The sequence below is a fragment of the Saccostrea cucullata genome, unplaced genomic scaffold, assembly GCF_032062105.1.
Source record: "Saccostrea cucullata isolate Sc308-1 unplaced genomic scaffold, CSIRO_AGI_Scuc_v1 ctg301, whole genome shotgun sequence".
Classification (NCBI taxonomy): Eukaryota; Metazoa; Mollusca; class Bivalvia; order Ostreida; family Ostreidae; genus Saccostrea; species Saccostrea cuccullata.
Genome location: NW_026923980.1, coordinates 103973 through 226348, shown reverse-complemented (window position 1 = coordinate 226348; position 122376 = coordinate 103973). Strand labels below are relative to the sequence as shown.

Genomic DNA, 122376 nt, shown 5'->3' with positions numbered 1-122376 from the left:
GAGGTCTATACAGTAATTTTGTTGTCAAGAACTCAGAAGGAAATTTCTTCTACCTATAACAGTAGCTGGTAATTGGCAGTGTCATAATTTCTTTTTTATGGGTTTATGTTTCAGTTTATTAGTATAGGTGTTGGAAGTTTTAATATTTGCCAATAGTTTCTTGAAGGTGCCCTCCAGCAATGTTTTATAACGTCACTCTGTGCAGGAGAAAACCTTAATAACGTTCCACCAAAAACCTGTAGACCTTGTCTATTAAACCATCACGGTTTTTGCTCTTGGGTTTTCAACATGTTCTTTATTGACATATTGTTATGTAAGCTTCAAACAAGCAGTTGTTGATAAGTTTAATTAAAACATTTACTGCTAACGAGCAGATGCAAAAGCTAGGAATTCCACATAGCTTCTATTTATAAGGAGCTCTGCCAAAAACTTAACATCCCTCTTGAAGAAGGGAAAGGAACAATGTATCAGAGAAATTATGGAACCCTGGATTTTAAAAAAATTACAAGTTGTACCATTTATGTAACCAGTAAAAATGAAACTATGAAAGCTAAGAATTTTGAGTGGGAATTGGCGTCTGTTCTACCAATTCATGAAGCTCGGTGACTGTCACAAAAACTCTGGGACTGCTCTGTACATCATGTAAACACAGTAATAAAATTCTTTAATGAGGTATTGATTTTAAGGGATCCCTGTGCTCTTGACTGCAGTCCTGGATTTCTGGAGATTTCAGGAGAAGTGTAATTCCATAGTTGCCTCAGAAGATGGATGGTTGTCAGTCACAATAAGCCCCCCCTGATCCAGGCGACCTTTTGTTCTGATGGTGATATCTGGCTACCGAGGAGATATACATAATGCCCTGCAATCACCCATTATTGCTGTTCTGACCCACCATGCCCTGTGAACCAGCCGTGCATGATGAAACTCATTGATTGTCCTGCACATGTCAACAATTCATTCATAAATGTAATTTGATTGAAACTGATAGGGATGTTATTGGCATCTGTGCTGATACAGCTTCCTGTTGTCTTGCTTGGTGTAACAGCCAACCTTTAGTGCTCTTAGAATTGTAACAGCCACCCTCCCTATGGAATAGACCACTTAATAGTTAAAATGCAGCCCCTTTCAAAGATCCACAAAACACATTATTATATTTTCCCCCTACCTCTCTTTTTTCAAAAAGAAGACTTAATTTTTTGTAAATTAAAGTGTTCATGATAATACTTGGGATAAATTTTTATAATGTAAAATAAAAATTTTATGATCAGCAAAAATTTCTGCTTAATCTCTGTGAATGACTGTCATGAATCGTATGGTAAACATCTATTAATCTTAAGTTAAGAAGTCAATTATGGTAAGCCAATTTATATGTAAAAAATGGATTCCACCTTCCACTGAGGAGAGAAATTTCTCGCTTGCCCTGACAGCGTTGTAGCTGATGAGCTTTGATTTCAGACTCCATCGGAATTCTGATCAGTTTGATTAATTGTCTTAGAAATCCAGAAAGCCAGACTCGATCAGCTGCTATCTATATGAACAACCAAAACATCAAGTAGATTTTCAAATTTATTTGGCAGTTTCTGGATCAGACTTTGTTATATGGACATTTTGTATCTCAGACTCGGGAATAAAATGCTCAGTACTAAACAACTGGCTCAGAATCTGTGACAAAGTCTGTTTTTTATAAGGCCTAAATACAAATGTAAAACTATCAGGAGGTTACTCAGGCTCCAAACAAAAGGTTGGACCCATATTTCTTTGGTTTTAAACAAAATTTCACCTTTTTGCATCAAGATGATTATAATGCATTCTTTGAAGTTTTAAACAAGATTTTTTGCAAGTAATAAGGAGCAGATTTTTTGTCATGCATGTCTAATGAAGTTAACATAATCCTAATTGAAAGAAAGATCAAGAAAGTTATTATAATAATAAACTTAATGGATCACTGAATGTGCATTGTAGTGGTTGAAATGGAATTGTTATTTAAGTTTAACCATCAGTTGGAACAAAGTAAATTCATTTTCCCATGTTCTTCATGAACAGACTTGATAATCTGCGTACTTTTATCTTGTGCATTAAGAGAAATATCGTAGGAGAGGTATTTATCATGTTGTAAATAACTTGACATTTTTTATGTATCACAACAAGGGTTTGAATTGTTTTGTTTGAATGATTTAATCAAAGAAAAATAAATATAAGGATGGCACCTCCATTGATGCTGTAATTCTTAGGTTTCGTTTAGCTGTAACGTTACCACAGACAATGATAGGTCTGTCTGTCATAGTTTTTTTCTCGGAAACTTCTGCGTCTCTGGGCCATATGTGCAGGAAACCCATTCAGAATTATTCAATGTCAGATAAAATCTCTGATTTTACACTTAATTCTAAGATTACGTCTCCGAGGATATCTATACAGATAATCAATACAGATTTGAAAAGGAAGATCGATGCAAGAAAGACTTTAATTTTGGAAAAAGATTCTTTTAAATTACATGTATTGCTACTTATTTAATAATGTTTCAGAGAAGAATACCTCTGGGAGATTGTTTAGTTGTTTGCTTATTTTACTGTCTTCCATTCTTTGCCCACCCACAAAGTAAAGAGTCAAATCTACCTGCAGCACAAAATTTTCAGTTTTTCAAATTCTTCCATTATGATTTTCCTGTGAAGTGTTCCAAAATTTTAAATAAAAATGAAACCTGCACTTGAAGTTTATGACATTTATGAGCTCTCGAAAAAGAAAAGTACACAGGGAAAGCTGGGAGCCTGCTCATCTCGCCTAAGGAGCTATCCCAAGTAGTCTAATCTCCGCAGAATTCTTGTAATTTTATAATCTAATATAACCGATAGCACTGGGGAAGCTTTGCCATTATTGGAATCTGAAGAATCAATGTAATTTTGAGAGAAAACAATTCAAACACTCTCTCATTTTTATAAACATTATATAAAGCCTGGCTTCTTTGAGTCTGTTTTATTTTTATCTTCTCAAAGTAAACTTTGTAAACAAGGGACTTTTAATGAAATGTGTTCACATTTTCTCCTCCAGGCATGTGTAGATGTTAGGGGATCTCATAGTTACCATGGGGAGTATAATTTAATGGTATCTAAAGATTCTATTGGTTTCTAACAGCCTGATTACAGTGTGTACTTTAACTTCCCATAAGGTTAAAATCTCGTGTATGGAAAAATCAAATCAGTTCCCAGCCAAATTTGTTCACAGGAAATGAAACACTGGTCTGCTATTGTCCTGAGAGCCAAGCATCGACAAAATTGAGGCAGAAACGAGAGAAAATTAGATTCCAGCGATTGGTGATGGTCCCGCGATTTATTGCATCACCCTCTCCTAGCTGACCAATTAGCATGCTTACAAGTGGGTAATATCATTACGTATACACTCGCACTGTCTGCCCAGGGAAAAATTAACGGGAATCTCGGCACACAGACCATGATTTAGTGTCTCCCATTTTCATCCTCAGCATTTGATGGTTCTGATGCTTTGAATATGTTTTGGGTCAATGTAACTTTCTTTTTTATGTCAATATATTTTGCTGACAATGCATTACATCTTGTTTCCAAGCGCAGATGGTTGCCTTGTACATATTTATTATAAAACCTATAAATGCAACCTCCTTGGGAAAAAAGAAGGATTTCTAATGGTTTCTTTTAGCAGATGAAAGAGGGGGGACATTTCTTTGAGCTGCTGGCTGTATATTTAGTATTTGGATGCTTTGAGGATGTTTTTTGCTGTATATCTCCATCTCTGCTTGAATTTCAGACAATACATTAGGGGTTGATTGTCTTATCTCGCAGAAGTAACCAGAGAAATATGGTGTTAAAGACGGCCATGCAGTAGTTTAATATTTTATCGTATGATTTGATTTTACAGTTAAGTATTGCCAGCTATTTGAGGTTTGCCCTGGCTCCCGGTCGTTTATCGCCTCCCTACAGGTGTATGCAGTACCTGTTGTTTATCAGTTGTTTTGGCATTGCACCTCCACCACATTATCATGATACAAACCAGGACAAGAAGGCTGAAATCTCAGAACTCAGATCTCGCCAAACTCAACTCTTTAATGTGAGCTATTCTTTGATTTATTGATTCATTAAATCTCGGCAGATATATTTCAAAAAATCATCACATGTTATAAAGGTCTGGAATGTTCTTGATCAGAACTGGGGGTGAGAATATCTGAAGATTGATATACCATCTGTGAGATCGGTTTTAATGATGGCAGGTAAATTGACCAGTTTTATGAAAGTCGAGTAAGCCTTGTTCATGCCTGTTTTATTATCATCTTTTTTAAGACGCTGCAGTTATCGCAATATATGCATATAATATTGGTTAAAAACCCACAATCTCCGCATGATGCAGTTCACCAGTCTTTTCTGGCAAATGATAAAAAAGTAAAACTTCAGAGGATAATTTCACTGAGGATGAGCTCATGCAAAATTTTGTGGCTTGGATGTATAACATATTTCAGATTTTATTCAAAATTATTTTTCTTTTTCCGCATTGTTAGTCATAATTTTTCTAGTCGGGAATTTTATAGATAAAGGCAATGCTTATTTACTGCTTATTTGAGTGCCTCAGGTTTTCTCTCAGACACTAAATGGTTATTTAAAGGTTCCTATTTATCGATACATATTCAATTTCTAAAACAACTTAATGCAGATCTGATATTTATAGTACATGGAAAATCTTTTTGTAAGTTATGACTGTGCAGGTTAAAGCATGATCATCAAAAACAACAGAGTACAAAAAAAGTTCTTAGATTAAGATAGCCCAGATTTTGTTTTTCTGGATGCGTTATCTTTTTATGACATTTACAGCTTTTGAAATGTCAGACCTTCATCTAAGTTTGATTTGCATATACTCCAGGCTTGGGGAGATTTTTATTTTTTCAAATTTTGCAGTTGGTAATGACTGATAAACCCGTCATAAAGCATTATAAACAGGTCCTCAGACGACAAAGGGCATAAAAACTTGTGTCTCTGCTTAATGACAGTAAATCTCAGATGATTTCCTGCATATGAATTAATGTTTTTTATATTTAGCCTATCATAAGGAGCATGAAATTGTAGCGTCAGACATCTTGACATTAGCCATGTAAGATGCTCATTATCTTCAGTGTCAGATATATAAACATTTTCATTATTATCCCCTCCCAACTGGATATACATGTAGTATCGGTGCTTATGTGTGTGTGTGTTAGTTCGTCCTTGTGTGAAACCAAAGTGACATAATTTTCATCGGGATGGATTCCAAATGCTGCCTAGATTTGTAGATCTTTGAAAGGTGAACTGCTCTTTACATGCCCATGCTCCCATAACAATGACATAATTTCCTATATAAATTGGACTTTACTTGATATTAAATAAAATTTCTTGGACCAATTGTTTAAATAATCTAGTCTGTCTGAGTGACCTGACTTAGTCATTAACTGAGCCGTTACCCTGTGTTGTGACTGGTCATTGTTGTAACATGCTATGATTCAAACCTAGGGAAAGGTCCCCTCCACTCCGCATCGTAGAGAGCCACACATTCTGCTGGTTCATCTTCTCGCTATCTGCCACTTCAGATTCCCAACAACACGACAACATGCCTGTAACATGTCATATCAATGGAATTCTTCATGCTGCCATCTCACTTTTATTACAAGTCTTCTCAATAAGACCCAGTTTCTCAGAGAGGCGAGCTCCTGGTATTCAGCCATCTGCCCTCGCTGCCTCTGTCAGGACCAGTTATCTCCTACATGCTTCTGATGTCTTCATAATTGTAATAATCCCGCTATATAACAACTAATGAAGCCATTGAACACTTGAGCTACTATCATCAGAACCCATGGAGGTAGTTTTTAGCCAGTGAAATATTTACATTATCTGCTAACTGAGAAGCGTTGTGTAAACACAAGGTTTTTTGTATTTATGCTGAGACCTAGTGTTAAGGATATCTTGTCTACAGGTGAAGACCAGGTTCAATCGAGCTGCCACATTCCTATTGGCATTTAAGAGGAAAAATATGGCATCCAGATTAAAACTGGAATAAATGAGGGAGGCAGTGAGTTAATTCCTGCGAATCTCCTACAGAACTTGACAATTAAGAGACCCATCCCATTCAGAGAGCTCCTGACAACTGAATCTGAGAGAACATAATATATCACCAAAGAGCAGGGTCCCTGCCTTGTGTGTGAGAGTGAGTTGTGGTAGTTATTAGGCACTGCTGGGTAATTATCCCAATCATAAGTCCTTGTATAAACATTACACAGCAGGTGCCCTCTCCAGCCGTGTGTATACAGTACAGATACAGTACTAATGATACACTGCTGTGATACCCCAGTACAGCTACAGATTGTACTAATGATGCCCTGCTATGATACCCTACTGACTCAGGCTCTCAGTACATCACAGTCACACCTTACTGTAATATGTACTCGCTTTTTGGAACAATTATCATTTACATTGTTACATCCTTTGTTTTGAATCTGATGACTAATTTTGGTGTAGGAGTAATTTAGTCATTATATTGCTTTAGAACATCATGCAACCTCCTCTAATAATTTACTCATTTATTGAAAACATCTTGGGAATATATAATTCTAGGTTCATATCATTTTAATAAATTTTGGATGAAAAGGGTTCTCACAAATTAATAACCATAATTAGAAAATGACTGTGTTTGATTTTTAATTTTTGATAGAACATAAAGGGCAGAGATTCTGGTGGTGCATTGAAAGGAATTCTTGAGTGGCCAGTTGGAGGTTATGTCAAAGACCTGCTCTTGAGAGTTTAAACTCAGTACAAAAAGGTGAACTTCAGGGAGAATAAAAAGTTTAGGACAGACAGTGCACAGTCCCCGGTTTCATCCGTTTACTTCCTGTATCGTAAACCATTGAATTGTTAACAGTAGCCTGAGAAATTAATGGCCTCCTTGTTACTCCAGAGTCATTTGTATTTATAAACACCTAGGATAGGTTACTACAAGGTCATGAAACAGTATAGCACAGGTGCCAAGATCTACACTAAAATCAGATGGACTCAAGGCGCAATCTTTAATTTACTATGAAATAAAAGCATGGAAAGGTACATGCCTTTTTTTTTTTACGTGTGTTGAATACAAATGTGTACCATCGGTGAATTTTATGCAAATCAAGCATTGTTTTTAGCTAGTATGAGTTCATTTCAATTATTGTATATACATAATGATCAATAATGGATTTTTCTCTAATTAAGACAGCAATTAATTTTCCTCCCATATTAGAAGCTTTATTTTATTTGCTTGAGTAAAACACGTTGTAACAAAGTAAATACATATGTATGACATCCCACACGGCTCTGTGATAGAATGGAACACTGTCGCTGCGTTCCTTATTTTAGCACCTAAATTATTACAGGCTGCTTTGGTAAAGGAAATGGCACATTAATCCACAACTGTTCTTTGAATAATTGGAATTTGTGAGAGATTATTAGGCTTAATTCTGTTCCTTTTCAGACAGAAATAATTTTAGCTAATAAATCATAGAGTTATGAGACAGGAGGATATTTCCCTGGAATAGTCAAATATAGGTCCAGAAGCCAAAAAAGGGGACCTTCGCAGCCTCCTGATTGGCTGAAATAACAGAGGCAACGAGTAGGTGGAGAAGCGACAAAATTAATCAATCTGACTTCATTTTTTCTCAAAGAATTAATTGAGTTTGCTAATTAACCTAATGGGCACTTCTTGTACGGTATGCCTCCTTACCCTCGCACAATTTCAGTTTCTTTATGAAGGAAATTGGATTCCATTTTGATATTGATGGAGCAGATTGAACATTTTATTGATAAGATCAAAGTCAATTTATTACACCAATTTATATAACCACAACATTTGGTGACTGTAGGAGGGACTTGGGGACTCTGAGCAGCTAGAGAATTATCTGTCAATAAATGTATGTAGTATCATAACACAGCTTCTTACTGTGCAGTCTTATGGGGTAAGGTTATATGGTGAGTAGAAAAGGCAAGAAAGAGAAGAGAAAATCATTTGTCTTATAATAAAACCAGTGATGATGGGTTATGTACCTGCATTATCATTGACATTCCCTGACTTTAACCTGCTCTGTCGTGGTGTCGTCATCGTTAGTTTTACCTGTAGCCTTGGAGTGTAATTAGCCCTTACATTAGATATCCTGATTGCGAGTTTTAAGTGGATTTTAGCTTTTATAATTAGGGTTTTCTCGTTAGGACAGTGACTTGGCATTAAAACATGGAGGCTAATGAAGCCAAAAAATAACGGAAATCTGTTTAACGTTGACTGAGGATGGAGATGAGCTTCCATCTACAAAGCGATATAACGGACCAGAGAGGTATACCCCATAAAGTACAGATTCCCATGTTTGTCATTCTTTTAGTGTCAGCTTGCACAATCGATATGGCTCATGTAAAATTTATGATATACATGAACTACTTTTGAAGCATACAGACCGGCGTCTCTCTTTTTAGTTACAAAACTACCAAAAAAACTGTTTTGTAATTCCATATCAATATTTCTCATGCAAATCTCTAATTATAAGCACATTTTTCGAGCTACTCAGAGTTGTGTGGTTTCTGGAATTGTTTCCAGCTCGCGAGATTAACAATCTTGTAGTCCTCAGACAGGTTTAACAAGAGTTTTAAGTTTTTTAAGATTTTAACACCATTTGAAGTTTTCCTGGTGTAGAAAGGCTGCTTTTGTTGTGTTAATTGTTCGTAATCACTGGGTGGAGAAGATAATAGGGATAATGTATGGCCAGCCAGCAGAGAAATACTTAAACCAAGGGAATTTCTAGAAAAAATCCAACATGCACTAAATGAAGAAAGCACTTGAAGACCATTGTCGGTTTATTTTTTGTTTTATTGTTAGTATTATGGTCGTTGTAGGGCTCCAGCATAGCTAACACGATTGTAGCTCATCAACCCTTTAACTAGCAGCCTAATGATAAAAAGAATTGTCTGCTCATTACTGGATGATGGATCTTGTGAAACTTTGCTTGCATTTTCGGAATCACTGTGTGAAGGTCGAGGGAATTCCTGGAATATTTGGCCTCCTGTTTTTCTGTTCTCTTCATTTAACAGTCAAATGGTTCACGAAATGAGGAGGGGAAGTCAACATCCACCGGGGCAGTGTCGGTGTGATCTACCAGACAGAGAGGAGGGAAACTCGCTACACCAGTCAATTTATATTGATTTAACTTCATCATTGATATCAAAGATATCTAGAGGGGAAAACTGATTTATAAAACATACATTATATGATCAGAAGTCAATGGCCTTGTGTTGAAAGAGTGAATGAATCAAATTGTTGATTTTGGCATATTTTTATTGTATTAATTCTGCATGATGTACGGAAAATAGATACCTATTTAAAAAGTTTAAATGCTTGTAATGGAAGTCTTATTCATAAAAGTCTTTCTAGACTAGAATAGTATTCTGATTTAATTATTCATTTTATTCTATATGCATGTATGAAATTATTTCATTGAGAAGTTTTTAAGGTTATTGATGACATACTTTCATTTATTACAACATCAAAAAGCCGTGACTTTGTTTCTTTGTGTTTTTTCCTGTGGGAACTGACTGCAGCAGGAGATTCAGGACTTCTGAACAAACAAGTAACACTCATGGAAACGAATTGCCAAGGTCCCCAGTAACCTACAAAATCCAAACTGAGTTCCCGATCTTGTGTTTTATTGGCACAGATTGTGGTAGTGGTTTGATGTGATCCATCTTGGCATCAGTCTGCAGAGGAGATGACATATTGACATATTTAGGACAGACAGACATATTGGCACAGAGCAGGTGGCTGGGGGCCTTGATGAATGTCTTCTACATTTGGAACATCTTTATGTTTTATGGACTTTTTATTTGTCAGATGTTCCAAATCTGTTACTAAGAAAACAAATATGCTGTTGTGATGAATGTTGGTTTGGAGATTAAGCACAGGATTCATATACCTGATGCTGACAATTAACAACCAAACATTATGTCAATAAAGCCCAGTATATCTGGTACTAAGCATGATTTAAATAAATCCCATTTTATCTGGTACATGACATTATGTGAATAAATCCCAGTGTATCTGGTACAGGGCATTATGTGAATAAATCCCAATATATCCGGTACAAAACATTATGTGAATAAATCGCAGTATATCTGGTACAGGGCATTATTTAAATAAATCCCAGTTTATCTGGTACAGAGCATTATGTGAATAAATCCCAGTATCTCTGGTAAGGGCATTATTTAAATAAATCCCAGTTTATCTGGTACATGACATTATGTGAATAAATCCCAATATATCTGGTACAGGGTATTATGGGAATAAATCCCAGTATATCTGGTACAGGGCGTTATTTAAATAAATCCCACTATACACTTGAAGCTTGTAAGGGACATATGATATATAATAAAGGCATTGGATGATATTTATATTGATTTATAAATAAACAAAAATAAAAGTAAAAAGCAGTAAATAATAAAACTAATTAGTCTCTAAAACATGTTGAAAGTATTTTCAGATGATTTTCAACAGAAAATAATTCTTTTTTCTAATACTCTAGGCTAGTCACAGGTCAGTAAAAAAAGGTTTATTATAAAAAATAATAAAATTCAAAGTACACTTTACTTTGTTTTCAAGAATATGGCTGCTCTTCATAGGTAGACGTATTGAATGCATCACTGAAAAAGTCCCTAAGCCAATCGCCTTGAAACTGGCTTTGCTTAAAAAGGAATACAAACCACTATCAGGTATCCATTGGAAATATTAATCATTAAAAAAGACAGAAATAATGGTAAATGGCAGTAAATATAGAAGTTTACAACGTCTAACTGAGAACTCACCTCAGGGAAAGGTCAGGGAGATTGTGTTTCTATACATTCTTAGGGGGTTCTTACTACTTAGAAGTACTTAAACACAATAATAAATATAGTCAGATCATTTATAATCTTGTCCGAGTTTAGAATTTATTTATGTATATTAATAATGACGCATTCTGAAGAGTTAAAAGATGACTGACCGCAACGTAAAAGACACACAATGTGGGCTGTGAGTAGATCTTTAATCTCAGATTCTCTGAGGACGATATTCTCTGGATAAGTTCTGGATTTGGCTCGGATTCTGACACCACGTTATCCACTGCAGGGATTACTGCTATTAAGAGTGCATCCTTAAATCCGCGGCTTCAGGAGCTGGCAATCTGCTGCTCTGAGCGCGCTCCTGACACGGCACACTTCTGCGGTGTTACGTTCCCTACTATACCCCGCCTCGATTCTACACAGCCAGCAAGGCCCTCTGCCAGAAGATTGAAATCAGCCAGGAAATGTTTCAAGTGTTAATTTGATAGTTGCCAAAAAAGAACCCCTGAAATCCAGACATTAGAGTAGGAAGGATTGTAAAATATAATAGAAATTTAGAAAGTGGTTTTATATGAATATAAAATATTTTATCTTTCAGTTAGTCCCAGATCTAAATACAGAATATTTTTTAAATTCATTTCAACAACTTTGTATTTAACATCAGATGGACAGAAGATAAGAGTTTACTTTTAGGCTGATATATGTACTTCTGAAAGGAGTCTGAATCTTAACACTAAGACTTGAGCTCATTCTTATAATTCTTTAAAGGTACTTGGACACAGATTCGAAGTTAATATTTTCTGTATAATATCACGAATTATATATTTTAAAAGCATTTCACACAAAAATTAATTAAAAATCTTTTTTCATTTAAAAGTTATTAAAACATTTGATTGACACATCCTTGCACTTTCACAAATTTTAACTTTATTCTTAACCCTCCGGAAAAGTGGCAATCTTTTTGTGTATTAATGAGAAATATTAAAACTTTAATCCAGAAAAACTATTCTATTCAGAGTAGAAATGTTACAAAGCAAAATTCCTTCACAGGTACCGTCAATCCGAATTAAGTCTTGTGTGCAAATCGATCACACTTGTGTTATGTACCCAGTTTTTGTAAACAGGGCAAGAGCTCTGTTATTGTTGATTGTTTACGATTCACTGGGTGCGTTTAATTGTCAAAGTCTGCTCACCACAATTGCACGGACTGAGATGATATTGTGTGTTTGTTTTGCTTTCGAACATGTCTACTCTGATTTTTCTGGATTATAGTATTAATATTTTTCATTTATACGCAACAAGATTGCTATTTTTCCTAAGTATTAAGAGTAAACTTAAATTTTGTGAAAGGGCAAGAATGTGTCAATCAAACCCGCCAAAAATTTCGAAGTTTTAATAACTTTTAAACGAAATAAGATTTTTCATTTATTTTTGTGTGAAATGCTATTAAAATATATAAGTCGTAATATTATACAGAAAAAATTACCTTCAAATCTGTGTCCAAGTACCTTTAAATTTAGAATTGCACTTTTATCAACATCTTATGTATTTCGAGAATGAATAATTTAAAGGTTTAGACATTTGAACTCTTGACAGCTTGAAGTTGATATCATTGTAATGAAGCTTGATAAAGACCCATGAAGACTTCTGTTGTCACTTCTTGTTTGTGTCTTTAATATGATTAGTTTGTACTTGTTTGTAAGTGACAGGAGTGAATGGAACAAGTTTGGCAAAAACCTTCTTTGAGAAGGGATATTTGTGGTGAACTACTGTAAAATCACATATTTTCATGGGGTCAAATTTTCGTGGTTTTATAAAAAATATTCTCTTGTAAGGATTTGATTTCATGGATGAAGAACTGTTTAGTAGTTCTGTATATAAAATTTTGCATTTTGTGAAGGACATGAATTCAATGGTCTAGTAATACCTCAAAAGCAATGAAAATTTAACTTCCAGGAAAATGAGGGATTTCACGTACAGTTCATTTTAGTTAGTTCTATAATCAAGATGATTCTTCCACAAAAGGAACAGTTGTCAACCAAGTGTGAATCTGTACTTGCAAGTTTGAGTTCACTTCTAATACAAAATCAGATTTATTAAGTTGATAGTTGAATGATTTTTTTTTTCGGAACACATCACTGTGTTACATAATTTGGTTAACGAATTGAGCAATGTTGTTTGTTGCCCTGCAAAAGTGCAGAAACACATCTTTAATTTAATGGGTTTTTATGGATCAATTAATTGCCCTTCTTTAAATTTTATTTGATTGAACTAATTCTAATGGGTACATTGAACTTGTTAATGCAGGAGAAGTGAGATACTGCGTTGATAAGTACAGATAAGTTACATGTTGTAGAGAAGATCAAAGTGGTCCAAGAGTTCAGTCACAGCTGAAAGAATTCCAGTGCCGCCAAACATTTACAAACTTCCCTGAGAGTCTACAGAAGTAGCAGTCTAGCTATATCTGTCCTATGGTATTCTCTCTCTTTCTCTCTCTGTTTGGACGATGAATGCTAAATGGTTCATGGAAGATTTCAGAATGATGTACCATACATTTTCTTGCTCAGTAAAAAGGATGTTGGTGTTTTGCTAGATTATTGATTTATGACTTTGAGGATTCTTACTGTTTTTTAACTTTTCATTAACATTTAAAACAGATTGTTTTAATTGATTGAAACAATGATAGACTGACTCAGACATATTGAGTCAGTCTGCAGAACTGTACAATAAATTACACAGCATATTGATATGCAGGGAAATGCTGATTTGAACTAATTATTTAACTCATGTAACTTTGATAATGTTGTGTTTTGAGTCGATCTGACATGGCATAACAAATTACTCCTACACGTTCAGATCAGCGGTTTATCATTAGATCTAGTATTGCCAAGATTTACTGTTCTTGACTGTTTCCATGCCAGACTGATTTGTCTCCCTTGGAGCTCACCATTTTTTGCCCCATTTCACCACACCAAAATCATCACACTCGGCCGGAAACTAGATAGATAATTCTCTTTATCAAAAGAATTTTAAAGAGCTAAAAAGTTGAACATTTGTGAATGCATTTTGAAGGCGGAGCTATAAAAATGATCATTGAAAAACTCATGATTTCAAATCTGACATGCAGAGGGCCGATTTTGTAGATAATTAACTTATTTTAAGATTTGTTTTTGCCACAGTGATGAAAAATTGCTGGTTTATGTGTGAAGATTTAAGAAAGCCATTTTTAATAGATAAAGATGTTCAGAATCTGTAGAATTAATGGAAACATAGTTTTTGAAAATTTGGTCAAGTGCTTGCAATTGTTAGTGGAAGCTCTGAAGAACTCCAGAGTTGTACACATTATCTGTGCATTTAAATGCAATAAAAGAGTTCTCTGCAATATGGTTTTCTAGGTTAATTCTATATAGAGGGATTAATAATTCACATGAAATTTTCATAAACTCGAGCAGGTTCTAAAACAAAGCTCAGGTGTAACCCTAGGGAGCTGGTGTTGTTTTCCTGTAATTATACCGACCTGATGTGAGGTAGCTAATTAAAAGGTCTGCAGTCTTGTCAGTCTGGGATTGATGATAAAACAATAGCAGAGGAGACAGCAGGTCCACCGCATTGTATAGCTCTTGTTTATCAATAATACCTGATGATGAAGCAATATTTGTGTATCATCTTCAGGTGTATACGTGTATTGGTCAGTTTAAACCTAAACCAGATGTGACAGAAAAACATGTGTTTTCCAATTCCAAATCAATGGGAAATAGTATATACCAAACAATTATGGTCACAGCTAGAATAAAACATATAAAGTATTGTATTAATATTGTAAATTTATAATTTTTAATTAAATGATGGTGCACAGTAACTGCATTGATATATTAAAAATAGTTAGCATGCAAACCTATTTTTACCTCTATGAAAATTTATTTGATGCAGACTCAGATATTATACAAAATATAAAACTGCAGATCTGAAAGAAAAATAGGGAAAATATTATGTTACAGTTAAGGCAAAATCTTCGCCACAAAGCATGTCTGTTATTAATAAGTTATATTTGTGGTTAATATATATTTCTTGTTTGCTAATATACTGATGGTTTCTTAATTCTCTCCAGAAAAGCCTTGCAAATATAACTTTTCTACTTTTTTTTTAATTCAATTGTGTTTTTTGTTATTTGTGTGTTTTTTATTGGCCAAATTAGGTAGGTAGGTTTTTAAAATGATTTGGGTGGACGCTTTATAATCCGCGAAAAAATTATAAAATGGCCTTAGCATGCAAACCATTTTATACTCGATAAAATTTGGCAAAGAATGCAGACTCAGATATTATACAAAATTTTAAAATAATTAAACAAAAATGGGGATGTAAAAAAGTTAAATTTACCAGCAAAATACAACCGTAGTAACGGAAGTGATGGGAAGCGAGGGTTGTGGTAATATATACTGATACATAGATCTAGCAGCCATGATGCTTGTATACATGAGGTAAGATCGAGCAACTGTTATATAAAGGTTTTCATTAAATCTGGAATTTTCCATAAATCCCAAGGACTGGAAATGAGGGGACTGATGGATACAGATGATTATGCTGGTTGTCAAGGGGGTGTGTCCCCATACCAAACCAGATTATACAAAATTTTATGTGTTCCTTTTTGGAAATCAACCAATGAGAGGCAAGAATACAAGCAAAATTAAATTATAATGCAAATAAACATAGCCTTAAGTGAAGATATTTCTTTGCATCTGTGGCCATCTGTTGCCAATTTGATTTAATGTTTAACTGATTGCTCCTTACAAGAATTGGTCATGTCTGTTAAGTTAAAACTCTTAAGATATATGTTTCTTTTTTACAAGTCATAAATCAGCTGATTGGAAACTATCCTCCTTTTTTATTATGTAATCTTTATAGGGTCATGTTTAATAGAGTTGTAATATTTCAGCTGTTACACACCTGGCCACACTTCTTACCAAAACATTACAGTATCTTATATGTGGCTTCAATATCAGATGACATTATCTTATGAAAAAATATGAGCTAGAATCTTTAAAACGGGCAAAGAGAAGTGAGTCATTTATAATATAGATTTTGGATTTAAAATTGATAAATGATTATTTTAAAATGAACATGTTGAGCAAGTATTAAAGATGAAAAAATAACCATGCAATAGGATATAAAATTATTATTTTTTATTTAAAAAAAGATTTAGCAGGAAAAAAAAAACAGAAGAAGGGAGGGGGGCTTAACAGGATTTGATCACATGACCAACTAAAAGTTCATTTCCCAGAGTAACGTTTATTTTGTAAATGATGATCGAAAAATAAGTCCACAAGAAGAAAACATTGTAATCATAACTTGGTAAATTTTACTACAGCGTATTAAAATCAACAGAGTACTTTTTCTCTTTGTTTATAATGATACCTCACTGTAAATTATTGTAAGTCATTGTCACGTTGCATTCCTTAACTGTTCTGTACCTGGTTTGAGAGAATCAGCATGGCGGTGATCCTCCTGAACTGCATCACCCTGGGGATGTACCAGCCCTGCAGCGACCTCGAGTGCGCCTCCACACGCTGCAAGATCCTCGAAAAGTTTGACCACTTCATCTTCGCCTTCTTTGCTGCAGAAATGATCGTCAAAATAATCGCCATGGGAGTCTACGGGAAATATACCTATCTGGATGATTCCTGGAACCGCCTAGATTGTTTTATTGTGATAGCTGGGTAAGTGTTCACTCCGCCTGTTGGTCTGTTAGTGTTTCTAGCCCTCTGCTTCTGATTGTTAATAGTCTTTTGTTAATTTTTTTCTTTACTTTTTTTTTGGTTTTGTGTCCTATCAATAATAGATAAGGCATTCCATCACACAATGCTTAGGAAATTCAGTAGATTTATTTCCCTTGAAAACTTTTCATCTGAGTTATCTTCCTTGGATTCTATCTCTTGCATTATATTATGAAGAGTCTATTATAATTATTTCATTTTAATCTTATTTTCATTTGTATCTTTTCCTAAACAACAGTTACTGTATATAGTTATATTAATCAAAATATTAGTCACCTTGTGTTAAATCTGATGTATATTATCACACATTTTCAAGTGAACAAAATAAGATGATGACAACAGCTAGGTTGTTTTAAGGTTGATAATCAGTTTTGATTGGCAAGCTACAGTGAAAGACCCGATATTCTAGGAGAAATTTGACCTGATATCTTATGATTGTGTGAATGTTTGTCCAGTTTTGGGGTTAATAAGAGTACACAGCTGTTGATGAAGCATCAACTTTAACATCAGAGGGTTCTATAAGGTTCTGTATCACACACAGCTGTCATTAAAACTTGATAGAATCAAGGAAATAAATGATACGGATCAATCTCCATCAGACACAAGTCTATAAGGCCAATGACTGTACTACAGTAAGTAAAGGAGAGGGGGGAGGGGTATAGGATTATATTTACCAGAAAGAATACAAGACCATTCTTATTTGGTAATACAGACTGTACCCTCTGTTTTTCATTTTTTAATATGATCTGTTAAAACAGACATTATTACAAAAATCTAGTGGCTAAACTACATAAACATACAGTGTATTTAGAGGTCATCTGAGGATAACTGGTTACCTCACTCAAGGTCATATCCACTTTGGAGAATTCAGCAATTAACTGCTTTGATTTTTGGTTGTTTATAAACTCAGCGAGGGTCCTGGAATGAACGGCTAACAGTTGATAGGGTTTACCTAGACAGTAATCAGTCAGAAGCTTATCTCACAAGACATCAAACCTGCCTGCTCCCTGTCCTGAATCTCAGAGGTTCACCCCACAATCTCAGCTCTTCACAGATAGCAATGGCAATTCTCTAGTTCATTTACATGTTCTTGATTTCTCTTGTGTTCTCAACTTTTATTAAAAACAGACATTTTTGAAATTTTGAACATTATTTCACCCAGTCTGATTTTTATTTATTTATTTTTTTTTTTTTTTTTGGTAAATTATATTTTTAGATAAGATAGGGTTGAATCATTCTTTCTAACCATATGAAAACTTCAATAGAAATTTAAGGAAATGCAAAAGTAATATAATTCTGGATTTTAAATGTTTGATTATGTATTAAAATGGAGTGTTGCCACAGTAACAGAGTTTGTATTGATTGGTAAGAAGGGGTAGACATGGTGTTATATATCACTGCAGTTCTAATCCAACGCAATGTCTTAAAGCTCAGATAGGATTACTCCAATTCTTACTTCATCATCTTAATGACGTTGACCATTTGCAGTAGTGGTTTTATCTCTTTGTCAAGGAAAAGAGCTAGGTTCATTGTAATGATTAAAATGGTCCTGTAGATGTAGCAATTTTATTGACTTAAACATTTTACTTTTCCATTTCAAACATAAAAATGAAACAGAGACTTGGTGGTTTTATTTCTTATTTTTAAAAAGTTCCTTTAAAAGTCCAGGTATTGGAAAACAGGCATTGTGAAATTGCAATGTTCTTGAATTTTTGAGGACACAGGTTTATTTGTATACTTTCAGTGAAGAATCAAAATTTGAGCACTCTTTGATCCTAAAAATATATTTGCGCATTTCAGATCAGAGAATGTACTTAATAGAACATATTGAATGAAAGATGGTGTGGAGGTTTGTTTTTGTAGAAATTTTCAGGATATGGTTAAATTGACACAATTCAAATTAATGTTATGTTAATGTATTGTCTAACCTGAGTAAATTTTGACAGATACTCATTTACCAAAGATCTAAAAAACATTATTATATTGTCATCCAAAACTAAGAAGTTTCAATTTTTCCAAAAATTACAGGGCCAAAAAGGCCCTAAGTGAACCCTGCTCTTTGAATTTAGAACTATAGAAAGTGCCCATTACAAAAGATAGTTATTGATTTGAGTTATCTATATTTTATGCAATAAACTTTTCAAGAAAACTTTGAGGTCAGAAGTTAACAAATTTACACTGAGAACACTTATGGATGCAGTAATATTGTAATACAAGAATTAACCTATTTGCACATGTTAAAAAATTGACATAAATAGTGTAAAGTCATATTTATATACATATTTTCATTTAAGGTCAGACGAGACTTTCCTCAAAATCTGTTTTGTATATCTTCGTAATGTATGAAAAATATTCAAAATTTTAGTAACATTCTGATTTCTAAACCAGTTTCTAAACCTTTTTTAAAAATCCAAACACTTTAACATATGAAATTGAAAAATCATTTTTCTTCCCCAAAGGATTATATTAGTTGTACCATAGTTAGGTGTTATTTCTTTTGTTAAAAGTGTGGATTTTCTGTACATAACCCACACTTTTCTATAACTCCGCCCATCGAGTCAGGACAAAAGAACTATTTATAAAACGATCATGCACGGTTTTTAAATGAAACAATCATACCAAACTTAGGAGAGTAAAAAGGGGTAAAAATTTCAATTGTATACAGCATTTTGTAATAAATAACAGTTAAAAACGGCCATTAATACTTTAACTTTAGTTAAAAGTGAAGAAAAAAAACTTCAGAAATCGCTTGATTTAAAAAAAAAAAAATTAAAGTGTCATGACCAGGGTGACTTTAGCTTAGTAGATTCCAATATTGTTCTTTTGATAACCAACAAAGGAAACACGGTACATACTTGACGTAAAAACAAGTGTACACTACTGTACATAAATAACCTTTTCGATCTAGCCGATCAAATATCTAATTTTCATTAAATTAAAACATAACAAACATTTCAATCAACGTACCACTGTGCACGGCAAAGTTTGTATCAGGTTTACAAAAATATAAGTTAAACCAAGTTCATAATAAATTTAAATTACTAGTATGTAATTTTGACGATTGAAATTTACGGGAAAAAAAATCATATCAAATTAACATATATCATTGAAACCAAACTCGTTATTTTTTCAATTACATAAATCAAACTTTTTAAACGGGCTTACATGTTTAATTTTTATGTCGCTTGCGTGGCCCAGTGGTTTAAGCACCTGCCCTAGAGTCAACAAATAAGAAGTTGAATCCCACTGTGATACGTGGAGACCTATAAAGTATAAACAGAGGTCCCGTGTCGCAGGAGGTGTTGACAGGAAGATCCCTCACTGTTCAATGACCCTGAGTGCCGAGCATAGGACAAAATTTGTAGCAAAATTTGAAAAGTATATTGTATACAAATCACTTACCCTATATTCGATGGACGTGGTCAGAAGGACACGAAGGAGCGTAAAATCATATAAAATCCAAATGCATATTTGAAATCAAACACTTAATGTTTCAATCACGCCAACCAGTCCGACCGATTCCTAAGCTGACTTACATATGAATGATTTTTGAAAACTATGGTACAAGTCATTTACCCCATATCACACTGTTGATTATGTGTAGATACCCGATGGACGTTCATAATGACAGCTCGGGAGCTAATTATGACCACGCCCATCGGGTATCTACACATAACCAACAGTATGATGTGTGGTAACTACTACAAAAACTACTCCTGGTATCTTGCAGAAATGCCTGGTAAGGTACCTCAATTTTTTTGTGAGTAAACATGTTTAAGTAGCAATACTTCAATGACAAACTCTTAGAAAAATTTATCTATTATTAAAGAACGTCTCGTCTGTCCTTAAGACGTGGGACTTCCCTACTTATACAAGTATAAGGACTGATCTTATTATGAGATGTACTTGTGGGATGGTAATTTGACTTAAACATATTTCAAACATGTTTCAAAAGTAGCTGAAAACTCCTTCTGATTTTCATTTTCTCTGAAAATTTAAATTTTGAAAGCAAAAACTGGCTTACTAAATACAGGGGTTAACTGGTTTTCTTTCAAACATTTATTTCAAATCAACAGCATTTGTAAAGAGCTAAAAATAATAGAAATCTGGTTTTAGTCAGGGATCGCTGCTTTGTCTTTGATCATTTGTATTAATTTAATCCCTTTACAGCCATGTATTATACCTAGGACAGTTTGTCAGTTAGGTTTTTTTTAGTGACCTGACTTCTTGGCATAGAATGATGGAAGTGATTCTTTGAAGATAATGGTGGGATTTCATCAATGGTGATAATAGCTTGTCGTCTATTGATGTGGGGATTATTCTAATTGATTTTAAGTGCTTGGGGACTCGTACCTTTGTAATAAAATCACCAGCCCCCACATCCTCATACAAATGATAACTCAGAGAATCAGACCCACTTAACAATAGATGGATGTTTGTCTTGGACTGATTAGGTCTGGCTTTTATTATAGAAAGCTTCATTTTTACATTGACCTTTATTGTTGGTAAAGATGGCCTGCACTATTACTAGTAATAATCTGGTTTAATTACACAGAATGTCACTTCCTTGGTTGTCCTCTGGCAGTGTTTCTGTAGGTGTTCTCTTAATCATTTAGCATTATTTCGAGGTTTGTATGTATCTTAGAGTATGCCTTTTGTTAGTTGAATTAGATGAATCATTACATTGAGGAAAAATTTAAATTACTACTGAATGCAAACTTTCTTTCACATTATTGTCACAAGAGAGGTAATAACTAAGGCTACAGAATGATAGTATACTGTACGAGGTTGAGGATAACAGATTGTAGCATTCAAGACTTCACAAGATTGAGTATAGGTTTTAGACTACAGAATGTAATACATTGCAGAGGATATATTTTATTATTTAAAGCTTCAGAACAATTCCAAGATTGAGGATAGGTTTAAAGGCCAAAAGATGTAATACAAGTTTGAGCTTAGGTTTTAAGGGCTGCAGAATGTAAAGAAAGGTTGAGGATAAGTTTTGGAAAACAGAAGGTTCCTGATTCCAAGGATACATTTCAAGGCTACATTTAAATGCAGTACAGTATCACAGAATATATAATGCAGATTTGAGGATAGGTTTGAAGCTGCAGATGGTATTACTAAGAATAGATTGTTTTATGGTATAGATGGTATCATGATAGCATTTGAAGTAAGGTTAGGCAGTGAAGATGTTAACTCCTAATGATGAGAGCATATTTTTTAAAAGTTCAAATATAGGATTGAGTTTTCTAGGATTAAGATTTACAGGATAAAGTTTTGAAGGTTAGGTTATAAAGGAAGGGGTAATTTACTAGAGGTGTGTGTGTTCTTTTTCTTTTGGTAAAGTGGAGTAAGAGGTTGACTAATGGTGTGCCTGTCTGTCTGTTGGTGTTGTCTGTTGTCAGCTGTGAGATGTACGACCCCTTCCTTTGTCGAGTACAGCTATTTTGTGGTCATGATTTCATAACACTCCTCCCCCTACCTAGCCAAACCTAGACACAAGCTCTGTACATGCATTTGTTTGCACTCATGTTATATTCCCTACTTAAATTAAACATCAAAGAATATCCTGGATTGCCAAGTCATGCATCTTCTGTTCTGTAAACTTGTGTATTAGAGTTGTAGATTCCTACCACGCCATTGTAAATGTGAAGCAGGTTTGAACCAAGATGACACTGGCTAAGTTATGATGTAATCAATACAATCCTTGAAAAAGATATAACTCACTTGCCAGTTGTGGCATGCCTTTATGGCTGATATAAGACAGGGGTATGCTTTAGATGAAGGGTAGTTTATCTACATTCAATGAAACATGCATGAGGAATATGAAGGTAAATTTACTGAGGTACATGAACACGAAATTCCAACTCCATTTCTTTTTGCACAGCAGGGTTCAAGGGCTAAAGCATGCTATATATACCTTTCTCATATCATGAATAAATTTGAAGTCACCTAAAATGAAAATTTCAATAAAGGTGTTTGATTTAAAAAAGAATTGTTTATTCTTATGATGATTTAGTCCATTCCATCATCTTGTTTCACATTTTACTAGCCTGCTGGCTTTTGATTTACATGTAACCATGCAAGATTTTAATAGGTAGTGATACAATTTATGTTAATATTAAAGAGGAGAGAACTCTTTTAAACATAAATGTTCTTATGGTATTATGACATCATCCTTATGTGTTCCTGTGTAGGAGATACCTGCATTTATATATATATCCCTTGTTAAAATCCTCTCTCATGTTCCTTAGCTTCGTATGTGATCTTTGACCCTGCACTAGTTTTAGATTTAGGTACCATCATATGTCATCCCTAGCCACCTTCCTGTAGAGCTTATGAATAAGAAATACAAGTTATTAATCTCTGCATTTCATCGCTAACAACTTTCTGAATTTACTGTTTATTTTACTTTCTCAGGATTACAGAAATTTATTAGAAATGTAAATCACTAAATTCACTTTTAGAAATATTTTTTGAATGTCACAAAATAAAAGTCAGATTTGTTGCATGGATGCTTCACTTGTCTCGGATCAAATATTGATATTTTCTCACATAGTTCTCACATAGTCATGTTTCCAAGAACACTTAGATTCATTGGTAATTAATTAAGCTTCAAAGCAATGCCAGCAAGGTGAACAATTGCATTTTTAAAGGTTGCCAAAAATGTCCTGCCAAAGTAGCAGTTATATGGAGAAAATTGATGAAAATATTTTGTATACATGTATAAGTATATTCTTGTTAATGGCATAAGAGGCATGACAACTGCTATGTATGTGCAATCATCAGCTTAATTCCTATATTACCCACTACATAATTAACAATGACATGGCATTACCAAATCTTGCTTGTTTTTGTATATAACTAATATTGATTAACTGGACGTTCCCTGTAAGCCTCATACTACCCCCTCTCTGTGATCTGGAGACACGTCGGAGCTGGTGGTGACACAGTTACCTAAGACAGGTGTCAGGCAGTAGGTTGATACAGTGGATTTACCAAGGACCCTCCATATCATGTCACATTTCTTACACTGTAGAATCAGTTTCAGGACAGACTCAGTTCTGTACCATAATCTTCTATCTATTTATCATATTGATATTGTACAGAATTTGCCACCGTTTGTAAGCTCTGGTGATAGAGGTTTGAGTTATAAGTAGGTCTGTTGTTTAAGTGCCATGTAAAAGAGTCACTCATGTTCACTATTACATACGATTTTGATGTGTACATTTTCGTTCCATATAGAAATGAATTTTCTTTAATAAAATGTATCACAATTTTATTATTCATAGCAAAAAATTCCCTATGCTGCTCTGTTACATTATGTATAGAAAACCTTATATGTAGTCTAGCATTTTTCAATATTTAGTGTAAATATGATATATATGTTTGATTATATGATATGCCTAGGTAGAAAGACGATCAGTATTTCTGTATATCTCTCTAGTACATGTACTCGTATATATATCTATACATTTAATACATGTATATATCTATTTATCAGCAGTTATATATGTATTGTATTTTAGGACTTAACCTCTTTTGTTGTGTAGGAATTAAGGTGTAGAAATAAATGAGCAGGCCACATTTCATCAAAAGCATATTACTAATTGTCTATCAGAAATTAAAGCAACTGTTCATTTGCCAAAAACAAGAAAAGAAATAATTTTGCCAATTCACTGATTATCCATTTTAACTTTGAACTTTTTGGTTTTTCATGCGATGAATAGCGTTGCAGATTATGTGCTTGTTCACAAGTAAGAAATTTTCACTTTTTCTTTCTGCTTGATTGTTGCACACCATTTGTCTCTCCTCTTCTGGTTACCATGGAAACAAGCATGTGTTTTGACCTTTAAGTTTTGTGATTGCAATGTTTGTATTGCATGACTGTTTTTGAGAGCATGCACCTACTATCAATGCATGATTTTGTATCTTTTGTATGGTTGCAATATGTAATCATTTTATAACAGGACATTTAGTGAATTTCAAAAGTGATATAACATTGTCACTGTTATACCAACAAAATGCCAGAAACTGGCGAAAGGCTTTAAAAAAAAATACGAAAAAGCAAAAATCATCTATTTGCAATCTATGAAAGATAAGATTTTAATTTCCTGCATGAATATTTGTTAGGAAAGTGTTTCTTCACCATTCGCACTTTCCACACGTATTCTTTGTAGTGTGTCTCCACTTTCCTTTATTGAAACGTTTAGTTAATTGTAGTAAACTTACGATCAAATTGTCACATTGTCTGAGCCCCAGCATCACAATAGCCATCGGTAATTTCAGAGAAGACCTGAAAGTAGGAAGGACAAGGAATTCTTTATGTAGTGTTTATGAAACCAATAGGAAAGGTTCATTTAAATTCTATTTTGAGATTCTATGAAGAAGAGAGGGAAGTTGTTAGCACTAATAGAATGCGGCACCTATACCTGTATTTGTATCATTTTACCTGTATTTAATTGTGTCATTTCTACCTTTGTGTTATCAGAGAACATTGATTAGGATGTTTATCTGGTTGTGTGCCGTTGTTAATAGAATTAACAGGAGGATTGGACACAGAAGAACTGTTATCGCTGGAAGCCAGAGTCTGTCTCCTGTACCGTGTCTCACACACCATTGATCGCAGTCTCATCCACAGATAACTCTCATTACGTGTTAAACACGGCCAAGAAATCACTGTGACTTAATTATAGAACTTCTTAAATATTCCTCCCTCAGTTTTCATGTCCTCTGGTCAATGTCCACAAAATGAAAAGATAAACAAAATAGATAATGAAAAAAAAGAGAAAAAGTAAATGTTTATTAAACGTATAATGTTTTTAATAAGAAAGAGTGCAGAGGGACTTAGTAAAGGAGTAAAGAGTAAGTGTTGATGAATTTGCACGAAGTTCGTGAATAAATGAGAAGTAAGAATTGAACAAAATGTCTGTAGGGAATATTTGTTTATTGCTTTATGAAATATTTTGTGATAATTCAATATTCTCTATCATTGGCGAGTGAAAGTTTTAGTACTCAGGGGAATAATAACACAATAATCAGAGCTCACAGTAATTTCATTACGAACAACTACAGACATTTTTCCTGTTTAAAAAATATACCCTGCGAGATACTGCCATGACACAGCATTGTCAGTTTTCACCGCTGAACAGTGGTGATAGAAGCCAGGGGTCTGAACTCTGGTGACCCCCCTAAGATATAGGGATTGTCTCCCTTGATTTGTGGCTGTAAGACATGGTTCTAGGAAAGTCCCGATGTAAGACTCAGGCACACTGGTTATACATGGTGAAATCTTATGGCTCTGTGTTGAGATAACTCTTACGGATCCTGAGAGAACTCTGCTGCCTCTTAAATTGATGAAAAGTTAAATAAACTGAAGAGTAGGTGAAGATAAAAAAGACTTCATTTAAATACATAGAGTTGTTTAGATCCAGCTGTCTTGGTAAAAATTGGTAAAAAAAAAAACAAAACTATAGTTTCCAAGTGTTCTTGAAATTCTGCACATAACGTAGCACATTGCATCCAATTAAAACATGCCTTAAAGCACTTGAATTCATGGGCTTAATTTATCTCAACAGTAATGACCTGATGTGAGTCCTTGTGCACTGCATTCAAATTAAAGTAGATTTTTAATACTAGAGTAAAGAGTTAGATAGTTACGAGTTAATTCACCAAAGCACTACTGAGTAGCAATACAATAGAACCCCCGTCTCTCTACCCCCTTCTCTCTCTCTCAGCTGTTTTTCAATGTTCAGATTTTATTGTTGATGTGGTGGATTTGGACTGTCTCTATATTTGGTATACTGTTCTCTTCGTCATGTATTTTTATCTAAATATTTTACTGGTGAAGGCTGTGTATTTTCCTTCTCTTTTATAAAGCTTTAGTCATGTTCCTTGATAGTTTCAATGTATAAAATGTAAAGTTTTCATTCATGCAGTCACATTCTTTACTTTTATTCTTTGCTACTTTTCATTGATTAACTGTAAAAATTCTACTCACATTTTAATTTAATTCCCTTTAATTCTAAGCATGGATACGTATGTTGATTTACAGAATTTTCTTGCAAGGTTGATTTGACGTATCACGGGGTCTTTTTTGTTTTAATTTTTGCAGAGCCATTGAGTACGGCGTCGACAGTGAGAACCTCAGTCTTTCAGCAATAAGAACCATTCGAGTTTTACGTCCATTACGTGCTATAAATAGAATTCCAAGTAAGAGTACAAATATTTACAATTTTTTTAATTAAACTGTTTTTAAAAATCATCTTTAAAACATATGAAATATTTGTATACTTTTAGTCCTGATTTCTTTTGATGATATCTAAAATAAGTAATGCAAACAGCAGCATACAGTACTTTCGGGACTTTGATTTATACTTTGATGCTTATGGGGCAATTAAGCCTCAATTTTCCCACCAGCTTGAAAATGTAACTGAAAGTACTGGAGATAGGGTGATTAATCAGAATTTTCTTGACTTTTGGTAATTCAACGAAACTATTTTTCTTCTTAATAAAACATACATAATCAAAGGCCTGAAAGTACTCTAACACCTTTATTGTATAAAAGCAATTTTAGTGTTCAACTTGATGGTTTCACACCTTGACCTTCTTACAAGTATGCAGATCCTGGTGATCTGTTTTATATACCTTGACGTACTTTTGTACAGGTATGCGGATCCTGGTGATGCTGCTGTTGGACACCCTACCTATGTTATGGAATGTCCTTCTCTTGTGTTTCTTTGTCTTCTTTATTTTTGGAATAATTGGAGTTCAGCTCTGGGCAGGAGTACTACGAAACAGGTGCTTCCTGGATGTTAGTGAAAATATCTCATATTCTTAGTAAGTATATATCTTATATTTATATCAAGTGTATCTTATATTCTTAGAAAATATATCCCATATAATTAGTAATCACCAGGTCTGTGAATATAGTCTTGTATGAACTGAAAAGAATTCTTTTTTATCAATACACTGGTTTCAATTTTATGTGTTATGCAGCATGTTTTATTTAAAGGTATATAAGTTAAATTTGCTTAAATATTTACTTAATATTTGATATAAAGCAAATAATTCCTTTTCAAAGAAAAATTGCAGTGCAAAAAAAAAATAAGAAAGGTTAATATATATTGCCTATAGAATGTCAGTGGTATTTATATTAATAAAAAAAATAATAACCTTTTAAGTATACTGATTATGGCATCTATATCAGGGGAGAAACCTGAAGCCTAAATTAAGCTGTATTTTGGTAAATATATATTATGGGGCAGTAAATTAAGCAGTATTAGGGTAGATATATATATAGAGGGACAGTAGACACGTGGTCTTTTGACAGAATGATAGGTCTGCCAATCTCTTATTTACAGACATTGATTCCTGTCGTCTTTGACAGTCAGCTGATGTTTCCGGATTCCGCTGTCAATATTTCCTGTTTGGCTATTTTGACTTGAGCCTAATGAATTAAAGCAGAATATAGAGATTAGTTCTAGCTTATCTGTCTGAGTGGGACAATCGGGCAGAAAAACTACAGGAAAGGACAAAGTCCTGCCATGCAATTCATTTCCTATGAATTTGTTAATAAAAAATGATTTTCTTGTTCCTTACAGTGCAAATCTTAGTCCATACTATGTTCCTAAGAAGATAGGTAGTATGCCCCAGTCTGACTACATCTGTAGTAAAGCCGGCGAGTCGGGGATGAGATACTGCTCCGGACTGCCGCGGTTTGAGTACGAGGGCATTAAATGTAACGCCTCCGCTCGACCGTTCAGCAATAACACGCCCACCAATGACTCGTGTGTCAATTGGAACCAGTACTACACAAACTGCACCGCAGGCGATAAAAATCCATTCCAGGGAGGAGTCTCATTTGACAATATTGGACTCGCATGGGTGGCCATTTTTCAGGTATCAATTTGAATTGAAAAGTTAACAGAACTCACAATTCCCATTTCAAACAATATAGACAAAGAATTTGATATAGAAAACAGTATGGTATAGACAAACAAAATGGTACAAAAAAAAACCCAATATAGTATAGACAATATGATACAGACACACAATATGGTATAGACAAACAAATGTAAGAAATACTTGTCTGCCTAATGATATTGTGCATTAGGAGGGGTAGGTTTTCTGCTCAATGACTCTATAGCTGAAATACAGTGGATAATCAAAGGTTTCACAAAATTTGAATGGAAAATGCTATTTATGAGTTGAACATGCAGGTTTTTGTTCTTGCTGCTTTGGAACATTTTGTGTAAATTATCCTTGTATTGCTGCAGTTATTTAAAGAATTCTCTTTTCCTAAAATCTGCTGCTTACATGATAATTATCTGCCTGTGATTCCAAACAAAGCTTTAAAGAAAACTAAAACATGGGATCCTCCTGCTAAGAGCTAGATTTACATGAGAAGCTTCGCGGATGATTAATAGGAGAAGCTGACAGTAACTCCCAAGATTCCATTGATAAACGACAGCTCTCCTCAGAGAACAGTGGCAAGAAGAAACCATTTTCATGACTGAATACCACTTGTGAATCAAAGTTTTATGGTCCTTAGGGAGAATTTCATGACTAGAAATTCCCACAAGGAGAATTTGATCAATTGTTTTCTGATAATTTGTCAGTAACAGTGCTAATAGCCCAGATTCTCAGAATATGTGAATTTACATAGTCTCACTGGTCAATCCGTTTTAGAACTTAGTCTTTTAGCTTATGCATACTCTTAAACTTTAAAAATGCATACCTGTATATGCAACCAAGGAACTCACTTGAAGTTAGCATGTTTTTATCATAAATAATTAAATAAATGACTGGCAGTTTCAAATTTCCATTGAAGTTTTCTGAGGCTCTCAGATTTATAATGATTTTAATAGTCTATAGTACATATTGGCCCATGATTTTATTTTTATATTGAAGTTAGATAATATTCGGGATAAAAGATTTATGGGCCACATTAATGGCAATGTCTGATAACTTCTAATGCAGGCTTCAGCCAGGGCAAGGTGAAGGTCACAGGCTAGGACAATAATGTCACAGGAACACAAAATCAGGTCCCATCGTCTTCTGTGGAATATTCTTTGAAAATAATGGAAGAGACAAAAACTTGTTCAAGTATCTTATGCTTCCTTTAGTTATATTGAGAATACTTGCAAATGAACATGCAAGTATGAAATAAATCTTAATATGGATAAAAGATTAAGATTTCCGAGTTGGGAATGATAAAAACCATGGAAATGCAAGGAAATTAGGGAGAAAAAAGATCAGAGATGTAGGGCAGTGCTTGCCTGTACATTACAATTTGTCAGTCTTTGAATGGTTATGACAGATTGGGAGAGAGAGGCTGGTATCACATGCACGTTTGATGAAGTGAACAAAGAGCATAAGAGGTCGAAGAATTGATTCCATCAGTACTTAAACTGACAGGTTTACAGCTTAAAGTAAACACAACCCTAACCAAACAATAGCTGCATCCATGTGCATGTTAAACATTTCTCAACGATGGTTGTAATAAAATGTGGAATCTGTGGAGGGTATACACTGTATCTGCTGGTAGGTTTGTGATCATTGGTTCATTTCACTGGGTCTCTTTGGGTCACATTTGATCAATATCCTGAACATATGACTCAACAGGATGACAAGCTCATTGAAATTAGGTCACAGTCCTTAACCTTGACCTCCAGATATAGCCAGAAGACCACTAGAAATTCAAATAGAAGTTCATAATGACATTATCCTGAAATGACAAGAAAATCATTAAATTTAAATTTAAGATAATTGTTCTTTTCCTTGAACAGAAATAGAATATGGATTAATTAAAAGCATACTTACGCACAGATCGGGACAAGATTATGCACATTACTTGACTTGGAAAGTTCCTATTTGCTCTTGGAATTGTGATTATAAAATTTTGCAATCATTGGTGTGTAAGTGAATCAACAAAATAGAGCTTGTAGTACCTTTCAGGGAATCGGCCATTTACAATTTTATTGTGTAATAAATGCTTCAAAACTAAGTACAAGATTTATAGAAAAAAACTCATCTATATTCAGGAAGTTGTGTATTCTGACATTTTAGCTATATTAATGAAAGCTTTTTGTTCCTCCCAGTAAATTCAATTGGCAATGCTGAAAATATACCGTATCCAGGGGTTTTTTTGTGCCGTGTTATTTTCGCCCTTTCACACTTGCAAGCAATTTTGCCCTAGCTGTTTTAAGTTGCCCAGTCACAGTTCTGTTTAAGAAACTATACTGTGTTCTTTTTAATTAGCCCTGTTTTAAATCCCTTCACCCAGGTAGTAGGGGGAAAGTGGTGAAAATTGCCCTGTATCCAGTAGTTAAATAAATCCAGTAGTTTCTTATTCAGACAAGATTTACTGTATATTTCTTTAATTGTTGGATTTTATATAAGTAACTCATGTATTTATTTGATTACCAATATCTGTTATGGGTATATTACCTGTCTCCTCTGAATTTAATTAATTAATTTACTTTTAAATAACAGATGATCAGTTTGAAGAATTGGGCTACAGTATGTACACACTATGTGTTACCTGTTTTCATAATTATTGTGAATTAATTTGTTTAATTTCAGGCGATCAGTAGAAAATTAACTGTTACTGCCTGTTCCTTATTATTGTTAATTAATTTGTTTAATTACAGGTGATCAGCTTGGAAAGTTGGGTCAACATTATGTACTATGTGCAGGACGCTCATTCTTTTTGGGACTGGATCTACTTTGTTGCTTTAATTGTGGTGAGTTATTTGTTACCACCCTGTCTGTTTGTGTGTCTTAGTACAGATATATATAAGACGGTGTTTTATGGTGAGTATCTGTAACTACCCTGTCTGTTTGTCTGTCTTAGTACAGATATACATAAGATGGTGTTTTATGGTGAGTATTTGCTATCACCCTTTCTGTTTGTCTGTCTTAATAGATACCGGTACATTCAAAATAGGACAGTATACTGTTGGATGTATTCCTGTTACTTTCATCTAATATTCTTCCCAAAAAAAAGAGACATTTTTTCATAAACAAGACACATTACTGATAGTTATTTGATGTTACCAAGTCATATGACCGCGGCAGGACTCCTATATCAGAGGCAAAGAAATCTGAAACTCTTCACAAATCTTAATCTTAATTTCAAAAAAGGAGAGAAAAAATGTATTGCAATAACATTATACTGTGTTTTTGAACATGTATTGGAGAAAACAGTGTTTAAGTATCTAGTATGAAATATTGGTGAAAGCATTAGAAGTAAGATGTGCTTTGATTGATCCCTTGATGCTTGTCAGATGACAACTGCGTCATTTGCTACCTGGAAACGCTTCAAATTCATTCAGTGTTTCCAATTTAATGCTATCACTAGCGCAGCCTTTTACGTCATTGATCACGGAATGTCCTTGGCTTTTTACTGGAAATTGAAAAATGTTTAAAAAAACACTGACCTTTTTTAAAGGTTTCAAGTTAGTGGTTTTTTTTTCCCCAAGAAAATGCAAGATTCAATTTCACTCTGGTTACTTTTAATTCAGACAGAAAATAGACAAGAAAAAGGTTCCTCCGATCTCACTGCTACCCGCTATTATGTATGTAATATGGACTTTGTCGAAGATGTTGCTTTGTCATTGATTATTTTGATACAATTATCAGCGTACTTGTAAGGTTGGTAGATCTGTAATTAGCGATATTGATTATGTCGTTAATACATGAAGATACACGGGATAAGAGACCAGTTACACTTTGTTAGCTAATGGACTGTTGACAGAAGCTCATGTCAGCCACAATAACCCACTTCCTCTTTGTTAATTGGGGGTCTCTTCAAAGTATCATACTGTTTATATTGGGACAAAAAACATGAACAGCATGCAGACAATAACGTCTAAAAACAATTTTTTCACTGAAAAAGTCAAATGTGACGTCTATTTAGAAAATATCATCAAATTTTACTGTATAAAATGCTTATTCAAGGTTCAGAATTTATGCTTTCATTATGAATTCATTTTAATTTTTCCTTGGAATAAAGGAACTAAAAATTTCATTTGAATCCCTTTTTTTAACTGTTGAGGTAAAGTTGAACTTAATTATCGCTAACACTGAGAATACCATACCATAACTCAATTTTTTATTAGAATTTGAATATTATATTTTTTTCTTCTTTCAGATTGGATCATTTTTCATGATAAACCTGTGTCTGGTAGTCATAGCAACACAATTCTCAGAGACAAAGAAGAGAGAGACAGAACGAATGATGCAGGAGAGGAAGCGATTTCAATCCTCAAGTACCCTGGCCAGTAATTCAGAGCCCGGAGGGTGCTACGCAGAAATCCTCAAATATTTAGCTCACTGTTGGCGTCGTGCCAAACGAAAAGTGCTCAGAGCCTATTACAATGCTAGAGGCAAAACCCATAAGAACAGGAAGGTCAAACCTGAACTGTCACTGCGACGTAAACGCCACAAAGGTACTTCCTCTTCCTGTTCTCACAAACGCCCCCAGAGTCGCTCCTCCTGTCCCTCCTGTAGGTACAACTACTACTACCAGCTCATCAGCGCAAACGAAAATCTCTACACCCCGGCGGACGAGTCACGCCTCCACAGTGTCAGGAACCTGCGTAGAAACAGTAGCCCCCTGGCGCCCCGAGCCAGCCCTGAAATGTCCGACCTGGAGTCTGTCTCCTCCCCCCGCCGCTCTAACTTTCTGACTGTGCCTAATTCTTTTCACCCCTCCTCTTATGACTCATTGCACTCTCTTTCTGTAAGCAGCACTTCTGATAATCTCTCCTCCTCACTGCCAAAATATTGTGGCTCTTCTAATCACCTGGCTGCTCCATCACCGCATGCAAGCATTAGTAGGGCTTCTTCCTTCAATAGTTCTAGTCGCCGACATCTGCCCTCCCTGCCAGAATCTCTATCTATGCATCAGATGGGCTGCCCCGCCCATCAGGCGGGCTGTCTGGCCCATGGTTCGTGTCATAAGCTAGCGACCAATTCGCTCCTCGGTGTGGATAGTGGTAGTCAGGTTAGGATTCGTCATGCTAGCAATAGGTCTGGTGAGTAATCCTCTGTAGTCAAGCATGCCGCTTTTTCCTCTGTGTTCAGCATGTGCTTTTCCCTGTGTTCCATTACTCAAGCATGTGGATTTTCCCTCTGTGTTCCTTAGGCCTTGTTCTAGTATATACCACTGTAGTCAAGCATGCAGCTTTTTCCTTCTTTGTTTCGTTAGCCTCATTCTAGAGCTTGCTTAGTTTGTGTTTTTGTTTCATTGTCTTTGTGCTGTAGATTGCTTGTCAGTAGAATTGTTTGTCTGCATGTTATAATGTGTGTTTGCTGTCTTTTATTGAACTTGTAAATTATTTATTTTGTTAAATATTGACTGAAGATTTTTGGGGGGATCCTATTTTCAAGAAAAAAGATTACATATTCAAGAACCAGATAAAATTGATAAATATGAATTTCAGTGCCATCGGACAACAATAGATTTTGTTGTTCCAGAAAAGGATTGTCAGTACGTAGACATGGTCCCGGTTTAGATCCAGTGCACAAGATAAAGAATGCGTGTCTTTGGTGCTGGATAAATTACAGCGTCATTGTTGACAGAACTCCAGAAATGGAACCACTCGGCTACCTTAGCAAACAAGTTCTCCTGATAGTCTTACGTAATGTGCAGATTTCATTGACATTTTAAAATCAATTTGTGTGCCTCCTGTCCAATCAAATCCTGGAATTTATAAATAGGTTGAGATCTCTGGCTGATAAGGTTTGAGAATGGGACAAATTGCAGGGTTCTTACTTAGTCGTTTATACAGAAAAAGGCCCTCTATGACTCATTATACCAGATGATTAATTATTAATCAATTATAATACACATGTATGGAAAACCTCTTAAATTTCTAAAGGGTTGCTTTGAATTTTTCAATGACAATCAAATCTCTGTCTTTTATGGTTTGGTTCTGTATTGCTCTGCTAGAAAATTGCTTGCCTTTGATTGCATGATTGTCTGTTTTGTATAAGAATTGTTTAGATCTTTGTCTGTGTGTCTGTATGATTGTATGTGACGTATAATCTGTATCAGACTCGTACATTTTCCTAGCTTCCTATGGATCAATCCCTATATGTTCTTTTTTCCCATGATGCCCCCTCCCTGCCCCGTCTTTCCCTTGACGGTTAGTCAAAGGTTGTAAGTACCTGATACAGGTGTACCCTATACCCCTCCCCCAATCCCTTTTAAAGGTTCTTTTTAAATTTCTAAAAATGTTTGTTGTATTACATATTTCTAGATAGATATTCATAAAAATGTTAGAACTCTTTTTGTAGAAATTTGTTGTTTCTTTCAACGTAGTTTATGTTTCGATTCTAATTTATTTTTCATTGTGGAAAACCGCAGTGTGATATTAAACCAGGATAAAATGTTGCTTTTCATAGAGATTCCGGAGGATTTATTGGAGGCTATTAATGACAAACAGATTCAGAACCTGGTGAACAGTATAGAGAAGCAAGGGGGCGTTCCTCGATGTCATCATGTGACTCACGACGTCCCCGAATCGGACGACTCGGAGTCTAAAGACTCGCACAACGAACCCAAAACAAGTAAGCTCACTAGCTTTTATCATATTTACTCTCACAATGAACCCATAACAAGTAAGCTCACTAGCTTTTATTAAGATTACTCTCACAATGAACCCAAAACAAGTAAGCTCACTAGCTTTTATTAAGATCACTCGCACAATGAACCCAAAACAAGTAAGCTCACTAGCTTTTATTAAGATCACTCGCACAACGAGCCCAAAACAAGTAAGCTCACTAGCTTTTATCAAGATCACTCCCACAACGAACCCAAAACAAGTAAGCTCACTAGCATTTATCAAGATTACTCACACAATGAACCCAAAACAAGTAAGCTCACTAGCTTTTAAGCTCAACAAACTCCAAAACAAGTAAGCTCAACAAACCCAAAACAAGTAAGCTCAACATCATATTTACTCTCACAACGAACCCAAAACAAGTAAGCTCAACAAACCCAAAACAAGTAAGCTCAACAAACCCAAAACAAGTAAGCTCAACAAACCCAAAACAAGTAAGCTCTAAACGAACCCTAAACAAGTAAGCTCTAAACGAACACTAAACAAGTAAGCACAAAGAACCCAAAACAAGTAAGCTCAACAAACCCAAAACAAGTAAGCACAACAAACCCAAAACAAGTAAGCTCAACAAACCCAAAACAAGTAAGCACAACGAACCCAAAACAAGTAAGCTCAACAAACCCAAAACAAGTAACAAGTAACCTCACTAGCATTTATCATATTTACTCACACAATGAACCCAAAACAAGTTTTAAGCTCAACAAACCCAAAACAAGTAAGCTCACTAGCTTTTATCGATTACTCGCACTAAACAAATAAGCTCTACAACAAAAGCTCACTAGCATTTATCACAACACAATGAACTAAGCTCTCACTAATTTATCAAGAACCCACAATAACCCAAAACAAGTAAGCTCACAAGCATTTATCAGCTAACTCAAGTAAGCTCAGCATTTATCAAGATTACTTGCACAACGAACTCAAAACAAGTAAGCTCATCAGCATTTAACAAGATTACTCTACCATATAAAAATCTAGATGGAATGTGAGTCTAGTAATGTATCCTTCTTGTTGTCATGGAAATAGAAAAAAGAAGTGAAAATTTTCAAAAATTTTGAAAGATGAAGGAGGAAGATTTATTTCTCAGTCCAGAGTTTAGCTTGGAAATGTCAGAGCTTTTATAGTGCCCCCAGAAACAGAGTATTATGACGCGGAAGTGTAACCTCGGAGAGTCTAGGGGCATTGGTATTTTGTAGGTATCTGTCTCGTTTATTTCTCTGTGCCGGCTTGCTACATTAAATATGTATGGAATATTAGCTGTAATAGAATATTGGTAAAAATTGACGCCAGCAGTAAATCAATTACTTTGCTTAGTTAACTGATTATATGGAAGACTTGTGTTGGTGGTGACATCCATATCTACATCAATTTCTCCTGCTTAAAAGCCTAAGGGTCTATATTTAGCATTTAGTGGATATCTATCTAATTTAGGGTAATAAAGCTTGCTAAAATAATCTGAAGAAGTAATGAAGTATGGATGAGGCTATTTTAAGAAGGTGTGTATTTGAGTTCAAGGGGATTGAACTTGAATGCATAATCGCAAGAATTTTTCTCGAAATATGAATATTTCAGATCAAGCTCTTCTAGGACTGTATATTTTATCTGCCTCAAGGGATTTTTTTTTACTTTTTCCGTAAATGAAAAGAAAATCAGACCTATCATGGGCTTAGAGAGGACAAATTAAATCAAATTTTATTAAAATACATACACAACCACCTTTTTGAAGACTTTTATTCAAATAATTATAAACATGAAATAAATCTGTACTGACCCATTAATTTTTAGTCTAAATATGTTTTCCTTTAACTGAGTATTTTCTGTTTCATCAAAATGTTTGTCTGCTTCATATGCAACCCAGATAGTCTGGGCTCCAATTTACAAAAAAAAATAAGACCAAAAACTAGCAGAATCCAAACTTTTCTGTAAATAGCTGAATCTGTTGCTTTCTCCCAGTAATGTGCTGTAGTTTGTGGTATGCTTGCAGCTTGTAAAAAGAACTTCCAGCAGGGAATGAAGACATTTGTGGAACATAAATTCTTCCGTCAAGGGATTCTGACTGCTATTCTGATCAACACCCTCAGCATGGGCATAGAATATCATAATCAGGTAAATAACAGTTGTTCTATTGAACACCCTCATTATGGGCATAGAATAGCCAATGTAGAAGCCTGTTCAACAGCACTTGCAAACATTTCTGTTGGGGGTGTAAGAAATCTTCACGAGCGCTCGCTCACCAACTTTCGCTCTGTTGAGCAGGCCTCAAGAAAATAATACGGGCATAGCATATACAAGAAGACAAGATAAAAGGTTTTTGTATTAGGTAAATAAAACTGTTTGAAAATTTATGGGTATGAAATTCAACAGATGTGTGAATAAAAATGAAATGGCATTTAAAATGTGTTTATATCACAAAGTGCCATTATTTTAGATGAAAATTGTGGTATTATCTGCAGTTAAAGCTTAAAAGTGGACATTTGATAGAGTTCTATCATGTTTACAGAGCTAATTTACAAAATAGAACTAGATAATATCATAGGACAACTACAAAACAAGTGAAGATAAAATGAAGATGAGATTTTGCTGTTTTTTTTCAGCCTGAAGAACTAACTGAAGCTCTGGAGTACAGTAATCTGGTATTCTCCATTCTTTTTGCTGTGGAAATGTTTTTTAAACTTTGTGCTTATGGATTTGTTGGTTACATTCAAGATGGATTCAATGTCTTTGATGGATTTATTGTAATTCTAAGGTAAAGTGATCAAGAAACAATTTGTTCACATTATTTCTTTTTAGAACGATTGACTCTGGGAAAACACTTGATTAAAAAAAACTTTTTTTGCAATTTGTTTGGTCTCTTTTACAACAGGTATTGCTATTTCAAACTTTGCTAGTCATTCAAAATATGTTCTTTTTTCTTAGAAAGGAGTCATGTTAAGTGAAAGAGTGTAAATAAATTAGCCATACGTACTTTCAGTTCTTTGATTAATTTTGAACTTTTTGACAATTTTTTTAGTATGGTGGAATTAACACAGCAAGGGGGAGCTAGTGGTCTGTCCGTGTTGAGAACGTTCAGGTTGCTACGGATACTGAAGCTTGTCCGGTTCCTTCCAGCGCTTCGTAGACAACTGGTGGTGATGCTTCGGACAATGGATAATGTCGCCACATTCTTTGCCTTATTAGTTTTATTTATTTTTATATTCAGGTGAGTTTTCTATTAATTTGTTTAATTCTTAATTAATTTAAAAGTTAACTGATCAGTGTACAGTTGGAATCATGACTATTTAAATCTTCTGAAATCAGATTTCCTATTGTTAACTAGATATTAAACATTGAAGTGAATGAATATTTCTACACACTACATTACTTTTATTAAATCATTTATAATGGATGAATGTAAAGTTATGATGGTTTATTTGGCAATGAACAACAGATGAAAAAAATTTTACAACGAAAAGCAAACAAGGAAAATATTCAAAAGTTAAATTCTTAATTGCTATTTTTCTGTAGCATTCTTGGAATGAACTTATTTGGCTGTAAGTTCTGTAAAACAAAGCCAGATGGGTCCCGATATTGTAACCGCAAGAATTTTGATTCCCTTCTGTGGGCAATTATAACGGTGTTTCAGGTATAAGCAACAGCTAGTCAAACAAAGTAGTGGCTATGTCATTGGTTGGTGTGGTTTGGCCTTACATGTGTATCAGAACAGACAGTCGTTGTCGTCATAACAATCAACCAGTAACTAACACGCACGATCTGGTCGGCCAGTCGTAGAATGTATCATTGTCTTTGTCATTCTAAATATTCAGTTACCATTTATAGTTGTTACCAAATTCTTTTTGTATGGATCTTGGCTAGTTATGTTTATGGGGGAAAATCGTTGTATTTAATTAGATTAGTTGAATGAACTTTGTTGTAACTGACATACTCAGTATAGATGTTTTGGTTCTCAGTAACAGTTTGAATGCAGCTCAGTTAATTCATCAATATTTATGATTCATCATTATTAATGTGGAATAATTGCATGCTGTTCAGAAGTACTTCAGAACGAGACAATATATCTTAAAATATTCTACTCGATGCGCCACCATTTCAAATCCACTGCTTATGTTTGAATTTTGTTTTGTTTATTTTGTTCAGTTTAAAGCAACCTTGCACCAAGTACCTAACATTTTGTGCACCATTTTGTTTAATATTGTGTTGTTACAATTACCATAGTAACCACTGTGAGGTAATACAAATGGCGACCCTCATGTGACCTATACCTGTATTATTTTATTTTGATTTGATTTGCCTGAGCTATTGGATAGAGATGGAACACAAACAAACACAGGAGAGACCCAGACATGCACTCAGCTTTTGTTTTAACCCCATCATAACATGATCATTCCGGCCGAGAATTGCTATCACTGCCTCTCGATATTTGGCTCTTTTACAAAAAAATGGCTTAAAACCAGGGTTGTTTTAGTAGAAAAGTTCACGATATAAAAACTTCACCATGACAAGGTGGCATATTATAAAAACAACACCATGACAATGTGGCGTTATATTTAAATATCACCATGACAACATGGCATTGAACTTCTCAGCTGTTGCTATATATATATGCCCCCAAACAGTTATTTAGCCGTTGTACATTGACCACAATTAGTAGCTAGAATTAATGTGACAAGAGTCATCTTGTAAATCATGTTGTCATGACAACACCAAGAATGTTGTCCATGGTAACAGATTTACAAAAGTCAACCATCATGTTGCTATCTGTGGCTTTTTGTGTTTTGTGCATGTGACAGTGTACTGGGCATGAATCTGTTTGGTGGCAAATTTTGTTGGCGTGGCAATGGTACGCTCTGCACATGTTTGGATGCCCTTGACCCTTCAATGGACTGCCAGTGTGAGAGGGCCAATTTTAACACACTGTTATGGTCAGTGGTAACAGTTTTCCAGGTAACGTATTATTTCCTTTACTTGGTCAGCATTGATGCCACGCAGGTGTCACCAAGTTTTGCACAACCTTGTGTTATCGTTGAAGAGTTTACACATTTTTTAGTACTGAAAATATTTTTTTTCCTTAAATTTGAAAAAAGAAATCTGTCCTTGTACATTCAATCATAATTTTCAAAACCATGCATAGCAGCACATAAACATCCTGTTCCAATAAAAATCATCGACAGTATACTGTATCGATCCTCATTACTCAAATAACAAAAATTAATCAATTTTTATACAAGAGATCACAAAATATAATTAGAAGACCATAATGGAATTAAAACAGACTGTAAAACTGAGATCTCTGTACTGCTATGGCTGAAGAAAATCTCAGCAGCAAAAGACTTTGTTTCACCAGACTTGTTGTTTCAGAAGTAAATATTAGTACTTAAGGAGTTTCATAATTATCCAATAGCGACATGAGAAGCTTTAAACATTGATTTGTTCCTAACATAGACTCCAACTAACCCTCACCCTGCCAGACCCAAACCACAAACAAAAAGCTCGCTAAAAGTCAACCGTCAAAAACGGCTGTCAATCGCTCGGAATTTCGGAGTATTTTACAATGAACTATAAGATGCTGTTTTTATCTTCGAGTTTTTGGAGGTTGACGTTTAGCTGAGTTCGTGTCCCTAGATCTCCCTCCCTCTATTACCTGCCCCGCTACTAACACAAAATATTGTGTGTCAGAATTAGGACCTAATGACAATTAACCCAAAGGCCAGACTTAAAAGGTCACTTGGCAATTATAATATTCTTAGACTGGAATTCATATTTTCATTTAAAATATTTAAAAAAAAATAGATCAAAGCTTCAGTTTTCCAATTGTTAAGACTGTATTGCTAAAATAATTTAAAAATCTGGAAACGAAAGTTGTTTAAAGAAGAAAATGTCAAACGATGGCTTTTAAGTGTGGCCTAAAACAATTTCATAATATTGTGATTATCACTAGTAATTAATGGTATAGCAAGCTTCAAGTAGTTAATTTCACTATATGATTAATGATTTATGTTATTCAGAATGGAGAAAAATGAATATTGATTTAATAATAGTTTTAACTTGAATTTTATTACGAGATAATTTGTTTTAAAGAAGATTTTTAATCAGCACTTTTATATAAGAATATCATTAACCTTTTTAACTGTGACATTTGAAAGTAAATCTTTTGATCTGATTGGTCATTTCTTTTAACATGTGACATGAAGTGCCTATTCTGATAGGTCACTTCTTTTGAAATGTTATGCAACTGTAAATTTGATTGGTTAGGTGCTGACACAAGAGGACTGGAACACAGTCCTGTACAATGGGATGCAGACAACCTCTGCCTGGGCCTCACTATACTTCATAGCTCTGATGACCCTGGGGAACTACGTACTGTTTAACCTCTTAGTCGCCATCTTAGTGGAAGGATTCTCAACAGAGGTAAAAATAAAGTGAAAACAAGGATGTGCTGCAGATAATTGAGAGTTCAAACATCATTTCTATCAAATATAAAGAAAGTAAAAAACCAAAGGAAAGGGTGCATTTCTGTAAAATATATAATGAAGTTAGAGATCCATCAGAATGGATGATGCCTGCATGGGTATTATATAATGGAATTATATAATACCAGAGGTTAATTATGTTTTGAAGGAAGAAGAAAAGAAGAAAATGAAGTTAGAAAACAAAGAAAAGGAACTTAGGAGCATTTTGTCTGAAACCAACAATAATGAGGAAAAAAATGAAAGCATCAAACTTCAGAGTCTGGATATCGTGCAAGGCAAAATTAACAACACAGAACGAGGTGAGGGGAGGTTACTCCAACTGTCAGCTGATAAAAAAAATTACTCACTTAGAAAATGACTAATATTGACATTTAAAGCCAAAGAAAGCAGAAAACAAGATTTCAGTTCTCAAGTTGTCATGTTGAATAAAATGAGATACATGTAAATGTCATCTCATTACAATTGATATTATATAACAGAACAATCTTGATTTCCATTAAATAACCATAATATAAGAATTTGTTGTTTCAGCCAAAATGCTGGGTGTAGCTTGCCAAAATCCCACTGTTAAAGATGACAATGCCAAGACCAGCCCACCAATCACCGCCCAGCCTGATCTTAACCCCCCAATCATCACCCACACAGCTGCCACACCCATGCCCACCCCCCAGGGATCCCCCAACGAACACGGACCCAAAGAGTGCAATAAGGTCACCCTGTGTGTCCATCCCCCGGTAGAAATGAGTACTCTGTCAGTGAGGTCATCTTCTGTAAGTTTCTGTATTTAATGAATTTACAACACATATAATATCAGTTACGGGTATATAGAAAACATACAAATGTAATATGATAGGGAAATTGATAATACTGTAGACATACTTTTTTCACAGGGTCATACTTCTGCGAAATCTCAATTTCTGTTTAATCCACTGGTAGAAAATTACACAGATTTCTTAGACTCTCACAATATGCTCTACATGAGAAATTTCTAAAGAAAATTTGTGACCTTACATAGTGTATATTAACACAACACAGAAAAACATACTTGTACAGTTTATTGGTAAATATTGGCATGAGTTGGCCATACAAATGTTGAGTCTTGCAACTACAAAGGTTATTCTGTCTTAGATAACTTGAATATACAATTCATTCAACAAATAGATAAGTACAATGTAATATGTGATAATTTTGCCTTGTAGTTGTAAGATATCCACATATGTTGTCAAAATTTGTTCCAATTATTAATTTAATACTAAGAAAGTTATGCATCCCTTCAGGTGTATTACCAAGCAACACATAGCAAGAAAGCATGCAGTTCAGTCATGTGCTGAGCAAATTGCTTTGTGAAGTTATAAAGTTATTACCTTATTTGTAGTTTTATCTCGGACAAAAATATTGGAAATGTAAATATTACCATATACAAGTTTCAATTAAAGTCATTTAATTATAATTTTTCTTTACAGACAAATTCCAGTTTACGAGCCTCCCCACGTCTTTCACCTCGCCTCTCCCCGCGAATCTCTCCCCGACCGTCACCCTGCCTCTCTCCTTGCCTTCGTAGATCTCTAAGTTCTGGTAGCCGTAGCAACAGCTGGAGGAGAGGGCGGTCACAAGATGGTGACAGAAAGTGCCTTGTTCCCGAATGTAAGGTCGACAGCATGGATACCGACGACGACGACGTGTTCCAGTTAACATGTCCCTCACCAACTGTAAATAGGTCAGTGTAAAAATGCCACCAACTGTAAATAGATCAGTGTAAAACATCACCGAAAGTAAACAGGTCAGTCTAAAACATCACAGACTGTAAACAGGTCAGTCTAAAAATATCACAGCTAAAAATGTCACAGACTGTAAATAGGTCAGTCTTTAAATGTCACTGACTGTAAATAGGTCAGTCTAAAACATAACTGACTGTAAATAGGTCAGTCTGTAAATGTCACTGACTGTAAATAGGTCAGTCTAAAACATCACCGACTGTAAATAGGTCAGTCTCAAAACATTACTGACTGTAAATAGGTCAGTCTCAAAACATTACTGACTGTAAATAGGTCAGTCTCAAAACATTACTGACTGTAAACAGGTTGGTTTAAAAACGTCACTGAGTGAATTAGAATATTGGATTGTTAGAACAATAGTGTAATAGAGTCATCTACTGTAAATAAGTCAGTCTGTAAATGTCACTGAGTGAATTAGAGTATCGGATTGCTACAATATTATTCAATTGACAAATATTGTTTTATGATCAAGATTTAGTCCTGGTTCCTGCTAATATACATGTAATTTCTTCTACAGCCTATAAATTCTGAAGATCCTGACTTTGCAGGCACAGCTAATATGCACAAATGAGTCATGTTAAGAAGGTTTTTTTGTCCATTATCAAAGAAAGATAAATGTATTGTAATGCCAGCTATCACATAACTCCAGCAGAAAAAATGTTTTTGGATTTTTTTGTTTCTGTGATCAGTATGGATTTGACTGGTGATACTGAGTTTGCTGGCTGTATAATTGATGAATCAGTGCTGTTCTGATGATAAAGGAGTTACTGTATACGATATCCTAAGTGTGTTTGTCATCGATTCTATCTAGCTCATAATGTCCCACTTCAAAATGTGGCTGCATGATTTGCTGCAGATATTGCATAACAATCTCCGTATGTAACAGGGTTTGAAGTTGGATGCAATTATTTCTTCCATCATTTTTTCCTGGCAGCTGAAATAAAACAAACCAAATAAAGAGTTATTGAGGATAGAAGCAAATAATGATAGGACCGCTCAGACTTTTACTGTAAATCACAAAAAACACCAAACAGCTGAGAAACCGAGGACGGCAGATGATTTATAGGAATCGAAAACTAGTAACAGAATTGTTAAAAAAATTCTTTTGTTCGGTAATATGATAGCCAGAAAAGCAGAGCAAACATTACGTTTGGTAATATGGTTATACTCAGATAAGAGTAGCAAACATTACATTAGACTGTATGTTAGAGTGTGAAAAATGCAATGATTAACATTCAATATTTATATTTTACAACATCCTGCCTAGAGAAAGTAAAAAACGCAATTTTTTATTCTTAGGACACTCATCTTGCTTTAAACTGTAAAGTATGTTTCTTTGTTGATTAAAAATCTAGAACTGAATTTCACTGTCGATATCATCTAAAAGCTACAATTCTTTACTTACAGAAATGAATGCAATGGCCACCTGCCCCTAAACAACCAGAGGACCCTAAGCCCCCAGAATTCCATCAAACGACCAGTCCCGTCCCCTCGGAACTCCTTCAAGATCCGCAACAATTCGTGTAGCAGCACTCAGAGTAACTGTAACTCCATTCTTCTCAGTCGACAGAATTCCTTCAACAGCCGACGCACGCTCAACTCGCTGTCGTCAATGAGCGCGGTGCTCAGGGAGGAGGTCAAACAGAACAACCTGACCGAGGGCACCACCTCCCCCACCCAGGTGGAGGTCAGTCTGATCGGGGTGGAGGGGGAGGTGGACCCCGACGCTATAGATGAGACGGTCAGTGATTCCTAAATTGTTTTTAAATGTGCAATTTTAGCAATTTGTCCTAAAAAAATAAAATGTCATTGAAATATACAATTGAAAAGAATATTTAAACCTATCTCTATGCCAAAATTAAATCCTTGCTCTGCTTCTATATAGTGCATGTAATGACTCATATGCATCATATTGAGATAACAGGACTGTGTTCAAAATCACATCAGCTACAACATAGCCTCTACAAACTTGAATGATATGCTAGCTTAACTACTAAAAGCATTATTTCATTCATTGCTTTGAAATCTAAACCAACATCTAGGCTTGCTGCTTTGATCTTGAACAGAATCCAGGATTTTGCAAGTGGACTATTGATCAAGAGTTTTTCAATGGATTTTAGCATATAGCAATCTTACTTTCATATGTGAGAGGTGCTCCTTACAAATTTAGACAAAGATAAATCCTTCATAATTATGTATTTTTTTATAATTATGAAGAATTATATTTTTTTTTACTGTCATGAGCAAATTAACTGTTACCATATCTAAAATCTGATATCTCTTAGAATCTTTAATTCCACATCACACCGTATATTTATAGAACTGCAGCTACTCTTGGTGTCCTGAGCCCCACGGTTGCTTTAAGACTCGTCATGAGCACGCCCTCTACATCCTGGCCCCTAACAACGCCCTCAGGAGGGTGTGTCACCATCTGATGGCACAGCAGTGGTTCGACAACACCGTGCTCTTCTTCATCGCTCTCAACTGTATAACACTGGCCATGGAGCGTCCCAACATACCACCCGACAGTGTTGTAAGTGTCACGATATACTGTGGTTTCATCAATTTTCATAAATGTTGTAAAACATATATTTTTTGAGGACAAAAGCATTTGTTCAAATAAATAACAGATTTCAGTTGTTTTGTGGACTACACACAAAATTGGTGCCAAATAGGTATTTTCATGTTGTTTTACAAATTAGTGTCTGCACTTTGGTGAGATCACAAAACAATAAAAAGATATCATTATATTTAAAAAAAAAACAAACTGTTGTTATCTGTCATTTAGTTTTTGTTTGTTTTACAGGAGAGAGAATTCCTGAATTATTCCAATTACGTGTTTACCTGTGTGTTCACTATTGAGATGATGATAAAGGTAAGTTTATGTACTAAATTCATGTTGGTATTATAAGAAGAATGTTACTATAAGCAATTCACAGGAAAACAGAAATCACAAAATATATGAAAGCTTGATCGAGGTATTACAATTCACACAAAGGATTTGTCCCTTATAATGTGTAGTACATGAAAAGGTAACCATAATGCATAATTTTCCATCAGGTTAGAGAATACTATGACCATGCAAATAAAAAAAAAAAAAAAAAGTAAAATCTTAAATCTTTAGAATTCTAGTAATGGCTCTCAAAAGCTTTACAAACTGAATCAACATTAAACATGCTGTTGATAACCATGAATTCTTACAGGTGTTAGCTAAGGGTCTGGTGATCGGACAGCACGCGTACCTGAAGAGTGGCTGGAACATCATGGATGGATTTCTGGTAGCGATCTCTCTTGTGGACATACTGATCTCAATCTCTGCTGATAGCAGCCCCAGGATTTTTGGAATTTTAAGAGTTTTCAGGCTTCTTCGAACTTTGCGACCACTAAGGTATTCAAGTGAAACTTTTATTTAACTTTGTAGTTGTTGTAATGGAGGCATTTTGTGTTAAGATTATGGTTTCTTTGCTGATTGCTATAGACAATATAGTACGTGTTATATCTTTTTGTTTCAGAGTTATTAGCCGAGCCCCAGGCTTGAAACTTGTTGTACAAACTTTATTATCTTCCCTTCGACCCATTGGAAACATTGTTCTTATTTGCTGTACATTCTTCATCATATTTGGAATACTAGGAGTTCAGGTGATTTATAAGTGAATTCAAAGTCATTTAACAATAAAATGCTATCAAGTTCTAAAATATTTCTCTCTTTTATATTAATTTGTGTGAATTGTGAAATGGTGCATTTTGAGGATTGAACTAAGTTTTTTTTCGTTTATCAGCTGTTTAAGGGGACATTTTATTACTGTAAAGGCCCTGATGTCCAAAACATCAAGAACAAGACACAGTGTTTGACTGAGGACAAGAAAAATGTCTGGATCAATCAAAAGTATAATTTTGATGATCTGGGACAGGTAAATTGTAGTAAATCAGAACATATACTGTAAACGTATTACATATGGCTGTGTATTCTTTTTTTCATCTTCTTCTCAGCACCTTTGGCCAATTTCAACCAAACTTGGCACAATGTATCTAATTCAAGTACAACGCTCAAATGTCTTTTGTTAAAAATATAATCATAAATAAGAACATGAAGAAATGTGGAAGCATCCTCAAGTGTGGATCAAATCTTCGCTAACCTGTTCAAAAATCAATTTCTGCCAAATATAATACATTTACAGTATCTTAGTTAATCAGAACATTTATAAATATATAGCTTTAAAAATCTTGTCCAGGAAAGATGAAACAAGGAATCATATATTGTAGATTCAAGTTTGTTAAATCATGACCCATGGGGCTAAGCATTTTTACATCTATATAGAAACCTTAAAATTTTTTTCAAGTACTTAATATTTATTGTGATATTTATATTCATCTCTGATGGCCCTGTTTGTTCTGGCCTCTAAGGACGGTTGGGTCAGTATCATGTATACTGGACTGGACGCAGTGGCGGGCCTCTTGTAAATGAAGCCTTGCCCAGGAAACAGGTTAGTGTAACAATCATTTTGGATTCAGAATCATTTAGTCAACTCAGACTGTGTTATTTATTATTGTGTGTATATTTTAGGCTCTAATGGCCCTCTTTGTTCTGGCCTCCAAGGACGGTTGGGTCATACATCATTTTAAAGTATTTGTGGGCTAAAAATTGGTCAGAAATTTTAATTTATATTTTGTCAAATAAAGTTGTAAATTTATTTATTTTTTGAAGCCGATAGAAAACTACAGTGAATGGCGACTTCTTTACTTCATCTCTTTCCTTCTTTTGGTTGGATTCTTTGTCCTTAACATGTTTGTGGGCGTCGTGGTGGAAAACTTCCACAAGTGTCGACAGGATCAGGAAATAGAAGAACGAGAACGTCGCACTGCAAAACGGAAATATAAGATGGAGCAGAAAAAAAAGAGTGAGCGTAATACCGAGACAGGTATCAGAGTCTGGCATATGCACTGTTGTCTTTATTTTTGTTTTGAGGAGGATCCATAGAATACAGGGGTTGATGTCAGTTTAAAATACAGGGTTGGACGATCAATTTAAAATTGAGAGCATTTTAGCATCAAGATTTAGGAGTTTTGTGTTAATTTTACATAATGTATTCTACGGATCCAACTTTGTGTTATATGTGTCAGTGATAAAAATACATCAACATGAATAACTGTTAAAGGGAGAAAAATATTAAAAATTTTGAATTAAGAACCACATAAGGTCTGAAAACAAATACATGTGTTAATTTTTAGACAAATATGTATTTATGCACACAAATTTTGAAAAGCACAATGATAATCTTTTGGTAAGTCTTAAGATAAATAGCTTTGCATGTCTTAATATGGACTTGGTAGTTTTGCTACAGGAGTAATAATGTACAATTGTTAAACTTTAATTTATAAAGTAAGTATAATTAACGTCTCTTTGATTTGTTCACTACATGTATTACGTAGAATTTAGGATTGCATTTGAACTAAAAAATGTCTATTTTTAGTAGTTTATGCATGAGTAGAGGGTTATCTGACTGGGATAACGGATTTCTGTAGAGTAGTCGTGGAATATTTTGCTTGTGATTTTTAGTTTGCACACAGAAGCCAGACTCGATATCATTATGTTAACGAAATCATCTGTGTTGTCTGAATCTGTTCAATATATGTTTTTTTTTCTCTCTCTTTTTACAAATCGTAAAACAGTACTTTAATAAGCCAAAATATCAAATGTAACATTTGTTAGCAATATCAAAAGCTGACTGTTGGTTTATGACAAAGTAAATTCAAGAAAACTAAGTTTATTTTTCATTAAGAGTATCTTACACAGCTCTTGAAAGTAACCTGCCAAATTAATATTACATAAATACTTATCACACCATGCATATAATAGCCTGGGATTTGCTGAATTCCTTGTTAGAGATGAATGCTGTGCCATATTTATGATAAACTGAATGAAGCTTTATATGAAAATTATGGAAGTAGAGAGTTAGAGACCTTGACTGTATTATTAGCAGAAATAATCATTGACCAGTTAATACTGATATTGAAATAATCCTGTTACGTCTCTATGTTTCAGAGCTAAATCGACCCCCGTACTGGGCAGACTACTCAGCGAGTCGGCTCATCATACACCAGGTCGTGAACAGCAAGTACTTTGACCTTGCTATTGCTATGGTTATAGGGTTAAATGTCATCACCATGGCTATGGAATACTACATGATGCCAGCGGTAAGACTTTCTTTATGCAGATTTTTATGCCCTGCCATGAATATGGGCGGGGCATATAGTGTTTGTCATGTCCGTCTTCTGTCCTTCTGTCTTTCTGTCCTTTCATCCTTCTGTCCTTCCGTCACACTTTGTGTTTAGCTCTGTTCAAAGCTCAGTTTCAAAGAAACTATTCAAGATATTTTCATCAAACTTCATATGCTGATAGATATTGATGAGAGCTATGCAACTGCATCAACATTTTTTGACCTTGACCTTTCCTTTGACCTTGACCACACTTTTCTAAAATTAGTGTTTAGCTCAGTTTTAAACATACCATTCAAGATGGTGTTATCAAACTTCAACTGTTGATACACACTGATGAGAGCTATTCACCTGCATCACCATTTTGACCTTGACCTTTTTCTTTGACCTTGACCACACTTTTCTTAAATTAGTGTTTAGCTCAGTTTTAAGCATACCATTCAAGGTGGTGTTATCATACTTCATATGTTGATACATATTGATGAGAGATATGCAACTGCATTTTTGACCTTGACCTTTCCTTTGACCTTGACCTCACTTTTCCTTAATCAGTGTCAAACTTCATATGCTGATACATACTGATGTAAGCATTTCAACTGTATCAACATTTTTGACCTTGACCTTTCCTTTGACCTTGACCTCACTTATCTCTAATTAGTTTTTAGCTCAGTTTTAAGGAAACCATTCAGGATATTTTTATCAAACTTCACATGCTGTTACATACTGATGAGAGCAATTCAACTGCATCAACACTTTTCTGACCTTGACCTTTCCTTTGATCTTGACCTCACTTTTCCTAAATCAGTGTCAAACTTCAAATGCTGATACATACTAATTTAAGCAATTGAATTGTATTAACATTTTTGACTTTGACCTTTCATTTGACCTTGACCTCACTTATCAAATTGTTTCTAAGTCAGTTTTAAAGAAACCATGTATAATATTTTTTTCAACTTCATATGTTGAAACATACAGATTAGAGCTTTTCAACTGAATCAACAGATTTTGACCTTGGCATTTCCTTTGACCTTGACCTCATTTAATGAAATTAGTGTCAAACTTCATATGCTGATACATACTGATGTAAGCAATAATTGCATCACTATTCAAGATATTCTGATCAAATATCATACACTAATACAAATTTTCATGTTGCATTACTAATATACCCTCGGCGGGGCATTCATGTCCTATGGACATATTTCTAGTTTGAAGTTCATTTTTATTCTTTTTCATTTTTACTTACTCTTACTGTTATATCTTTTACAGGAACTAGAGTTTGCCCTGAAGATTTTTAATTACTTTTTTACCAGTGTGTTTATTATTGAGGCCTCACTGAAGATTTTAGCCCTGGGCCTCGTACGATACATCAAAGACAGGTAAGGGGAGATAAATCTGGATAAATGAGAATACTGATTTTAGACACAAAATTGATGCACCGGTACAGATCAGTTTTCTAAGATTGTTCAATGTCAAAATACATTAGAATTGTTGCATATTTATTGTCCATTCACTGCATAACTATCAATAAAATTAATGGGAAATTATTGAAAATAAGACATTTTAGTACTCTTAAGAGTTTACTTTAACTTTATAAGAGAACGGAGGTTTTACCTGTCAAACTAACGTTTTATGGAAATCCCTGAATATTAATCAGTCTTATCTGTACATTATTTTTTTTTTCAATATGCTTCTCTAGCAGGTAACAGGACATTTTCACGTCTGAATTATTTTTGCTTACTTCACTTAAAAATATTTGACTCTCTTTTTTAAATCAAATTGCAGATTTTTTAACATACTAATTTTTTCCTCTGCACTCATGTTACTTTATTGTACAGAGTCTTTACACTATTTAAATTTTTTTTTAAAAAGGGGTGTTCTTTTTTTTTTTACTTAATCAGTTTATTGCTTTCAGACATAAAAAAGAAAATATGTTGTCTCCATTTTGAGTACAACTTTAAAAAAAATGTCAAACCTGGCAGATTATGACTTGAAATTAATCAATACTCTAAATAAGAAATGATTTGCACATACAACTGGTTTTCTTCACTGCATGTAATGAATCCTTAGTCTGAACTGTTGTTTAACTAGCAAATACTTATTATATTCTCCTTTTTCATTACTCATTAATTTTTACTGAAACATTTTAAAAGTTAACAATATCACAGTAGGTGTGCTTTCTTATTATAATATTTACCGTAATCAGTTTTTTATTCGCCTATATCTTATTCACTAATTCTTTTTCACTCTTTCCAAACAATTCTTTTTAAAAATGTAAAATAGAATAAAGTTTGATTTTAGAAGTAAAGAAACGAAAATATAATATTTTCAAAATTTACACAGATTTTTTTTCTTGTTGGCCTTCACCCAGCATGTATTATTACTTCCCTTGTTTGGAGGTTTTTATTCCCGCATTCTAATTGGTTGTTTGTTTATTGTAGGTGGAACCAGCTTGATATGTTTATTGTAATTCTGTCGATTGTGGGAATCATTCTGGAGGAGATGAAAACAAACGTAATTCCAATCAACCCAACCATCATCAGGGTCATGAGAGTGCTTAGAATTGCGAGAGGTAAGCTTATGAGGCAAAAAAGTGTGATATTGAGATATACCGTATAATCCCTATTAACCGCCCTGGGCGCTTAGAAAATTGCAAAAAGGGGGCGGTTATTTTGGTGTTCTTTTTATGATATTTAATGTCATATTTAACTTCTTAAAATTGTTTGAATTAAATAAAAATAAATACAAGAAACAACTAAGATAATGTCTAACTTTATTTAAAGTGAAGATAATCCACCCAAATTATGCTAAATTGTTCATTTTCCACTGAGAAATTGGATGATAGACAAATTTCATTTGCACTTTCTTCATTTTTTTGATACGATTCTGGTTGATTTTAATCACTTACAGGGGGCCCTTATTTCCTGACAATTGAAAAAGACCTAAGGGGGCACTTATAGGGAATGGGGCAGTTAATAGGGATTATATGGTAATTATAGTGAAATAATTGTACCAGGGTTGCCTTAAGAATCGGAATAGTAAGAGACATTAAAAAATGTAGAAGGGGGTTTGCGGTTCTTAAACAAGGAGGAGGAATGCAAGAATAACTGGGGCATAATAGGGGGGAAATTCCCCAAGTCTTAGTCTGATATACAAGTCTGCTATTATTTATAAAATAATGTATTCCTAATAATGCTGTATACGTAGATGATGATTAATAATTAGTGTAATATTGACTTTTTTCTCAGTGTTGAAGCTGTTGAAGATGGCGAAGGGAATCCGCGCGCTGCTGGACACGGTGATACAGGCCTTGCCGCAGGTCGGCAATCTAGCCCTGCTCTTCTTCCTTCTCTTCTTTATCTTCGCGGCTCTCGGAGTCGAGCTGTTTGGGAGACTAGGTAAAAATATCGCTACAATGACGAGCTTGAGTCATAGTCTTTCTAAATGACTGCTTGTGAGAGATGTGTCTGTTTTAACCAACTTCTTGTGAGGGGATACGATTAGAAGAACTTATAAGCAGTTTGCTAGAGTTAGATTTAGTCATTTTAGAAGTTCATGATGTATGATTTATTAAATGTGTTGTTTCAGAATGCTCGGAGGCCCATCCCTGTGAGGGGTTAGGGGAACACGCCCACTTTAAGGACTTTGGAATGGCATTTCTGACCTTGTTTAGAGTTGCCACTGGAGACAACTGGAATGGAATTATGAAGGTCAGTTAGCTTAAACTTCTTACTGTGTAAAAAATGTTAAGCTTTGGTATTATAGGCACTGTTAATTGTTGCAAAAAGTTGTACATGCATAGGCATCGGAACAAATTGAAAGTGGGGGGCTAAACCAACAATAGGAACGACTTTACTTTACCGGTCCCCAGAAAAACGCGCTAAAATGAAGTGTCGCCGAAGGCGACTTCAGTATATAGGAGATCGCGTGAGCGATCGAAAAAAATTTTAAATACGAGGTTTTTTGGCCTTTTGACCCCAAAATCGAATTCTACGGTTAAAAGTTTAGTTTAAAACTTCGTTTTTAAACGTAGTTTTTAACCTCAATCTCTGAAAGAAATTAATAAATATTGTTTATTCATGGCAAAAGTCGTCAAAGAATAATTCTGAACGAAGCGCGTGCGGCGCATGCTTAGTGTCATTTCTTTCGGACTTAGCCATTCTTCCATGTAAACAAACGAACGAAATGTCTTTAAAGTTGAATTATATGATCTTGGAAAAATTACAGTAACAATTGAATTTCTTAACTTATGTAAAAGAACGATTTACTAACCCTAATTCATCGATGGTATGCAAAGACTAAGACGTTCAGACGAAATCTCCCGGGCAGATGCTAAACTAACCCTAATCAGTCGAATAATGTGCGAGGACTAACCCTAATCTCTCGGACGGATGCGAGACTAACCCTAATCAGTCGAATACTAGTGCAAGGACTAACCCTAATCTCTCAGGTGGGTGCAAGACTAACCCTAATCAGTTCGAATAGTGTGCAAATTTAACATATTTCAGTTGAGTGACGTAAATGTTACATCATAGTCCAATGAGCGCGAGGATCTTGCGGATCTGGGGACCGGTAAAGTAAAGTCTACCCCAACAAAAAAAGGTAAACCCCAATTTTCAATGCCTATATTATGTATATATTTGTAAAAAAAAAAACAAGTGGGGGGGCTTAGCCCCCCGGTTCCCCAATCTAATTAAAATTAGATGTTAGATCAGCTCGCATACTCCCTACACTAACACATAACAACATCCCATAGAGGGTCACGTCAGAGATCAAATTCTGTTAACCAATCAAATCATCACCTGAAAATCATCGAATATTGGTGAAGCGAATAAGTCTAGAGTTGTTCCGAATTTGACCTCTGACGTGACCTTCTATGGGATGTTGTAAGATGTTAGTGTAGTGAGTATGCGAGCGGATTTAACATCTAATTTTAATTAGATTGCCCGGTTCCGATGCCTGTGAATGTATACAGAACACTGAGTATAGCGAGACCCTCCTACAGCTAAACATTGAAGTTTCCTCCCCTTATTTGCTCTGTATTTGTAAGCTTAACTCAGATGTCTTAATTTGGTTTGACCTTGACGACTTAACAGCTGATTTTGATTGTCTTTAGGACACCCTGCGTGACGACTGCGACTCCTCGGAGAAATGTCTGACAAACTGCTGCGTCAGTACGTTTATCGCCCCCGTCTTCTTTGTAGTGTTCGTCCTGATGGCCCAGTTTGTCCTCGTGAACGTAGTGGTGGCCGTCCTCATGAAACATTTAGAGGTACGTCGGGTTAATTTATCTTTATAGTCTTACAGTGTTTGCATTGGGATTTTCATATTTCCTCTTGTTACAGCTTTATTTACAGTGTTTCTGGAGATAAGGTCAATTCTCTGTCAAAAAAAACCTATATATAATATATAATGTGAGAGTAGAAATTTAATCTGTGACAAATTAATTAGGTAATTTTCTAAACTTATAATTATTCAAGATGACTTGGCCTTATGTTTTGATTGATATAAATTTGAATCACAAATTTTATATTTCTTCTTTGTCATTGTACACAAGACCTGTTTTAAAACTAATATCAATTTTGAAAAAAAAAAAAAAAAAACATGCACCAGTTACCAGTTTATACCTTTAAGCACTTTTAATATTACATTTATGCATTTTCTATTTGATTTTTGTTTTTTTAATGTCTTTTAAACATCTGATAATTCAGAATGACTTCCATAATTTTTAATTCACAAAACTTGGGAGTCATATACATTATTTACTAATTGTCCTCTCGGAGATCCTGAAATCTTAGATTAATTTATGACTTCCATTAGAAAAGTTCTTCAAAAAATTCCACAGATTATTGAATTAGATTGAAAATTAGAATATCTAATAATTAACTTATAGAAGTCTTCTCTGCATTTCAGAGTAAATCATTTTATTTCTTGAAAATTTGGCAAATAAAGTCCAAATAAAAATATCTGAAACTAACAATTTTGCATGTGGATATTTGTTCTGTACTAATCGTGATCGATTCAGGAAACATACAAACATAAGGAGATAGACGACGAGCTAGAGGCAGCGTTCAAGATGGAGTGTAGCGTCAATAACGAGATGCTACGCTTAACGGTCAAGGTGAGGGGGGCGTGTCTAGCTTGACCATTATTGCATGCTCCCTTCCCCATTTTAACTGTTGTTAGTACATTTTAAATGTTATTGTCTTGTACTAGCTAGTATTTATTTTTTTTATTTCATGATACAAGTATATTATGTAGTATTTTATTCTTTTTTTGCAGAAGTGAAAACCAGCTGATTTGACAATAATCAGAATTTGCTGTCTAATGACAAATTCAGTTTTTCTTATCTATCTGAGAAAACTTCCAGAAATCTTTAACAAATCTTAAAGTGGCACAGTGAGTCAAAATCATATCTTAATTTTAAGATTCTGTAGCATACAGAGAAAGACTTACGAAAATTATGAGTATATAGCGAAGATATGACAATTAAACTGCAAGAATTGACTCCACAATATAAGTGCCAGAAAAACAAAGGTTGTATCTACCGTTTCATTGTTTCGTATATGTCAAGGTCACGCTACTCTTATTTTTAGCTCAAACTTGTAAACAAAATTCAACTGGAGCATGCAAAGGTGAGAAATATGTTCTAACAACTTTTTAAAAAGATTACATCAATTTTTTTGGTCTACTTATATTCATTCGTGGATACCTGAGACCATGGTAACTATGGAAACTTATTCAACACTTTTCTGCGCACACGTATAATAGGGAGGAAGAAGTGCCAGGGTATTTTGCAATATTTTTGTTCTGGGGCAGACAGAAATTATTTTTACTTTTATTTTTCCCCATAAAAATTTAATTTTTAGGTTCTGAAACCTGTAATTTTCTGAAACCTAATACTTTAAGGAATTGAACAAAATTTACAGAGGTCATGCGAAAATTCTATATTTGTCAATTTTCCCTTTTCCCCTTTGTGTGTCACTGTGCCACTTTAAGATATGGAGTGAACGATACATTTTTGGGCAGCAGATTCAATGAAGTCTTTTATGTGTAGTGATTATGTTATCTGATAATCTGTAGTCATCCATTAAGTATTTATAAACAGAGAGCAGCTTATTACATGTACACTGGTTGTAGTTTAGAGTCAGCTATTCTGTTCTTTTCAGTTGCTGTTAGTTGTGATGAGACTTATTTAATTTTTGAAAAAAGAAGAAATTTTGCATTCGAAATAGTTTTTAAAATGAAAAAAAATTGCATTCATAATACATTATTGTAAATAGTGTACTGTTAATTGTTACTATTAACTGTTACTGAAATTATTAAATTATACATGTATCTCACAGTATTTTGAAAATTAAGTAGACAAAATTCTAACCTTGAAATTTGATATTGTAAGGATAACTTTGTTAATTGACTTGTGGTGTCTCTTCTGATTTCTTTTGTTTCTATTTAATTATGGACTTTACAATTTGAATTTTGGTGTCGCTATTTGATTTTTGACAACGCTATTTGATTCGAGATGTTTCTATTTATATAATAGTGTTGTGCTTTGCGTGCAATATGCCTAAATAGTAGTCAGGGTTTGACACATGGTGCAGGAGCCGGAGGCAAGTGCACTATGTGTCAAACCCTAATTTTAGTGCAAGCAAAGCACAACACTATTATTATTATTATGCTGGCTGTTGTTATTGTATAAAAACGGCAATATTTTCTCCATTCCCAATGTCTCATCACCTGTTACATTCGTCTACTCTATTATGACGTCACCTTGTACAACATGTACATCATAATCTTTTTCTTTAATTTTGAACGTTCGTTGCTATAGGTATAATCTACAGATAGTTTTAGAGAAAAGTATTTGAGTGAAGGAAGGGGGGTTGCAAGAAACTATTTTATAAGAATCATTTTGCTTATTTTTAATCTTAAGTGTAAAATATTTGAAACTAAGTTTATATATATTATAGTACAATACTATAGATAACGGCGTCTGTGGTGTAATTGGTAGCGCGTCCACATTCTCGTCGTGCGCTCCCCGGTATGGGCGTTATTTGTCGGATTTTCTTCAGAAAATGAGGCCGTGCACTATTTCGGCATAGTATGCTTATGCTATATAAATCCTTTGAACACTATGCGAGAATAGTTGGGTATGTGTTATATAGGGAGAAACTGACAGGAAGCATAATAATTGATATTTGATCGACCTCCCTAATTGATTCTGTTGCTATTTGACCAGGAGTCCCACAGGTTGCTGGACGATGATGGAGGGAATGGGGAGGATCCAGAAAAGGACGGAGAGGAGGAGGAAGACGACGTCGACGGAAATGTCACAAAAGATGAGGAGGTCAGAAAGTCGGATGTCTGGGTTTGGCTTTGATATTTTGTTTCCAGAATACAAACAAAGACATTAACAAATGAATTAAACTAAATACCTGTGTTATATTTGTTCCAGGTGCCTGCTATACTTGGGACCCCGAGACCCTCCTTCCCTCGGAGACTTCGTACCCCGGTCTGTAAACAAATCTCTCTACCCCCCAGCTTTACCTTCCGACCCCCAAGTAACGAACCTCCAGATGAAGATGACAAAGGTAATGACCAGGCCTGGGGGCCATAAAACGTAGACGAGCTCACTTTTGATCTCAGTCTCACTTTTTCCTAAGGAATATACAGTGTATGGTGGAAAAGTGAGACTGAGATCAAAAATGAGCTCGCTAAGTTTTATGGCCCCCAGGCCTGATCTCGGATTTCTGTAGGGGAAATTTTTATTAAGGACATCCAGTAAATAAATAATAGTCCATTATTCCGTACATTTCAATCATTGGGGGCAGACATAATTGTCCTTTATTGAATTCATCAGCTAGTTTTAATACTTAAGGTCAATGAATTTTGGTATTAGATGATTTATCTATCACTCCACAATGACATGGATGCACCTCATAAACTCTCAAACTTTTGGTTTTAATGAAAAATATGTGAAATGGATCCAATTTCAAGTACACTGTATGCTGTCATTTTGGTTGGTATAATGAATTTAATTCGATGATTTAAGGTCTTGTGTCCTTTTTCCAGGTCAGTTAGTTCCTGTGGACATTACAATCTCTAATTACGGCAGTTCTATGGAGGTCAGTCTGGATATGTCGGGATCCAGTCTGGATGTCCCCCCCTCCCCCTACTCCTCCAGTTACTCCGATAATTCCAGTTACGCCGAACCCGCAGTGGATGAGAATATGTTAGCCATTCCACGACTGGCAGAGGAACCTCATAGAAAATCCACCAGTCCTCAGCAAAAACAACGATTAAGAGACAGGAAGTTAGTACGGCAGAAAAGCTGTGAATACGAAAGTCCGCCTGCCACAGCTCATGTAGAGCCAATACGGACTCCAAATATAGGGCGCTGTCAGGCGGCGAGTTGTGATAATCCTGTGTCATTGTCACAGCCCACGCTAAACAAGAATCTATACGAACAAGGCGAGGAAGGCTCAAAAGTGAACAAGTCACACAACCCTATCATCAAACTGAAGTGTTTACATCGGAGTCAGAGCAGTGGCTCAGAAAAAGTTAGGCTGAGAGAGAAACATGTGGCAGGGGCTCGGGTTCAAATGAGACCCACTACTCTTCACGCTCTAGTGAATGCTTTATCCAATTATTCACAAGAACAAAACTCTCTAGCCTTGCCAAATGTTCAAGTGACACAGAATTCTCCTGTGATATGTAGGAAAAAACAAGGACAACATCATAAACTAGAGGTGGCCCAGGTGCCCTCCCCAAACCCCACTCTTCCTCACAGAAATTCCAGTTCTAAACAAAGTCTGTTCAAGCGGAGTAGCACATATGAGTCCGATTCTTGTGAACTGTCCGGCCCGGACTGGGCAGCGGAGGAGGCTGCCTGCGACGAGGAGGTCCGTCTAATCACGGGCGACAGTACGGACCACGACGACGTCGAGGACTTAGAATGTGAAGAGGTGACTTGTCCCTTAGTTAATGACCACAATCGGAGTCAGGATCACCTCAGTATAGGAAATTCCAGTAACTCTCAAGAGACACTGATCTGTGATGATCAAAGTTCTATAACCCAGAGAAAAAGTGACGAGTGTTGTGTGCCGTGTGAGAGTGTATCATCCACCCCTAATCCCCCCTCCCTAGCCCCGACCTCAGTGCCTTCCCTAGACCCCAGTGTACTAGTAGACCCTCCCTCTCCTGACAAGGAATCCTGTAGAATCCGTTTGAACAGCGACAGTAAGGAGAGTAGTGATACCGACCTCTCGGGGGCGGAATGTCCCTATGATTCCGAGGAGCCGATGTTAGACAACTCAGGGGAGCCAACTCCTGCTACAGCCGGCTCGGGGGCATGTCTCAATGTTCCTGTGATAAATTCTGATGACTCTTGTGTCAGAAGGCGGACTCCAAACCTAGTTCATCAGACAAGTGACTCCTGATGGTCATAGGTGAAGGGTCAAAGGTCGTTAAAGTGTGGATTTGTGTGGTGCCTCATGAATGAGGGTAACCCTCGGAAACTTTGTTCTCCAGTAGAGGGCAGCACTTTCTGAAGACTTGTGATGATTTTGTCGGGTGAAATCCATGTACTTGTTAAAATTTTTATGTTTGTCCTGTTTCCTGCATGGCTTGCCTGTTTAACAGAGCATTTAAGAGTTCTCTCCCTTTGTATAACTCGAACATTTTATAAAATCAGGTCATTATAAATGAATAGAATGAGAGTTATGAAAGGTTCCTATGTAAGCTAAATGTTCCATAAAATAATTAAGATGTAAAATCTGTTTTGGGATCCAATAGATTGCAATGAAGTCTAGGGAGAATAAAAGTTTGATGTGGTGTAAATATTTTGTGGTAATGTCATACATAACTAGAGCTTCATTGTTATTGTATTTTTTACTTGTGAAGAACTATTTCAAAAGCAACAGGAAAAAAAGCCAAATCCTTTTAATGTTTATCCATCTCTGACCAATGCAACATTGATATGACTGGCGTGAGCTGTATGTGTGTTTGTCTGTTTGAATGACTGTTTTAAAGCAAAACTTTCCACATATCATTTGTTTTATGACCATGCTCATGCCCTCCACATATTTGATGTTATCATTGATTAATGCTTTCTCATTAAGATCTCAGACCTTGTGCCACCTTCTGCTCTCATTTGTGTATTTAATCCTTATATTTTCTTCATTTCAAACAACACTTCGGGTTTTCTTGAAAATAGTCATTTTTTATGACAATATTATATATATATCTTATGGCCGCAATGGTTCAATTGCACTACAACTTGGTCTTCAGGATGAAGATGTAGAAACTCTAACAGTTTTAAATTCTTTTTACCAAGATTTTTTTTTCAATGAAATAAGATAAATTTATGTCATTAGTTCTTAAACTTGAAGCTAAAAGTCAGTTTTTTTCCAGTTGTGAATTGAATCTCATCTTTACTAGTTAACGTCTGTCGGATTTTTTTTAATGAAATTATATGACTTGCCTGGGTTAAGTGCAATATTGGGTATTTAGTATTATAGTTTTTAGATCTATTATAATGATGTGATATTTTCAACGAATGTGGTTGTTGCCATATTGAAGAAAATGATTTTTATACTGAAAATGTGATCATGTTTTTCTTTATCAATAATGATCTTCTACACTTGTTTTATAATCCATTACATTACTTTAATACTTGTTTTTGTAATATATTACATGGACTTGTGTTTTATCTATTGCATAACATAGACTTGTTACACCCCCCCGCAAACGAAGTTTTGGGGGGTATATAGGAATCACCTTGTCCGTCCATCCGTCTGTCCGTCTGTCTGTGCAATCGTGTCCGGTCCATATCTTTCTTACAGAGGGACATTAGAATCTACTACTCCACACAAAGATTGCCCATGATGTAAGGGTGTGTTATGCCCTTGACCCAAGGTCATTTGGGGAACTTTAAGGTCACTGGAAGAAAAATTTCATAATTCGTGTCCGGTCCATTATCTTTCTTGAAGATAAACTTGGTAGGTTCTCGTTTCACACAAAGATTGCCCATGACCCAAGGGTGTGTCATGACCTTGACCCAAGGTCATTGGGGAAGTTCAAGGTCACTGGAAGAAAAATTTCATAATTCGTGTCCGGTCCATATCTTTCTTATGGATAAACTTGGTAGGTTCTCCTTTCACACAAAGATTACCCATGAAGCAAGGGTGTGTCATGACCTTGATCCAAGGTCATTTGGGGAAGTTCAAGGTCACTGGAAAAAAAATTTCATAATTCGTGTCCGGTCCATATCTTTCTTATGGATAAACTTGGTAGGTTCTCATTCCACACAAAGATTGTTAATGGCCCAAGGGTGTGTCATGACCTTGATGCAAGGTCATTTGGGGAAGTTCAAGGTCACTGGAAGAAAAATTTCATAATTCGTGTCCGATCCATATCTTTCTTATGGATAAACTTCGAAGGTTCTCATTTCACACAAAGATTGCCCATGACCTAAGAGTGTGTCATGACCTTGACCCAAGGTCATTTGGAGAAGTTCAAGGTCACTGGAAATAAAATTCATAATTTGTGTCCGATCCATATCTTTCTTATGGATAAACTTGGTAGGTTCTCATTTCACACAAAGATGCCCATGACCCAAGGGTGTGTCTTGACCTTGACCCAAGGTCATTTGGGGAAGTTCAAGGTCACTGGAAGAAAAATTCATGTTTGATACATATCTTCATTAAGGAAAAACTTACTTCTGAAAAACCCAGCGGGGGGTATTTTGTCCCGTTTGGACAGTTCTAGTTTGATTTGCACATGTAATTTACTGAGTAACTTTGACCTGCTTGAAATGTAGGTGTTCTCATTCTGTTACATTGACCTGACTTGTACATGTAATCTCTATTACATTGACCTGACTTGTACATGTAATCTCTATTACATTGACATGACTGACTGGTATAGGTTATCTCTCTATTACACAGACTTGACTTATTGCCCCATCATATTAACTTGAATGGTTGCTCTTTTACATTGACCTGATTGCAATTTTTTTCCAGTGATGCTCAGTTTCAAAGAAATAAAAATTCACAACTCATACTCGCAAACTCTTTATATGTTTTGATATCTGTATATTGTATCTTCAAGACTTTCTGTACAAATATGTTTTTCAATTTTAGATTACATCTTTTGGCCCTCTATCAAACCACTTTACAGCAATTTAACAGATTTTTACTATTTTATATATCAAACTTTGTTTTATTATTTTCAAAATGGGAAACAGTCCAATCATTGTAGAAATAAAAATCCAAATAATCTCTGAAGACATTGACAACAAGAAAGTTAACTATTGATAAATTCTTGAACTGTTTATGTAATAACTTTATAGCAGACTGGCCTGCGCAAGTCAGTTATTTCTTTGTTCCGCTATATTCTGACAGTATGACGTGACGTGCATGTGATGCCTGTTTATACTGTGTGTGTGAGATGGTGTAGTGATACAATTTTTTTCTTCACTAGCTCAGGTAGTTAGGTCACCTTTTGAGTGGTGTTTTTATAAGAAATCCTGTGGCAGATTCATTAATGTACAGAAGTCTCTTTTGTAATGTTTTTGTTTTATCACATTTTATGTATATTTAGACATTCACGAATTGATGAAAATTAAAAATGGATTTTAAATTGTACCATGTTTTTTCTTGTTTTAACTGATTCAATACATACAGTATTGAGAGCACTGGACTTTTAAAATACTTGCAGCAGTTACCATGTTCACGACATTTTTCAGGTAGAACAATGTGTCAATCTCATGCTTAATAAACCTGAATCACTAGATTTACATGAGAGCAAAACAACAATATTCTACAATATATATGAAAGATCAAAATCTTCAATTGTTTGGTTAAGTTAATTTAAGTCTCAAAGCAATATCTTCCACTATTTTTATAAGCTAGGGTTCAGATCCCTGTTTTTTCGTAATGAAAGAATTTTTTCCATGATCCTTTTTTTTCTCTCAGAAAAGTGTTGTTTTTTTTTAAATTTCATTTATGAGAACTCAGCTCAAAATACTTAATTTACAAATTGAATATAATTTTTTATAAATCTGCATGAAGCTAAAGGCATTCTGCACACCTTGTTCGCCCATCTTCTTTAAATGTCATCGGTGCATACAGCACTTGGTATCAATGTATGTATAATTTTTAAGATAATGCATTTCCCAAAGTTAATGCCCCTTGGCCATCATGCTGGTGAAGGGAGAAAATATAAACGGCCTTAAATGTATGATCCATGCATGGTGAACACAGGGCTTATAATTGCTTGGAAATGGACCTGCTCCAAAAACTTTAATCTGCTCTATAACATTAACCTCCAGGTCATTCTTTAGCTGAAATTGCAGCATTTGAAACCTTGACAGGTACAATGAGACATAGTAGAAGCATCTGATTAATTTAGGGCACAGAAGTACTTGCAATGAAGCTGATTGAAGTGGTAAAATTTTCCATTTGACTCGATTGTCATGTAATGACACACCATTGGAATACCTGTAGAATATTCCATGAATATAACTGCAATATACATGAACTCGGATTTAATGTTAAATTCATTGCAAAACTTGGTTTACAGAAGGGAGGACTCTCTCTCCCTCTTCTGAGTTTTTAAAATCCCCATTTCAGTGAAAGTCAAGTTGCTAGTTGCAAAGAGTGTGGTGTCCTAAAAAATTGAAATACAGCAAAACTCATTTAGTACGAACACGAATATAGCGAATTTACGGATATAGCGAAGTCATTTTGGATCCCCAGCTATATAAATTTAAAGAATTTTGTATACGGTTATAACAAATTACGGATATAGCAAAGTGATTTCTTAGGTCCCACTGACTTCGTAATAACCGTGTTTTACTGTACAAATTTCTTCCTGGTTTCTAAAGAAATTTGTGCATCATTATGCAAGTTGTTTGATAAGAAACTTTCCGTTCAAACAAAACATTTGATCACCACAACACTGTGATTTACTGTATTAATAGAACGGCACCCCAAACAAATCGCTCACCTGAGCACTGTTGATAGGAAAAGTAGAAATTGGTTTATTATTGAAAAGTAGTCCAAAAGTAGTCCCATGACCAATCATGGCTTTGCTATTCTTGAGAAGATGATTTTTAAGAATTTTCCTATATATGTCCATGTAAAACTTTGATCGGCCATTGTGGCCCTGCCCTATCCCTGGCGGTCATGATTTGAACAAATTTGAATTACTACACTACCTGAGGACACTTCCCTATAAATATGATCCATTATGGCTATGCTATTCTTGAGAAGAGGATTTTTAAAGAATTTTCCTATATATATTTCTATGTAAAACTTTGGTTGGCCAATTTGTCCCCGACCTACCCCCTGGGGTCATGATTTGAACAAACTTGAATCTACACTACCTGAGGATGCTTCCATATATAAATATAATAAAGCCATTATGGCTTTGTTATTCTTGAGAAGAAGATTTTGAAAGAATTTTCCTATATATTTCTATGTAAAACTTTGGTCAGCCATTTTGGTCCCGCCCTACCCCCGGGGGTCATGAATTGAACAAACTTGAATCTACACTACCTGAGGATGCTTCCATATAAATATGATCAATTATGGCTATGCTATTCTTGAGAAGAAGATTTTTAAAGAATTTTCCTATACATTTCAATGTAAAATTTGGTCGGCCATTTTGGCCCCGCCCTACCCCCGGGGGTCATGATTTGAACAAATTTGAATCTACACTACCTGAGGATGCTTCCCTATAAATATCATCAATTATGGCTTTGCTATTCTTGAGAAGAAGATAATTTAAAAGAATTTTCCTATATATTTCTAAGTAAAACTTTGGTCAGCCATTTTGGCCCCGCCCTACCCCCGGGGGTCATGATTTGAACAAACTTGAATCTACACTACCTGAGGATGCATCCCTATAAATATGATCAATTATGGCTATGCTATTCTTGAGAAGAAGATTTTTAAAGAATTTCCCTATATATTTCTATGTAAAACTTTGGTCGGCCATTTTGGCCCCGCCCTACCCCGGGGGTCATGATTTGAACAAACTTGAATCTACACTACCCCAGGATGTTTCCCCATAAGTTTCATCTTTCCTGGCACAGTGGTTCTTGAGAAGAAGATTTTTAAAACATGCCACCAAATTTTCATTAATTCCCAATTATCTCCCCTTGAATGAGGGCGTGGCCCTTCATTTGAACAAACTTGAATCCCCTTCACCCAAGGATGCTTTATGGCAAGTTTGGTTGAAATTGGCCCAGCGGTTCTTGAGAAGAAGTCGAAAATGTGAAAAGTTTACAGACAGTTAGACAGACGGACAGACAGACGGACAGCTAGACAGACGGACACCGGACAAAATGTGATCACACTTGAGCCTTCGGCTCAGGTGAGCTAAAAATTTAACCCACATCCTTTGACCAGTGGCAATATATGAAGTATAAGCCACAATGAACCAAGGGGAGAGAAAATAGTTCTGCCGTGACCTTGACCGTAGAAGACCTAGAAACATGGTTCAAGGTCACTGCACACCATTTTCCAAAAGGCACTCTGTGGGTATGAGCCACAATGCACCCCTACTAATGTGTTCGGAACCTTTTATTTTTTGGTATTCTGCACATTATAGAACCCGATGAGTTCAGACAGTAGCTCTGGTGAGAGTTAGCGAGACTACAGCGAGATAGGGTAAATTATTCACGGAAACGTGGCTAGGAAGTGACTAGCACGTGGAGACATGGTAAACAGAAAAATTATGTTGCGTTTTAGTTTTCACCACTCTATAATATCTGTAGAAATGTACTTCAAACTCTCTTGAATTCATTCAAACTTAAATAAGTATTCTCTATGATACAATTTCTGCAGTCATGAATTAAAATTTCTTTCAGGACAAATATTCTAGCGTGGGAACCGGGCTATACTTTTTGGCGTCAGATTAGCAAATGAGGCACCAACATGACTTTAACTGACCAATCAGCTGAATGAGAATTGCATTTTGGGTTACTATGAATACTACAGGAATTTTCTGCTTGAAAGAAAAGGAAAATCTTATGGCGATCGGAAAGGCACAAAGCCCATTTTTCCATCCATTTCGTAAATGAAAAGCATCTTTTTTAAATTGTATTATTTTCATGCTCACAATGACACATAATTCATTTGTTGAATAAACGATGGAAGTCTAGGTTTCTCAAAGTCATGTTGCAATTGAAAGCGATTTGCGTCTCTATTAATTCTTTTGTTGTACTATTGGTGAATACAATTGTCAGGTGTATGCCCTGGCCAAAACACGTGATCACGAGTTTAATTATGTAACAAGAGACCCATGGGCCACATCGCTCACCTGAGAAGCTTTGACCATTTAATACATATTGCGACCTCACCCTACCCCACTGATCATAATTTAGACATTTTGAAATCTACACTACCCCAGGATGCTTCCATGTGCAAATATTAAAGTTTCAGCTTTTCTGGCCCAGTGGTTCTTGAGATGAGATTTTCAAAGATTTTTCTATATATTTCTATGTAAAACTTTGATTCAGCATTGTGGCCCCGTCCTACCCCCGGGGGTCACGATTTGATCAATTTAGAATCTACACTACCCCAGGATGCTTCCACATAAGTTTCAGCTTTTCTGGCCCAGTGGTTCTTGAGAAGAAGACTTTCAAAGATTTTTCCTATATATTTCTATGTAAAACTTTGATTCCCCATTGTGGCCCCGCCCTACCCCCAGGGGTCACGATTTGAACAATTTAGAATCTACACTATCCCAGGATGCTTCCACACAAGTTTCAGCTTTTCTAGCCCAGTGGTTCTTGAGGTGAAGATTATATTTCAATGTTAAACTTGACGGATTCCCTGTTGTGGCCCTGCCCTACCCCCGGGGGTCATGATTTTAACAATGTAGAATCTACACTACCCCAGAATGCTTCCACATAAGTTTCAGTTTTTCTGGCCCAGTGGTTCTTGAGAAGAAAATTTTCAAAGATTTTCCCTATATATTTCTATGTAAAACTTTGATTCCCCATTGTGGCCCTGCCCTACCCCAGGTGGTCATGATTTGTATAATTTAGAATCTACACTATCCCAGAATGCTTTCACATAAGATTCAGCTTTTCTGGCCCAGTGGTTCTTGAGACGAAGATTTTCAAAGATTTTCCCTATATATTTCTATGTAAAACTTTGATTCCCCATTGTGGCCCTGCCCAACCCCGGGGGTCATGATTTGTATAATTTAGAATCTACACTATCCCAGGATGCTTCCACATAAGTTTCAGCTTTTCTAGCCCAGTGGTTCTTGAGAAGAAGATTTTCAAAGATTTTCCCTATATATTTCTATGTAAAACTTTGATTCCCCATTGTGGCCCTGCCCTACCCCAGGGGGTCATGATTTGATCAATTTAGAATCTACACTACCCCAGGATGCTTCCACATAAGTTTCAGCTTTTCTGGCCCAGTGGTTCTTGAGAAGAAGAGTTTCAAAGATTTTCCCTATATATTTCTATGTAAAAATTTGATTCCCCATTGTGGCCCCGCCCAACCCCCAGGGGTCACGATTTGAACAATTTAGAATCTACACTATCCCAGGATGCTTCCACACAAGTTTCAGCTTTTCTAGCCCAGTGGTTCTTGAGAAGAAGATTTTCAAAGATTTTCCCTATATACATTTCTATGTAAAACTTTGATCCCCCATTGTGGCCCTGCCCTACCCCAGGGGGTCATGATTTGTATAATTTAGAATCTACACTATCCCAGAATGCTTTCACATAAGTTTCAGCTTTTCTGGCCCAGTGGTTCTTGAGAAGAAGATTTTCAAAGATTTTTCCTAAATATTTCTATGTAAAACTTTGATTCTCCATTGTGGCCCCGCCCTACCCCCAGGGGTCACGATTTGAACAATTTAGAATCTACACTATCCCAGGATGCTTCCACACAAGTTTCAGCTTTTCTAGCCCAGTGGTTCTTGAGAAGAAGATTTTCAAAGATTTTCCCTATATATTTCTATGTAAAACTTTGATTCCCCATTGTGGCCCAGCCCTACCCCCAGGGGTCATGATTTTAACAATTTAGAATCTACACTATCCCAGAATGCTTCCACATAAGTTTCAGCTCTTCTGGCACAGTGGTTCTTGAGAAGAAGATTTTTTAATGACCCCACCCTATTTTTGCCTTTTCTTGATTATCTCCCCTTGTGAGGGGACTTGGCCCTTCATTTTAATAATTTAAATTCCCCTTCACCCAAGGATGCTTTGTACCAAGTTTGGTCAAAACTGGCCCTGTTGTTCTTGAGAAGAAGTCGAAAATGTGAAAAGTTTACAGACGGACGGACGGACGACGGACAAAATGTGATCAGAAAAGCTCACTTGAGCCTTCGGCTCAGGTGAACTAAAAACTGTTTCGTCCATTTAAATGCATGAGATGCTGCTCGTTTTCTTTACCCTTGTTGAAGTGCTGGTGTTCTGAACTTGACACAAAGTACATTTTATTAAACATATTTTTGTCTAATTAACAAAAGATTAAAAACGCCCGTGACATCTTTCATACTTTCTAATCTTTGTATTTTGCTCATAAGAATTTTTTAAAAAAAAATTTGCACTCCACTGACATGATCATAGATTGATCTGAACCACGTGTTCGAAGTAAAATGTAAACATTGTATCTGGTGTACACGTTGCTATTCAACGATTGTTCAGTTGCTTGTGGTAAAAACCTCTGTGTGTATCAATAACAATAGCCATATAAGGCAAAAAAAGGTTTGTCAGTGTAGATATTACACATTTTTACAAGCGTATCGGTCGCAAGTGTCCTCTAAATTTCGCCGTAAATTATGATAAGATATATTGTTATTTTAACCCCCCTCCCCCTTTAGCCACCATTTTCTGTTGAAAATCATGCAAGTCTTTCAGAAAGGTATGGAAACACATCTTTCACAGGACATCTTTTCAATAGAAACAGGTATTCAAACAGACTATACCGATTTCCTATTTATTGCCAATTTTATTTATAAAACCGGTTTCATCCTATAATCTTTGAATGGGTCAACCTAAACCACGTGTCTTGAATTTAAAACACAATAACATTAGTAGGGGTGACAATGGGCCAACGAAAGAGGAAATATGCTCTGGACAAGAATTTAAACAGAAGCTATTTTTAACTTTGACCATAGACCCAGAAACTTTGTTCAAGGTCACTGCACATCCATTGACCCCAGTGGCACTCTGTAAAGTATGAGCCACACTGGACCAAGAGGAGAGAAAATATTGCCCCGGACAAGAATGTGATATACTTCTGCTATGACTTTGACCTTACAAACATGGTTCAAGGTCGCTGCACACCCTTACCCTAAGGCACTCTGTGGGTAAAGTATGAGCCAGATTGGGCCAAGGAGAGAGAAGTTATGCTCCGGACAAGAGATCTTGGACGGACAGATGGACTGATCACTTGCCCTAATAAAAGCTCCCCCCAACTTTGTCGAGGTGAGCTAAAAATGACAATAAAGACAAGTGAAGGCCCACATGTTTATTTTTTCTGTCCAGATCACAATAAAATAGGTTAGACTCTCTGTCTGTCCATCCAGGCTTTGAGAGGCCCCTTGTTAGGTTTATACTGTACATTGACGCCGTCTGGAATTAGTCGTCCATCAGCCCTCATCACTTCGTACTGAGGCCTGTCCCACTTAGTGAAGCCCCACTTCTTGGAGACGTGAATCTACAATCACAGAATAAAACAACACTCAATACACATCTCAAGATGTACAGGGGTTTGTGATGGTTACTTTGTAATTGCAGACAGATGAAAAAGGATTGTTGGTGGGAAAAAATAATAATAATATGATCATAATTAGAGCTCATATTTGCTCATGTTGCAAGAAACTTGAGTTCATCATATTTTGTATGCCTCAAAATTAAAACCATTTTGCTGATTTGAACATTCTTAATCATTCTAATGTCAGCTGATTGATGGTAGAATTAATTGATGATAGTTTGTAGTAAGAACAGTGTATCATGTGCCGATTGTTACAAAACATGACATAGCGAGTCTTACAAATTTCTCTCACAGTTTAGGGAACGCCACCTAGACCATGACGACATCTAGAGGAGCTAGAACTGTTTATGCAACTATAAAACTATATGTGAATGGATTGTATCATCACATTCATTTATAAATTGAGCCATTTCACAGTTTTACTGATAAAATTTTCATAGAGGCTCAATAAAGTTACATAGATTCAGGTATGTGTAACAGAAATCAAACATGTTAACATTATTTTCCTACGATGAAAAGCCAAATTCTGATTTAGTGGTAGGGAAGACTTGTGAAAGCATAACTGTGAAACTGGTAAAAATGAGGGAACTACAGATTTCCTATGAGCCTGACCGTAAGTCTGTCCCACTTGGTTTTCCGCACTTCTTTTTCTAAACGCTTGAAGATATTGAGCTTTTTTTGGTATGACAATATATCTTGACAAGTTACAGATCAAGTTTGCATTTCGTTCCGCATCACTGATTTTTTTTACGGAAATATGGCTTTTTTAATATTTCATAATTGGAATTAAAATCTGGTTTGTAATGCACTAAATTAATGTTCAAAACAAGCTTGTATCCTAAAGAGAAAAGGGGATCCTAGCAGGGGAAGTGTATTGCTTAGGTATACAATCATCATCAGAAATCCACGGGTGATCTTGTCTTTACTTATCACCCGTGGCCAAACTCGCTGAAATATCGCCGTAAAATATGCTAATTTGTTGTTTTTAGTCAACCAGTGATTTTTCTACAATTTTTAAAAGGGGCCTGGGCCTTTTCAATTGGGAAAAATTGTCGACATTTACAAGTGTCAAATTGGGAAAAACAATAAGATTGTAATTAACCTTCATATTGACAAGTAAAATTAAATATATAAGTAAATGTAACATCATTTATTAAATTCATTTGCTACAGAATTTTTCAACAAAATGGACACAGTTCTACATTTTTCATTTTCTTTCATTTTTGTTCTTTGATTGTCCTATATTCTATTTTTTGCCATTATGGTAGACATAATTGAGAAAAAATCATTCCCGATTTCTCGGTATTGCTCGCATTGGAGATGGAATAATCTTGACACGATTTACAAGTATGTATTGCTGTATTTCTCTGCAATGCTAGTATCTACAGGATTAAGAAACAGTTTAATCTTCGTGAAATCAAGGAAGCTTGTTGTAGTTCTAACTATTAGTCCTTGAAATTTACAAATAAAGCTATATTTAACCGATTCACATGCATATTAATTTTCTTACGATGTATTGACACACAAGGTTTGACATCCACATGATCGATGTGTTTAAATCTAAGTCTTGCAAACACACAAATAAACTCCTGTTTTTCGCCATTATTTTAAGCGTCCGAATGACCAAAAACAATAGTGTTCCATTTTAGATAAGTCGTACATAAAAAATTCAATATAATCAAAACAATACGTCATGATTTTGGGAAAAAAGCAGTTGAAAATTGGGAAAAAATAGGTAATTTTGGAGAGGGGAAAGGGCCAATATTCGGACCTAAATTGAGTGTAGAAAAATCACTGTCAACCAATCAGAAAATTGGAAGTTCCGAACTCTTCAATTTTGAAAAATACGTTTATTACTTTGCTATTTATGGTAAATATTTTGACGCTCATTAAAACGTGCGAAATTTGATTTAAATCTATGAAAGTCAATTCGTACAGGTCACTGACATTAATATCCGTCAGATATTATATAGGAGTACCTCTTTCTAACTGCAAAATGCACCGGTGAGTGGATTTATCAGCTGTGTTAACTACGGAATGAGTTTTTCATGTTTTTGGCAATGCCGAACATGCATACATAACGTGAACTGTAATTCGTTGTTTGGCATCGCAACTACGTGAAGCGGCCAATCAAATGACCCATGCATATTTAATTACATACAACGATTTTTCGGCAAGTTTGCTCACAGGTGATAAGTAAAGACGAGATCATCCGTGGGTTTCCAACGATGGTATACAATTAGAATGCTTGTTTACAATAATTTTTCATGTTGAGTCGAGAAAAGGCTGCTGATATGCTTATAACGGCTCAACACTAATGTGAAATGTAGTAAGAACAGTGTATCAAGTCCCGATTGTTACAGAACATGACATAGCGAGTCTTACAAATTTCTCTCACAGTTTAGGGAACGCCATCTAGACTATAATAACATCTAGAGGAGCTAGAACTGTTTACAGAGGGAATTAATTGATGTTTATAGAACACAGTATTGAACAGATCCCAACAAGCTCATTCAAGTCCCTTTCAAATTATGGCATACCTACTTTATGAAGTGCAACATTTTTCAAGTCATTTTTTTTAATATCCATTTTATCCTAGCAATCTTACATATTTCTTAGCCAGCAACATTTCAAGGATTTTGATGTGTATCTCTATTTCTCTAAAGCTATTTGGATATCTTACATAAACATAAAGACTGAGAGGTTGTGGAACAATTGCTATTGCTTCAGAAGTCTGGTGTATTCTGTAAATTTACTGGAATAACCAGGGGTGTCTACAGTAAACATACATTGTAGCTTTTATTTTTTGCTTCGAAAGTCTGGTATATACTGTAATTTTACTGGAATAGCTGGGGTTTCTACAGTGAATATAATTGTTTCTTTTATTATTTCTGGTATACACCGTAAATTTACTGGAATAGCCTGGGTTTCTATAGTAAATGTACATCTGTTGCCCTAACCACTGCTCAATATCTACACAAATGTAGCATCAAGACTAGAGATATGGCAGAGTATACCATAACAGTAATGAAACGCCACCAGGCCTATAAAGCCTACCTGATGGAGCTGGTACTGTATAGATGTAACTAGTTATATTTTACTCTGAAAACGATTTCTTCAAACTACTTATATTTTGATGCTGAGTATGCCTCCTGGGCTGTGTTATACCAATTTCCCATGTAAAAGAAGGAATATGCTAGAATCCATGAAGATGTGAAGAAGAAAGATGTTATATATGGAATTGACCAAAATAATCTCTTCTGATGAGAAGAGTGAAGTAGATGAGAAGAGTGAAGTAGCTCTCGTTAGAGGTTAGATTTATACATATACTGAAGTATGAATGCAATTGAATCAATATTCAAATTTGTCTCTGTGTGGCTGCTACCCCAGCTAACTGCTCAAGATCATAGCTCTATGTAGACCTACATACTAAGCCTATCTACGATGTTTATAATCTGTGTTTATTTGAAATATTTCTGTCATACCTTCTGTCGTCCTGGGAACTTGAATTTGGCTCTCCTGAGAGCTTCGACAACAGCGGCCTGGTGAGTTTCACGGGCACGTACAGACATGATTGGCTGTCCAATGTGTACGCGGGCTACAGTTCCCTGGGGTTTACCAAAAGCTCCTCTCATCCCTGTCTGAAGCCTACAAAAATATCACACCAAACTAAAGCTGTAGTTTTATTAATCAAGTACCATTTTCACATCTTTCTATTTTCTTTTTAGATTGTTTGGAATTATTTTGCATAAAATTGGCTCATTCAGGTAACAGGTTTATATGTAGCTGTGTTAAACCGTTTCAATATACACATAAAATCATGCCTTGAAAAAAGCGACACAGCACATCAATCTGACAGTAATAGAGACCCAAGCAAGACATACAGGACAAGACTGGGAAGGCTACTGTCTTATACACAACAACAACAAATGACATGTTATGATGGAGGGTACCGTCTAATACATGCACAGTAAATATGACTTATAAGGTTGAAGCATGGTACTGTCTCATACACGTCAACACAATAACAATGACATTTAAGGATGTAGCACATACTTAGCCATAGGTCTCTGCATCTCAACATTCCATGCACAAGTTTACAAATATCTTATATTCAGCACATACTGCTTGCAATTCATATCATACAGCATGTACATGTATACATAAATCCCTGAACAGATATATAAATGGCCTTTTCGGATTCTGTAAAAAGTTTGTCCAAGTGTCAATTCAATGAATTCAGAATCAACACAGCATTTGAATATTATATGTATATCAGGCCCAAAAAAAAAACAGTCTTGTTTCCTGCTACCTGACCTACCCTATTTTTTTTTTTACACCCGACCCTAAAGTATTTTTAAGCTTTTGGGGGAAAAAATTGGAAATTGCAGGAATCTTATGTTCCAAAAGTGAAAAAAAAAATATATATATATATATTCAAATTGTATTTCATGAACTATATGTTTAAAATATGGATGTTCATAAAATTCCATTTGAGTTGTGCATCAAAAGAAATGGAATTTCATTTTAACAGATTATATTGACCTAGCTATAACATGTTTAATTTGGTTTTGTAGTAATTCATAGTCATACCCAAAAATAACCGTTGGAAAAAATAAAATAAAATTAAAAAATAAAATAATTTTTCTACCTACCCATTTTTTTCAGGCTGGTAGCAGGAAACAAGACTATTATTTTTTTGGCCTCATCAAAAATAAACCAGTGTCCAGTGTTTGCCATGTTTCATCAGATAAATTGGGCAAAAATCCCCTTGATCTGGTGGTATGCATTTGGATTTAGAATTTCCATTTCATAACGAGTCTTAATGGTATCCATGATGGGTTTATAATGTTCCGATGGAAAACTTTTGCTAATATGACCAACCATAATTTTATGCGCCAGAAGTAAAATTTAAAGTTGGAGAATCAAAAAAAGGTCACCATTAAGTGGTTATTTTCACAGAGCTAAACTACATTCTCTTGATATTTTGTGCACAGCAAAAATTTCTTTGACCTAAACACCACCAAATTGCCATGCAGAAATCATGCCAGTTTTATACAAAAGGAAAAATGCAAAAGACTGGCATAATTTCAATTAACAAATCAGGTCTGTTAATTGATTTGTATTCCAAAATTTCTATGGCCCTGTCACCATGTTTTAATTATATACACATGCACACATATCAAACCAAAGGATCGGAAAAACTTCCAAGTCTTTGGCAAACATTGGTGCACCTCTAATTTTAAAAGTTCCTAAGTAATAATACGGGATCTTAATTCATGCACGTACAATACTGATTTTGACGACAATTTTACCTATCGGCTCCGGCACATGACAACATCTTGTTGATTCTGATGACGTGGAAGGGGTGCACCCGTATCCGCATGTGGAAAGCGTCTTTACCACAGTTCTTGACCAAGTATTTGTTGGCACAGATGCGCCCTGCCTCTAAGGCCTCAGAAGAGAGCTGTTCATATTCATCTGATACGAGATGTACACACAGAGGAAAGTCGTCAACCCTGGCCTTCTTCCTTCCAAGATCAAAGATACGGATCTTGGGATCTATAATTGGTAATTACATATTACTTCCTATTGATTTTAAATAAAGAAATGACATAATACCTAATTACAGTAACATGTTCCAAATCTTCAACTACCTTCTTTAACATTTAACAGATCTGACTGAAAAGCATGTTCACCAAATATCTACAATATATTTCATAAAATTATCTAAGAATGCATCTCTTTCTATGGTATATAATGCTATATTCTGTCATACAAAGACACCCCCCCCCCCCACTATAAAAATACATTTCAGTTTTACTATTATTTCTATACCCCCCCCCCCCCATTTTACACTTCAAAAGGTTCATTTACCTGGGACACCACGACAAAATCTGGACTTTGGGTATGGTTTGTTCTTACAATACCGGTAACTGAAATGACAATGGTGGCAATGTCAAATATACTGTAAGGGAATAATGTACACTGAATTTATGACATTTCTCGTGTTTATGTACAACCTTCTACTTACCACCGAGCTGGTCGGCGCCCCATTTTGAACTGAAATGAATAGAAAACATGATAATAATTACTTAGTTAGTTACACTAAAGATGTATCATTTTATTTACATGAAATACAAACTGATAGTCATTGTGATTATTTAAGATTTTGCCGATTTTAGAGGGATGTCATTTTTACGTCCATCATGTGTACTAACCTACCGGAAAGAGAATTACAGGAAGTTCTATTTTGATCATGTGATCTACAAAGGGAGACTATTCTAGTTGCAGAACATCCCACAACAAACGAGGTTAACGATGATTAAACAGAAGAAGGCCAGCTAAAATGATTAATAAGGAAAATGAATGGTAATGTTCTCCTTAAAAGAACGAGTTTGACTAAATGTAACTGCATCGATCGTGAATACTGGGACAATTGTTCTTTTTCGAGCACAAATGTTTGTTTACATACTGAACAGTGCAGTACTCTATAATCAGCTGACTGGGTTACTTTATCTAAATTTACCCAATTGTTTATTTTTTCCTCAAAATAAACGTGAGATAGAACAAAATCTAAAAGAAGGAAAATCCTGTCTTTAGTGCAATGAATATTATCCAGGTTAACTTTTGTTCAAGTTGTAAATAGGAATGTCAGACTGCTCGGCCCAACGACTCCTCGGCCCATCGATATCTCGGCCCATTGACACCTTGGCTCCGACGGCTCGGCCCAAATTTGAAGACAACTCGGCTCACATAAAAAACGACCTCGGCCCAAACAGAAATATATTATTTTAATTAAATATTTTTATTATTTATGCTATTATATATCTATGAAATTAAAAAGAAAATTAATTTGATACATAAACAATCTTCCAAGATGGCAAATTCTTCTTCTTCCGGTAAAGTGAAGGGCCGCTGCTGCGGCATATTCTCACTATGTTTAAAAGCGTGTACGTGAGGGGGAGTCCACGCATCTATTTACAATATTAAAAACTGATAAAAACGTGTCCTGCATGATTTATGGTGTTTATATCCCTGAATCCTGGTCTTAAAGGACTCCAGGGACATGGCCGTGATGGTGTTTTCTGGCAGCTGGTTCCATATCCTGATGGTAGTAGGAAAGAACGATTCCTTGTAGACGTTGGTACGGCAGAATGGGATCCTGTACCGGTGTTGGTGTCCCCTGGTGGCTGCTCCTGTTTGGCTGAATTGTGGGGGCAGGTCTATGGCAACAAGGGAATGGACAACACGGTACATCATAATAGCCTTTGCTTTAATTCTGCGTTGTTGTAGACTTTCCCATTCTAGCCTGTCGATCATCGTTGTGACACTACTGGTGGTGTTGTAGTTATTGGTCACGAACCTAGCTGCCCTTCTCTGCACAGCTTCTAGTTTGTCGATGTTTTTCTTTGTGTGAGGGTCCCAGACAGTGGATGCATATTCTACCTGGGGTCTGACCAATGTCTTGTAACACTTGTCCTTGATGTTGCTGGGACAGGACGAGAGGTTCCTCCTTAAAAAGGCAGTGGTGTTGTTTGCCTTCTTACATACACTATCAATATGATGGTTCCACGATAGGTTGTTGGAGATGTTGACCCCTAGGTACTTGGCCTTGGTGGTAGTGGCTAGCTCCTTCCCATGGATGTAATATGGGGTTATGCGTTGCTTCCGTTTGGTGGTGATACGGATAACCTCGCACTTGTCTGGGTTGAAATGCATTAGCCAGTCTGTTTCCCAATCTTGGAGGTTGTCAAGGTCCGTCTGGAGTTGTCTGGCATCCGCCTCTGTAGTGATGGTCCTATACAGAAGGCAGTCGTCCGCGAATAACCTGGCCTTGGACCTCACTCTGGAGGGTAAATCATTTATGTATGTCAGGAATAGCAGTGGGCCGAGGACTGTTCCTTGGGGCACTCCAGATGTTACCGGTGCGGTTGGTGAAGAATGGCCCTCGACCAATACCTTTTGTGTTCGTCCGGACAAGAAACTCCTGATCCAATTGAGTAGGCTGCCTCGTACCCCGTAGTGGTCTAGTTTGGCTAGCAATCTCTCATGTGGGACCTTGTCAAATGCTTTGGAAAAGTCCAGTAGCACTGCATCGACCTGGGTGTTGTTTTCAATACTCATGGCGAGGTCCTGGATTGTTGTTATTAGTTGGGACTCACAGGATCGCTTCTTCCTGAACCCATGCTGGTAGTCGGTTAGGATACTGTGATGCTCGAAGAAACTCATCAGGTGGCTGTGGATGATGTGCTCTATTACCTTGCAACACACAGAGGTCAGGGACACAGGACGATAGTTTGCAGGCTTGCTCTTATCACCCTTCTTGAATATAGGCGAGACATTAGCGGTTTTCCAGTCCTCAGGTGTTTGACCTTGGTCAATGGATGCCTGGAAAATCTTGGTGAGTGCTGGTGTAACAGGGTGAGCCATCTCTTTCAGAAATCTAGTGGAGATCTCATCCGGTCCAGTCGCCTTATTGGGGTTGAGTCCTTGCAGGAGCTTCAATACGCCCTTCTCTGTTACTCTAATGTCAGGTGCCGATGGGGTGGAACTAGTGCCTAGGGATGGAATATCAGATGTATCCTCTGTGGTGAACACTGACGAAAATTGTTGGTTCAGGAGAGAGGCTTTAGTTTGTGGATCTCCATGAAGGTTTCCGTCAGATCGAAGTGGGGCGATCCCAGCACTGTCACACTTCTTACCCTTAATGAAGGAGTAGAGTTTCTTACTGTTGGAATCCTCCTGCACCATGTCTGATACGTACGAGTTATAGGCACTTTTGCATTCATGTTGGGTTGATTTCTGCAGGCGCCTGTATCTCTGTCGATCCTTATCCTTGCCTGATCTTTTATATGTGTTGTAAGCTCTTCGTTTTCGTCTTGACAGTTGCTTGATCTTTCTGTTACACCATGGCTGGTTAAATCTGCTTGAAGTCCACTTGGTTGGTACGTGCTTCCTGATGGTGTTGAGGCAGACTGTCTTGAAGGTGATCCAAAGGTCATTTATGGGGGTGTCATGTGTAGAGCCATCAAGGAGGTATGCCAGGTCGTTGTCAAGGTCTTCTGCCATCTTCGTTGTGTTTGCTTTCCTCCATAAGTGGATGAGGCGTCTGACCGGTTTCTGTCTGGAAGGCACTATGTTTGTGTCGATCATGACCACATCATGGTCACTAAGGCCCGGGCAAGGTATGCACCTGTTTAATAAGGAGGGGCGATTTGTGATGAAGACATCTAAGGTGTTGGTACCTCTGGTAGGAAAGTCTACCATCTGCTCGCCTCCAATGTCAAACACAGTGTTGATAAAGGTGGTGTTGATACCTGCTGGGTTATGTTGGGTAGAAGTGCTGGAAGACTTCCAGTCGATATCGGGCAGGTTGGCATCGCCTCCAATCCATATGACTGAACCTTGATATTTCCTGGCAAGATTCTTGACAGCTGAGCACAATTCCTCTACGTATTCCATTTTACTGCTTGGTGGCCGGTAAATTGAACCAATGATCAATGGGTCTTTAATGTGTTTGCAGGTGATCGAAGCTGCTGTAAATTCGGTGGTGGTATCTGTATCTACCTGGACCCCAGCAATGTTGGATTTGGCTATGATTGCTACACCTCCATGTGGGTCGCCTAGTCGATCCTTCCTGGCAAGGAACTGGTAATTATCTGGGAGAACTTCCTTTTCCATAATTCCCTCGTGTAACCAGGTCTCTGTGGCGATGATGATGTCAGGATCAGTATCCGATAGTAGATTCCAAAGAGACTCTTTTTTGGCTTTAATGCTTTGGAAGTTGATGACTATGACGCGCAACTTTCTTTTGTCAAACTCGTGCTTGATGGCTCTGTTAGAAGCTTGTGGTGATGACGTGTGTTGGGGTGGTCCAACTGTGTCAGGGTCGAAGTCAGAGGCTATGGAAATATGTGATGAGTGTGACGGCGTGCCACAGCTATTTTCCATGCTGGCAAAATCTATGTCCTCGAAGAGGCTAGTATTGAAATTTGGGAGCCCACATTGGCAACAGTACCAACTTACGTCTGTTTTACTAAAAGCTTCATAAACACAGGTGTTCATGTTAAGACATTTCCTGTGGAACCATAATTCGCAGTTGTTACATGCTATGGAGTGTACATCTTTAGACCATTTACAGGCTTTACCACATATTTGGCATGGAAATTTTGGTGGTCTGGGTCCTGGATTAGGGTGGCAGTCATTAGCATTTAGCATGACAAGACAAAATAAATACAAAAGGGCTGGCCTTTCGAAACACTTTTTAGGTGCCATTTTGAACTGATGTTTCTCTACAGTACTTACTGGGCATGTGAAAATGCTGGCACATATATGAAAATTATAAATATTCACTGACCTCACATTCCCATGATTCTGCTCGTAAAGTTGAAGTGATATAGTTCTAGCTGATATAATAGCTAGGCTAACGATTATGACTATGTTACTCATGTTATTTTCGTTTACATTCACGAAATGAAAGTGAAAGTAGTATTGTTTACTTCCGGTTGTAGATTTTCCATATCATTCACTGAAGGAAAGTTTTGTTTCTGAAAATCAAACATTTATGCATGTTCAACATTTGATCTTGGTACTAAATGGTCTGTTTTCCATCGATGAATACTAAACATCGTTGCAGGTACATTAGTATATCAGAAAAAGTTTTGATAGAGACAAAAGAACCGCCGACTCCCCGTCACGCATGCGCAATTATCACATCACAAATTGAAGGTAATTAAAGAAAGACAACCCATTTGTAACTAGATTAATTAAGTGCTAACCATTAAACAAACAAGAAGACGCGGTGCATCCTTTAGAGTCTCAAGCGCGTGTCATTTGGGGTGGTGACTATGAGGAGTTAATTACGTTAATTTCATTGTTGATATTTTTTTGAACTGATTTGAAAAAAATTATAGTTTTAAAATTAAACAGTAAAATATATATATCAAAAATAAACAAATCAAGACATTTTGTGGACCAAGACATAAATTTCCGTGTAGACCTATTGGTGTAAACATAATTATTAGTAATTCAACTGTACTATTCAATGCAGTAGACCAATTTAATCAGTCAGTCGGGAGAGGGCAACCAAACATTTTTTGAAGATGGCTAATAAATATATTAATAATGTATAATGTTGCATAGTAATAAGCAACAAAGTACGTCAATAAATAAATAGACCTGTTACCTCCCAACCAACGGATTGTAATTCGATGTTTTTCGAAAATACTGAAATTATGTGCCTCTGTTTATCGTATATTTATAGTAAACGTATAGTGATTAATTATACATAAATTAACATTACCAAAGAAAATACAGAAATTAAAAAATAAACCAATTTAAACAAATTCAATTAATTTTATTCCTTGGGCCGAGCTGTCTTCGGTATGGGCTGAGGTGTCAATGATTTTGAGCCGACCTGTCAGGGCCGAGGTGTCAACCAGCACGGGCCGAGGTAACATTGAGCCGAGAAGTCTGTCTACCGTAAATAGAATTGTAAATAATAAAATTGTAAATAGATGCGTGGACTCCCCCTCACGTACACGTTTTTAATCGAAGTGAGAAAATGCCGCAGCAGCGGCCCTTCACTTCATAGGAAGAAGAAGAAGAAGTAGATAAGAACTGAATTTTTCCCCATTGTTAATGTTGTTTACAGTGTATATTATCATAATATTAATGTAAGCTGTGTTTTATAGAATTTGAGTCAAATTTTTATCACGCTGAAGAATTGTTGTCAGACGATTTATTTTGTTTCGCAGGTGATGATGGACATTCAGCGGAGAAACAATCCATCCTTACACGGCTTCTTGACGCTGTCAAACAGGTAGCACATTAGCAGCACATGATCTAATATGTTTTACGGTGTGACCATTTTGGCAAGCACAGCTTTGCACAGTTAAGTTACAATCATTTGCAACTTTCATCAGAAAGTTTAAAGTTCAAACTGCATAAGACACGGTCCAAACTGTGTGTCACATGATATAATTAAGTTGCATTTTGCATCCTGCAATGCCAGGGGACCAGGTTTTTTGTTTTCTAGATCTCATTGTCAAGTTTGGTTTGATCTGAATAATGAAAATTAGGTCTTTTTTACAATATGTTGTGTTTATTTCAGTGTCAAGTTCGGTTTGGTGGCAGAACAGAATTAGCAGCTGATGCAGACAGCAGGTGATGAACCTAACTATATTTGCCTACAGTCGTCTTATCAATTTACTGATGCTATGGTGTTCAATATGAAGAGAAAGAAATTATTTTAAATGGAATTAATGTTTAATATATACAATACATGAGGTTATTACAATTAAGATTCTATTCATTACTCTAGTGCAGTAATCACAAGATTGCTAGGCCTATTAGTTTTTACCTGTAAAAGTATTACAATGAGTGCCCAATATATTTATTAATGTTTTCTGTACTGTTTTCATCTCCTGTGTTGACAGAATATTTGTCCATGTTTTAGAGTTTCCTGTTTGTGTGCTGCATGGGAAGTAGCTCTTCAGCATGGAATGAAACAGAACAAAGCTCTGACGGCCTTAAAGTAAGTAACCTTATCATGTAAATAGTGACTAGCAGCCTTAAAATAAGTAACAATATGAAATAAACTATGTAGTAACTAGCAGCCTTAAAGTAGGTACATGTTAATGCTCAATTCTAGCAGTAACTAACATCTTGAAAGTAAGTAAACTTTAGCAGTAAATAACACTTATATGACAGCCTTTAAGTCATTAAGAGAACTCTTTATATTTACAGACAAGTAACCAACCTGACCGGCCTTAACAAAGTGACAGACATAATCACAGACATCACAAGCAAGGAGACGGAACCAGGTAAAACTGTCACAATCATATCTATCTAATAACAGACACACTTTATCTGGTGCCTGTGTCTTGGAAGAGTCAGATCTCTCTTTATATAGTTCCTATCAAGAAATGGGTCATCACAGTAGAAAAAATGTTGTATTTAATTGTGAGGGGATGTATTTGAATATATTGCAATGTACTGAGCATGAGATCTGTAATATCCTTATAACTGAACAAAACATACAGTGTATTATCAGTAATCAACATAATGCTTCTTACAAATTCACATACATGTATCTGCCTTGAAAACAAGAGTTGAAAAGTATCCATCTGTAGGATTAAATATTCAGTTATACCTGCCAAGTGTTACCCACTGCCTTGTAATTTGTACAGTGTTCTGGCAGTATGTGAAGGAGAGCCTAACGAAACATGAACAGGACCGATTTTATACCCTGAAGAACATCAGTACAGACACGGGACGCGGTCGAGCATGGCTCAGGTCGACCCTCAACGAACACTCACTGGAGCGGAACATGCACATGATCCTGGAGAGCGAGGAGCTCCTCAGGTGAGTATAATTAGACAGAAATTAGGTCTGCTTCATAAGTCATACTTGTTACTGTCCTTTGCATAAAAGATAGTTTTGAAGATGAACTTGGGGCCTTTTAAGATGAGTTGTAGGTCTGTTTTTATTCTGTTGTACCTTGACTTTTGTCTGATGTAGTTATAATTAATGAAATATTTTGTTTTGAGCAGGCAGTATTATGAGTCGTGGGCATTCATGCGTGACCAGGAGAGGAGCAGTATGATGCCAATGATGGCTGCCGGTGAGATTTCTACAAAACTTACACAAATAGTCATTTACATATAATGCAGATGAATACATGTTTAATTTTTTTTCCATCTTTATGAAAATTAGAGATAAAGATATTTGTGCAATTGAAAATCTTGTTAATTAATTTGTCTAGTGTACCGCTAAAATGCGTACATTTTTAGCCGGGCTAATTGCTCAAAGAGCAATTGCCGGCTTATGTGATCCTGTTCAAGGCAGGATGTTGAACCCATAGTCGCCATTTTAAAATTACGTGCAAAAATATAGTAGTTATCTCAACCGCTTTTGAGATAATACAAACGAAACAAAGCAACAAAATAAAACGAAGTTTTATCTTTATAAAATAAACATTAGTAGTAATGACTTTGAAAACCTCATAAGTCAAAGAACATAGTTCATTAGCGTAAGGATTTTTGATAATCAGTGTTACCGTAGTTCCCTACACATACGAGGTGAAGTAGGAGAGGGAACCAGACTGCACATGTTTGTTTACATTCAGCTGCGGTACCAGATTAATTCTGATTCTGACAAAATCGGACCGTGGTATTACGATTGAAAAACTCATTTATATTGATAGTTTTAGAATAATTTTTTCATCAGAATATAAACGTGATTCATGTAAGAAATCCATTCTACTCTGTAAATGAGCCCGGCTCTCTGTTCTTCTGAGTACTTTGATTGTTTCTGAGCCTCTATAAATTTGTGACATTGTTCTGTTGTAGGTTTAGGATCCATTCTGTTTGCTATTAATATTGACAACCCTGACCTGAATGCTATCAAGAGGGCAGCCTCTAGCAATATCAACATTCCTGTGACCTCTAAACCCATCCTGGACAAGATTGCTAATGAGCCCCGCCCAGTGATAGCGGGGGAGGAGAGCAGTGCACCACCTCCAGGTAAAACTTTCCTTACTAGTGCACCACCCTACATTACTATAAACTTTCTAAAGCAGTGCACCATCCATAGATAAAATTTCCTAATGCATTGCATCACCCAGAGTACACATAACAGTGCATCAGACTTAATTTTATCCTGCAACTACCCCTTGCATTGACCTAATAAAGGTAACCTAATAAACCAAAGCTTTATCCGGTCACTGCCCTAATAAAGCCTCGTGCATGTATTCCGACGTTCTAAAAGCATTGTGATGTCACGTATACTGCAATGTTTACGCCATGGAGTCATAGTTTCAACTGCAGAGATGTGCCTAAATCTGTCGGAAATAGCATGTTTTGGACGTTCACATGTAAAATTTTGTTGCAGGATAAACAAAATACATGATAACTGTCTTGAAATATACTATTTGGGACTCTCGGGTCGAAAATTGTAAGAGGGCTCGGCAAGCCTCGCCCTCTATCACCACCCTACATTACTATAAACTTTCTAAAGCAGTGCACCATCCATCGCCAAAATTTCCTTATGCATTTCACCCAGAGTACACATAACCATGTATTTTATATAAATAGGTCTTATTGTAAAGAAATATTGGTAGTTACATGTATATATATTGAAAATAGAAATCCTTTCTCTTTGTAAAATTTGACATCTTTCCTCACCTTAGGAAATTTACTTTTAAAATCCAGATACATTGTCAACACATGCAATATTAAAATTAGATGCAATTTTATCAATGATTGCACATTGCCAAGTGTTATAATCAGAATTGTTGCTATTTAATCTACATCTTATCATTTACAGGAAAACATACAGAGGTCAGAAAGAAAGAGAAGAAGAAGAGGAAGAAGAATGCCCACATTGTCAGTTTTGATGAGGATGATTCTGGTACATTCAGTGCTGATCCTGACCAATCAGAACACAGTTCAAAGTACACAATAGGGTCATCTGACTTGACCCCTAGGTCATTAGAAGGGGAGACAATTGATGAAAGCAGTGAGCTGGATTCAAAGATTCCCTCACTGTCAATACATGACAATAGTTCTAGTGATTTACGGACACATTTATCTGTAGGGATGTCATATCAGCGCGAGGCCAGTATTAACTCTGAGACATCGTACGACAGACCACCAAGTGTTCAGTCCCTCAGCTCTGCTGACTTTGACGTCAGGTAAGATCTGAAAATAGTTGCTGTTTTATTTAACTAAACAAAAGCTGGCTGATTGAGAATAAATGTTTTGTCTACTGCTACTGCAGGGTAATGTATTAATGGGCATCTTTTATACATGTATCTTATACTTACAATTCAAAGCTGGGAATAGTGTTTGTCTCGGTTGCATGTTAAAGATTTTTTTTAACATAATCTAACTTTTACATATTCTTTTCTTTATCAGTGATTCTACTCAGGGATTGGTTCCCCTATCTAAGGAGGGTCAGCCAATCACATCCAGTGATATAAGGGGCATGTCACGATTCTCTGATTCACTGAGTACCTCAGGTATCCTGTCCTCTCCTCATTTGCCAATTTAAAATATCAAATTTATAGCATAATTACTTACAAAGTGTTTCTATTAAAATTGATGAATTGCATTAAGCTTCATGTAGAAATACAGATTTTGATTTGATTGATTTGTTTTTGTTGCTCAGTTGATTCCACGGGAAGCTTGCCCAAGTTCAGTGGTTATGATATTGAGTCTGCAGCATTAGCTCTGGACATGGCACAGAAGGGAACTAACTCCAGGTATTTTGCTCAATGAATGATTATTAACACACTGACATGGATAAAAAAAGGTTCCAATTTTGAATTTTGGAAACTTTAGGAATGATCTAACAATGCTGGATGTGTACTAATATTGAAAGTGAAAAAAATCATCTTTAAAAATTTTTATCTTTCTTTGTCTCCTTGTCATATTTCATACACTTTTCCTCAGTCTTTTATTGATAAGAATGATACATTCATGTCTGGGGATCAATTTCAGCTTCAGTCGGACAGCGGGGGACGGAGTGAATGTGGAGGAGGTGATACAGAGAGAAACCATGTCAACAGGTAAACGAATTATTCACTGATAGAAGTCAGTCCCAAATACATATCATCAAAGTCACTGAATCAAATGATATGTTATGGCACTGAATTCTAACTGGAAAAAATGTTCTTTTTAACAGAAGAATTAAAAAAAGCTGTGGTAGCCATGATGGTCCGTAAAGATGAAGTGGAGGAACAAAACAAGTGAGTTGAAATAAGAACAGCTCAGACAGGTCTGGTGATGTAAGGTGAGGCTGTCTAATATTGTACGGATGTCTTGTGATGTACAGATAGGAAAGTATCAATGGCCGTAGAGATCAGATGTATCTGAATTGAGACATCAATAAGACTTCAGTTTGTTGATGAAGCAGGTGTTTTCAGTACTCTCAGTACTGGCATTGTTTTGTAGGAGTATCCAGGCGATGTTACAACAGGAGATGGAGACCTCCTCCATGTTGAGGGCAGAAATTGAGGAGATGAAGCAGACGGTCGCAGCCAAGCAGGAGAAGGAGCAGGCTAAATACCAGACACTTCAAAAGTAAGAATGACTGCAGATAGCAGGGAGTCTCTAAAAACCAAACTGTTAAAATCTCAAATTCATGAAAGTAAGGTTTATATCTTTAATTTGCACATACTGCAGGTATAGTGATGTCACTTAATGCATTGTTATACCCCTAAAAACAGTCCCTATATAATTCCTTACTTTAAAAAGTACAACAGTTCGACTGTTTTCTCCAACTGTCGGTCCAGGAACTGTTAAAATAGACTGTTAAAAAAGACTGATGTCATAAATTATTTTGCTAAACTGAGTTATCTTTTCATTTGGTAAAGGAGCATAACGAAACAGTTGTTGACAGGAGTCTGGGGTGACAATCAACCTGTTGGACCAGAGTGCAAACTGTTGTCTGCAGCCTATGGCCTTGGGCAACAGTGTGCACTCCAGTCCAACAGATCGACTGTTTCCCTCTATCCCAGTCAACAACAGTACACTTTAGTACAAAAATAAGTTCTAATAAGAATGCACACAACAAGTAAAACACTTTATACTAATGATTTTTCCCCAGGGAGAACGAGCTTTTGAAGCACCAGCTCAGGAGATATGTGAATGCTGTCCAGATGTTAAGGGCAGAAGGGTCACAAGTCGATGGTAAGGAATCCTTAACTATATATTATATGAACTTTAGGACTGATTTATACACATATATCTAATGGTTACGCCATGAAGACAAACATTCGAACCTCATTATTGCAATTTTAATGAACTGAGATAAATGTTTAGATATTCAAGGGTTCAAAATATTGATAATAAAATTTGTCAAAGTGTTTGGGACTTCCAAATGACTTAAACATGTGCATAATATTTGAGATAATGATGTTTCAGATATTGAATTTCACTGATAATTGATTGTCTTTAATCACCTGTCAGTTTTTGTTATTGTTATACAGATAGTTTAGGAATTCACCTTGAGGAGCCCCAGCCCTCTATCCCCCCTGCTAAGTCTACAGTGGACTATAGCCACGAGGCGTCTGAGTATGAAAAGAAACTCATCCAGGTCAGTCACTTTGAATCCATATAAAAATTACCTATCAGTATTTAAAGGATCATTCACTGCAATTCAGAGACATTTTCAACAGAGTGAATGTTGGCAAATGCTGGGCTTATTCTTCCAATAGAATTGTTCATAAGTGCCAGCAAACATTTACTCTGCTGAACAGGCTTCAGGTTGAAAAGCTTGGTTCTCTGTTGATTTGCCTTATACTATTGTAACCAGTGATTCAGCTCTGTTACAGTAAGATATCACTGTATGTTTAATATTACAGGTGGCAGAGATGCATGGGGAGCTGATGGAGTTTAATGAGATGCTTCACAGACAGCTCAATGCCAAGGAGGGATTTATACGGAGACTGCAGGGGGAGCTGGTAGACCTCAGAGGACCTGTAAGTTAATTCTCTGTACAGAAAGTGTGTGTGTGTGTGGGGGGGTGGGGGGGGGGGGGGGTTATTGAGATGCTTTACAGACAGCTCAATGCCAAGGAGGGATTTATACGGAGACTTCAGGGGGAGCTGGTAGACCTCAGAGGACCTGTAAGTCAATTATCTGTACAGTTAGTGTGTGTGTGTGGGAATAAGGCCCTTAGAGGAAAAATACGTAAATTCTCTATGAAGTGTGGGGGTAGGGGTGGGGGTGTTGTTGTTGTTAGGCCTTAGCTATAGAGGCCCAGTATGTAAACTCTGTACATTTTGTGTGCATTTATGGTTAGGTGTTAGGTCCTAAAGGCTCAGCACATAAATTCTTTATACATTACAAGGGGCTAGTAGCCCATGCAAATTGGTGATTTCAGAGTATGACCATTTGAAATAAGTTTGTGTTATGCAGCAATATAATTTATAATTAGAGATAATTTAGATAATGTTGCTTTTGTTTAGACAAGAGAAATACTCCTCAGTCCTGTACTAAGGTCAATCTAATTACTTCTATTTTTAGCTCCCTCAGGACTTACTCTCCGCGGGGGAGGAGACCAGTGCTGACCTGGATCAGTCAGCGTCAGGTCGGGTCAGGTCACTGGTCAACATCTGGATCCCTGCCGCCTTCCTCCAGGGAGCTGCTTCAGATGCCCACCACACATATCAGGTAAACTATACTCTGCCAAACTATACTGCAATAAGTAACTTATGCTTTGTCATGTTGTATCAGCTAAACAATACTCCATCAACAAATAGTGTATAGGAAAAATTAACCACTGACTTCATCCAGCAAACTTGCATTTAAAGAAAAGTTTATAATATTTGTTGGTCACAAATGCATGTCCTTATTAAATTCTTACAGATTTATTCATAATTTGTCATTTTTCAGATATATGTGAGAATTAAAGATGAAGAATGGAATGTTTACAAAAGATTCAGCCAATTTCATCAATTTCACAATCAAATAAAAAAGATTTATCCCAAGACAGGAAAATTTGAATTTCCTCCAAAAAAGACAATAGGAAAAAAGGTATTCTTTCAATACTAGATATGAGTATTAAGTAATTATTTTCTAACGGTGTTACCAACAAAATGTTTTTTTATTTTCAGGATGCCAAGGTTGTAGAAAATCGTCGAAAAGTGTTTCAGACGTATTTACGACTTGTCATTAATTTAGTTTTTGACAATGATAAGACCAAAGCTACCAGTGTAAACAAGGAGGTCTTCATTCAGAAGCTGCCATTTTTCAGGTAAGAAGCACATGGGCACTGCACCAAGATTAATCTACTTTAAGAGCTAGTGTACAGTAGTCATCCAATTTTCATTTGACATATTCATATACAGGTATATTTGTAGAATAAAGCTTAAGTTTATAATAAATATTTATATGCTTATGTCTTCTTTTTTCTCAGTGATAAGGCTGCAGAAAAAAATGATGCCAAGAAAGTAAAGAAAACTAGTTCCTCTTCTTCACTGTCCACCAGTCCTGGGAACCAGTCAAGCTCGCCTCAGCCTCAGTATGAGGGACTGTGATCACATGACCTTGTCTATGAAGCTGTGATCACATGACCTCGTCTAGGAAGGCAACTGTCAAAGGTCAACTTAAATGTTGTGGGCTTTAATATGTACAATTTGTGAAATCTGGACATCACATCACTGCTCTCAGAGTTTGATATTTATTGTAACTTATTTTACAATTTTAGTCATTGCTTTTTTAGCATAAGGTTGATGATTTACAAGAACATGAAATGTCTTTTGTAATAAAAGTACTCAGAAACAGGTAGTGAAACAAAATAATAATTGTGAAACACAAATGTGCTTAATTTCAATTCTTCTAAAATTAGGGCCTAGTTCTTATTTCTAATGTGAAAAATTAGTTTTCAACTTTTATTTATTACAAATCATTCTACCAGAATGTATATGTTTAAGCTACATATAAGTAGCATTTTATTTTTCATTGAAACTGTTGATGTTTGCCCTTATAATTTTATATTGACATACACGTCAGTAAAAATATTACAGAATTCTTTAAATTTGTTCCATTTTAAATTTGCCCACCAGTAAGTAAGGAAAGAGAGGAACAAGCAGGACTAAAAATTTCCCTCTTTACATTATATTAAAAAATTCACGATACCTGTGTTTATATTTAACAAGTTTTAGCGTAACTCCTTTTGAATCCTTCTGGAGTCTTCACAGTATTTGTAAATTTCTCCACAACACGATACATTTGACGTATAATTTCTCTTTTAATACATGCACTACATATTTATTTGGAATTTCAATAATACTGAAGTCATGAAATATTTGACTCCATATAGCACAGAACAATCTGATAAAAATTGACCTGAAGACCACAGACCGAGTCATCCAATCAAAGGGAGTGTGCAATATTCTGGACATCCTTTATCAGTCTGGGGGTTTGTGTTGTGATTTAAATTGATTCTTTAACTGTCTGCAGCAGCAGAAGTTTCTTAACTTTTTAAAAAATAAATTTATGTAATTTATATATACCAAAAGGATGATGTTTCTGAAAGCAAATGAGGTTTATTCCAGAGGAGATTTTTGATAAATCACCCTGAAAGAAATTCGATAGATGACTTGATTGATACATTTTTTAAGATTTGTTGGATATAGATAATGCCAATGCATAAATGTTTTTTTTTAATGAGAATGAATTTATTTTTATGAATTTTCAGATATATGAATAAGAGGTGCACATTTGTATCAAATTTGTTGAGACCCACTATGTCTTGATTTGTTTTGTTTAAAACAGATGAGCATAAATGTATTAAATTGCATTCATCATCATTGTGTATAGTTCATTGTAAAGTGTATAATTTGGACTGAAAATTTATTATTAAAACTTCTATTCAGTCAGATTACTTTATACATGTACATGTATACAGTTGCAGTTGCTCTGTACTGAACTGATAGAGCTCACAATTTACAAGAATGATATTATGATCATATGAGATAAAGTTTGCCTGCACCTCACAGCCATCTGCATAAGGTCATGACCCAGGTTATTTGCATCTCATTAGTGACACAGGAGGTTAAAGATTCTGAACCCATACTATTTTGGAATATAAATTTTTGTGTCATTGAACTTCAGAAAAAGAAGTGTCAACACTGTTTTCCAGTATTTACCATCCTAATCATGATCTTCTTAAAATGCTTTAGTGGTCTACCAACTGATCTAAAGGGTTAACCCATGAGCCCAAGCTAGTTAATCTTTAACCTGGCCACTCATTTAGAAAATTTAGATCAATTCCATATTTGGAGCAAGTGTGTCGGTGTCCATCCCTAGATGCATAATCCATGCAATTTTGTTCCAGGTAGGGCTTATAGTAATTTGGAATGGACCTGCTAGTCTACAAATCCTTTATCCTGGAAACTCATCTGGAAAATCTTGGTCCGATATAAGTGTGGTAGTGTCCATCCTAAAAGTAAAATAGGTGCACAATAGCACTATTTATCAAAGATTCTGAGATAGTCTCGTCAAATTTTATTCAGTGGAATAAGAGGAGTTTAGGATGAGATGGGTTCCCAAAAGCATAATGGGCGGATGGACACCCCCATCACTTTATACTCCAATGCTTTTCAAGCGGTGGATATAATGAATTGTTTAAATATAACAAACTGAAAGTGTTTCACAGTTTACTACACTCAAGTGTATGTTCTTGCTGATTATGTAACAGAATCACTGAAGTGTTATAGTACACATACTTATTTATGTATTCACAACAAGAAAAGCTAAATGTCACTTAGAAAAAAAGATAACAAATCTATTTTAACAGGGAACAAAATAGGAGTATCAAAAAACATGACAGCCCTGAACATAAAATTAAGCACTGCTACACGGTCTCTGGCTAGAGGTCGTCCAGAGGTTGTAGTGTTGCTGTTGAGGTAGGTACATCCTGTCCATCTTGCGGGTTTTTCCCGTTGGACACGTTTGCCGTCGTGACATCACTGTCCCTCCTCCACGCCCCTGCTTGCTCCACATCCTGACTCACGACGATTAAAAGTTCATTTTCACCGTTTTTGAGTTCTCTGTGTAAAAACGAAAACAGAGATTCCTCGTCTCCAATGGTTTCTGGGGAGTCGAGTTTGGAATCCAGGTTGTAATAAATGTTTTTTATTTTACGGATTGCGATCCAGTGTTTCCGCTTGAATGGGAAATGTAGCAGCCCCCATTTGTATTCTGACGGGGTGTTGAGGATGAATCCCTGAATGTTTTCTGGTAGAAGGCATTTAATATTCCTTAAAAAAACATGGAAAAACGTATAAGAGAAAAAAAGATGATTTTGTCACAAAGTTATACAGTACCCTTGAAGAGATGTAAAGCAGGTATAAACATATACCTGTAGACCATCAGAATTTTCTTAACATAATTATAACAATTTTGAACAAAGCTACACAATCATTCTTTTCTATTATACAAAGATATAAATAACCTAGTGTAAGGGTATGCTAGCCATTGTCACAATTCAAGGAGCTTGAACACCAAAGAACCCCATATGTTTGAAATGGAAAATCATTTACCTTCTCACTGATCATCCTCACAAATCCAAAGATTAAACCCCATCTCCCTGTCAAGAAGTGAGCTAGTTACCCATAAAATACAGAACTCTAGTACCGGCATCTCAAAAACTTATATCTTGTATATGATGGATATGTCAAAATTACCCTCAAGAGCTTGAATCCCAACGAGACTGGGACACAGGAGTCGGCAGTTTTATCAGTAAACTCAGAAATGAAGTCAAAATCAGTAAAAACCAAGCCATGAGCTTCGCTTACAAAGTGAGCACAGCGAACAGGAATGCAATGCGATTTTTTGCATTCTTGTTCACTTCGTGAGCGAAGCTCATGGCTAGGTTTGTACTGATTTTGACTTTATTACTGAGTTTACTGATAAAACTGCCAACTCCTGTGTTCGGGATAACAACTAAAAAAGGTTTGACTATAATTTAAATACATGTACGAAAATAAACTCACTTTCTTTTATCGAACCATACAGTTTCACAATTTTTTGTCTGGATAGCTGCCATTAAGACATTGACATCGTAATTTCCCAGGCCCAGCAAGCTGCGATGGGGATTAATGAAATTATCTGGAGACAGTCTGAAATGACATAAAAGAGCTATTGAATTTCCAATCAATTAAAACAGGAAATGAAAACAGGCAAAGGTCCTGATGAGGATTTGAAGCTGGGCCCCAAAATCTTTAGACAGGTGCTCTGCCCATTGAGCTTTCTTATCTGACATCACTAAACAAGCCTGCTGTGACTGTGACTATACATGTACCTCAAAATTAACATGAATGAGACGAATAATACTGAAAACACAAGGACTTGAGACAATAGTCCGAAATATCTGACGTTTTTCAGGCTTTTTCGCGATTTTGATATTTTACATGCCAGGAAAATGTCAGAACTGATGTGATTATGAAAACTGGGAAATTCGCCGTCTCCGACCAAAGCCTGTATTTGATACTATCAAACCGAATTAAATGCTGAACTTACAAATTATCAATAGCACAATGCCTCTTGTACTCGTCAATATCAATGAAAAGAAAACATCACTCCGCATTTCCATATAGGTCTTGCAAGATTTTAAAATGCAACAAAACTTGTATGCAAAGTATTCTCATCAGACTGAATATTTTATAAATCACCAATTAAAAATGATGTTGGTGAGTACCTAAGGCATTGTACCATTGATAAATTGTGAATTCAGCATTTAATTCGGTTAGCAAGGATCGAAAATCACCCGAGAATGCTGCCTCTAGGTGGAAGTGGCGAATTCCCAGTTTTCATAATGGTGGTGGTTCTGACGTTTCCTGGCACGTAAAATATAAAAATCATGAAAATGCCAGGAAAACGTTGGATGTTTCAGACTAATGAGACAATTGCTAAGATTTTCCATGTCCCTGTGAATGAGACGCATTAAAAGAGCAACATCAGATGAAACATTTTATTATTTTTTTAATTTATTTAAAGTTGAAATACACAGACTTTCATACCTGAGACAGATGTCGTCCAGGTCTTTTTTACAGAAGGCATTCTTATCTTGGAACAGGTTGTTCAAGGCGTGTAGAGCACACAGTTCCTTTACCTGCCGCTCATGGTAAATAGGTAGCTCAGTATCGTCTGACATCTTACCACCACACGAGTAAGATCCGCCCATAACAACATTCGGGCGCCCTAAGCAGCTTATTTCTTTGCTCTCTGGCCCATCACCACCAACTACAGGGTCAAGTGCCGTCTAGTTTCAGTTTGTACCACTCGATGAAACTGTTCACGTTCAACGCCTTTGTGGCAATTTATCAATTTTATGATGACATTAATTTCAGAATATGCTGAATATATATGGAAAACAGCTTTTAAGTACTTAACTACATCAATGTGGTCTTTTTTGCTTAAAAACATCGATTTTCGTAAAAATAGGAGACGATGAGATGGAATGCCGATCCCGAGCTGTTTGGGCTGGATATTTTAAAATTCAAAGTACTAAAAGTACTGATAGGCGGAATTGTTCCAATCATTCAAGAGTGAATGAGAAATCTTTTTTTAAATTAGACATCGTTAATTTTAAAAGCAATTTTCAAAATTCTCAAACATTATCAAAGGCATTTTTCAAAGTTTTAACAATTAATAGTTTAATTTCAAAGGCATTGTTTCAAGGTTTCGTAAATATAAAATTGTAAAGCTGTTGTTAGGTATTGCTAGGTATTGTAAAATAGATTCTAGATTTACTAATTTTATCTAGTAAATGTACCCAATACCTAGTAAAAACTACTTTTAAGGTAGTGATTGTGTGGACAGTAAATCTACTAGTCTTCTAATCTTTGTGTCTTTTTCAAGTTATTTTTTCATTGTATGTCCGAGTCTTCAGGTGACAGATATAGGTACATTTGGCGTTTATGCCAGCCAATTGTTAAAAAAAAATAGACAGTTATTTCATATATACCAAATCATTCCACAAGTATCATCTCGATACAGAGAAATAAAGGATTGATTATACTACAGCATCTCAATCAAACCATACACTATTAAATTTTGGAAGAAATTACCTGAAGCTATCAAGCAAAATCCTTCGTTATCATATATATACAGAACACCATCTATTCATTCATATTTACATTTGCAAATGTTTTACCTTATATAACACTATTTGAGCAATGCGTTTTTACATCTCTGTAAAACACGTTCGTCATGTGACTATAAAATGATTAAGTCATAAGCGATCTACGTAATTTCATAGTGACGTCATAAGCGTTCGACTTATCAACACATTCAATTTATACCGTTGAGTTTTTTTGTTTGTTTTTTTTTAAAACCTTTATGGATTTAGAACTTACGTACCTTACTATTTGTAATAAATCAGTCACAAATGTAAATATAAGTAATAATGTATCTTTTTTTTTTTTTGAGTTTTATTGGGATGTAAAACGGGGTTGGCACATCCATAATGGCGGCTCAAATCTTATATACATAAAGCCCCTTGGGCTTTATAAAATGATTAAGTCATAAGAATAATTTCATAGTGACGTCATAAGCGTTCGACTTATCAACACATTCAATTTATACCGTTGAGTTTTTTTGTTGTTTTTTTTTAAAAACCTTTATGGATTTAGAACCGTTTACTATTTGTAATAAATCATCCAAATGTAAATATAAGTAATAATGTATCTTTTTTTTTTTTTTGAATAAAAACTTGGCAAAAAATCTTTCATAATTGGGCTTTATGGGAATTGATCCTTATTTCTTAAAAATGTTTTAAATTGTGCAAATCATAAACCACTCAATTTTTTATACATGAAAATGTAAGGAACTATAGTCTGTGCATTGTAAAAAAGGAAGAAGTAAACACACTTTTGAAAATTGTATATTAAACATATATAAGCAATGATAAGATCATAAAAATGCAGGCCCTATGCAGTCATTGACAATGGAGACTATTTAAAGATGACTTTAGAATGGCAGTACATAGAATCGAAGAAAAATCTGCAAAAAAAGGAACAAAAGTAAATAATTCTAATAAAATTTATACAGTCAAGCCTCATTATCCAGAATTCAATGGTTTGGAGAAAAAACACAAGGGATATCCAAGGATTAGAGATATCTGTGGTAAAATACTTCCAAATTACTTGACAAATCCATTAAATCGGTGTGGTTAACTGTATCTTATTAAAATCTAGAAAATTGTACATACATGTATTCAAACTTTATATGACGACATTAAGCCTCATGTGGTGAAAATAACCAATGAAATTTAAAATAAAATTTTCACTTACCGGTGAGGTTATGCTTTGTGACATGTCTCTGGTCGTGAATCAAATATCGAATTAGAAGCGCCATCAATATGGACGTCTGAGATGATGTATGTCATTGCAGAGTAAGCTGGAAATATATAGACAACAGAATAAAGATGTGTTTATGGGTTTGGATATTAAATATGACATTAAAAGAAACTCATAACTTATCTGGAGCAAAGAAATATGAAAATTATTATCTGAAAATTAGTGTATCAGGAGTAGGCGCCTAAATCGTATATTTATTTCTATTTTCTAGTAACGGTAATGTAACAAAACCTTTCCCGTTCTCTCTAGATCTTCTTTAAGGGAAAAGCAAAGTGATATCTGAGTTAAACGCGTACGTGTTTTCGACGATGAACCAGATCACACTTCTTTTTTTAATTACCTCCATTCAGAAACCCGTGTTCTGCCTCCAGCACTGGAATACACTTTCCTGGAGTTGTCTCTGTTAGCATACGATAATTGATGACGTCAGTTCCGGGAATGGAGAACCGCCAGGTTTGTATGTTGAGGGGTTTTCTTGGAGACCCAACATAACCGGATGATACGAGTTTTGCATCACCTTTAGTAAAATAACAAATTAACAGTATAAAGGAATTGTAAATTGAAGTAAAGTAAGGAAGCCTATTGGAACTTAGACTCTACAACATTTGTGTTTGGCTAAATATCTTACCAGAGATGCATTGTTCCTGGATTGAAGCATTCATGTGACTTTCAACACAAGCGCTTCCGTCTATTTTAAACACTCTATGCTGTTTAAAATTTTAATATATATATTAATATTATGCTTTCATAGTGTTGGCATCTCAGTCAATAGTTTTATTTTTAAAATGTCTGTAGACCTACCTTGGCGAAGTCGGCTATTTCGGTGTGTGTCAGGTGCCCGCCATTGGGCAGAATCACACCTGTTTCCGTCCTAGTCCTTTGTGTGACATAATCAAAGTAAAGTAAAACTCGGTTCTACAATTTAAAAAAAATTCATTTTCGCTAATCTATCTCGGTACCATCAATGTTTCAAAAATCTAAAACCCTAGAGCTTTATAGACTTAAAAATACCAGCAACGGGGTTAAGATTGCATTTTTCTCGCAGAAATCGGTGCACATCATATATAATTTCCAAGTTTTATACTTCGGTTGTGAGAGGAACGTTTTAGAATTTTAGAAATTTTGTCACATGTACACAAAGATTTGTAAAATGATGAAGCAACTGATTTCACCTACGTCAACAAAATGTGGCCCGCTGTTACTAAGGAAGCCACCCGTAACGTCCATGTTACACCGGAAGTTGGTGGGCACGCAGCATCTATGATCCGATGTTGGAGTACTTCCCGCCAGAAAACTCTGTAAATAGCAAAGGTGTATTAGGATGATCCACTGGTGTGTCCGAGACATCGAGGAGCTTGTGGGTTAAGTTTATGACGCGAGGACTGACCCTCAAGTTACAGTGTATCAAGTGCACTGATAAGGACTGCATGAATTGTTTTGAAAAGTTCTGAATTCCGTGATACATATCAAACCATGACATGAATTTCTCGCAACAAAATAGGTCAGCTATTGCTTATTTAATTGATACCTCAGTGCAGCAAAGATAGTGAAAAGATACTTTTTATGCAAATATCAGTCAATGTTGCAAAAGGTGCGAAAAGTATTTGAAGTTTTCCTTTCAAGTATTTTAGAGATGTACTTTAAGAAACTTCCTTATAGTACATGGCGAGTGTTATCTTTTCAATGTTTGAATGTATTTTAGTGAATATAAAGGTAGCAACTGGTCAGTATGCAACCGACTCTACTCAGCCCTTATCGAGATCAAAATCTATCGATGCACTTATTACATGTGACATCACCACCATCTCGGTGTCTTTTCGGCAAAATCCTCTATATATATGAACACCAATCTTTCATTTGCAAAGTTAGACTAATTGGTATGCGTTGTTTGTCATATATATACATCTGCTCTGTTAGGCCATTGTCGAAAACCACGGCCAAAATGAATGATCCTCTCTCATTCTTTTCGGGTAGGAGAAAGAGCAATGTTTGTTTGTTTTGTTTTACGCCCCTCTCGAAAATCTTTCAGTTATATGGAGACGCCAGCTCTTGCTGATGGAGGGCTGCAAATTAAGATCAACCATCGGAACTCGGGGCCATTAAGCAGTAGCAGGATCTTTTTCGAGCTCTCCAGTCTGATACGTCCTATTTTACATTACAACACCAACCCAAGCTCTGTCCTAATAAACATTATAGCAGGTCACGCACTTGTTTGACATACATGTTTGTCATACCTCATACCACCAACCCTAGTCCAGACTTTTGTTTGACATCACATAATGTACACATAATGTAGCCTCATGTAACTAGTGCTAGCTTTGCTTTGATTGACTTCAAATCCCACGCTAGCTCCGTCCTATTCACAGGCCTTTCGATCGCTTAAAAAATTGTGTGTAAAAAAAAATATTTTTTTTTTCAACACCTAAATTTTTATTCTGAGCGATTTAAAGGCCTGTGGTCCTATTACTGGGCTGTGTGACGTCATCACCCTCTTAAACAAAGCACTCTCTCTTACCCCGTCCTGTCATCACACCGTCTACTTTAGTGCGGGGGAAACTGCACTGAAAGAAAAACCTAGTGAATTTAACTAGTGTGTTTCGTAAAGCGTTGGTGGTGATTAGTAAACTTTCAGTTTACTGGTTAAGATAGTGAGTTGTGGAGCGGGGGTCGTATAGATACTTAGATACCTAGTGAAAGTTACTCATCAATTCTAAATTTACTAATGTTATCTAGTAAATATACCAATATCTGGTATAAAACTACTATTAATTTAGTGATTGTATGGACAGTGAATCTACTAGTTTTCTTCGTGACATTAACTAGTTATTTTTTTTACAGTGTGTAGCTTCATTAAGTTTTTAAAAAAAATGTAGAGCTACAATCCCATTAGAGACTTCCAATGATCAACCATGACCATGTCTAATCATGTGACAAACACGTGTTTTTATTGTTTCAATACCGTAATTATAGGTTATCTCTGCGACGCATATTAGATCATAAAGATGACCTTGGGGAACTTATTATCACACTGTACCTAGATGATTTGATCGATCAACAATTATAGTTATAGTTCTTTTGTTTTTTGGTGGAGACTGCTAGTGACATGCCTGGAACTGGAAACCTGCTCATTTTTTCACATCATCAGGGACATAAAAAACATTAGAAAGAGGACATTGGATGCAAATATATAATTATAGTATCAAGCTGGAGAGCTATGACGTTTTGATGTCGGTTCCGATCATATTTTCACCATGACCACTCTGAACTTAAAATTCAATGATGACCAAAAAGATTATAGACAATAAGATATAGACAATATTTATGGTTATTACAAAAACTAAAGAACTAGATTTTCATATTATTATTTGAGCCATATCAGTTTTTATCAACCTAGGGAGTCACCCGCGTGGCGCAGTGGTTAGAGCGTCTGCTCTAGAGTCGCGAAGTAAGGAGTCATGCAATCCTTACGTCGCGAGTTCGAATCCCACTGTGGGACCTCTCATTCGCATGAGACCGTATAAACCGAGGTCCCGTGTTGCAATAGGTGCTGGCACGAAAAAGATCCCTCACTGCTCAATGGCCCTAAGTGACGAGCTTAGAACAAAATTTGCAGCTCTCCATCGGAAAGTGGTGGCGTCTCCATTATGAGTAAAAAATTCTCGAGAGGGACATTAAACAATATACAATCAATCAGCTGAATGATGTACGACACACTCACTGTTGATTCGAGTTATACAAATATCCAGGTGACAAATTCCTCATGTGTTGTACACTCGAACGATATGATTGACAAATAATTGTTTTTCCAAGTCAATTTTCTTTAATTACAAAGGTTAACAAAGAACAACAAATGTGACATTTTAGGATCCCGTGGCGGGGGTGGTTGGGATAGGTCCACAGGCCGTCTGATCGAAGGTGAAGACCTCGGGCTTCGTCAGGCCTTTGGTGAAGTTAGAGAAGAATAAAGTCAACTGCTCAGGTGCTGTGAATAAAGAAATATTTCTTAATGTAAGTGACACTGTAAGATTTGTGTGACATGTTATTCAAACTTTGCTCATTAATAGCAGTATACCCAGTATGATAATAGCAATTGCCAAGAATTAAAGCAGTTTTGCTTTTTGAATAGATGCTACCATCCTCACATTGTCAAAGTTTTGTGATTTAGAAACTAATTTCGAATATTACACAATCTTGACCTTGTGACCATATGACCGTGCACTTTCCTTATTGGCCTCAGTCGATCTTATTAAGCAGCAGGAATTTACATATATTTTTTTTTTTTGTTAACGGAGATGATACATTTTTACCTGGTACATGTATATACACTTTTATTTTTTTAAAGTAGGTTTTCCATCATAAAACTAAACATAACTAGTTCTAATTGTAACGGGGACCGTTACAGATGTTCCCCAAACGCTCCCCAACTCCCTTTTTATGCCATTTTACCTGTAAGACTTTTTAAAAATATGCTCAGTATTAAAGGATTTCATCATATAATTATCAAAACTACAATGATATCCACTATATCTCATTTAACGTATTGCATGCGCACGCACATGCAAGCTAATAATGGCATGTTGTCTAAACCATTAACATATCTGTTTATCGCGAGAATTGATAAAAATATCATAAAAATATAAATGTTACTGTTTTTCAAATATATTTGTTATTTTACGTATTGCGCGTGCGCACGGGCATGTATGCATGTCCTTGAATTTAAATTTGATAGATGCTTAATGTAGAAATCCATTATACCTATTCATATTCTGAATTTCATCTCGTTTCGTTGAGAACTAAGAAAGTTATAGACATTTAAAGTTTCAGCCAATCAGATTGCAGCACACGTGCATGCACATGCTTTCATGATAATTCTTATTTATCATACTGTAGATCTTCAAAGTCTATGAATACATTCAAAATTTCAAAGGATTTTGTCAAAAAACGAGAAAGATATTGAGGTTTTAGTTTCAGCCAATCAGAGCGAGGTGCACGTGCATGCGCGTGAGTTCTTGCTATTTTGACCATGTCATCATGTCTATACTACTAATATATACTTTTATGTTGAGTTTTTAAGTATATAATCAAAAAATAGAAAAGTTACGGCTATATCTATTATATTGGTCATTTCACGTGTTGCACGTGCACGCTCTTGCAAGCACGTGCGCGCAAAATTAGCTTCATTCCACAAATCTACATAACATGCCTACTGACCCTAAAAAGGTTTTACCTAAGTTAGATGTGTAGTTTACAAGATCACTCCGGGACAAAAAAGTACCCAGGAAGAAGAAGAAGAAGAAGAAGAAGAAGAAGAAGAAGAAGAAGAAGAAAAATAATAATAACTAGAGCAAAGCTCGTTGCAAAGCAACGAGTAGGTCTTCCGTCCTGTTTGACCGGAAGTAGCTTCAATTTTTAACAAAAAATAAGAAATAACGCCTAAAAATGGTTTGAATCATCTAAAGCTATGTTGATTAATGCAGAAATAAGCAATTTTTGCTACTTCCGGTTAAACCGGAAGTGAAAACGACGGACGAAAAATTAAGTTTTAGGCTTCCAGTGACATATGTTACCCCAAAACTTGTCAAGAATGGCAAAAATACGCGTTTTTCGACTACTTCCGGTTTGGCCGGAAGTGACGACACCGGCGGAAGTGACAACAACGGACAGAAAATTAAGTTTTAGGCTTCCAGTGACATATGTTACCCAACACTTGTCAAGAATGGCAAAAATACGCGTTTTTAGACTACTTCCGGTTTGGCCGGAAGTGACGACGCCGGACGTATTATTTTGACTACAGTAGATTAATCTTGACATTTTGAACAACTTTGCTTCTTTGAGGTGTTACAAATTCTCAATACTTTTTGAGATATACAGGAAAAACTTTCGGCCCCCCTTGGCCCTTAATTTTAGGAGCCAGCCCTTTTTTTGAGATATCACTTGAAAGATCTTTAAATTCTACACTTCTTTTGTTCTACATGCTTTAACAAAATATTTCTGGATAAAAAGTTATCGTAGAAAAGGTGTTAAAAATTTTGAAATTCTTGATAGGACTGTTTTCGGACCATAGCCAGCGTCGGCGCTTCGTACTTCCGGTGGTTGAGATATACCAAATACATATCTCCAAAGGTTGCACTATCAGCACTGAAAATTTCCTGCTTCTGCGTTGAGTTCTTTTTGAGAAAACTGCCGGACAAAATGACCCTCTAAAACTCACTAAATCGCGAAAAACTCTGAACCGGAAGTGACGTCATCAAATTAAAAAGAAAACGTCTTAAGTTCATATCATTTGTCATCAATGCTGAAAGTTTCATGAAAATCCATCGACGCATTTACGAGAAATCGCGTGCACAAAATCGGTAAGAATAATAATAACTAGATGAGATCTCGTTGCTAGCAACGAGAGGTCTTCCGTCCGATTCCGAATTAAAAACACCAAAAATCGAGATGAAAAAGTGATAAAAAAAAATTCGGATATTCGGGGGAGCGAACCCGGGTCGCCCGCGTGACAATCCAACGCGCTACGTATTCAGCCATTGAAAACACCGCTTCAAATATTTAAATGCAAATATCTCGAGATTGCCCTTTTCAATTCTTAAACAAATTACATATTTCTCATTCGCATAAGAGTCACTTTTAAGATAATTAAAATCGTAGAAAAACATTTGAAAACAAAAAAAAATGAAAAAAATGCACTTTTTAATTTCGCTTCCGGTAGCGACCGGAAGCACCGACGACGCAGGAAATTGGGCTTACGCACATCTAATAACCATGCCCTATGCTCTTAGATAAGTCTCCAGTTCATATTCTCAGCCATTTTCGAAAAAAGTGCGCGACAAAATCGCATTTTAAAATCAGGAAACTGGCCATAACTTGGCACCAAAAGCGAATTATCAAATTTCCTCCCAGATGTATCAAGTTCATATAGATGCGCATAATTTCTGAAAATTTCATTGAAATTCATTGAATGGTTGCTGAGAAATCGCGTGCACAAAATTTTGGAAAAAAAATAAGAAAAATAATAAGAAACAGTAGAATAACTATAAGGTCTTCCGTGAAGACGGAAGACCTTAATAAGAAAAGTAGAAAAGAAACAACAGAAAAATAAGAAGGTCTTCCGTTGAAACGGAAGACCTTAATAAGAAACAGAGTAAAAACAATATGTTCCCCAACTTCGTTTGGGGAACATAACTACCTGTAGGATACCATTCGAAATTGTTAGGAACTTAAGGAGACTTGTACTAGTGTACTGCTATTGTAGATAATCTGATTTACCTCCCCCTATGGCTCCGACCAGAGACTCCATGATGGGGATACAGGAGCCGTCCGCCGTGAGGACAGCCTTAACGCTGATTCCCCCCAGGTCCAGCTGGAACGTGTTGACGGCGATGTGGTGACCCGGAGACCCCATCACTGAGCTCCCCACATAGGTGGCGTGAGCTGTCATAATAAATTATTAATCGAACACTGTTAGCTCACAAATAAATACTGTACACTGCTGAATTGATTGTCTTCAATGTTTTAGCATGAGAAAAGGGTAGAGTGAAGCTTGGAATGTTTGAATAAATTAAAAGAAATACATTATTACAAAAATTGTAATATCTATAATTTTAAGATTGCGTAAACAAAGATTAATAGGTGTTTTAAATACTCTTTCAGTTGCCTTTTCAATAGCCTTTTCTCATTGAGGATAAATTACAATCTAAAAGCGTTTTCATGATGTTCAAGTGATGAAAATAAGTTATGGCTGCACTCGGACAAATTATTATTGATCGATTTCTCACTGAGTCATTACACGGTGAGTACAACTGACAATGACTTGTACTCACTTAGTTGACAGGGGTCCTGTAGAGGGAAGGTGGGGGCTCCTACTGTGTAGCAGAGGCCGTTAGTGAAGGAATAAGTAACGTTCTGGAATACAGAAAATCACTTTTTCAAAAAATAAAGCTCTGGTGATATTACAGATTTTACATTTTCCGACTAGAAAAAAAAGTACTCTTAAAATTGAAGTAGACATGAGACATGTATTTTTATGAAAATTTTAAAGCCATAAGCCTTGTACTATTGATATTGTACACACCGCTTTATAGTCGTTGACTACTTTATACGGGAATGTCCCGGTAGGTAAAGTCACAGTGCCCTCTACGTAAGTTCTTTTGTTAGTGTAGTCAAACTGGAGAAAAAGCTGTTGCTGTTGGAAGAAAAAAGGACAAACTATATTCAGAACCTTAGAAATAAACTCAGCGTTATTCGACGAAGACAGAACTTCTTTAATCAGTTTATATGCAAAAATCTTTCAAATTGTTGATTTTTATTATATGGACACTATTAATTCAAACTTAATACTTTGTTTTAAACTGAACTATAGCTATTTTTTATTCATTTTTTTAAAGAAGGCTTTTTCAAAAGGTACATGATACACCTCAATAAGATTTAATCTTCATAGAAGAAAATACAAGATGAACTTAATAAATTCCACGATAGATGGACACAAAACAGTCTGACTTACATCAATAAATTTACTTCCTGACGAACCGGCGGCGACCTGTCCTCCTGTTTCGTCAATATTAGTAGTGAACTGATTACCTATACAGCAAGGGGCAGGAGTAGACGCCCTGCCGAACACCACGGGGAGAACAGAAATCAACAGAAATGCTAGATACATCGTAACAGGAGATGCCAGAAATAAAATAGATCAAATGTAGTACAACTGACGGAGATAATAGGAGAAAGATAAGGAAAAATCACTCCCCGTCTGCGTAATACTGGGAAAAGACCAGACTTATGTGTTGTAATTGTCATATATCAAACGTCATTACTTTTTACTAACTGTTACACTTTAAAATTACCACTATTTTGAGGTCAATGCGACAATTAAGGTACTATAACCGCAGAGGTTAATAGGTGAATATTGTTGTTGGAGTACCTCTAAATACAATTTGACTTTTGTGAACCTTTAATTTGCGGGGTGGGGTGGAGTTGTTGTGTTAACTGTTTGACATCTGCTCTTTCAAAATCACCTCTGACAAAGTTGCCCTGTGAGTAAAATTTTTACCCGTATCTGCTTTTTCTCAACAACCCTTCTTTAAAATTGGAGTTATTAAAAGGAAATTTAATTTTTTAAAGGGACCATGTGGCTTCAAGGACCAGGAGGACACGCAATATATAAGCATGCATTAGTTCTTTGTTACTTCTTGGTTGAAGGTCTTTGTAGGAATTGTAGGAACAAACGATAGATTTAGAACATGTTTTGCCAACGTGCACTTTAACATAATTCTAGAGTACAATGTCCTTATCTTCTGGAAACTTTGTGTTGCAATAGAAGAACCTTGTGCTATAACTATACTCTTAGCAATAAAACAAGTACATATAGACGTAACATTTCGGCCGTATTATTCACCCATTCTTTTGTCTCCTGATAAGACCTCCAGACTTCTTACAGAACTATCAAAGAACCATTAAACAACTATAATAGACATGGTCAGACAGTCCCTCCTCCTGCTGGTGGCCCTGGTCGGCACCACCCTCGCCGCTAACCCAACCCCTTGCTGCGTCCATCATCAGTTCACAGCGGACCTGCTGGAAGTTGGAGGAAAAATAGACCCCAAGACTGGAACGCCTGAACCAATTACTGTAAGTACACAGGGTAAACCAATCACTGTTAAAGGTAGGGCTGAACCAATTACATTATACCAATAATTGAAAAAAAGTAACTATACTGAACTGTTTACTGTGACAGAAGGACCAAGGTCATTGTGAACAATGTGAACAAATTACTGTGAACAGAACAAATACCATCAATATGACTGATCAAGAAACATGTGTTAATTGCTGGCATTCCATAATGATAGTATGGATTTAGATTAATTGACTTTAAGAGATTCCTTGTCATAATTAATACAGATGTAGACTAAAATCCGATAGAAACAATATGCTGTAATAAAAAGAGCCTGTGAGAAAGTCTTTTAAATATTTCAGATCTCCAAAGCCGAGATTCCTATAAATCCGCGCAAGAAACTTTAAGGGAACCATTACCAGGGTAGTCTTCCTCAAAACCACCATTTTCTTATATTCGACATTTTCTCATGATATGCCTTTTTATTGCTCTTTGAAAGTTCTAATTAAGGGGGCCGACTATAGTTTTATTATGTAAAAACTACAATAGCGAAACTCTTCATCTTTATACCATCTATAGCTTACATTAACTTCAGTGTACATGCAAAGTTTGGGGGAAATCTACCGTCCAGGTATTTTTGAGGGACCGTCTCAAAATACAGGTACATTTACTATAGGATTATATAGGAAAATGCCAATTTTTAGCACTTTAAAGCAAATTATACAAATACTACAATAGACATTTTGTTTAAACTATAATATTTGATGAGTAATACTATATTATACAATATATCTAAGAAACACAAAATTCTACCGTCTTGCTACTAGAGGGGGCATCTCAAAATGCTAAAAATTAGCGAATTTTACTATCTTTATAGAGTATTACTAAATATGACGAACACAATGGATTCACATGAAAACATAATAAAAAAATTGGAGATATTCTCAAATTTCTATGTTTTGAATTTCAAGAGCATATGTTTATTACTTTTTCTTAAATAATATTTTTATTACCCCTTTCTTTAATAGCTACAGATTATCATAACGTCAAAAACACACTGCAACGACGTCAACCTACCTATCAATTGCAAAATCCGTTAAAAAATCAGTTATATCAAAATGTAATTACATATTTGTACCTATGATTTCTTAATTTTGTTTAATTTTAATAATTTAGCAAAAAAGTTGCATTAAAACAGTAAATACGCTTCATGTTATTATGATGCGCGAAATATTGCGCAATGGAAACTATAGTCGGCCCCCTTAACTATCATTGGGTGCTGCTTCAATTTTGTTTTATTTTGCAGCTCGACTTTTTAGAATTCAGATGCCTAATACTTTAACTCTGGTTTAACCAGAATAGCCAGTATATCATCGAAAAACAATCAGACAATAATATGGAAGTCAATATGAAAACAATGTTAATAGCCAGCTTAATTTTACAGATTCAGTCCAAGCTGTACTACGATTATGACGCCAAGAAACAGCGAGTAGACAGAGTGGTGGAGAATGATGACGGGACGACATACAACCTCACTGTATACGTCGATTATAAAGAGGTACGCGATCCTATACATACAGCCTCACTGTGTACGTAATCCTAGACATACAACCTCAATGTGTTCGTCGATTATAAAGAGGTTTATGATCCTAGACACACAGTCATACTGTGCACGTGATCCTAGACATACAGTCATACTGTGTATGTGATCCTAGATATATATACAGTCATACTGTGTACGTCGATTATAAAGAGGTATATGATCATAGACATACAACTTTACCGTGTACTTCGATTATAAAGAGGTATGTGATCCTAGACATACAACCGTATTGTAAACGTGATCCTAGACATACAACATCACTGTGTACGTAATCCTAGACATACAACCTCACTGTGTACGTCGACTATAAAGAGGTACGCGATCCTAGACATACAACCTTACTGTGTACGTCAGTTATAAAGAATCCTAGACATACAACCTCACTGTGTACGTCGACTATGAAGAAGTACGCGATCCTAGACATACAACCTCACCGTGTACGTTGACTATAAAGAGGTACGCGACCCTAGACATACAACCTTACTGTGTACGTAATCCTAGACATACAACCTCACTGTGTATGTCGACTATAAAGAGGTACGCGATCCTAGACATACAACCTCACTGTGTATGTCGACTATAAAGAGGTAAGCGATCCTAGATATACAACCTTACTGTGTACGTCGATTATAAAGAGGTACGTTATCCTAGACAAAAGACCTTTACTGTTTACGTTGTCAATAAAGAGCTCGAGGTAGGTAATGTACAGTATATGATCCTAGATATACAACCTTATTATGTACGTGATCCGATTTATACCTGTGTATGTCGATTATAAAAGAGAAAGGTAGTAATTCTAACATACAGCCTTACTGTGTACGCCGATTGTCAAGGAGCACGTGCTCCCAGACAAACGATCTCACTATGTACGTGATTCTAAACATACAACCTCATTTTGTACGTGATTCTAAACATACAACCTTAATGTGCACGTGATCCTAGACATACAACCTCAGTATGTACATGATCCTAGACATACATGTACATCCTTACTGTGTATGTCGACTATCAAGAGGTGGGTAATGTACATTACATGATCCTAGATATACAACTTTACTGTGTTCATGAATCTATAGACATACAACCTTACTGTGTACGTCGATTAGAAAGAGAAAGGTAGAGATTCTAGACATACAACCTCACTATGTACGTCGATTATAAGGAAGTACGTACTCCTAGACATACAATTTTCACTGTACATGTGGGTTATTAGGAGGTAACATACATTACATGATCCTAGACATACAACTTCATTTTATATGTGATCTCAGACACACAACCTCACACTGTACGTCGATTATAAAGATATGGGTTATGTACATTTCGTGATCCCAGACACACAACCTAACTTTATACGTCATCCTAAAATTATAAACTTACTTTTTACGTCGATTATTAAAGGGTTGTCCATATACATTACGTGGACCTAGACATACAACCTCAATGTGTACGTCGATTATAAAGAGGTAGGTAAATGTACATTACATAATCCTAGACATACAACCTCACTTTATACGTGATCCTAGACGTACAAACTCACTGTGTATGTCGATTACAAAGATGTAAGTGATATTATAGTAGTCATAAATTCAACCTACAACCTCACTTTGTACGTTGACCGTAAAGAGATGGGTTACATGGTCATAGACATACAACCTCACTGTAAGATACACTATAAGTCAACTAAGCAGACACTTATCTCATAGCAAACAGATGAGTTTGAAGAAAGCTCATGTAAGAAAATAATGCTTATCGGTTTTTTTTTCTTTCAGCAAATAGCGCGCTCTATTGTTTCGGGAACTTGTTATGTAACTCGTCTTCACAATCAACCAATGCAAGAACCGTGTGTACCCGGTAAATAATGTCGTCTTACTGTATATTTTGTTGATTTTCTTATACTTAAAGAGTATCTATTTCAGAAAATAAGTATTTCTTGATATCTGTTAATAGCGACATCTACATTCGTGGAGTCCCGTATATTGGGACCTGCTAGTAATGGCGTCAGAGTCAACTCCTTCGTCGCCGATCTTACAAAGGCCGCTAACATCACCATGAAGATCTCTGTTACAGCAGACGACTGTACCCCCATCTCGGCGTCATCGTACGGCGTCATTGAAGGAGGTAATGCCGAATCATCTCTTATGGAGCTGATGTGATTGTCGATCAAAATAATAAAATTCTAATTAAAAGTAGCATTAATTTTATCTACATTTTTTAAATGTACTGACGAGTTTTTTTTTATAAACATAATCATTTATTTTTTTCCCCTTCTTTTCCCCATTTTCAGCTATTGAGGAGATCACATATTTCTTCACAAACCTAGATTACAGTTTACCTCATCACGTGTTCCATATTCCCGCCTCTTGTCATGGTGTTCACGTAAGTTTATCTAATCACGTGTCCCATATTCCCGCCTCTTGTCAGTTTATCCAATCATAACTCATATTCCCGCCTCTTGTCATTGTGTTCGTGTTAGTTTACCTCATCACGTGTCCCATATTCCCGCCTCTTTTCATTGTGTTCGCATCAGTTTACCTTATCACGTGTCCCATATTCCCGCCGCTTGTCATTGTGTTCGCGTTAGTTTACCTCATCACGTGTCTCATATTCCCGCCTCTTGTCATGGTTTTCATGTTCGTTTACCACATTATGTGTTCCACGTAACGTTATCTGATCAGATACAACGACGTCTTTCATCTATTCTCCCCTGTTTTCTTATCTATATCAGATCAATTTTAAAACTAAGCAAGTTATGAAAATTGACAAAGAAGTTGATATAACAAGGATATAAAGTAATTGTTTCGCAAGTTCCTTTGCCGATATACAATGACCTTGTCAGCAAATTCCGTACGTATATTTATAAACGAAGAGGGGATGAGCTTTTAATTTACAAAATATTATTACAATTTATTGACCAAAGATCATGATCAAAATAAATAAGTATAAAGAACACGGGGGAGTACATACACTTTAGTTTCTTTCCTATTCAAGTGTTAATATTAATTGATTTAAATGTCATTCAATTGATTTAACTAAATGTGCTTGTAAAAACCAAATCAGATACATGTATCTTGCCAGACGCAAATTAATTAATGTTACCTGTTTCTTTTTTGTAGAGTCCACCCGTTGGCCGTGACATCAAGCTGCCCTATTTCCTGCAAAGATCTTTGAATCCTCAATAAAATGTTATGTTACTAGATTTTGTTTAATTTTTTTCTTTAATAAATATTAAAGTGAAATAAATTTTAAAATTCTTAAAAACAAAGACTTTTTTTTCGATTACAAATGAGCTTAATTAATGTAATTTCAATTAAATTAAAACCACATTTAATTTCTTTTTAGTAGCTACAACATTTAAGCTCTTTGACATGTCATACAGTTTTATCTTATAATTATGTGAGTGAAAGACAAAATGTTGTAATCAAGAAACCATTATATTGCGGATACTATGTATAATGAGATAAAATTTAAATAACCAAAACTGAAAAATATAAAACCTTAATTTAAACCTAACACCCTTTACTTAACATGCTCAGGCAGCTCTGGTCCGTCACTGGCGATCCTTACAATAACAGTATGACAGACACGCCCTAGTGTGGACATGATAATAATAAATTATGGTCCTCAGATCAAAGGCCATAATCAAAAAAGAGAATCGTCTAAAACTAATAATGGTTAGACCGCTGTGTCAATTTCAGTGACGTGCAGAAGAAGAGCCTAAGTATAGATTAAACAAAGTTTGATTTAAATTTTTATCCCGTTAACATTATACATTAAATAATAGATGTGATTCTTCGCTTCTCCATTTAATTTCACCCACACGTTCGCTTATTTAGTTGTAAATAACTTTAAAGACCCCGCTGTTTGATAAAACTTCCATAACATTGTCCCAAGAATTAAAGCCCTTCATCGGCGTATTCCGTCAGATTTATAGTTGGGGGCGCTACCACTTAAATATCACCAAATTCCACGGGAACATTTTCAGTCGCGGACACACGCGGTGCACGCTGCGACTGATAACTGAAATTCCAAAACAAATTGTCATTTATGGCATGTATACTCGTGAACTTTGGTAAACATCTACTCTTCTGGGGACACTGAGATGTAATAATCATGGGATCTGCCTCATCCAAACGAATACATCCCTCTCATACCGACTTGAATGGGGATTGCCCGAGGGCTGAGTCGGAGGACAAGTTTGCCGCTATAGATGATCATGCGAGAAAGGTGAGCCAAATAGTGTTTTTTTTTTTCAGTGCTAAAAGTTTAAATTGACGATTATTAACTTTAATTTCAAAAGGTAGCAGTTTTGACACACTATGGTGAGAAAATAATGCCTTCAAAATATTAATCTCATAATCCGAGATTAATTTCTTTTCAGACTGTTTAAAGTGACTTACTAATGCAATAACCTTTAATTTTTCGTGATGCTTATTCCCAAATGATCTCATTTTATGACGTCGTTGATAATAAAATTCAAAATTCATTTATAGGCACCAAAAAGGCTGATGACGTCAGATGATGATCTTGTCGCCTATCTTTGTGAGGGGACAAATGATGACGTAAACAAAATACGTGCATTTTATACGTGGATTATCACCAACAAAACGTAATTTTATACTTAATATTCACTGAAATATTTGAATATTCTAAGAGAAGCTATAAAATTTATTATGATTTTTAAAAATCTTTTTATAGTCAAATACAAGCACTTTCAAATGATGAGAGGAAAGGGCATGGGAGTCTAACAGAGAAGTTCAATTCACTCACTAGGTAAATACATTGTCCACACAGAAAATATTTTATAGTACCTGTGGAATGAATATCTGGTTTAAATACATACAAATTGTCATTGCTGGTTATTCATTCAATTTTTTTCTCCATAGAGTTGCGAATATTGAATCAAAGATAGTCAAAGGTTTCCACAAAGTTCCAGCGGATCAGACAAACGCAAACCCCAATATCCATGGAGACCACAGCTGGAACATCGTTAATTTGGCGGGAAAGTGGCACGTGGTTGACTGTCAATGTGGCGCCAGTGATATTCGTTTAGAATCTTTCTATTTTCTACCTGACCCACAGCAATTCATCAGCAATCATTTTCCACTTGATATCGACCAGTTCTGGCAGTTATTAACAGAGCCTATTACACTTGAGCAGTTCAACCTAGCACCTCTTATATCTGAGTCCGCGATCGCGCGTGGTGTTCGGGTAGTGTTTCCAAAGACCCGGGTTGTAAACGTTCGCCATTCTTTTATTGTTTCTGTGGACGACACACAAGCTGTGTTGACTGATTTCGCCGCAGTCTTAAGTTCAGAAGACGGTCTCGCCCACAATGAATTCGTTTTCATCTCTCGGGGCGGATCCCACTCCTATTTTGTGAACGTCAGACCCCCGTTTGTCGGTAACTTCCGCCTGACTATTCTCGGTAAACTTTCAAGCACAAGAATGGAACCAATCACCGAGTTCCTTGTCACGTGCTCCTCAGTAAAGAAGCACCTGCGTAAGTTTCCAAAGGAATACCAGTCATGGGGAATCGAACCCAGATTTCCAGAATTCACGGACGAAATGTGTGCCATTCCACCAGCCTTCCAAGAAGTGAAGGATGGGAGTTTGGATTTGTCCATCTCTACAAAGACAATGCTCGATGTGTACGCCTCTCTGAGGTGGTTGGAGGATGGCCGGAACTTTGACGACTATATGGGGACAGACAGCAGTCTCTCGGAGGTCAAACTGAAGTCACTTCTGCCAAAAAAAGGATTCTACCGTTTGTGCTTATACCTTAGAAGAGGGGATATTTTGTATCCAGTGCTAAACCTTCTCCTGGAAAACAAGAAAGGGGTCCACTCGACACCTCCCAATTTCAGTCAAATCAATAAAGATATACTTATTTAAATGTTCTGCAGATCAAAACAAAAAGATACCTCGATCGCCATTGATATATCAAAAGTGATGCGGTGCCATTTCTGACTATTTTCATTTTGGACTTTCTTTTTTAAACCATTAATAAAGTATTAGGGCCTTACATTGCAATAAAGCGCAAGTGTTTTCTGTTGATCCCGGATATAACTGATTTATTGATTGTATCCTGTTTATTATCCTTTCGAGAATTTTTACTTATATAGAGACATCACCATGTACCGGTGAAGAAGCTTTACTCGGCATTCATTGAGTAGTGAAGGTTCTTGATCGTGCAACACCTGCCGTGATACGGGGTTAAGGTTTTTTATATCTCATCCGAAGGGCCCATAATTTTCTCTTCAAAAGTGCCATGAGCTTGGCGAAGGTGCAGCTGCTACCTTTTTTTGTCGATTTAGGTCAGTCGCTCAGTGATTCGAACTCACAACCTTCCGATCACGGAGCGAGCGATTCAATTTATAAATTAAAATGAATATTGTTAATTGAAAAAAAGATTGAAAGTCAGATTGAAAGCCACAGCATACCGTCAATGACAAGATATTTACAATTTCATACTAGTATACGAATTCCATTTTTATTCAAATAAAATAATATATGTCTGTGACTTCAAAAAGCCTGTAGACTTGAGATTATTTTAGATAATGTGCTGCAAAGTCTTATGTTTGGATGATCCAAGATTGATTTCGGATAAATTTTGTGACTTCCATTTTTCTAAAAGTTTAGTATCAAGATACTGTTATATGAAGTAACAAAACATTACTTGTTGAACCTCTAGCATGTCTACTTCAATGCCGTTGATATTTTGAGGCTTGATATAACATTAACTGACGTCCACCTTGTATTTTAATGTCTGTAAGGATTTTTCTTTAGGTTATACAGAGCAAGTAATGATATTTTACAAATAAAGAAACGGAAGACCTCTTTGTTAAACAAGTTAATAAGCAATTACAACCAACATCATGCCAAAGTTAGATTTAATTTTTGCTTTTAATTTATTGATAGTTCAATGATTTTCAATATAGCGTTTTTGGTCGAAAGATCTCTTTTAATATTATTGGTATATAAAATACGATATGACCATTGATTGATAAATGATGTTCATACGGAAATAAACTCAACTGACATTCCGAGTTCTCACCAAATGGGCGTCGAAATTCTTATTGTTAAATTGATATCGATAAGTATAATACTTGAGTATAATAAGGATATGTTCGTTTTCTAATATACTGTATAGATGGAAAGAAGAAAATAAAATGTGTATTCTCTATAGGAGAAAATTAGTAGTGTTAAATGTTCATTAGAGATGCTACTTGATACAAATCCTACTTGTAACTAAATGAAAATATTTAGTTTAAGTCTGCATGTATATATAGCTTATACATGGTTAGAATTTACATGTGATGCGTATCATATCCCGGTAACACAACTTAATTCAGTATTCGAAAACACTCAAATTCACTTACAAACAGCTACAATTTAAAGATCAAAATATCACCTGTTTAATTAGGACCTTTATTTAGTATGCACTTTAATTATTAAGATGCGCTGGTATTTTTATATGCAGGATGTTAAAAAAAATATTAAAGTTCAATAATTTAATTTTAGTTGCAACATTAATTGGTTAAACGGTTTTATCCATTTTGTATAACATAACTTGCCTACGTCACAATGAGTTACGTCAAAAACGTATTACTCCACTTGACGTTAACTTTTAAAATATGCATATCCTTTTTCTAAGGAAAAATGGAAAAAACATTGAAATTAAATTATAGTGTTAAATGTTCATTAGAGATGCTTTTTATAAACCGCTTCACGGTTTATAAAGATCCTATGTTATGTTATATCGTATAACAAAAGTTGAAATTAGCTTCATTCCTTAATTAAACTGAAAAATTATCCATGTATGTTTTTAGGAAAGTGTGAATAGAGAGTTAAGTAAAGTACATATATATGACATAAAGAGAGTTCAAATTAAAATCATTTTTGAATCATTGCATTTATACTTACCTCGTCATTGGTCATTTGAAAAATTATTTTGTTAAAACAGATTCTGATTGCACACATAACACATCACTTGATAACAATATCTATGTGGTTTTTGGAGACCAGGTATTCCAACAATCTATTGGAATTCCCATGGGTACAAATAAAATTTTTATATTCATATGAAGCAGAATTTACAAAATCTTTTACGTGAAAAGAAAAAAACACTTGCTGTGGCCTTCAACTCGACAATTTTAAAAATTAATTAATAATGATAATTTCCATCACACGATATATCCTGTTTAATAAAAGATACCACAGGGCCGACACTTCTGCTTCATACTTGGATATTTTACTTGAAAAAGACACAAATGGTAATCTTATATGATAAACGTGATGACTTTAACTTTTCTATCGAAATTCCCTTACTTATGCAGCAATATACCTTCATCACCTGCATATTTTATATCTCATGCAAGAAGTAAAAAAAAAACGAGGTAAATTAAATTTATTAAATTGAAAAATTATTCATGTATGTTTTTTTATCATTGAATAAATGCTGTGTATAGAGAGTTATTTTTTTTCCGTTATTTCCTGATAACAGTACATATATCCATGATGTTTCGGATATTTTGTATGTTTGTTTGAGAGAGTTCTGTTCGTTATTTCCATATCCTTCTTCAGTAAAGTACATATAAATGACATAATTGTATTATTTGGAGAGTCTCAACCGAGCACGCGGAAACCCTAACTTCCTCTTAACAAGTGCACGCGCGCTGACGAAATAAAAAGCGATTTAATCAACACCTGTTTACAAGAAATTCCAGCGGAAGTATCTCCCACTGTGTGTTGTATTTGAACGGAAATTCCGGTATCCTAACGTTGATAGAATATCAATTTACATCAGATATGACTCTCTGTCTTGGGAAAAGTGTTTTATAATATTCTTTGTGAACATATAGTGAAAATCTATAAGGGGATTCAATTCCTGGGGCACCGACAAAATGGCGGACAATAGCTCTCTCCAACAGGAGCACTGTTACGCTTGGTTGGAGGAGGAGGATCTTCCGAGCAATGCCACGTTAGATGACGTCAACACCCGATTCAGAGCCCGGAATTTCGGTGGCATCATCTTTGTCACGGTGCTTTGTATAGTTGGAGTTATTGGAAACTTTCACGTTCTGATGGTGTATCTGCTTCGATACAAGAGGTCGTCCTATAGAACTTACATCTTATTTCTGGGGGCCCTGGACATGACAAACTCCACTATTAGTATGCCTCTGACGATCGTCTACCTCAGTTTTCCTCTCGAGTTCTTTAACGACTTCTTTTGCAAGGTATACCGGTTCTTCTTGTATTATGTGAGCATTGCATCAACGATAATCTTGGTTATTGTTGCGGTTGATCGATACAGAAAAATTAAGACACCTTTCAAGCGTCAATGGACCAAAAAGCAGACATTTCGAATATGTTTGGCGGGATTATTTTCAGGTTTAGTGTTTGCTTGGCCGGCACCGATTCTGTACGGGGGGAGGAATGTGCCTTTACCGGTCAATAATTTGACTGGACACCGGTGTTACATTGAAGATAAATTCAAAAATACACCGTTTACCGCAGTGTTTAACGTCATTTTGACGTCACTATTCATTTTGATCCTGACCACTCTCGTGATACTGTATCATTTCATTTGGAAAGTCGTGAAGAACCACGTTAACTTTACCATGCACTCTGAATCAATGCACTCTCTCTCAGTAGACTTGGACAAGTTGAACGGTTCTGGAAACCAGCACTCGGATAAAACCGTCAAGAACCACAAGTACCAGCGGCTCCGACGGACCACCATTACGCTTCTATCGGTAACCATTGGTTACCTTGTGTCAGCGTTCCCGCATCACTGTTTAGCTTTGGTCATCTTCTTGTTTCCGGAGACGGAGTGTAACATGTCCTTTAGCGGCAGTGTGGTTTATTATACCTTTGTGTGGATATTCCTGGTTAATAATGTGATTAACCCAGTTATCTATTCATTTTCTGATGTCAGATTTTTAAAGCAGCTGAAATCATTTTATGACTGTACAGGTCAGAAACTGATTCCATTTACTAATTGTACAAGTCAGTATGATACTGAGTCCAGTTAACAAAATTTTTTTTTTTTGGGGGGGGGGGGGTGGATTTAATCATCATTGTGCTGTGTGATTAAGTCTTCAATATGTAAAAAATTTGGTGCTTTCTTGTTAATCGCTACTATACCTTCAGATATATATGAAACCTATGCAACTTGTACACATTAAATTACAAAGGGCGATTGATTCAGAACTTGCAAAACTGTAGATCTTTTTACTTCCTCTATTTTATAAAACACTTCATTTAAATGAAATATATATAACAACTTAAGTATTGAAAGCATTAACACGAGCACATGTGTCATTTACTATTTTCTGATTAATATAAATGTTTGAATATGAACCAAACCGATTTTCAACGTTTCATGCAATATTTGTTCCGGTGTTAAATATCAATAAAGTGATTATTCACAATTCTTAAAGTTTTATGACTATATGACTCAAAGATAAGTTTAATTTCTGATATCATACTTTGAGTTTCAAAAGTAAACTTGGTTAAATTTCGACACAAATTGACATGTGCATTGCTCAAGTTTATGGAAAGCCATACGAGGGATGTTCAATGACATGTCCTAGGCCATGTTATCAATCCTGACCTGGTCACGAAGATAATAATCATGGCTTAATCATGTTTGAAATCTTGACATGGTCATAATTGCCATCCTGACCAGCCAGGGTTGATTTTCAATGAAATATATACAACATACCATGGAGGTCCCTATTGCTTTCCATACAAGTAAGCTGGAAGATACAGATGCCATGTCTATTACCGAGGGATTTTTAATAACCAAAAATGTTAACAGAAAAAAGAAACTTGCTGAATGATCCTATTTTTGTGTAACGTGCATTTAGAAGAAGTATATATTATACTCATTTTTAGCTCACTTCAATAAAATCGGGGAGAGCTTATAAAACCCTCGGCTTCGGTGTCGGCTTTTTTTCTTTATAAGTAGTTCTATGCCCTTTTTTGATTACACATGCATGGAACATGGTTCTAAGGTGTTTCAATGTACCAGATGAGATTTCAGATGCTGCAATTTCAGCAAAGAAATGACCAGATTGTTTTAGGAACAGGTTAACATTTTTTGTGTAGGTCTTATTTCCAATTAACTAAAAAAAACTTATGGGTGATAATGGATGCATCAAAAGACTTGCTTCGGATGCTGGATATGACCTACATTTTCCGGATGAGTGAACGCGTTAATGTTTTTGGTGCGGTTCTCATTTCTAAGTAAATATGAGTCCTATGATGACCAAACTTGCATAGATGAAGCATCTAAGGATGTACACTGATTGGCCTGCTTCTGATTCTGGACCAAACATATATTTTCCAGATAATAGACCAGGATTCGGTTGCACGAACGATAGTTAAATTAACTGTAAGTTAAGCCTTTAATTGTTAGTTAAAAATTTAACTGTCAGTTACGTAACTAGCCATTAAAAATGGGTTGCTTATATGTCTTATATATCGTAATTAAACGTTTATAGTTAACTATGACTTAACTCATAACAATTGTTAACAAGCAATTTTAAATACGTCTGCACGTGCGTTTTCCTTACAACTGTATGGAATATGGCTGCCAAACGAGAGAGATGTGCTAAGTGGAGTATCTCAGAAATTACCGTTTTGACGGAGTTTGTTGAAAAAAATGAGGAAACTCTTAAAGCGAAACAATGTAACCAGATTACGAACTCAAAAAAAAAATGCTATGTGGGCAGAGGTTACGGCTATGATAAAATAATGATTAATGCCATCGGTGTGCAAAAACGCACCGTAGAGCAAGTTAAATTTAAGTGGGGTAATTTGCAACAAGGAGCAAAGAAAAGTTTTAAAATATATCAAAAAAAAGCAAATTGACCGGAGGTTCCACCAAAGCCGCTTACTGCCAAAGAAGATCATCGAGATATATTAGATTCCCAATTTCAGTGGCATTGTAGGTGGCTTTGAGTCATCTGTGCCGGCATTTGCAGGTACGTATTTTTCAATTATCAAAGACAACAAAAAAAAATTAAAATCAAAATTACATTAAACCAAATTATACTTCAATCTTATCAAATGAAACCAGTCTACTTGTAATGTTTGTTTACATCGTCTGACAACATTGCTCAGGATGATGACGTCACCAACCATTCACATAACACGTGTAATATAGACCTAAATGATGACTATTCTGCTGTTTTGATTATATCTTAATTTTCTCCTTAAAATGTAAGACTTACTTGAAAACAGCTACTTTAAATAATCCAGCATTTGATGCAACTAAGCCTCGATGTAATGACGAAGGCTACATCAGTAGGGGCCTACACATGTCTCGATCCTGTACATAGCCTAGTCTTTGAAAACTCTATGATCGTCTAAACAGAGAGTATAAAATCAACTTTTCACGTTAAGAGAGTTAACATCTCCGTCAAAACTTTTAAAAAATCCAAGTCATCACACAGGAATGTTTGTCAAGTCCGATGTAAACTCAGCCCTCAATCTAGGCCTATCACATTCTCATTTATAAAGTGACGTCATTAGTGGGGCACAGTATGGGTTGTCATAATGACATAATATTTAAATATCTCCATTACATGGGCGTCTGAACCGGGGGCGAGGGGGCTTAGCCCCTCCCCACTTTTTTGCAAATATACCTAATATATACATAATATAGGCAATATGCTTCAAGTGGACGTAGGTTTAAATCCCCTCCCCTACTTTCAACATCCCATCTTCCTCTGCACGATTTTATTGTCTTTCCTTGATATTCCCTGGTATTATTTTCAAAAGGTTTTAATTTTTTTCTCTTCAACCTACCCATTTTCCATTTCCATCTTGTAAAAAAAAAAACGCCACGCTCAGATCGTAGTTCCTGAAGTTATGTAAAACACCGTTTAACGGTAACCTATAAATGATTTTAAATAATTCAGGTATATCACGGTATAAATCCTTGTTTCTGATTGATTGTAGAACGGTAGGTAGTGGGCCTGTATGATTTTTTTTTAATTTTATTGTTATAAAATCAATGAACGTTTGGAAAATGGAACATGGAAGGCTTATCTACGTTTGTTTTTGATATTTCATATAGAATATATTTTCCAGCAGTGCATTTAGACATAATTGTTACTATACTATAGTATTTAGCATTAATCATATTCTGTTGTCATTTTTACTTTAAAGTGGTGTCAAAAGAAACTGAGCCAGAGGCAACATCTACCTCCACCCATGGTACCAATGAAGAAGGAACTGCAGATGCACAAAGACAGATTTATATGCAATTTGGTATTGTGAAAGGTTGTTTGATAATCTCGTAAAATGAAAGCAATGGTGAAGGCTAAAAATAATTCTTTTTCAGTTTGTCAAGAAAAAATTCTTTCGTGTTAATGCTGTAAACGTACTTTTTACGAGGCCAATCACATACAGATCTATTTGGGGGAAAATTAATTTTGCGAATTTTTTTGTTTGCCACTGACTAGATTTATTGGTTTATTCTCAACTGTCGGTAAGTCTTATCAATTCTGCTTTTTGCTAGCGCTCTCGAGCGCTAGCAACTACGTTAGTCCAAATTCCTTGAATACACATGCTCGGCCGCAATGGTCGCGCATTCTGGGAAAACTGTGAAAAACTACTACAAATATAGACCGTACGATAACAATTTCGTTGTATCGTGTTGTAGCATGAAATAACTGTTTATTTATTGTGTAACTTACACTTTAAAGATAACTTCATATTTATAATATTTCAAATTCTGGGTTTTTTTGCTGACGGAAAAGCTGAATCATTATCTGATTGTTCTAAACAATTTTG

At 35.7% G+C, this 122376-nt stretch overlaps 8 protein-coding genes across 8 annotated transcripts; 4 read left to right on the top strand and 4 right to left on the bottom strand.

The window, feature by feature from the left end:
* Positions 1-16309: 16309 nt before the first annotated feature.
* LOC134265398 (voltage-dependent T-type calcium channel subunit alpha-1H-like) lies at positions 16310-63375 on the top strand. The gene is given in 34 exon segments (XM_062747609.1): positions 16310-16582; positions 26757-26854; positions 27310-27481; positions 28246-28543; positions 31297-31389; positions 32799-33096; positions 35057-35221; positions 37241-37380; positions 37869-38020; positions 38285-38473; positions 38779-38922; positions 40062-40215; positions 41524-41679; positions 41890-42040; positions 42273-42511; positions 43205-43458; positions 44924-45257; positions 45837-46049; positions 46323-46391; positions 46720-46904; positions 47029-47155; positions 47296-47428; positions 47889-47962; positions 48222-48435; positions 49560-49711; positions 51002-51111; positions 52174-52304; positions 52981-53130; positions 53321-53442; positions 54849-55004; positions 55758-55853; positions 57969-58076; positions 58185-58320; positions 58802-63375. Coding segments are annotated over 34 exon segments (6807 nt in total). The 5' UTR covers positions 16310-16355; the 3' UTR covers positions 60169-63375.
* Positions 63376-70218: 6843 nt separating this feature from the next.
* LOC134265396 (large ribosomal subunit protein uL16-like) lies at positions 70219-76642 on the bottom strand. Its single transcript, XM_062747608.1, has 5 exons — positions 76514-76642; positions 76357-76415; positions 75795-76041; positions 73965-74127; positions 70219-70422 (listed from the first exon to the last, which is right to left on the bottom strand). The coding sequence occupies exons 1-5, from the start codon at positions 76534-76536 to the stop codon at positions 70267-70269; spliced, it is 648 nt and encodes a 215-aa protein (XP_062603592.1). The 5' UTR covers positions 76537-76642; the 3' UTR covers positions 70219-70266.
* An 89-nt stretch (positions 76643-76731) lies between these two features.
* On the top strand, positions 76732-91801 carry LOC134265394 (sorting nexin-29-like). Its single transcript, XM_062747606.1, has 21 exons — positions 76732-76851; positions 82239-82303; positions 82595-82647; positions 82940-83017; positions 83230-83306; positions 83673-83847; positions 84036-84106; positions 84834-85007; positions 85810-86176; positions 86400-86503; positions 86653-86746; positions 86985-87052; positions 87169-87232; positions 87438-87566; positions 88093-88175; positions 88475-88581; positions 88850-88966; positions 89514-89660; positions 89883-90023; positions 90104-90243; positions 90406-91801. The coding sequence occupies exons 1-21, from the start codon at positions 76845-76847 to the stop codon at positions 90524-90526; spliced, it is 2382 nt and encodes a 793-aa protein (XP_062603590.1). The 5' UTR covers positions 76732-76844; the 3' UTR covers positions 90527-91801.
* Positions 91802-92636: 835 nt separating this feature from the next.
* LOC134265395 (josephin-2-like) lies at positions 92637-95393 on the bottom strand. Its single transcript, XM_062747607.1, has 3 exons — positions 95015-95393; positions 93989-94114; positions 92637-93253 (listed from the first exon to the last, which is right to left on the bottom strand). The coding sequence occupies exons 1-3, from the start codon at positions 95176-95178 to the stop codon at positions 92863-92865; spliced, it is 681 nt and encodes a 226-aa protein (XP_062603591.1). The 5' UTR covers positions 95179-95393; the 3' UTR covers positions 92637-92862.
* A 1536-nt stretch (positions 95394-96929) lies between these two features.
* On the bottom strand, positions 96930-98808 carry LOC134265382 (uncharacterized). The gene is made up of 6 exons (XM_062747595.1): positions 98531-98808; positions 98156-98269; positions 97983-98061; positions 97695-97871; positions 97289-97394; positions 96930-96998 (listed from the first exon to the last, which is right to left on the bottom strand). The coding sequence occupies exons 1-5, from the start codon at positions 98699-98701 to the stop codon at positions 97297-97299; spliced, it is 639 nt and encodes a 212-aa protein (XP_062603579.1). The 5' UTR covers positions 98702-98808; the 3' UTR covers positions 96930-96998; positions 97289-97296.
* A 2343-nt stretch (positions 98809-101151) lies between these two features.
* LOC134265392 (uncharacterized) lies at positions 101152-106072 on the bottom strand. The gene is made up of 5 exons (XM_062747604.1): positions 105858-106072; positions 105429-105539; positions 105178-105259; positions 104624-104788; positions 101152-101336 (listed from the first exon to the last, which is right to left on the bottom strand). The coding sequence occupies exons 1-5, from the start codon at positions 106011-106013 to the stop codon at positions 101215-101217; spliced, it is 636 nt and encodes a 211-aa protein (XP_062603588.1). The 5' UTR covers positions 106014-106072; the 3' UTR covers positions 101152-101214.
* Positions 106073-106702: 630 nt separating this feature from the next.
* On the top strand, positions 106703-114510 carry LOC134265393 (kyphoscoliosis peptidase-like). The gene is made up of 9 exons (XM_062747605.1): positions 106703-106981; positions 108409-108522; positions 110340-110421; positions 110518-110688; positions 110855-110986; positions 112670-112794; positions 113061-113176; positions 113266-113340; positions 113454-114510. The coding sequence occupies exons 1-9, from the start codon at positions 106826-106828 to the stop codon at positions 114460-114462; spliced, it is 1980 nt and encodes a 659-aa protein (XP_062603589.1). The 5' UTR covers positions 106703-106825; the 3' UTR covers positions 114463-114510.
* A 2687-nt stretch (positions 114511-117197) lies between these two features.
* LOC134265391 (beta-2 adrenergic receptor-like) lies at positions 117198-118694 on the top strand. The gene has a single exon (XM_062747603.1). It carries the CDS (start codon positions 117474-117476, stop codon positions 118602-118604), a length of 1131 nt encoding a protein of 376 aa, XP_062603587.1. The 5' UTR covers positions 117198-117473; the 3' UTR covers positions 118605-118694.
* The last annotated feature ends 3682 nt before the right edge of the window (positions 118695-122376 follow it).

Excerpts from the sequence above, each read along its gene's own strand:
- LOC134265396 (XM_062747608.1), bottom strand. The coding sequence starts at position 76,536 with ATGGGGCGCCGACCAGCTCGGTG. Across the intron at positions 76,416-76,513 it reads GGGCGCCGACCAGCTCGGTG|TTACCGGTATTGTAAGAACA; the intron begins GTAAGTAGAAGG and ends TTGTCATTTCAG. Across the intron at positions 70,423-73,964 it reads AGTTCCCAGGACGACAGAAG|ATTCACGTCTCCAAGAAGTG; the intron begins GTATGACAGAAA and ends CTGTGATTGTAG.
- LOC134265394 (XM_062747606.1), top strand. Across the intron at positions 83,018-83,229 it reads AAAGCTCTGACGGCCTTAAA|ACAAGTAACCAACCTGACCG; the intron begins GTAAGTAACCTT and ends TTATATTTACAG. Across the intron at positions 88,582-88,849 it reads ATGAAAAGAAACTCATCCAG|GTGGCAGAGATGCATGGGGA; the intron begins GTCAGTCACTTT and ends TTAATATTACAG.
- LOC134265395 (XM_062747607.1), bottom strand. The coding sequence starts at position 95,178 with ATGGGCGGATCTTACTCGTGTGGTGGTAAGATGTCAGACGATACTGAG. Across the intron at positions 94,115-95,014 it reads CTGGACGACATCTGTCTCAG|ACTGTCTCCAGATAATTTCA; the intron begins GTATGAAAGTCT and ends ATGTCATTTCAG. Across the intron at positions 93,254-93,988 it reads GTATGGTTCGATAAAAGAAA|GAATATTAAATGCCTTCTAC; the intron begins GTGAGTTTATTT and ends TGTTTTTTTAAG.
- LOC134265382 (XM_062747595.1), bottom strand. The coding sequence starts at position 98,701 with ATGTCTCGGACACACCAGTGGATCATCCTAATACACCTTTGCTATTTA. Across the intron at positions 98,062-98,155 it reads AAATAGCCGACTTCGCCAAG|CATAGAGTGTTTAAAATAGA; the intron begins GTAGGTCTACAG and ends AATTTTAAACAG. Across the intron at positions 97,395-97,694 it reads ACACGGGTTTCTGAATGGAG|CTTACTCTGCAATGACATAC; the intron begins GTAATTAAAAAA and ends ATATATTTCCAG.
- LOC134265392 (XM_062747604.1), bottom strand. The coding sequence starts at position 106,013 with ATGTATCTAGCATTTCTGTTGATTTCTGTTCTCCCCGTGGTGTTCGGC. Across the intron at positions 105,540-105,857 it reads CAGGAAGTAAATTTATTGAT|CAACAGCTTTTTCTCCAGTT; the intron begins GTAAGTCAGACT and ends TTCTTCCAACAG. Across the intron at positions 101,337-104,623 it reads GGTCGGAGCCATAGGGGGAG|CACCTGAGCAGTTGACTTTA; the intron begins GTAAATCAGATT and ends CTTTATTCACAG.
- LOC134265393 (XM_062747605.1), top strand. The coding sequence starts at position 106,826 with ATGGTCAGACAGTCCCTCCTCCTGCTGGTGGCCCTGGTCGGCACCACC. Across the intron at positions 110,689-110,854 it reads GTACGGCGTCATTGAAGGAG|CTATTGAGGAGATCACATAT; the intron begins GTAATGCCGAAT and ends CCCCATTTTCAG. Across the intron at positions 113,177-113,265 it reads TGGATTATCACCAACAAAAC|TCAAATACAAGCACTTTCAA; the intron begins GTAATTTTATAC and ends ATCTTTTTATAG.
- LOC134265391 (XM_062747603.1), top strand. The coding sequence starts at position 117,474 with ATGGCGGACAATAGCTCTCTCCAACAGGAGCACTGTTACGCTTGGTTG.